The following is a 132,646-nucleotide window of genomic DNA, read 5'->3' as shown; positions in this document are numbered from 1 at the left end:
AAAGCTGACAAACAACACCCGTCACTGCAGGAGAAAGACTGGGAGGACAGAGAATGAGAGAGCAACGAGGAAGTGCAGAGGTTAGCGAGAGGGACGGCAAAGAGCTGGATACTGTATGGGGCTTTAATGGTCTATGACCGCTGAAGCACATTTCTGCCAAAAAAAATGATAAAAATGTCAAACTTTGTAGGATTGAGATGCTAAGTCATTATATTGAGTAGGTTTCTCATTATTTTGCAATAGGAACTCATAATTTTGAGACATTAACTCATTATTTTGAGACACTGTGTCATTGTTTTGAGAAGGTTTCCCATTATACTGCAAATACTAAGTCATTCTTTTGAGATGCTAAGTCATTATTTGGAGAAAGTTTCTCATCAGTTTGAGATACTAAGCCGTTATTTTGAGATACTTCGTCATCATTCGCAGAAGGTGTCTCATTATAATGACTCACAGGATTTTCTTCTGTCATCACATTGGTGGAAATGGGCTTCTATGTCTGATGGATGCATTTTTCTTGAGTCACTGTAAACCCAAGACGGATGGATGGTGATATCTCTACCATAAGAGACTGTGTAAATATGTGTCTAAAGGACAATACCGCCCACAGCAGACATGGGGATTAGCAAATCGGATCGATGGAGACGATGCCGTGGGAGGAAAATTGTCTTTGGCAACCACTGGCAACATTTCCTTTCTCCATTATCTCTGAGAGTCACCAATATTTCATGGTGTTGGCTCCACGTCAATGAATTAGTCAGCAAGATATGTCTGAAGTCTGCAACCAGAGTCATGGAGACAGTTTTAGGGCTAATTTTTAAGCATCTCCTGTGACTGAATATGCTCGATCGAGATTTGTACTCAGTCATCTTCAGGTATAGTCTGAGCGTGTGGAATGACCCCGCTGTTGTTTAGCGCTTTAGGCCGCGTAGACAGAGATGTCATTGATACGGCTGGTTAGCCAGAGAGCCAGAGGGAGTGACACCGTTGTTTTTACTTATCTTGAAGTCTGGAGCCAGACGCAGTGTGCTCTAAGCTTCGGGCTCCCACTGCGCTGCATTACGAGCAAGATAGATGGGGATGAGGGGGGCCAAATTGGGAGGGAACCGGGCTGCCTGACAGGTCAGTCATTGCAGAGCAATTTGTCTGCATCTGGCACCATTGCCAACAGTGTCCACCTTGGAAACGTTTGACAGATAGCGACAGACAGAAAACCACAAAACATTTCGCCCCTTCTGTTCCTTCTTTTGCTGCAAATCTACATCAACACGTTTGGGCTTAACGGTCAAAGTCTGGAGTGAATCAGAATCACCAGCGAGCCAGAATTGGAGCCAATCAGTCGGTAAATGAGCAAACTGGTCAGACAGCCAACTGAGTGGTGCAGAGGGACATCCCTGTTTGTGTTTATGTTTGTCTATTACCAGCTCCAATGGTGTCGATCAACACATTACACTAATTGGTCTGGGATGGCAGCATGCTGGACAGCATGCAGACATTTATTTGTTTATACAACATTTAGACTTTGGACCCATTTTTCCTGTTTTGCTTTCATCTTAAAAAACTCCGACCAGTATCATCTTCTGGCACATTGGTTATTTGCACTGTGTATTTTATCTTTTAACATACTGCATGTTCCAAGGCCACTTAGTCTGCTAGGATTTTCTCGGTTTTTGCATTTAATTAAGTAAACCAGTGCGTTCAGAAGTCTAGGCTGCTAGGATAATGGTGAACGAGGGTTTATTTGAGTATTTAAGCAGCGAGGCAAGTTCTCATCCAAGAATTGCATCACGGCCTGATGGTTTACTCCTATGAACACGAAGCTGTACGATATAACACGGTCAAAAGCTTGTTTCCATCCATATTCTCAGACTCTACATCTAAGCACCCTGTTGTACCAAGGTTTTTTTCTTTTTTCACACCTTCAGTACAACACAGCACTCGCTCCTATCATACACAAAAAGATGTGCTCTGCTACTAAACAAAACAATATGTGATAACAGCATGAACCAATCACAAGCATGTGGAAAGTCATAACTCCCTGGTTTAATGGTACATTCCAAAGCCGCTGCTGTACAACTTCCTGGTTTCACTTTTTGACGGTTGGCCGCATCTTTGCCTCAGTATTCAACCATTTTCTTTTTCCCTCCACCTGTCTGAAATAAATACTAAATAAGTGCGTGTGAATCAGACGGTCGTGGCTGGATTAGGATCTCCAGCGGCCACTCGGGTTTAAATCTCAAAGGGCCCACAACACGTCAGGAGCTTTTAAAAGTTCCACTAGCCATAACATTCACAAAAGGAAGGACATATATCTGCTCTTCATAAAGCTCCTGTCAGTCAATAAACTAATCACGGCTCTCCGGGGGAGCATGGGGTGGCTGTTGATCCATACTGTAATCACTGTTTTCCTTTTCTTTGTGCATGAAGAGGACATACTGGGAAGGTGGGCCTGCGGGTGCACGCCCAGGACACCCTGCTGGCCGGTTAGTCCACATACAGTAGATGGTTTGACATTAGCAACCAAACAAAGAATCTATCAGCAGATCACTGTGCGATGAAAACTGCGAATGTTTCGGACAGACAGGGACAGGTGAAGTGTGACTGATGAGTCAGGCGGCGGAATCAACCCGACAGGCCGCAATTTCTCTTTAGTGTCAAATGAGGGATCGGATTCATTAGGCCTGTCAGATCGGGATGCTGTGGCCAGTCAGCCAAGGCACTGAATCAGCCAGACAGTCGCCAAAGTCGGCCAAGCGGGGGGAAATGAGTTTAAGACTTTCCACTTTAAATCCAGCCAATTACTGCTGATATCTGCAAGACTCCTCTGCTGGATCTGCTTTTTTAATGGATGTTTTTTGTGTGTGTGTGTGTGTGCATGTGTTGTAAATATGCTGCTTTTGGAAGAATTGTTGTTTCCTTAATGTTAACACCGTAATACTGACATGCCTTTGACCTAAAAGAGCACAATATTAACACGAAGGTTGTTTCATACAGGACCATACTACATTTAACAATAAGGCCTTCTGTAATGGAAGCAGCTGTGATTAAATGGCCATCGATATACTATTAGTCATAGTGACTGATAACTATCCATTATTGTGTTGAAGCTATTAGACTGTAAGCTGCACGGTGCTCTAAGCACTGCTGTGCAACAGTCCATAGAGGCTGGCCTTATAAATAATGCTGAGAGCCACTGAAGTAGAGCAGTGCACACGAACATGAATTTAAACATCTATCTGTCGATCGATCAACCTTTCTGATGATGACATCTGCCACACTGAGGCCGATGGCTGATGGCGAGACTGAGAGAAAAAGTGGAAGCAAAATAAAAGTGAACCAACTTTCTGGACTCTCCCTGGGCGATCAGAACCGGGGCCAGGGCCGCGTGCCAGGTTTGGTTTATGGAGGGAGCGCGGGCCGTGCAGCGCAGGCCAGGCGCCAGGTCGGTCTGGAGTGAATCAGAGAGGCTCTCAGCCTTATTAAGCCAATGCGGCTCTCACTGTAAAGGCAATGAGAGCTCAATCAGGTTATTCATCCAGCAGTTCAGACGCGGGCAGGGGCGGACACGGAGACGGGCTTAGTCACGGCTGATTAGACACAAGGATGGATGCTATGACAGCTCTCTTATCTGGAGAGGAAGCGCAGTAATGCTAAGATGCTAGAGGTGCCGGTGATGATTATAACGACAGGGATTCAACTATTGATCTTTAAACGGCAGCAGTCTGGCAGAGCAGATAATGGGTGTTTGTTTAGCGCTATGATACTGAAGAAAGATGTTGTTTGAAATTCTATTACACCGCCCGTCGGTGTGAAACAGGGCTGCTATGAATGCAACAGCGGTGCGTTGCTCACACGCTGGGAGATGACAGTCATTTTTCTAATCTTTCTCTTACTCACAGCGTTGCTTTATCATGCTGTGTTTATTTCTCTCTCTTCATGCTGTTTTGTTCACACATACGTTCATATTTCCTTTCTCCTCTAATGAAACGGCAACAGCAATATGAGTAATTCCATCGCTGGATGTTTAAATAAATATAAAATGTGTTGCCTGCGCCCCACTATATTAAATAATTCAGTAGCTAACGTGGCCACTGGCGCTTGAGTTTGCACTTGGACAAACGGCGCTGTGCCTGTTGTACTCAGAGTTGAGGGGAGGTGGTGCACCATGCAGATGTTGTCAAGTACCAGCTGCTTCTGCATGCATTTTGTGCAATGTAATAAATCACTGGCGCAGAAAAAAGTTTGATTAATTGCAGAGAGTATTGTGACTGTACTGATCAGGTGCATCCAGAGCATTCAGACAGCAAGAAAAGGTCAAGCTTAAGAAGACATTTGGCATTTTGGGACAAGCTTTGGTTGTGCTAGTTGAAAAGGGCCACTTTGCACCACTATTATTCAACACGCAGTTTTTGTAGCATAGCCTGCATTGCCTGTTAAAGTCTGGAATTACCGTAACATTAACCAAGTCTCTGCTGGTTACCTCAAAACCTCACGGTCAAGAACTTTGCACAGAGCCAAGTTAGCTGCTTCCCCCCTGCTTCCAGTCGTCATGCAAAGCTAAGCTAATTGCCTCCTGGCTCCAGCTCTGTAGTGGTATTGATCCTCCAATCTAACTCTTGGCAAGAGAGAAAGTGTATTTCCCAAACTGCTGAAGTATAATTAAAAGGCTGCCTGCTGCCGCTACAGCAACACTGCTGTAAACTGGAGAGCACGCAGAGGGGGCACACCCTGCAAAGCTACACGATCCTCATTACATTAACAGAGAATTAAAAATCTTCATTTGGATCGTTATCTAAATGACACACGGTGACGGGACGTCATGGCATCGGTTCCTTAACTGTGATTCATGACAATCAAGCCTAAACATTAGATAATGAAATAAACTCTGGTGCAGCTCCATGACGCACGCTGTAATACTGAACCCCTAACTATCATGTATATTGAATTACATCATATATATTTAATTTCGTTTAGTTTCAATCATGTTTAGATTTTAGTGTAATTGAAGGTTTTAACTGTAAAAACTACGCAGCTTGCTTGTGAAAAGTTCGATATGAATGAAGTGATTATCACAGGACAGCTGACAGCTGTGATGCGCACCTGAAACTTTGTCCACACAAGCCTCAGTTTAAACAAAGGTTATACGTTCCTAGATGAACCTTTATTCCGGGGAACTGAAGTCCATTTGCAGACGCGCAGAGCAGATGGAGCACCTGCTGCCACAGGGCTTTGTGCTTTGTTGATCTACCGCTGTTCAAATAGCTCGGACTCAACACGGGGCAGGTGGTCACTGTCAGCTGAACTAGCCAGAGAGTATTAAAGAATATTAGCGTGTAGCAGATGTTTTGATAAGACAGCTGCCCGCATGATTTGATCTGTGATGTGGATCGATGAAAGGCCGTGTGACGGTGTGCGGGGCTGAACACACAAAAAATGTCCCGAGATGCCACTTTTTCGGTGTCGCTGAGCGTGATTGGATACGTGCGTAAGTAACAGTGCCTCCAGTTAAAGTCCATTTCACACACACACACACACACACACACACACACACACACACACACACACACACACAATCGTTGACAAAGCCCAACCTGAGGATCAAAGCTCGGTGCTCTAATGAAAAACAGATTTGCTGTTTTTCAGTCTGCTCATCCTCTTCATCCTGTCCTCCTAATCTGTTCTTTTCCTGTCCTCCTCAGACACACACACACTCATGTTTCCACCACTTTTTCCTGAGACTTACTCTACCCATAAAATTGAATGATTTACCTTATAGGGACTTGCATTTTGTCCCCATAAGGAAGGCGAGTCCCCTCAATGTGACTGTATGAAGAGATTTATGTGCCCACAATGTGCTCAATAGTGTGAAACTTCATTCATAGACAATTTCTGTTTTAAGGTTGATTTCAGGGTTACTTTTAGGACATGTGATACTGTTAATTCTCTCTTTTTGTGTAATCAATAGTTATCTGACAGCCGGCGGTGGGTTATCTCGCTAAAAAGCCAGTGTGTGATTTAAAGTCCTTTGAGATTAATTTTTAAACGTGAGAGAACTGGGTGTCATGATAGAATTATTCTGCTAAATTAAACAGAAGTACGCTCTTGAGTACAGGTAGGAATCTTTAGAAGTGGCTCGATTCGATGAATAACACGGGCCATTATTTTCAGGTTGTCACTCCAGGGGACAGTTCATTCATGTTTTCAGTTTATAGGATTGCAGTATGAAACACAACAGTCGAGAAAACTGCTCCTCTTAATGGAGGTCATTGTCTGACCGACCAAAAACAAAGACGAGCACGCTGCTTTCTGCACGTTACCTGCAGCAGACCCTTTTCAGAGGAGGCAATTTCTGGTCAAAGCCAGAAAAGCACAGGTGGAACTAATAACGCTAATGATGGCTGCATTATGTTTCGCTGAGCAGGTTCCAGGGCTGAGCATTGTGCATGCTCACTGGCTGACATGGCTCACTGGGACGCTAAACGACATGGAGCCATTGTTAATGCTGTTGCGCTGCAATTCGTTGCAAGGCGAAACTTCTCGGCCCTGACTTCCGGTCTAAATGTGTCCCGGTGCATCGGCGTGGGAGAGCGTGGCCACGCGTTCTAGTGTTTGTGTGGCCAGTCTCTGAACTTCACAAGCACATTAGCGCACTTCAGAGGAGTAAAAGACTTGTGTCAAGCACAACAAACTGAAGGGATACAGAAATGGTGACTACAAAGCTGTTAGAGCACGTTTCACAACACAATCACGACATAAAGTGCTCGCTATTCGCTGTGTGTGTCGCCATATTGCTGTGACGTCTGGTGCGTTTATGTCTGTTTATGGATCTGGAGTGCGGCGCATGGCAGCAAGCTGCACACCTGTGCTCTCCTTGCTTTGATAAGTCAAAACCCTGCCATGAAAAGGCTCTAAAAATTGGGAAACATATTACAGTCTGCCTGCAGAAGAATAATGAAAGTCCACTCTAGCGAACACAACGAATGGATGTCTGGGTTCTTTTTATAGAAACAGAATTTGGTTGTTAGCAATGTGTGTTTCCCCGCCACAGAAATTCCTTCTCTACTGAAGCCCGTCATTATCCACAAAGCCATTTGGGTGCAGGGCTTTTGAAATGAAACAGGTGATGTTGGGAGTAATTTGCAGCTCGGCGGACCGCGCTAACGTTAGCCTCTGAGTGATCGTGCGATGATGTGAGCCCTCACGTTTGTTGTACTCCCATAATAGCCCGCTACCCTTTCATCCTGCAAATGCTGCATATTGTATGAGTAATGTCAGAAAATGCACTCAAATGCTTGCTTATTGAGGTGTGTGTGTGTGTGTTGTGCATCCTCTGGAAGGTGCTCTGTGACTTCACGACCTGGTTTTCCTTTTCTGAAGGCTGTTAATGATGCACAATTATCAATTTCTGGATCGTAGGAAAATCACAATTCCTATGTGACCTTTATTCCCACCCTTACTTTTGAGTTTGATGAATATATTCATATTTTGATTCTGGTTATTTCCAGTTTGTCAGCTCTGTTACACCCTTAGTGGAAAACACGTTATTTGGCCCATTCCATTTCACGTCTTCTTCTACACTCCCTCTACAAGTAAATTGCTAAATTTGATTTCATTACAGTATAATCAGGATACCTGTGAGTCGGCCTTGTGATGGGTTAAGAGCCCCTGCCCCACCCGGCAGTCATCATCACAGAAAAATTAAATCCGTATGCTCGTACTCCCGCTAAGTGCAGCAACAATAGCGGCCCCGGCCTCCTCTGGTTAAACAGCTGGGTAATTGCAGCCATCATCTGTGTGAGTGGCTCGTATTATAGCTGAGAGGCGATGTGGGTGTGCTGTATGCGAGTGTGTGTTAGTTCAGTAACTTGCGCTTGTTGTTCAAAGTGGATGAATGGTGAGTGTTAGTTCACCGCTGTTCAGAGAGGGAGAGAAAGAGGTGGACGGAGCTACAATTGATGCCTGTTATAGCTCTCTTTTCAGCACTCTCCTCTCATATTACTCATATGACATCAGAGACACTGTTGAAAAGCTCTCTGCTGATTGGACACGCACCATCATTGTCGAACCATAATAAATAATTGTTATAATTATTCTGCACTTAAAATGTCCATATTTCAAGGGTTTCACTGATTGCTTGGATTCAGCTACATGTTTCTGCTCGCCAGCGTGCTGCTTTTTCCTGACACACAAAGAGTCTTTTTGCATTGAAGCTGCAGTATTAATATACATGATTCAGATCCTTTATTTAAATAAAAGTAACAATGGAATACAACAACGGAAAAAACAAGTCTCAAACATAAAAGTCGTGCATTCAAAATCACACTTAATAAAGTACACGTACGGTACTATTATCAGCAAAATCTACCTAACCAAGCAAAACAGAAAGTTGTTGACCCCTGTGAATACTCTATATTATTTTATTAGAATTACTGATGCATTAATTACACTGATACTATGTGATGTTTATTATACTAATACTTGTACTTATAATTAATGTTCAGTATGTGCTTTTCTAATTAGTTTAAAATGAGCTCATTTTAAATAGTTTAGTTTTTAAATGTATTATAATAAACTGTATCAGATCATGAGTTTTGGGTAAATTTAAGGACAGAAATTTAGTAATAGTTACATAAATAATTACCAACCTAACAATATGGGAAATATCTGACTTTAAGTCCACTTTTTACTATTTCATTTAAGAATCAGTAGTTTATTTCCATATTTACTAATTTGGAACTTTTTTCACACCAATTAGTTGCAAGTTTGTTGTAGCAAGAGACAAATTAGAGTGATTATTGAGTAATTTCCGATCAAAATAAAACTTGTAGCTGTAGCTGTCTATAAATGCACTGGAATAAAGAGATGTGATGATGAAATGTGATGCAACAAAGGTGCAAAGGAGCACAGGCATGCACGTATGTACGTATGCATCTGTAATGTGAGTGGGGCATGAATTGTGACAGTTTATCACGTTGTAATGCAAACAAGAAGTTTTGACATCGTCTGTCACCTGTCTGATTCTGCTCTGGTGGAGGTTTAGTATAGAATAACATGAACGTGTAAATATGATTGCTCTCTCCCCCTCACCAACAAAAAAATATTTAGCGTCCATTGTCATCACTAATGAGCCTGGCTACTATAGCAACAGCGCTACAGGGAGAGGACTGCTAATTAGCTGCTTCCTCATTCAGGTACGCTTCACTTGGGGAGGAATGTGTAGCGTATCTCCACCACTGGGCTCCGGCGTGTTGGCGTGTGCACTCGACAGTGAGCATTGTGTCAGAAGAATAGTATAGGAGCCAGTGTGCTGTGAAATGCTGCAAAAATAACTCACCCCGCCTTTTTTTTTTTTCCAGATAACTTTCTCTCTCACCATGCGAGGAAAAACTAAGATGGCCCTCCACTAAACCGAGACAAGAGAGCTGAGCGAGCAGGAGCAGGAGGACAAAACCAGATCATCTGAATCTTCCATCGTTTGGATAAGGAATAAGTCCTCATTTCATAAGAAAACAGTGAAACTGCAGAAGAAGCATCAAAGAGAGAACTTCCCGCTCATCCTTGTGAAATTCTTCCCTTTAACTCCGACCCTTGACCTTTCGCCCTCAGCATGAGCGGTCTGGTGGGGAAGCTAGACCCTCGGAGGGTACAATGGGCCTCGGCGTGGAACACCTTCGCGTCCCGCGTCCTGAGGACCAAACCCGTGGAGTCCATGCTGGATTCGGCCATGTCGGGCACCAGCTCGCACGGGACCAGGCTGGCCCGGGTGTTGTCCACAGTGGACCTGGTGTCGCTGGGCGTGGGCAGCTGCGTCGGGACGGGGATGTATGTGGTCTCGGGGCTGGTCGCCAAGGAGATGGCCGGTCCGGGGGTCATTGTGTCCTTCATTATTGCCGCTGTGGCCTCCATACTGTCAGGTGAGACTGGAAGAAATGCACACACACACACATGCATTTTGTGACTTTCTCCTGCCCTTAAACACTCTCTTTCACACACACACACACACTAGGCCGACTGTATCATACTATAGGCTGCAGTATAAAGGTTACTGTAATTCTCATCACCATTACGCTGATATGATTTATATGAAGAGCCTATGCAATAAGAACAAGGGCAAAGACATTACACGGGTGAAGCTGTAATATAAAAGGGACTCAAGGGACGTCTTAGCACTAGCTTAATGCTCCTATCAATACCTCCAGCTCAGCCTTTCCCTGGGATGATAATGCAGTGTGCGAATGAGCGTGCGTGTTGGTCTCCCTCTCTGCCCCGCAGGTGTGTGCTACGCAGAGTTTGGCGTGCGGGTCCCTAAGACCACGGGTTCGGCCTACACGTACAGCTACGTGACCGTGGGCGAGTGCGTGGCGTTCTTCATCGGCTGGAACTTGATCCTGGAGTATCTGATCGGGACGGCGGCGGGGGCGTCGGCTCTCAGCAGCATGGCGGACTCGCTGGCCAATCACAGCATCAGCAACTTCATGATTTCGCACATCGGAACGCTCAATGGCTTGGGTGAGCGGAGGACGTGTGCATGTGAATTGTGATTCTTCACAGCTGTTGTGTGTTTTCGTTTCAGGATTTGGAGATTTGAATGTATTGCTGGGGTCAGTGATGCGCTCTTGCTGTTGAAGTCAGCATGTGAAGTAACAAAAGTACCCAGCGAATATAAAAAACAGACAATAGTTCATAGCTAATATCAAGTGTTTCCTTTTACTAGGGAGAATATATTGTCACTAGCCCGTTTTTGATTTGTTTGGCTGCACTAGAATAGTAATTATAGTCTTTTACTCCATGTTTGTAATCTAAAGCTATCAGCTACAGTCCACAATCAAAGCCTCAGTCAACTGTCAAGCCCTCTGAGGCCTGTCAGCCACTTTTGAGGTACTTTGACATGTCAATATATTTCACCGATCTAATGCTAGTGCTACATTCAGCACACACTCAATAATCTGAGAGCAGCAATAAAGTCAACTGTAGATGTAAACTTTTCATCTTCAGAGGTGAGTTTTGACTTTTTCACACATTTTCACATATTTCACACAGATGACCTCCCTAATTACCTTTCTGTTATCATATATATACTGCAAATACTGCAAATGTGGGGCCATCAAGAGCGTCTTTCTGACTCAGAGACTCAAATGCGTTCTTCTTATTTCCCTCACATAAGTCTGCAAACTAAATTTACTTTCTAACTTTACATTTTAAAAGAGATTGTTGAAGGTCACAGAGGATATTTAAAAAAAAAAAATGTTTGAGTTTAAAATGCTGTTTGGCAAAATTTCTGTTGTATTCTGTCGGTGGGATTGTCGATCCCGGAGGACTAAAAACTATAAACAGACATTCACCCGAGTGACCTCTGGAGTGAAAGGATCCCGTTTACACCTCACCCTCCAGAAGTGAGTTCTTCCGGGTTGAGTGACAGCCATGCCCAAAGAAGCAGTTTTAACAAACTCTCTGTTTGCTTGAATTCAGCATTCTTGCAGCAATGTTTGTCCTCAGTGTCATGAATCTCATCATCCAACAGGAGCATAATGTGACCTGTATCCCAGGAATGATTTTGTATGGCTGTTTTTAAATGATAGCACATATTTTAAAGCCTAATCGCCAAAAAAAATCATCCAGCCCTTATCAGACTTTTCACAGGGAGCATCCAAACGATGTTTCATTGTTTATCTCGGAGATCCCGTAGCGTCTTGGATTTCTAAATGATTCGTGCAACACAGTTTTCCAGGTCATAAACTGTACCGTGAGGGGAATGCCTGCTAATCTGGCGTAATGCTATACCCGATGCGTGTGCCAGCCCCGTCTTTCTGGATGACACCGCCCTGACAGTCTCTTCCTGTTGGACACTGACAACGTGGCCACATGATAAGCAGCGTGGCCAGATGTTCCGCGACATAATGGAAAATTAATGTTTCCTTTTCCTGCTGGATGAAAACAGCTGTTTCTCCACGCCGCTGGGAGTGTGCGGAGTTCAGCTCGAAATAAGTCTCGTTAGTGTCTGTGTGTGGGTGTGTGACCACCTGTGTGTATTTATAGAGACTGACTTCCTCTGCATGCTTGGCTGAATAGTGATTATTGATCATTTTATGGTGCATTCAATATAATTACTTTTGTTGATGCTAATGCTGACATTGACCAGAGCATTGTTCCCAGTTTTTATAGACTAAACTATTCATTGATTGATCTGAAACATATGCCGAAGAAATGATCCTCACCTGAACCCATAGATCTGTTGATTTAGCCAGCTTGTGTGTGTGTGTGTGTGTGTGTGTGTGTGTGTGCGCTCCAGGTAAAGGCGAGCAGTCGTACCCAGACCTGCTGGCGCTGCTGATAGCGCTGCTGGTGACGGTGATCGTTGCTTTGGGGGTGAAGAACTCCGTGGGCTTCAACAACGTGCTGAACGTCATCAACCTCATCGTGTGGGTGTTCATGATGATCGCCGGGCTGTTCTTCGTCAGCGGGGAGAACTGGGACGACGGGAGGTTCCTGCCCTTTGGCTGGTCGGGGGTACGCACACTCATGCAAACACACACGCACAGTCACATTTAAGCCAATAAATAAAACAGTGAGGCTGAAAGGCAGATGTGCTGGCAGATTATCTGCTTTATTTATCTTTATTTTATACATTTATTTGTCAGGGAGAGTGCAAAAAACATGATGCATGATACAGCTGTATTGCATATAGGACTTCTAACCAAGGTTAATTCATGACTCCTCTCCCTGGTTAGGCTTTTCTGCTTAAACTTAGACTTATGAAGAGTAGTTAACTGACTACATAATAAATAATGACGTGACGTGATCATTAAAAAAACAAACAGTATTTGCATCACATTACAGTCATTTTCCGTGTGTTGATAAGATAAGATAAGATAAGATAAGATCAAACTTTTTTTATCCCCAGCCAGGGAAATTTGGGCATTACAGCAGCATGTGTAGCAGTGGGAAGAAAAATAGCAGCAGAGGTAGAGAACATTCGAAAAAAACAAAATACAAAGTAAAAAGTAGACTATATATATGTACATATTATACAAGCGAAACGGAATTTGACTATATAAAAGAAAAATAAAATATGTTGAAAAAATAAACAATATGTAAAAAGTATGTACTGCCCCAATAGCTGTGGAAAAAGAGCAATGTAAGCTGCCTTCAGATTAAAAATAATAATAAATAGTGTAACTACTATTGCACAGAAGAATAAAGTATACAAAACAGTAAATGCTATGTAATATTGCACAGAATGTTAAAGGAAATATGTAGTATCGCACAAAAGTATGGATATGAGCGTAATTTGTCAAACAACATCAACACAGTCTTATGTTAAGTGGTGCTGGAGTTGAATAATCTGACATAATTCATGGCAATACATGTGCATGTGTGTAATGTTTTTGGGTGTATTTTCTTTATTTTCTTTATAAGCATGTACATGTACATGTATGTGTGTGTGTGCATGAGTTAAACCGAGCACGTAATGAACAACATTCTCACACACGTGACCCAATCATATAAACATTGCAGTATTTACATCACAGTATTCATCATTTTACAACACTTGTGTTCTGTGTGCGTCTCTCGCTTGTTTCAGGTGATGCAGGGAGCAGCCACCTGTTTCTACGCCTTCATTGGATTTGACATCATTGCTACAACAGGGGAGGAGGCCAAGAGTCCCAACACCTCCATCCCCTACGCCATCACTGCCTCACTCATCACCTGCCTCACTGCCTACGTCTCTGTGAGTTACCTTGAAAGACCGCAAACGGCCACAGCGAAAGCTCCGCTCGTTTCCCTTTATTAGCATTTCAGAGAATGCGAAACGTGAATCTTGAATTACTTCGGCAGCTAAAAAGTTTCAGGAAGTTAGTGCGTATTTGTCGTAATGCAGTGAGATAATGACTTGGCTTGTTACAAAATGAATTCAGATTGATAGTGGGAAGACGGCAGGCTGTAATCACAGTTTCTCATTCAAACACCCACATGCTGTAGTTTTTAAAAAACAATTTGACACTAAAGCGACAAAAGTGTTTTAACTCCATCACCGAGAACTGAACATTATTTAATTTTCCGGCTACGTGATCCTTAATCTCAGTGTAAAGATGACACATTTTGATTTTTTAGCGTTCTTCTGTGTTACCTTTGAGTTCTTATCAACACGCTTGTTAATACAAACTGACCCAAAAAATTTGAGACATCCAGATGCTTCCTCCTGCACTCCAAACTGTGTGGGTGTGCATCTAATCTCTGATCTCCATGTACTCCGCTCGCACAGCCTACCAGATTTCTGACTTGCGCCGGATGGTTGTTGCTATGGGTACTGTCTAACAGCGGCCTATCAGGGAGGGGAATTTTTTCGGCATCGCCCTGGGGGCCAAAGATTGCATCAACTTCAAAACTCAGCGGCTCCTCTTTGAATACCTCGTTTTGCTCCTCTCCTGCGCCGCCACATCTCATTTGTCAGCTTCTCTTAATCTCCATCTTTCTTTGATCGGACTCACTCTGTAGGCATCTTCCTTGCTGCCATCAGGGTCCGCTGGCTGCTGCTGTTCAAGATCCAGGAATCACTTTAACAACAAAGCACATTAGATGTCACTTTTTTTCTGGAGGCATTGATTTCACAGTGCACTTGATTTACAGACTGAAAGTTTGCAGAATTAGCAGACTTCTTTTTGGTGCTTCTCCTGTTTGTCCACGCTGAATTTCCTCACATTCGTGCTCTTAAGTGGGCGTTGGTGCTAATTTAATAAAGAGGGCAGTAAGGAAACAAGTTGGATGTTGTTTTTGGGAAACCTCAATCCTGATGGGTCACATGAATGTTAAAACTAGCTGACGTGGGCACCGTAGGATGCAGTTCAGCTTTCTCAAACAAATACGTCAGACCAGGATTTGTCGCAGGATTCGCTCTAGATTAGTATAGTCAGCCTATGACTGGCTCATGCACGCTGGCAACCAGCCTGTGCCCAGATAGGATGAAGGGTCAAAGGTCACCAGGCTACAAGGGGGGGAACTGATCTCTTGATCTTCCTCCGCCAGGGTTAGTCTTTTTATTATTCCTCTCTCCTCGCCTATCCTCTCTCTTTCTGCAATCTGCTCATGCAAATCCCTCTCTTTTGCAGCACAGTATCTGTGACAGATGGCCCTGCATGATTTCACACGTCAGACGCGAGGATCAAAATCGCACACACACACACACACACACACACACGCACATGCACACAGCGAGAGAGAGGCATGACTAATGAACATTCTGCATGTAATGCGATGTGCGGTTGTGCTAGTTGTGTAAAGTTAGACTGTAAGAATGTACAGTAGCTCAACACTTCATATACAGCATCAAAATATTCTAACGAGGTTGAGAAAACACAGACTCACACCACAAGGTCCATTTAGCAGCTGTTCTGGAGCTTTCCCAGGTCAAACAGTAGTAGATGTTAGTGTATTAGAAATATAACTGGATTATAGAAAAGTCATTACAAGTATACTTTCACTTTTTGTGATTAATTTAAAGCATGTTCGACAGATAGTTTTAAAAACTGTACTTAACTAAACAGATGTCATTAAGTTCTACTTGAATTAATTAGAAATGAATATATTAATTCTGCAATACTTAAAGTGAAATGTCAAAGTACTTTGAAATGCACTTTATTGTAAGTGTATTATAAAGTGTACTTTTAAAAAGTGTACTTATTTCCAAGTCCTTTGTAATACACTGTTAGCATGTTTTATTAAAGTGAACTTTAATTTTACTGCATTTGAAGTATATTTCAGTATAATGCCAACACACTGGTGGTATAGTACAATTGTACTGCAAGTGTGTTTTAAATGCATGAATCCTGATTTTCACTGGTGGACAGTTCACTTAAAGTTTGTAAAAAGTAAATTTAGCAACTATTTATACTTCAAGTTTTACCCAAATGGTACTCAAGGACTACTTCAGTACACTAAAGTATACTATTAATAAATAGTACAAAGTGTACTTAGTGCATTCTTCAAAAAGTAGAATTTCAATGTATATATATATTTTTTACTGGGCTTCATTCACATCTCATGATATTTTCTTGATGTTTCAGTGTCTTCTTATATCTACACTGGGGGCACCAAAATCCCCAAATGTCCAATATTATTTTGTATTTGACGGAGCACATATGTCTCCTCTCTACAGTATTTTAGCAATATTCCATGATGAACATCAGATTAACTCTCTGTTTGTCTTCAACCTTCTCCCGTCCAGGTTTCTGTGATCCTGACCCTGATGGTCCCGTACAATGAGATTGATGCAGACGCCCCGCTCATGGAGATGTTTGCCATGCATGGCTGCATGTTCGCAAAGTACATCGTGGCAGTGGGCTCCATAGCCGGACTCACTGTGTCCCTCCTGGGGTCCCTGTTTCCCATGCCCAGGGTCATCTATGCCATGGCAGGGGACGGCCTGCTGTTTAAGTCAGTCAACATGGTTATTTAGTATTGTTTGTTTTTCATCTCAGTCTAAATGATGTGCACAGCTGAATCTCAGTCTACTCATTTTTGTGAATTTAGGTTCCTGGCCAACGTGTCTTCCTACACCGAGACCCCTGCTGTCGCCTGCGTGGTGTCGGGCTTTCTGGCTGCCCTGCTGTCCCTCCTGGTCAGCCTCCGAGACCTCATAGAGATGATGTCCATAGGAACCCTGCTGGCCTACACCCTGGTGAGTGGGGGATGGTGATGCTGGACACATCCATATAGATATACATGCGTGGTGCATGCATGGACTAACTATTTTTAGCTCATTTTATTACAGAGATTTACGCTTCAGCCTTTTCTGAGAGGAACCAATCGCAGATGTGTATTTTGTGCTTAGCTCTATGATTCCGTCTTTAGTCTGAGACATACACGAAAAGAAGGAATTTAATGTGTTTTGCAAACGTTAGTCAGATTTGGTGAAAAAGGCTCTGCCCTTTGAAGGATCGTGCAGAACAACAGGGATTTTGCTGGGAAACGTGATCCCTCCAACACATGAATCACACAGAATTATAGCTGTAAACGTACATTAACTGTGAGCTTTAGCAAATGCAACAATACCAAAAGGTTTAACAAATAAACAGCCGGTCACGGCGATGGATCATGTGTTGTTCTCTCAGGTTCACAGATGTACTGCTCAAGCACACAGGCTGCTGATTTGATGGATCTAGTCAGCTGGTGGCCAATCAGATCAGCTGAGATATCAATGAGCTGCTGGTTCTGATGCGTGAATGAAATGCTGATTGCCAATGGTCTATGTGCTCAGTGCACTAAAAGTAGAGCAAAACCAAATAGAATGAAACAAAACAAACAACCACATGTTTATAACATTTCCTCTTCAGCTACTAGGAGAAACTATTTTTTAGGATCTTTCTGCTTTTAATGGAGATTTTAATGATTCCCCCTCCTGGTCTGCAGGTTAGCCTGTGCGTTCTCCTGTTGCGTTACCAACCTGAAGGCGACATCCACGGCTTCGTGAACTTCCTGTCTGAGGAGCAGAACAACAAGAGGAAGGAGGGCGTTCTGGCTGAGTGCGAGAAAGACGCCTGTTCCCCAACCAGCGAAGCCGATGAGTACGGCGGTCCGCCCACTAACACCTGCGGAGCCAAAAACCTGCCGTCGCTGGGCGACAACGAGATGCTGATCGGCAAGCCGGATAAAAACGCCTACACTGCCAGCCACCCAAACTACGGCACAGTGGATATGACCACTGGCATCGAAGCAGAGGAGTCGGAGGGCGGGATGTCCCGGCGGTTGAAGAAGCTCATTGGACCACGCTACTACACCATGAGGATCCGACTGGGCCTCCCCGGAAAGATGGACAGGCCAACTCCGGCTACAGGGAAAACCGTTACTGTGTGTGTCCTCCTCCTCTTCATCTCCATCTTCGCGTTCTGCTCCTTCATCATTTTTGGTGAGAGCACACAAACTAACTCAGACAAGAAGCTGAAGTTTAGTGTAATCACGAATTAAACGTTCCTGTCTTCTCGTCTCCTTTCCAGGGTCGAGCAGCATTGGGGAGGGTCACTGGTGGGCTTTGCTGCTATTAATCTTCTTCATCATCTTCATTGCCCTGCTCATCGTCATCATCCTCCAGCAGCCGGAGAACCCGAAGCGGCTGCCCTACATGGCGCCCTGCGTGCCCTTCGTCCCCGCTTCAGCCATGCTGGTCAACATCTACCTCATGCTCAAACTGTCCGCCATCACCTGGATACGATTTTCGATCTGGTGCTTCGTGGGTAAGCGGGCGCCTCGCTGAATCATGAGGTTTTGTGTCTTTTATTGGCAGATTCTATGACAGGATTTGTGTCGCTCCTGTCATCCTGGACAGATGGGATGGGATGTTTTCATGTTAAACAATGGAGTGATGCATTTCATTACTCACTGCTTATTGGCTGAGCGAGCCAGTAAAATCCATCTCACTTACTCGCTTTGTTTGTTTTCTTACGGAAGAGCGAGGAGGTCTCGTCCTGGCTCTTACTCCCTGCCTCGCTTGTATCTGTCTGTGCATCTGCATGTGTCTGTGCATGCTCTGACCACACAGTCCTGTCACTTCTGCTCACGGAAAGACAGAAATCACAGCGGACAGGTGTCCGACAGAGCTGTTCTTGTCTGTGCACAAACGCTGGTGGACGTCTGTGTGTTTGTGCTGTGTGAGTGGGATCGCTGTTTTCGTCTGACTCACTCAGAGTGGGATGAATTGTTTTTAAGTTGGCGGAGAGTTTACTCGTTCTCTGCGCTTACGAATGTGTTTTTGAGCTCTTGGAGTAGCGCTGTAAGTGATGCACGTGCGTTTGTCCGTGTCCCTTCAGGTGTGCTCATCTACTTCGGCTACGGCATGTGGAATAGCACGCTGGAGATCACGGCCAGGGAGAACGAGGTGCACGCCTCCACCTACCAGCGCTACGATCAAGGCGTGGACGAAGGCTTCTGCGGCTTCGACGACGACTTCTACCCGCCTCCTGCCGACGCCTGGGGTGCGCCGGAGGCGGGCTCGGGGCTCGCCCCGCCCCCCGAGGCGAAACCCGAAAGCGGCGGGACGCCCTCGAAAGGCGGAGGCAGGACCATTGCCAATCACGGCCTCGCCGAGGAGGACCCGATGGATTTCTGAAGGGACTGACTCTGTGTTACCCTGAATGTACTGCCTTGTCTGCTGCCTGGGGAGAGGGAGGGGAACAGTAGCGTGAGCGCATGAATGCGTGCGTGGGTTTGTGCGTGTGTGCATGCCTGCATGTGTGTGTGTGTGTGTGTGTGTTTGTTTGTGTGTCTAACCCTTGGGCTAGATAGTTTCTTGGCAGTGGAACGACTCCTCTTTCACCTTACTCCAGCACGCTTGGCTCACACAGCAAATGTGGACGTCAAGGTCATGAGTGTCTTGTCACAGTCACTTGTTATTCACTCACTGGAGTCCACATCCCACGCACAGAAAGGCCACGTGGAGAAGTGTAGACTCAGCGAGAGATAAAATATAGTGTGTCTCACTTTACCGTGAACCATGATTCTGCACTGAGCCATCGGCCGCCTGTTGATATGTAGGAATTGACGGGATACAGGAGAGGAGAAGGAAGAATCAGCACCTCTTTTCCTGTTTCAGCATAGGCAGACAGGAAATTTAGAAGACCCCAAGCCAAGCACAAGCTATTTCCCATGTGCAGGTCTTGCTGTCTCTCCCATTTTATATGTTCAGGACAACGAATGCTGTCAGAGACACACAAAAAAAAAAAGTTCTTGAAACTCAAAAAACTGCTTTAAATATTTCCCCTGACCCCCAACGTCTAGCCCAAGGGATTCAGGACTGGATTGGGAAGAGGGTGTTGATGTTTTCTGTCACAAATAGTACTTGGACTTTGCTTGCAATAGTGCCTTCATCTACTGTGTGTGTATGTGAGTTTCTGATTCTGTCTGTTTTCTACTTTCATTTTTTTTGCCTGTGTGCGCGTGAGGGTGTCTGTGCAATCAAACTCCACCTTTTACATTCTCACGTCTGTGCGTGTCGATGCGAAGTGTGTTCTTCAGGTTGTTTCACTGTGTGTGCGTGCGTGCGTGTTGGTATTTGTTTCGTTTTGTTCCTCCCACTCCCCGGCATGAAGCTCAAAATCAACCCACCGGCAACAAAGCGGCTCACGGTGCAACATAACACACACTTTACAGCTCATCTGTGAACCTAGAAAGAGGAGAGTGTCGATGCTGTGACAGAAAGGGAGAACAGGTTGAGTCCTAGCTGACAACCTGCATGGTTTGTTGTGATGAACGTCGTATTTTCTGTTCTTTTCTGTGTGCCTGCCTCTCCGTCGATGCAGCTCCTGCTGGTTGCCGGGGTTGGGAAGGAACACATTTTCAGTTCATTCAATGCAGGAAATGGTTTGTTCCTCACAGTTTGTAGGAAACAAAATTAGGGAATGTATGAAAAGTATTATTGAGGGAGGGAGCTCAAAAACCGCAGGATTGAGAGTCTTTTGATTTTTTTCTCACTCCTAATTTCTTGTTTATTTCAATGTTTGTGCAGATTAATTGTAGGAGGAAAAGAAAAACAGGATCAAATACAAAAAAATGTAAATTGCATGCTGAGGTCGGTTGGTTACGCCATCCTAAAGGCTCAGAGCTTTGCCAAATTGTACCAACACTGTTTATTATTCTGCATATTAGGAGGAGAAAATTTCTGTGTTTTTAAAAAAGAGGAAAGTGTGTTGAAATATGAATGCTGAGGAGGATCTTGTTTTTTTTAAAGAGTGCCTCCCTATGCCAGTCATTTTCGTACAGTCCCTTAAATGGAAGGATTGTGTTGTACATACGTTTCACTTTCACGTTGAGTGAACTGAAATCCGTCTTTCTCCTCCCCTCATTTGCTTTTCTACTCCCTCCTTCTTTCTTCTCTACTTCTCATTTTCTTTAATCTTCTACTTCCACCACTCCTTTGCTCTTCCAGCCCAACTCTTCCTTCGTCTATCTGCCACCTCACCCCGCTCCTGATGCTCACCAGGCCGCCCTCGCTCGCAAAAGATAAAGCCGGGATTGTTTTTTTCAGTCAGGACGTGAAGCAGCAATCTGTTCACGATCCATTAGCTGTTTCACCTCAGGGTGTCTGCTCCCTGTGCTTCTGCCCCAGCTCCCAGACTGGTCTGAGTGAACCTCCCTGCTGCCCCTTCAGTTTGTATGCATGTAGCTAATGTTGAAGTCCCACTCTTTACATATTACCTACACTGCTGCTGCACCACGAAGAGATATTGTGAAAACCAATCAAATCATGGTCAGGTAGAGGCCAGTGTGTAGGACCCGTAAGCTAATGCTGCCAAGGTTAGGGGTTTGATTCCATACTAAGAATGTATGCACTCATGGCACTATAAGGGATTTTGGCACACACCAAATAGCATACTGTTATAGTGTTGAGGGTGGGGGCACTTCTGCAATAGCTGCTGCTGTAGGCCCTGATTGTCCTCCTTGTACCTTTTCCTCCTGCCCCCTGTTGCTGCATCTGTCCCTTCTAGGGAAGCCTTATTTGTCTAATGCACTAAATCTAAGGATGCCACGCTGAACCCCCACCCTACCTCTTCTCCTCCCACATCTATCCACACTCAGAAAGAAGAAAAACAACCTTTCCCTCATGTTGTAATAGTCCCTTTTGTGTCATCCAGTGAAACATTTGCGATACTCATTCCCAAAAACAGCCCAGCGCCCCAAGAAGTGACGCTCATATTGGACGATTCTGCAGCTCGCCAGTGCAGAGCGTGCCGTGCCCTTCTGTAGCGTGGCGGAACGTGAAGGTGTTGAAGTTGGGGATGTGGATGGTGTGCCCTGTTTGAGACTGGACTGCCATTCAAAAACCAACCATGGCCAACGTGGACATCATATTCTCCACATCTTTCTGCAAATTTTGGTTGGTACAACGACCAGGAGGGCGTTTACATTCTACTATTCCCAGCTAGTCTGACTCCCTTTAGTCCGACAAAAATGAAATGATAGTCAACGTAGCATTTCCCACCAAACCAAAGCTGTAGCCCACTGTCAAAGGTAAGGAGGGAAATGCGGAGAAAATAGGACTTTCTTTTTCGAGTTGCAGTGCAGAGGGATTGAACTCATGACTTTGCTATTTTTAAAATCACAGCCACAGCCTGGAGACAAAGAGTTTTGTTGCTTTTTTCCCCCTTAAACCAAGTCATTTGTTTTGGTTGCCTAACTTTAACCACAGTTCAGCCAGCGAACTCTCATGGAGGAAGGGATAATTGTGTGAATGTAGAATATGTTTGGCATGTAGGCTCTGGGCAGTGGAGAGAGATGATAATAGCCATAAGACAATGCTAACCACATTGTACAGAAGGTGCAATGCATGGATGTTGTAGAAACAGATATTAAAAAAAAAAAAACAGTTGGCACTGAAGGTTTTGCAGAATTGTCCAGTATGAAGGCTCTGTCTGGTGACAGGGTTGATAAAAACAGCACGTCCTGAAACATTTGCACACTCTTGTCTCACACACAAAAACATGTATTCCACTGTATTACTCCTCAGCCAAAATACCTTCACCTCCCAGCTCGGCCAAAAGAATCCAGCCGCTTTGCGTTCATAGCCAAAACAAGATGGTGAACTCTGACACCGGACTGTACAGTACTATACTCTCTGCTCTGTGTGTATGCGTGAGTGCATGTACAGTGTGTGCGTTTGAATGTGCGTCTGTGGACTCTGCCTGCGCCTCAATGTGACCGTCTGGTGAATGTGTAGCATGCCCTCGTGCACGAGGCCCGGACTGTAAATGTCGTACTTGCATGTGGTGACTGATCGCAACGAGACATAATATGACACGAAACCGAACCAAACGCGGGCTTCGCTCTGATACCTGGGAGCGCGGCCCCCGTGCGCCGAGAGGATTTAACAGGTGTATTACAACTGAATCGGCTTCAAACGCATCATTGTTCAGTCGGTTACACACTGCTGTCATTTCTGTTCAGATTTAAACCCAAACCTTTCTTATGCTTTACAACTCAAGATTACGCTTCACGAGAAGTGGATTCTGTGAGCTAAAAGCAGATTATTTGCTGGATTCAGTTCTCTCCTGTACCTTTAAACCCATGCAGTAATCTCCTCCCCAGGTATGAGAACCATGGCTCCGTTTGAAAAGGGAGTAGAACATGTAGCAAACACACAGGTGTGAGGACGACCCCCCTCACATCCTCCCTCGAAACACTTACAGTATGCCTACTTCCTGTATATCCCTCTTCTCCAACACAACCTCTGCAAGCCAAAGTCCACAATCTTTGTTTACTTTTCACATACAGGAGACTGTAGTTTCTTCAAAGTGAACACTTAAGACACAACAGAGCTAACAACTTTTCTTGGTGGGGGGGTCTGCTAATAAGCTACTAACGTCCGTTTATCGCAAGAGGACTGATTTTATTTTTCCTCACGGTGACTTAAGTCAACAGTGCAATGATCATTTTTCAAATCCTAGTTGCTAAGTATTCACTGAAAGGTTGAAAGTATTAGTCTAGACCACATTGACTACAGCAGATCCGCTTGTCCAATCCGGACAAGACGCAGTGAAAAAGTACAACGCCGAGGGAGGAGTGACCTAAAAGAAAAGTATTTTTCTACAGCTGCCTCCCGTCCACAGGCCCTCCTCGGGTAGGTGTGCACAACAGAGCTGGGTGGAGTTGTCAGCCTTCGCTTTGGGTGGTTTTTTTTTTGTTGAATCTCAAAGGAGGCCTGGGAGAAACTGCTCAAAAATCTATTTTTAACAACCGTAGTCTCTCTAGAACGACAAAGCTCATTTCTAAACCTTAATCCTTCCCTTTGAAGGGATTTCGAAACGGTCGCTCCAGACGTCGGTAGGATGGTAGAAGGTTTAGGTGTAGGACTACAACAGAAAACATGCAGAAACTATTTTAATACGATTCTATAAAGGGTAAACTAAGAGCATAAACAAATAATGCCACTATTGCTTTTAAAGTCAGCTACTATTTGTTTATTTTGTCTCGGAGAAGGCGCGCCATGTTCTTCCTGTGCTCTGTGTTCGCTGTGGCCAAGTGTCCAGTCAGTGTGTGTCGGACTTGTTGAGATTGGCTTCTCTCGCAACTAGATATTCCTTTTCTCTTCTGTATATTTTGGCACAAAGCTGTATATTGTAGTTGTTTTTTTTATGTTAATTTTTTGTTTTTTTTAAATGGTTTCTTCCATATGTGAGGTTATTTTGCTCCTGGGTGCACTGTTTTTTGCTGAGTTGTTGATATTGCTTCCATGCAACAAATGAAAGTTATTTATTGCAAATACCAAAAAGGCTTTGCTCGTTTTTTTAAAAAAAATATTATTATAAGGAACATCTACAAGTTTGAGAAAGATATGCACAATTACACGACTTCACTGAGCTACGATGCATGGCCCTAAGGGTGGATGTACAATGCAATCTAATTGGATTTCAGTAGAGTTTTCCATTGAATTGCTACATGTAGCAGTTAGCACAGATATACACTGCTTGGTTGGTGCTTCCTGAGACAGCCGGCTTAAAGAAGTATTGTTACCACCTGGACCAAGCGACTAGCATGTTAGCAATAGGCTAAATCCATATTTTACAAATATAGTCACTACAGCATCAAGCTTCTAGCACCACCAATCCTGCAAGGACTTGGAGATCAAAGCTTCGCTCTGGAGCTTTCGACCAGTGTTAATGCTGCGGATCAATGTTTTACATGTGGGTCCCCGTTTTGTTGGTTCTTGTGCGGCCGGGCGAGGCGATGCACATTCCAGCCAATAATGTCACACTATTCAGCTGATCAACAGGTGGCAGTAACGTGCCACACAGACACACGGATGCAGCAACAAAGAAGGAAGAGCGAAGAAGACTGCAAGCTGGTAATCAATGCAGGTTTCAAACTCTGAAGAAAAATCAGCCTTGTAAATGCTTTTTAAGGACACACACCATATGTCTTAGTAACACTGAATGTAAATGAAGACTCAGCAACAAACCTCCACAGGGCTCCTTTAACTTTGTTTGGTTGTTATTGTATCTTTCTTGTCCCATTTTGTTGTTATCTGGTCAAACCCTGTAGGCCGATTCTCCTGCAAATGATTTAGCATCACTTTGAGATAGAAGCAGCTCAGCTACAACACTGCTGACTGAAAGTTCAAGTAAGTTTTAATGTCTTTCACTCAAAGAACAGGGGTTTCTATTGATTCGTTGCAGTATAGCGATGATCTAAAGTGAAACTCGGTGTAATCCATAATGCAGAAAGTGTGGCCGTGTAGCTTTAATAAGCCGGAGCACAATTCAGCCAAAGGACATGCTGTGTTTTGATGAGAGGGCTCGACTCTCACCCTCCCTCAGCTGTGAAAACTCACCATATCACCGTATCTGACATTAATGCTGTGGTTTCTTCTCTCGCTACCCAGACAGAAACACACAGACGAGAGATCAAAACAGTTCATGGATGTTCTCTGGGAAATTAATCTGAAATTTCAGCTGAAGTAGAAATAGACAAGCCACATCGATGGACAGTGGATACACAGGAAGAGAAAAAGAAATGCTTAATCAGAAAATAATTGCTGGAGATGATGGAATATCATAGAGCTGGTGTAGGATAATGTGCAGGAGCAGAATTTCCCTTTAAAGGGTTCATCGTCTATTCAGCCTTCCTCAGTGCACAACAAACTTTTGCTGATAGACAGCAACTTCAAAAAGCCACGTCTTAGCATATAACGCTAACTAGCACCAGGCTCTTTGAGCAATACAGGACAGCTTGGTTGCCCACTCCCCTCCCACTGGCCTCCTGTGGACTGGGTGGCTCTGTGCCTGGAACAGCATCACATTTCAGGGAATACACCCACCCCGACATGATCGCACACACACACACACCTGCACACAAAGCCATGCCAGGAAAGACACACACACATAAATTCACTGTAAAGTGACAGAATGACGTGTAGAAATACAGTAACTGAGCCCACAGTATTACAGTAAATCAGTTTACAGCTAGAGCAGATGGTTGTGTGTGTGTGTGTGCGGGTGTGTTTGAAGATAAGCTGAGGACAATGAGACTGCACGTCTTGTTTCCAGAGTATCATGTAATATCTATGATATGACTCAGTGACCTTGATATGGACGGAGGAGCACACAGGCAGGCACACACTGGCCCCAATTATCCCTCCGTGCGTATGTGTGTGTGTGCGCGTGTGTGTTTAGTTGTGTATTACTGATGTTGTGGGGACATGAATCTGTTTACGCAGTCACATTGTGAGGACTCGCCTTCCTTGTGGGGACAAAATGCAAGTTCGTGTAAATGATTAAATGTTAGGGTGAAGACGTGGGTTTGGGTTAGCGTTAGGGTTCGGGTAAGTGCAGGAAATGACTGTAAATCAGTGCAATGTCCTCTGAAGTGATGGAAACATGACTGTGTGTGTGCATGTGTGTGTGTGCATGTGTGTGCGTGTGTGGTTGGCAGGGGAGGGCCGGTACAGTGTGTGGCTTTGGCTTTTCTGTGCTGACCTACCACAAGGTTACTGAGCAGATTACAGATATGACACATCAGTAACAATTCTTGTTTTCTCATTGTCCCCAGCTTACAGTCACACAAGTATTGACACATGTACCACACGCACACACAACTGCATGCATGTTTGTGCTTCTATCTTATTCTAACCTAACCCTTAAAACCAAGTCTCAACCTTAAAACAACCCTTTGAAAGTCTGTCCGAAAGTGAGAACCAGGCATATGTGCACACTTTCCACACACACATACACACACACACACATGTCACGTACCGCGTCCACTTTCTGTCTGCTGTGTTGTTTGTGTCAAATTTTAACATAACACCCAGATAGAGGAGGGAGAGTGACGTGGGATGAGAGCGTCTTATCATCTCGGAGCGACAGACTCGAGGCGAAGGCGGCTTTAATCTTTTTGTCTTTATTATAGAAAATCAAACCACAGGACATCAGTGAAACAATAAATAACCAGCTAATACTGTTTTTGCACGGATCAGAGTTGGAAAATATCAGGTTCCGTCTGTGTTCCGATCGCTTTCGAGATATTGAACGTTCAAGTCATCACATTCCTTCTACAGAAGCTAATCTACATAATACTGATTTTTTTTTTTGAAACACTTTCAGCTACAGACCTTCTTAAGAGCTACTTTCTATGAGGAAGCTTTACTAAGACGTGTAATGGAAGTTCATAATAGCACAGTTACAGGATAAGCTGCTTTTCTGTCACTCAGTTGTTATTCAATAGAAGCAGGTTAGTCACGTAAAAATGTGTAATTTTGGATTATGAAATATTATTATCAGATGAGGGAGTTATGGACAAAAGATAATGGTTTTGTACTCCATGATAAATTATTTTTGCCAAGACAGTGCACATATTGTACTAAGACTCTAGTACAGAACATGGCACTGATGGCAAAAGCTCTCCTGTGAAATTCGTTCTGCATCGGCTTGAAAAGCAGTTTTTTAATCAAGTCTATGACTCAAGAGGCAAATTCACTACAGAGTTGTATAATACTGTCAAAGAAATATCACTGTACATAACAATGTTAATGAACACATTCAACCCCAAGCATAATACTGTCATACCCTGCTCTTATCAAAACAACAGATCACAGTGTTATATGATTTACAAAAACACATTGGAGGAGGACACTCATGAGATTTCAAATCTAGGAGCGTCTAAATAGAAAAATAGAAGTAACATAGAAGACCAATGTCTCAGTCCAGGAGGCCTCAGGTGACTAAGACCTCCAGCTGCTGTGCAGGCAGCTTGCACAATTATGTAATAGTGGGGAGAGTCCATACCACACCCAACACGAGGAGGCTATAAGATGAGCTCTGTGACACAAAAACAATCCATCTGCGAAAAAAGAGCTCCAACAAAAACAGCCTTTGTGTGTTTGGATGTGTGAATGTCTCTTTTATGTATGTGTGTGTGACAAGCTGACATGAATGGGTGTGTTTATGTGTCTCTTCCAGTATTGGTTTGCATGTAACTGTGACTGTGTGTGTGTGTGTGTGCTTGCGTGCATGTCTCTATATACAAACTGCAGTCCCCCACACATCCACCTGGGAGTCAGAATGTCTCCCATCTCAGACGTGGGCGCTCTTGGCGTGATTGGTGGAGGGGGCTGCTGGCGGGTTGCCACCTCCCTGTTTGGAATAGTAGAAGCGATTGTTGTCCTGGTAGGAGCGAGATGAGGAGGAGGACTCTGAGGAGCAACAGGTAAGAATGGACCCGCCCAGGAGGGAGAAGATAGTGCCCACCCATCCGGTGTAGAGGGAGAAGCCGAACGACATGAGGCCGTGCTCCTGGTGAGCGCCGATGGGAAACCAGACCGTAGACACTATACCACACAGTGCTGAGAAGAAACAGGCAGAAAAATGGTCTCAAAATGGGAATCTAAAAAGGTGTCTCTGAAAGCAACACTACACACATATAAGTACATATAAGTACTTCGAAAAAGACAGACTGAGTCATAGTGTAATTAAATTGGGGATGCCAAACGGTGCTGCTGATTATAAGAAATACAAAGATTTTTACTATCACACAGCGTTAAGTTAGAATGGCAAATTACAAAATAAAATGGGATGCACAATGGTGCAAATTGCAGTAAACTCTACAAGTACAGTTATATAAAAACATGACTCAAGGTAAACCAAATTGGGAATGCAAAATGGTGCTGTTGAATTTAATACACATAAACCAACTGTGCTAACAGAGGGCTAGCTTTGAACTACAAATTACATAATAAAACTGGGTATGCAAAATGGAGCAAGTGAAAGCAACCAAAACACACACACACACACACACACAAACAAGCAAGCTAAATAAAAAAACCCTGTATGTTACAACTTAAAGTGTAATTACACAGAGAATGCTAAATGATGCTGCTGAACATTACACAGACACATGCAGTGCTATCTTTGATGGGAAGATTACATAACTAAAACTGGGGACGCAAAATGGTGCTCATAAACACATGCATACTGCATAATCATCATACTGTGGGAATGCAAATAGACCAAAATAACAAACAGTGAAATGTATGAGCATGACCAAGACTAAGATAGATAAATGGTTGAATGCTGGCGTAAGCACACAATACTTGTTGTTAACTTGCCAGTAAGCTTTCACAATGGGACACATACTGTACGACCACACACATACAGTAGGTGCTCAAACCTAGATCCTCAAAATGAATGGATGGATTGAATTTTAATACCCCTCCTATGTTCGTGCTACAAGGCATGTCTTTCAAAAGCAGAGCAAGACTAGCCTAAACATTTCAAAAATAGAGCTAGAGATTGAAGAAAGAATGTGAATAATAATATTAGTTAGCAGCAAGACTTAATGGTGTTATATAAGCTCTGAACCACAGAAGAGAAGTCTGATCTGAGACTTACACAAACACTGAAATCCTCATCCAGCTGACAGGGACACATCTAGCGTATGTTGGATTTCTGCCAACATACACCTCATGCTAACTCAGGATAAATGTATTGTTTAAGCAGCAATGAAATATGAACATGCTGCACTAGTATGACTGAGGGCTTCCCAATTGATGCTTTAGAGGACTCAGTTAATGGGAATGGGAATGATTAAAGTTGGACCAAAACCAATTGTTGCTGAGACGGTTTTGCTGCCAGTATGGAGGCAATATGGTGAGTGGATTTTTGTTCTGCTGTGCAACAAGGATACAACCACACAAACAAATCCTCCCTGATGTGAAAGTACTCCCAGTGAGTCCAGGCTTTAAAGATGTTTTTGAGTTGGGGATATGGCACGTGTTGGAAATAGTTTGCTATGAAACACACAGGCGGTGGAAAAGTCCAATGACGGAGAGACAGGTGTTAAAATTTCATTTGAGGGACATGGGCATTGGAAAATCCTGCAGCACCGGTCAAATATTTATAAGCACAGTAAACTGGGCAATTCTGGGAGTGAGTTTCCATGTGGTTCGGGACAAAGGCAGGGTGTGGATGAGTGTAGGTGGAGGAGAGGAATGCGATGGGATGCAGGGGGAAGGGTTCAATGGAACAGGAACATATAAGCATGTGTGTGTGTGCATATGTGTGCTCCCTCGGGAGGAAGACGCTCATATTCAACATCCTCTGCTCTCAGCAGCTTGTAAGCGTTTGACATGGGGTTAGAAGAGGTCACACTCAGGAAGGCTGGAGAGATGGAGTGCATGAGAGCTGAAAACAATTTGACCTGCTCTGATTCGCTGTATATTTGGTCTGACCGTGACATTCAGTCTTTGTCCACTAAATCATTCTAAGTTGCATTGTGTGAGTGAGTTGAGTCTCTTACCAACTATGAGTATAAGCACTCCTCCCAGGATGGTGCGTTTGCTCTTGGAGCTCTGGGGCTCATTGCCAAGGCTGATGCAGGGCATGGACATGAGGAGCATTCCCACGGCCGGGAGACCCAGGATTGAACCTGTGATCATCAGGGCACGAGTCGTCTGGATATACGCTACAGGAACACATACGGATCACATGAAAATACTGGCAAAAAATTAAGAATAAAAGAAAACTCGACATCACAGAGTGAAAATTGTGTATTTGTCTTGTGGAGTGGGAATAAATAACAACAGTGTTGAACTTACTGTAAACACATTTTATAATACCAGGTGAGAAAACAGAACTTATCTACATGAATACAACCACAGAGGGGCTGCAGGGATGGACAGAAAACAGCACCTACCTGGCAGGTCCAGGATCTGCGTTAGGGACACGCAGTGGTACAGTCCTGTGGAGATGACGCAGTCCGCCCAGGGTCCTTTGGCTCCCAGCTCGTCCATCTTCTTGCAGGTGTTCAAACCGTATTTACACATGTTCACCCAGTCATTGGTGGATGTCGCGATCACGATGCCCAGCCAGCCGAGGCAGCTGATGAGAAAGCCGCTCAGCTGAAGACACGAGTTCGCCATGGCGCAAACTGTGCGTAAAGACCACCGCGTTTCAGAAAGCGTTAGAAGCTTTCAAACAAAAGTCGAGCGCGATGAACAAACTGAAACTAAGTGTGGAATAAGAGGAATTAGAGCTTTAGAACCAATATTCCACCGTACAAGTTAATCCAGTGTTAAAGTTTACTTTCCCTCGCAATTCAGTAATTCCATGCTGCGTTGCGCACTTCTAAAGAGTGAAGCTTTCGCACCATCACAGGTTTTATAGGGGAAAGTTGAAAACGGGGAAAAAAAACTATTCTAAAAGTGACAACCAATCAGATACTTAGGAACGGACAGAAATGCTTTTTTTTAAAAAAAGGGAGACAACACACCCCACTTTCACTCCCTCTCAGAGCACTTGGTGCGCACTGCCCCCGGAGTATTGACTGACCGAGCTGGGATCTGCCAAGATGTAGCAAGAAATCTGCTGCCACCTACTGGCCGCATCGTGCTTTTTACTATAAGTGTGACGCTGTTTAGGTGCATCAGGGTCTCTAAACAAGGCCTTCTGGGTGGAGTAGAGGGAGTGCTAGTGTTAAAAGCTGATAAAAGCAGAAAGTTTAACTAACTTAACTGTTATTTGAGCAACAAAAATGCATCCGAATTTAGAAAATGATCACCTGTGTACTGTATTAAATCTTAATCTACATAGTAACTACTGACTATAGGTGTCAGATAAATGTAGAGGGGTTAAAGATATATATATATTTGCCCCAACAAGGGCAAAGCAGACGTAAAAAGGTAAATTGGGTCCAACAGTACCTGAAACTGTACATGTAAGAACATAGTTAATGTGCTTGTTTACTTTCTCTACTATGTGGAAAGAAAGCAAAACTACTAAAGCTGCTTTTCTGCACATGTGTGCTACTATTCATCAGGCTGCACAACAGCTGTAAATGACCTTGATTGTGTACCTTTATGCTGCTTTGGTTTAGTCTGTCTTGCCATATGTTAGTGGTTCCCAACCTGGGGGTCTTAAGATTAATCTTAGGGCTCAGCAGACAATAGAAACTAATTTCAGCCACACAAATGTATGTGTTGTATCTTTTTTTTTCCATTTTGTTATTGTGAATAACGGGTTACTTTAACATTGTTAGGCTCTGAAAGATTATTTAAACCTTAAATCACTTTTTTGGTTTAACTGGACACAAACAGAGGGCATATATAATGATGAATGGATATGGATTCGTTTTAAGAGGTCAGAGGCCAAAGGGGATGGGAACTGATGCATTTTCTCAAGAATAGTTATGACTGAGCCTATGTAGTATGTATACTAGATGACAAACCCATGATAAAATGTCTACTTTTGCAAGCACAGCTGCTGCTATTCTGCTCGTCCCTGAATCTGACTTCTGGAACCACTGCTCAGTACTCCAGACTACCAACAGAGGGCGATGTCGCACAGCAAAGGGCCACAGTTGACATTCAGGTGTTGCTCATGTAGGACACAGTGTTTCCTTCCTCCTGTCCTTGCTGGATGGAGTTAAGTAAGTCCTCCATCACTCACATCAGTCCAGCGAAGTGGCAGCAGCATAACAATCAGTCTAAGAGGAAGACAGAGACAGACAGAGACACGTCAGATGGTTCCACAAGGTCACGGACTGTAATGGCGTGTTTGGCCCACTTCTTCCTCTCATGTTCTTCCCATTGCTCGTGTGTCTTTTAGAGTGCCTGGTCCATACATAAGACAATGTTTACACTACATTTTTTTGTTACATGTGATTCAGATTGGGCATGTTATGAATACCTAAACAGGACAAAAACAAATCGATGCGATTGAACTGTCTCAAAAGGCAATACTCATCTGAATTTTCAGGTCATTGCAATATGATTGGAGTTTTTGCAATTTTTCACTTCAGCGGTCGTATCCCAACAGTATCACCTTACTACATCTAAAGTGGGCTGCATATTTTTGCGACATTCAACCAGCTGCACCGAGTAGAAAAACACAGAGGAAAGGAAAACCTACAATCTATCAGCTGGTGGAAAAGAGTTGCACTTCTGTGGTAATGGCACGTGCATCTTTAATACATGCTCAATATTCCCTGCCAGCCTGGTGTTCCTGCAGCTGCTTCAAAGTGAAAACCTCCCACTGAAGATAATCAATTACGGCTTTTAGTGTGGATCGGTCGCTGGAGGTATTGAGTTACAGTCATTCCGTGTAGCTTTGTTATGTTTTAGAAAAGACTCCAGCACAAGTTGCTCTGAATCAATATTTCGGCTTTATGCTTCTCCTTTCTTTTTTTTTTTTTTTTTTTTGTGCTTTCGTGACAGCAGATGAGCTGCTTAGATGGAGCGCTGCAGGCACTTACTGGAGTTTAGGCAATTAGAAAGCACTAAAACGCGATCTGCAAGCCTCTGACACCGCTCCGGTCCACCCTCGAGCCCTCGTATGAGCCCCAGCTCCAGCATGGCTGATTATTATCTGTCTTGTGGTCATTGCAGATGGCAGCACTTTTACTGAGGGTTCAACTTGTGACTACAGCGCATTCATGTATGCATGCGGCTGTGTTGGGTGTCAAAATAGGGCAAAAAGCCCAACGAATGTGGGCAAAAACTGGCAACTTTGCATCATGACCTCTTTATGGAGCTTCAGCAACGCAGTGAGATACTGTGTGTGTGTGTGTGTGTGTGGTAAGATACAAACACATTATAGATCAGCGGGGTAAGTAGTTTGAGCCAGTCAGCCATGTAAACAGACAGTGTTGCACTTCATCTCTCCCCCCATTATCCTGTATCTCATTCATATATCTCTCTCTTTCCCTGCAACCTCTATCACTCACCCCTCTAATAAAGTTGTCTGCTCAGATAGATAGATAGATAGATTCAAGGAACAGAGAGACTGAGTGAATGAGTGTGTGTGTGTGTGCACAAAGGTGGGAGAGCGAATCCAATTGAGAGAGAAAGTCAGGAGAAGTAGTCTGAGCATGAGCAGGGCATATCCCACCATGATTCCCAGAGCAGTTTGTCTGATGCGGGAGGAGTGAGGCGGCAAGGGAATGGGAATATTATGCTAATGGCGCGAGGACTGCAACCGAGACGCTGACGTAGAGGGATGATGGGATTTTAGCCCCCCTGGGGAGGGGAAGACGGGACGGCGGTGCATGTTGGCTGTAGGTGTGTTAACGTGTATTACTCACTTTGTGGGGACATACATGTAGATACACAGCCAGGTTGTGGGAGCTGGTTTTCCTTACGGGGTGAAACACTGAATTAGGCTTGGGTTAAAGTTAGGCTTAGGCTTAGGCAAGTACTGGTTGTGGTAAGTGTGTGTGTGTGTGTGTAGGGCATCCGAACAAGGTGAAAAGTTTGCAGCACAGTGGAGCAGGAGGGTGAGGAAGCACGGCGGAGTCACTCCCATCCCACCCTTCATGCTGTCAGAGCCGTCAGTCAGGCGGTTGAAAGAGATGAGGAGCAACGACACGCTCTTTGTCTCGGCAAAGCACGACCAGCGGTCCGGTTCAGAGGCGGCGGCGCGGTCGAAGAGAATGAGTTATGAGCGGGGAGGCGAAGAGGAGCAATGATTAAGTGATCGGAGGAAGAAGAGGACCTTTTCAGGCCGGCCCACTGTGATGGAGCGGCAGCCATACTGGATGAGTCATCCCGGCCGAGGGGGGAATGATGGGTGCTTTCTCAAACAGTTGTCAAGTCACATTCTGTGATTAACAGAAGGCAGGAGCCAAGGAGAGGAGGATCAGTTTATGCTACTGCGAAACAGTGACGTGACTCCAGCTGATGAGGTGTCTGTCAAAGCACTTCACAGCCGATCCGCCGAGAAAAAAAACATATATTCATCATTTAATTATGAAATACACAGAACTTCATCTGGTCCGTGAAAGCGTTAGCGAGCAGGTGGAGCATCAGCTCTTTTTTTTCTGAAAAACTACTGACGCCTACCTGCAATTTCTCATAATCTGAAACAAGAAAATCAATTCAGCTCCCAGGGTCTGTTTCTCGCTCTCTCTGTTGGGCTTTTTGCGAGTCTGGCGGTAATTTGAAAGCATGTCGTTCGCAAATTCTATATTTAAATGTGAGGCACTGTCACACGTTAAAGTCAAAGTCTAAGTGAGTGTAAATAAGACCCTTTCTGGCAAATGTGCTTTGGCTCAGAGCTCCCATCAAACTGAAGTTGCTTTTCAGTGACAGCGTGCTGCAGAAAATGATTTTACATCCCTGGCTCTGTGCCTGCCGTTAACATGCATCTCTTGTCCGGATTTTGCACAGACATGATTAAGACGGATTACACTTACATCTTCTTCTCTTGCATACCCGTAGTTCACTTCCTGTGATAATGTCTGCGCTGCCTGTCACCTGCTTGGCACGCACGATGCACCTTCTGGTTGATATTTGCTCGTGAACTCCTGCATGACATCTTGATTTCTAAGAAAACTGCTTTTTTTTGTTGTTCTTGTACTTTCCCAACTGCTGGTGCTGCCCAGTTTATTACTTTTAAACAGACAGCAGAGCCCGACAGTTATTTTTGCTTGAATGCGAATTTTAGCATTTGGGCTGTCAAACGCCATGTTGGACAAACCCCTGCAGCTCACATCTAACTGGTGGCCGGAGTGCTGCTTTATGGCCCCATGCACGTCGCCCTTTTTGTTTCAGGCTGCATTTTAGACAGACAGGCCGAGCTCGGTGCTGCAGCGGGCAGCCGAGCCGCAACTTGATTTGTGCCTAATCCTCCTGTGTGTCTGCGGCGTAGCAGCCATCACTCACCGCTAACTGCGTTAGCCATTAGTATCAATTAATCTCAACAAACTCCGTCGGCCGTTACACTCAATACATCACCACCAGGTCTGCTAACTACACACCGCACAGAACGTAACATCGCCTGCACAGCCACCATCACGCCGTGGGAGAAGATGAGAGATACATGTGTCATTCCCCATATGGCTATGTGGGAGAGAAAGAGAGGTGCAACTAGAGAGAGGGACGGAGACGGAGGCAGGGGGGAGAGGAGTGGAAAAGAAGGCGATGTATAACTCATTCTAGCCCTCTGGGACTGAGCAGCGCAGCTTCTGTCAACACAGTAAATACACTCTCAGTATTTTGTCGTAATAGTTCATTAGTGCTGGGAGGAGATTTACGCACGTAGCAGGGGTGAGGAGAGTGGATCAGGAAAGGGACATTTTTTTTTCCAAAATGCATGTTCTGAAACATATTTTAAAACGCCCCGACAGTTGGCACCTTGCTGCATAAACTTATTTCCATTAAGCCTAAACTCCCTCTCTCTCCCTCTCTCTCTCTCCCTCTCCAGCATTTCCAAACTGCTTAAATTAGCCTCCTCATCATTCTGCTCTTTATAATCCTCCTCCCCTCCCCCTTTCTCCTCTGTTGTCACCAGCAATAGGATAATCTATTGCTCTTTACATGATGGGCTGTGCATTATCTAATATAGGAGATGGGACTGTGGCGGGCAGCGAGACAGAGAGAGAGAGAGGTAGAGAGACGCAGAGGGAGACAGTAATGACATAACGCTCGCCGTACATCATCTTGATGAGAGGCTCTGCAGTGCTGGACCGAGTTGAAGCTGAGCCATATGTTGACCATAAGATTGCATTACGCTATTTAAAGGGATTGTTCAACATTTTGGGAAATAGAGTCTTTGTTTCAAAGAGCGACGACAGAAGATTGATTGCTAGCCTCGTTGGGGTCGGGGCGTCGTGCTGGAGATGGAGGGAACGCTTAATCTGGCTCTGTGGACTCACAGCCACAACTGTGTCTTGTTTGTTCAAGCCGTGCATGAAGAGACATTTAGAAACGACAAATTGTGATATTTGGAGAGAGTTTGTACAGTAGTTTTGTGCAGCTGCCAGCTGTGACGCGGGTTGCCAGATTCGGTGGGCAAAAGTTTTGGTTGTAGGCCCCGTACTAGCATGACGGCGCCCAATCTCGCATCTTAACTGTGCCAAAAAAGTCGCAGCACACAGCTGTTGTTCACCAAAAAATAGCTCCAGTGCAGATCTTCTCCCAAAACCTCAACTTATCCATCTAAAAACCATGAAAATGAAACATTCTAGAGGTTAGCAGCTTCCTCAGAAAGCATCATCACCTCTTTAAATGGTTCAACTCTTTAAAACTGCACTAGTTGATATTTTTATATGGGGGGTCAAGTGGCTACGTAATGTGAAAGACATCGGTCAAAGTAATGAACCTACAAAGAATTATCATTCAGCTCTACAGTTCCTCTCAGCTCCGCGAGGCGTTTCGGCATCTTTCCGCTCGCAGGCTTTATGGAGCGCGGCTTCACTGCTGGCTTCGCTCTCGCTGCCGTCATCAATCTCATTTGCAGCCACAGCGAGAAGCTGCTTTCAGCACCAAAAAAAAAAAAAAAAAAAGACCAACAGAAAGACATAGTTAGCGATGATCTGGCGAACACGCGGTGGAGAATGTAGTCGCCGAAAAGCCAGATTTCCATCAGTAGCTGGTGTAGAACTGAACAGAAGGTAAGTATTAGACTGATTTCAGTTAGCCAAACGCTAACATCACCACATGTCTGCTGGATGTGTTAACAGACAGTTTGCTAACAAGTTCAAGATATCAGCATTGCAAGATGATTGTTGTAGCTTATTCTACGCCCCAGTGGCAAAAAAAAAAAAAAAAAAAAAAATCAATTAACGCAGCTTTGAGGAGAGACAGACAGGCTGACGGACAGATTCGTCGGTCACTCGGGCTCTTAGAACAGCTGTGCCCGGTCTGTGGGGATCAACCGGCTTTCGCCGCCTTTTAAGGAGGCGCTAATCGACACTTTTCAGTACGAGTGCTGACACGTTGGCATGAGTGCTGATCCGCTCCAGGACCGCCTCATAGGTTAATTTCATTATTTATTTTTCAGATAAGATTAACTATAATGGACGGGGGTCAATGACCCAAGAAGATCATTACTTATCCACTGACTCAGGCACCGGCCTACCTTGCTATTCCTCAATTACCAGCTGACAGACAGGCCCGTGGAAACAGGGTCACGCCAAAGCCCCAGCCTCCCAACGTATATTAGGCTAAATCTCCTTCCTCTCAACCCGCTACCCCTCTCCAGAGCTCTCCGGGGGGAACGCGGCGGAGATTGAGTGCTCCATTGTTTCTGCTAATGCGGTTTAGCTGCCTGTCAACGAATCAGTTGGGAGCTGCTCCAGTCGTCACCGCCGGCTTGTCTGTCACTGTTCCCGTGCATGTATGTTTGCGTGTGCTCTCCCCGTGCGCACATTAATGCGATCGAGTGTGCAGCTTGCACTCGCACGCGTACACGAATCATATACATTTCATTATGTATACATGCAGATGTTTATGTTAAATTGCTCGCAGCTATGTATTCCGCTGCCCACCTTCTTATCAGTGCTTTCTCATGATGACTTTTCTATATGTTACTTTGCCTCTTTTATCCAACTTCAATCCATAAAAACTTGCATTTATTGGTTTCCTCTCTAACTCAACCCCCCCTCCCAGCCCATTCCATATGTATGCTTAACCATACAAATGCATTTAAATGTATTTACCCCCTATCTGCCTTTGCTCCCTGACTGCCAACCCCGCTTTCCCCCTCTTAAATAAACCAATTTAATCATGGAGGCTTCTCTGCCCTTGTGCATTTCTGTGTGTGTGTTTCTGTGTGTGTGTGTGTGCTTGTTTGTGCCTAGAAGTAACTATGCGTGTCTATGTGTGTGCGATAGAGAGAGAGAGAGAGAGAGAGAGAGAGAGAGAGAGAGAGAGAGAGAGAGATCCCCACAGGCTTGTGTGTGTGTGTGTTTGCAAGTGTGCACATGCATCCTCCTCCTCCCCTGTCAGTGTTTGGTTCAGTGATGCCCAGCATACTCATCCCAAATCTGTGTGACCTTGCCAGTCAGCCAGTCAGTCAGCCATGGCAGGGCATCTAGTACACCTGCCCTCTTATGCTGTTTGTGTGCATGGGCGTGTGTGGTTTGTGTGTGTGTGCATACAGCACGTGTGGATGTTTATTTTTTCCCACCTCCTCTTTCCTGTCTTATTTGTGTAGCTTCAACTGTAACAGGCAAACAAGACGCCACTTTGTCGCCCAAGATCAACTGATTAGCTTCTGATTGGGCCTTTAATCCTAATGGCTTTTTGCACCACACGCTTTAAGATCCGACTGGCTTTGTCACCCAGTTCCAGCCAATAAAACGTGCTCCCTTCAGGCCTGTCCTGAAGTGACTGCAATGATTGCATAATGTCACATTTTGAATGTATTTGAATTTGGAAATTCGCCGCTTGAGATGGCACGACAACATGCCCGGGCAGCAAAAATGAAAACGGAAACGCTCTCTTTTCCCACAACAACTGCTATCAAAACGTCTGCGAGCATTTGTCAGGTACTTATTCCCCATTTGTTGCATCGAAACTGTTCAGCAGCTGACAGTTTATGACCCTAATTGTTCTTAAAATGCCTGGATGTGAATGTTTTTAACTAGTCACATAAACGTGAAGCAGAGTGTTACTGCAAAAAGAACCTAAGTGCTGAGCAAACCTTCCCCGGATAAATAGAGATTAGAAATACACACACACACACACACACAGATTCACACACAGCCAGCTCTTACGTGAAATAGACCACACTCCAGGCGAATATCAAACAATACAGCGAGGAGCTGTTACATTGTGATTTCAGGACAGGTTTGAGTAATTCTGCCAAAGGAAATCTGGATGTTGCATCTCATCAATCATTCTTGTGTGAGCAGCAGCACCTGCGTGAGTTTTGCTCTCATTCTGCTCACTTCTGTAAACTTCCTGTCTCCTGTGGGGGGACATTGAGCTTAATTCATTTCTCTAAAGAGAAGCAATCTGGCTCTGGGCCCTTCAGCGGAAAACCAGAGCAGCGTCTCCATCATCCTAATATTAAAATGGCCCCCGTCCCTCCCTCTGCCCCCCGTCTGCTCCCGGCTGGCAAGCCCCAGAGCTGTTTGTCACACAAACAGCGTTTCACATGAGAGTGGGGTTGACATCGGCCCACCAGGAAAGACAGATGACACATTTCACTACACCTTTAAACAATTGCAGAGGCCTGTCCGTCAAACTGCTGCAGGGAAGAGGAGCGAGCGTAAACCTGGCGGGTCGAGGCGGGAAGGAGAAGCGCATCGGCCCTGATTCTTCTTCTGCTCTGTGCTTTGCGCAGCTGCCATCTTCCTTCCTCTTTTCATTCTGGGCCTGTGTAATGGTTTGTGCAGACCGAGCACAACCCGCTCGCTGTTGGCTCAAAAGCCATTGCACATAAAGGCTGGATGTGTTCTTGGATAAGACATCAGCGTTTGTATTTAATCATTTTCTTGCCCTGGAAAATTTAATCTTGAAATGCACTTAACAAATAGCACACTGAGCAGCAGCGGCCGGGCATTTCAGAAACTGATCACCACTGATGTCTCTATCAATTTACAGGCTTATAAAAAACAACAGATCCATACTTTTGAGGCCTTGCACCGGCTCGATTGCTCGCCCTTGTTGGGCAGATGTGACTCATTCCTGCAGCACATCGGTGCAGTTTTACACCTGTTAAATCTGCAATCGCTCATTCAGCACTGCTCTGAAACAGTGCAGGACCAAGAGCGACAATGTGGAAACTTAAAGAATTTGAAATCGGTCACATATCTGTGCAGCTGACATTTTTTTTTCTCATTCTTTGTTGTAATTCTTTCTTTTTCCCTCCCTCTCTCCTGCAGGCAGATAACTGTGGGAAGTGATTTAGCATCAGCTGGCGAGGAGGAAGAAAAGGAGCAGAGGGGGGGAGTTGTCTAAAGTGGAGTAATAGATGGACGGGCAGGGATCACGAAGGGACACGGGAGGGCCGCGGAGCTGACACCGAATCGTCTGAATCAGGGTTTCTCAAGGACTTTTGTAAATTCACAGTGTGATCTTGGCCTGGGGGATCGCGGCGGAGACGAATGGGAGGAAAAGGTGGAGGAGAGCGAAGGAGGGGGGGTTGGAGGAAGGGAAGGAGGGAGCTCTCACAGGAGCCGAAGAAATTGAGAGCACAAGCTGGCATTTTAGGAGGGGGAGATGGATTGGTATCTGATACAGTGGAACCACGATGACGAATAGGCCCTGTTGTTTTTCCGGACCACAGCAAGGAGCTCGGTGATACTCGCCGCTCCTCTGTGCTTTGAGTGGTGTCCACTGCTGACAATTAATAAGACTGGGGAGGTCTGTCCTGCACGGGAGATTAATGTTGGACTCAAGCTTGCAGTGGATAAATCAAGCCTCAAGCTGGCAGTTTGAACCTCATAAATTACTGAATGGCAGTGGAATACACTATTCAGTTAAAAACAGCTCAATTGTTACTTGGCACACCTGTTCCAAAAGCACTTGTATAAGTGGCCACTGTGACAGCAAGTGACCTATGATCATACTAATTCGATAATGTTCTCTGTTTTAAACTGTGCCGCAGCAACTTTATTGATTGTAAAACAACAAAGCACTAATTGTCTCTTCAATTTGTAATGCATTTAAGTCTTGAGAGGATCGCGTCCTTATCAGCGCTGAGCCAGGCACCGGGAAAATGGCGCCGGAGCCTCGCACAGAAGCGCACTCGAATGGATTGTACGTACACATATGATCAGGCACACGCAGAACACGGGCGTGCACGCGCTTCCAGCGACACACGAGCCCCTACCTGTGAGCGGACCGCCCTGGAGGCCGTTTGATCTGTCCAGTCATGCATGTGTGTGTGTGTGTGTGTGTGTTTGAATGCCTCAAAGACCCGTGCCGTAGCCCGCCACTCCGCTCGCTCTGCAGCCCTAAGCCGCGAGAGGCAGAAGAAAAGGGATTTGCTAGTTCACCACTGGCTGCTGAAATGACTGCGATGCTTTGGCGAGTTCTGCTTATGTGGGATTTAAGTGGCTGAGAAATTCGAGGACAGTTTTTACTCCTCTGGCTCAATCCACTGACTGATCTGTCTTTGGCAAATTTAATACACGAATGTAAGATTTAAAACCTGAGGGGCGAAAGAAGCTCTTGACTACTTCCTTTTCAGCGGTTTGTAATGGAAAGCGTCATTGTGAGGCAAACTAGTCTCCATAGCCCTACGGGCGCAATTTACAATATATTTGTGTATCATAAACTGTGCACACACAGCCGATCCACAGAGTCACATCACAAATGTTTCACACGATGTGTTTACGAGGCAACTATACAATACGTTGCAAAATAGCAGAGTTAATCATTTATGGTTGCAGAAATTCTACATTACATTTTTTCCCTAAATCTACCCAAAGTGTCAGTTCCAGTGGTTTCCTTTTGCTTATCCTTAAGCCAGGACCGGCTTAGACTGATAAGAGGAGCTAGCCGAGGGTCATCACCTGCTTAGCCTGTATATGCCTCTGTGTGTGTGTGTGTGTGTGTGTGTGTGTGTGTGTGTGTGTGTGTGCAATGGGTCCATATATGCACCGTTGCATTTCAATATGATAACTGCATGCGCTTGTTTGGTTGTGTGCATGTGCATGTATGTGCATCGATATCCGTTATATGCCGGCAAATGCACAGGCGTCGCGTGTCTTGTCAGCAGTGCTGATGTGGTGTGCAGAGGTATTCAAAGAGGCTGAGGATCTGCTTTATCTGAAGGAATTCTTCTCTGGCCCCATTCAGGGGCCAATCCTATATATTGTACCTGCACCTGCACTGAGATATGGTCACACAGGTGAATTAAACTAGAACTGTTTAAGTATGCTGGAATGTACCTGTGTGTGCATCCCTCCATATTCCTGTAATTGTACTCTGTGCTTTATGACCCTTTGCCAGTCCAGTAAAAATTAGCCTAAAACTCCTCTCTAAGGCAGACCCAAGTTAAACTGAGAGCTGTTCTTAAACCATTTGGAGAACGTGCATGCTTCCCTATTGAAAGGTAACACTCTGAACTTTTATCTCCAGCAGTAAGAATCACTGTAGGTGCTGCAGGCATTAAGTAATAGAAGTCTGAACACACCGAAGTATAAGTTGTTTTTTTTTTGCCTGGATATTTAATTGCAAATAAATGCTGCAAAACACAATGAGAAAACATGAAGCCCGACTCAAAGTTCAATAAAAACTGATGATTTCATGTTTTTTCTTCTAATAATATTTGAAGATAGTCAAAAAAGTCTATTTAATGAAGCACAGCGCAAGTTCAGGTAGGCCACGGAGGTCAAGCTCAGTTGGGATTCTAGCTTCATTGGCTGCTGGCTCAGCTGATCTCAAACCAGCCCGCATCAGCTGACAGATCAGCTGATTCTCAGCTTGCACCTTATTGGCACATCTCAAACAGGACGCTCTATTTAAGCCATCTTACCTGCGCTGCTTCCTGTCTGAGCCGGTTTTGTTTCCCCGCGTGAGATCAACAGGAGTTTTGGCGTGCGCGCTGCTACTTGGGGTCCATGATGGTGACGCACGGCAGATCGACCGCGTCACGGGTTCTCTGCAGGTCCGAGACGGAGGAAGCCAGTTTAGAAGCTCTCCTCTGGTAAGAAGGCTGCTGAGAAAAGGAAGAACCGGTCCCGCGGTCCTGTTCAGCACCAGCGCCTGTCTGACTGCCTCCCTTCATGCTTCCTCCTCGGCCTGATACCTGCGGCGCGGCACGATGACATCACACCACCGAACGCTGATGGCGTCACAATCCCGCGGATCGACTGGGGCGCCATTTTTTCCCACCTGCACCTTCAATCTCCACCAATCTGGGAAGCCAGATTCTATCAGGTAAAAATGTTGCTGTGTTCAGATATAGTGGATTGTGGAGATTGACGGGGATCTCCTTCTGCCTCGCCAAGGACCAGATTCTGACTATGTCACCATGTCATATGAATTATGATTCTTTGCCTAATTCTTAAGTCTTAACTGTATCACTTTAATCATAAAAAAATGTCCCAGAAGATGTAAGTTTTTCTTCAGAAAATGAGTCTGAAAAAGAGTCGGAGTCCAGAAGATATGAGTCCAGGGAGCTTTATTCTCTTTACAGACCAAAAAGCCGGGGCAAGTCCTGCCAAACAATACCAAATTTCTGCTCTGAACTTCACCTTTTAAACTTTTGTCAGGGGGCATGGCCATATGGTTTGGCCACATCCTTTTAAAAAAAAAAAAAAAAAAAATCTTTATACACTTTAATTCTATTGGTGTTTCATTGTTTGAGGCTTTCCCCCTGATGCCCTCTGTAACCTAATATCTATTGGGAATTTTCCACTGTAGAGATACCTTTGGCATCAGTATCTGTAACTTTCTAGATTACTGCTTTGTACTAGTTTTAGCAAGTTATCTCTATTCTAGTATTTTTATTAGTGTCCAGCCAACTCTTAGGACATTTAAAAAAATATAGAACAGAACAAAAGCCAAGCAAAACAGAGATGTAAAATGACTTACTAACTAAACAGACATAAGGCTCACTAAGCAAACCGATATCATTTCTTAACTAAACAGAGATATAATTCATTAGGTGAACAGAAATAAGAGTTAGTAGACTCCAGTAGATTATTTTTACAAAGATCCTCTTTATGTACCCGTCTCCCCCAGGCCTCCGAGCACAGAGCAGAGTAGGGTGAGCACAGAGCAGAGGAGCGCACTCTTGTCCTCTTAGCCCTCAAATTGACACTACAAGATGTGTCAATTAAGCTGGAAGATGGCGACTCCACACTTTCTGAAACTCTAACTCTGGTGAAAGAGAGCAAAAAACAAAGTCGTCGACGTCCCTGAGCTGGGGAAGGCACCAAGGAAACATCTTAATCGTTGCTTTGTCAATTATTTGATCATAGGACTGGTCCAGGGCTTCTTATCTGGGTTAATGTGGTTGCCAAAAGTGTAATTCATCTGCAATAACTTGCAATCTGCTTTAAAGGAGCCTGAGATAACTGACGCATCACTGGCAAAAGAGGTTAAGAAGGGAGTCATGATTGGTCCGTTTGATAAATTGCCCTTTCCAACTGCTCGCATTAATCCTGTAGGTATGGCAACTCGTAAATATTCTGGGGGAAAAAATGGCTAATTATCGATTTATCCGCTCCGTAACGATGAAGCTCAGAGCATTAACAGTCTAGTTCCTTTGGCACCCTTCACGCTCTGTGTTATGCTTCTGTTGACGATGCCATTACATTTATTAAGAAAGCAGGGAGGGGCAGATATCACAGACGCTTACAAAGCGATGCCTCGACACCCTTCGCAGTGGCATCGTTTTGGTGTTAAATGGAGAGACGTGTTGTGCTTCTTAGACTCCCCTTCGGTTGTCGCAGCAGCCCTAAAATATCAGTTCCTCCTCAGGTCGTCGGTTTTGGGTCCCGGTTTGGATTTCAGAAGTTTGGCCAACTGCGCCAAGAGGCGGCGGCCTCCAGCCTGACCTGCCCGCCGTTTATTCAAACAGTGCTAGATTAAACCCAACGACTCTGCAAACATACATGCAGCACGCTTAAAACCCACCTCCACCCCCGCTCCACCGCTCATGTCTGTCTGACTTTATCAATGTCATTTCTGTTGTCATTGATGCTGCTCTGTTCTGTTACCGGGGGGGTCTTTGCTGTGATGTGGAAGAGCAGAGCTGCTCTCTCTGCTTCAGGCTTTTCACGTCACACCTCTAAATGTAATGTTTGCTGTATTGATAAATATACTTTGACTTAAGTGGTCACATTTATATTCAGGAAATGAAAATTGTGTCCACCTATAATCATATTTCACGTATCTATTACTGTATTGTGGCTGAATATCTTTATATTGAGGCCATTTGCTACAGTCATCACTTAAAAATCCCTATTGGCGTTGAATTCATGAGGTGCTGGATCTGCAAACGACTCACTGAAGCGGACTTTCAGCGAGTTTTATTGGCTGTTCGAAGCGTCAGTCATCTGCAAAATCTGTTGCGATTGGCTTGATCTTCACACGGAAGAAGAGAACGGCAATGGCTTCTCTGGTTGCTAGGCTTCATATAGCAAATCCTGATTGGTCAAATGAAGCGTCACTTGAAAACTGAGACTCCACAGAGTAACTGGAGACAAGTGTCCGTCTGCATCGCCTGGACCTTTGTCGATGTTAACAGACTGTTACCTGAGAACGAGCTCTTTATATCTTCAGAGTGGGTTCCCTTCTTCTGAGTCCAGCGTGTTGCACCGCCATGTTTCTACAGCAGCCCAGAACAGACAAACCAAACGCTGGTTCTAGAGAGCGCCTTTTGTGTTAACTGTAAATGTTAGGAAAGGCCAGAACACAGTACGTTGCCTTGGTTTCACACCAGTTCAACATGAGGTGAGGAGGAACCCAATCAGACTGCAACTAGCCATTAGTGCTGTTTCCAGGGAGGATGTCGCCTATTTCAACTCAGTCAATCAAATGGCTGCACCAGCAGTTCCAAGGTCTCATTATCTCCTTTGTTCACATCTACATTTTTGTCACCTAATATATACATTCGATGTAATCGTTAAGTTCTTTCTCAATCCCGTTCTGATTATTAATGTGAAGAAACAACTTGAAAATGACGTTTTAATTATCTGCATAACAAGCCTGCAATGGAAAGCCTGTAAATGTTTCTTTAAGACACAGAGCTGTACTCTGCTTCGCTGTCATTTGCTGAATTGCAGCCATTTTTCTTTATTCTGCTCTGGCTCATGCTGTTAAACACCCGTCTCGGCAAGTCTTAGCAAAAGGAAGGAACGACGATTTCACTACTTGTTTTAAGAATTGTCTTATACGTCGCAAAGCAGAAGCAAGTTTATCTGTATTTGTATTGAATTTCAATAATCTCAACACATCTGCAGATTTTATTTTGCCTTGTTTTACTCCAGAAAGTTACTGATCTGTCACGCAGCCCCACTTAAAACGTCAAATTGTCCTTTTTTACACTTCTGCACAGCTTAAACAAACAAGAAAACAAGATAAAGTGTTAATTAGTGCGCTTTAGAGGTGCAGGTAGGTGAATTTCATTAATTGTGGACAGTCGGGCTAGCTGTTTCCAACCTTTGTGCTAAGCTAAACTAAGATAAAATAAGCTACTGGCCCCAGACACGAATTTACTATACAGAAATTCTCATCTCGCTCTCTGCAAGAAAGAAAATAACCTTATTTCTCAAAATGTCAGACATTGTAATTTTAGCAGAACATTGGAATTTGTTTCCTTCAGTTTGGAGAGGAGAGGAGAGATCCTCATAATCTAATGGAGAGCAGGACTGCAGGAGAAAGAGACACGGCAATGGCTGTAAGGGAATTATATGGCTTTTAGATGATTTAGAGTTTACCTTTTATGGTATTTCAGGACAATCAGATCTTGTGTAAAAGTTGTTTACAGCACACTTGTAAATCTTGTTCCTTACATTGTCAGGTTATTTACTGTGCAAATTCATGTGTCATGCGTTCAAGTGCTATTATTCCAGGAGGATTATCATCCGCGGCGTTACGAGGGTTTGGAACCAACCCTCGTCGGCTGAGTTGAAGCTAAATGCGTCCGATGCTGCTTAGCGTTTGGTGACGCTGGGCGTAAATCACATGCAGTGCGGCTCCACAAAGCACAGCAGCGTTAAGCAGCACAGCACCTTCATAGAGCAAAGGGAATCATTAGATATGAGAGTTTAATATTGGGAATATATGTCTGTGGTTAATAAAGCATGTTTCAGAGTGGCTGTAACTATTTCTGAACTGCAGGAATTAATTGGATTGCTGCAAAATAGTAAAAGTACATGCCAGTGAGATATCTGCTTTATATTCTTTACAGTTTTGTCAGAATTTCCATGGCAGGATTATTGATTCCCTTTAACTCCAGCTGTGAAGCGGGTCAGGCATGGAGGAAGACTCACGAAGGAAATATGAAGGACTTCTGGAAGCATGCAACTCAATCTCCATCTCAGTTTTATTGTATGGCTCCACACATTTATCTTAATGCCTCTCAGTTCCATGTGGAGGACAGACAGGATTTCCAAATGAGATTTGCCGGGATGGAATCACGTTTCTCATTAGATGCAACTTTTATCTGTTGGAATCAGTTTTTTTCTTGCCCGTCTAGCTGACTTCACACCAGCGGATCGATAAATGACTCTGTTTATTATGTGAAACAAACACACCCAGCAGGCCATTATACTGTCCCTCAGCGTGCTAGTAAAAATACATCATAAACATCTTCCAACTGGCCCGATGCCTGGAAATTGATTATGGCTGTATTGATACCCACTGTAGCATGTCATATCCACTGACAACACAATCTTCTAACTCTTTTCAAAACGTTGACCTTGACTTACGTGCAGATGGTGGAACACATTAGATCACATCTAAAAGCAGCCGTCGCATCGATCTCAGAAAGAAGCGTGATGCATTTGTGCTGGTCATGTGCGGAAAGCGTTGACTATTTTGCCTCCCGTGCGATCAATATTCATTACTTGTCAGTTTAGAGCTTAATTATGAATGCTTATAATTAATGCTTTGCTTGTATGATGAATGGTTATCATTGTGTGCGGTGGCGCCTCGTCCCGGCGGTGACAGCGGTTTACAATATCATTTCTCCTCCGAGCCCTTGGCTAGTTCATCCCCCGTGACCCTGTGCTCCCCGTGAGTTCTCTGCTGCTGCAGACTGCTAATCAATGATCCAAATTGTCTTATACATAAGAAATGATGTGGCGGTGCCTGAAGGGGACGCATCATGAGTGGAGGCTTGTCAGCTTTTTTTTTCAAATATATATAATCTTTATCGCCAGGAACATAACGGTCTTGCAAAGTTTGAGGAGTTATTCTGGGCATCAAAGGCTTGGATGGACAAAACAATCCTCCAGTTGAAGTACAAGTACAAAATATTAAAAAGTTGTTTTAATAATAAATGTTTAAAACAAAAATGTTGCGATTGTTCTGGAGATTTTTTAGTTATCATTATGTGACCTAAGTATGGACTTGCAGGCATGTGAAAATGGGTGGATTAGTGTATTATGAGTCCTGCCTCTGTTCAAGAATGATGGATTTGGTGAAAGAAACATCTGGTGACGGTGCTTAAAATTCTGCTCCACTATTAGTGACTTGATGGTATATTAATCAGTGTATATCAGTTCATATTCAATAGCTATGATGCAGCGTTTGTACCCAATTAGACCCAAAAACTGTTTCAAATGGCTGCAGCTCTGATTCTGCCTGATCGGCACCTTTTCCGCAGCAATGGAGGCCGAGGCACATGGGAATCGCTGTATTCAGAGGACGGATGTATCCATGATTTAGAGCTAGCCGACATGAATGATACATGACATGTCGAAACCAGCGTTAGAATGATTAAAACTGATGGTTGCAGCATCGTTGAGGCTACTGAGGGTCATCATGAAAAGGAAATTTAAGGAAAGGGAATTTACAAAGAGGATAATCTTCCAGAACCAGCACCAGGTACCGAAATCTCCTGCATAAAAGTCGATCTCTACCTCAACCTCTACGCTTCTAGGGACTTTTTTGCTTTTTATACTGCGCCACCTTGCTTTGGGTGTCTATGCATTGCCACAGATGGGTTTACAGTGGAGCTAGTTGAAAGCCCAATGGAATTCATACAGTTACTGGGTACCATGTGCTTCTGTGTGAGACCCTGAGGAACGCGACAAAGCCTCAGTATTTGACGCTCTGGGAATGAGACCAGGCTCTCGTCCCGCTTGAGTTTCCCTTTCAACAGGCGTGGAAAAGGAAGACGAAAATTTACCTCCTCCAGATGCATTTGTGCCAAATACTTGGAAGGCAGGCTGTAAATTGGTGACAGGTAAACAAGTTAATGGGGTGACATGGGATCAGCACCCAGGGGTGTCAGTTCAGCTTTCGTCTCGACTGCTTTAGTCACATATTCAGTCCCTTCTGCACAAAGACCGGAAATCCCGTTTTTCTGTGTCTACATGTACAAAGCTCGCTGATGTGTGCTTCATTTAGGATCGTCCCGGGAGATTTCCGAACTTGTTCTGACTGGGGAATGGAAGCGCCGGTCTTCAGACGAAACACTGACAGTTTGGTTTATTCCGCTGTCTCGGTGAGTTATCAGTCACCATCAGCTGCCCCCAGAGCACTGTGAGGTGGAGAGCTTTTATTGGATGTGTGCGTTTGTGTGTGCTTGTGTTTGTGTGCGCGCGTGTGCGGTTATTGACACCAGCAGAAGGACAGAAACACCCGCAGGTTAAAAAAGGACGTGGCATTCTCTGATTTATTTTCATCTCCAGACCATACCTCATCGGAGTACCTTACAAACCCTCATATTCATTTACAAAGACGGCCACACACACACACACACACACACACACGTGCATGCACGCTGTACTGTAAACACATGTGCACAGCCTCGCCGGAATCCGAGGATTAAAAGCTTCTGTTTGGTCACAAATTAAGCATGTGTGTGGGTTTGTGCGTGTGCCTGTTAGTGTGTGTTATTAGTGTGTGATGAGAGGGAGAGGGAGATTTTTTGGCAGTGTGCTGAGCAGAGAGAAGGTTCAAAGCTGTGGGCTCTTTTTTTTTGCCGTCTCCCTGCTTCAGCATGTGCACCACCAATGACCTCAATTAGCTCTGCGTCTGATAGACACACACAGAGCGTCCTCAGATCACACACACACACACACATGCATACACTCGCAATTGCAGGGATATAGCGAAGTAAAGAGAGAGGGGACGGCGGTGATGATGGGATTAGTGGAAGTTCCGTTTGAATTTGCTGCTCAAACATGTTGGCGTGCTTCTCCGTTTCATCATTAGAGATAAACCTTGACTTTCCTGGTCTTGCTGCATGCCGGCCAGAAAGAGAAGGAGAGTGGCAGTGCAAGAGGAAAAACCGAGAATCACAGACTCCATCGACAATGAGAGGGACGAAGTTGGGTACGGATCAAAGAGAAACTGCAAAGAAAGAAGAGAGGAGACAGACGGAGCCGAAAAAAGGAAAAAGTAGACACCAACTTCAGTTCAAAGACACCAGACAAAGAAGGAAGAATGGCACGGAGGATGGAGATGGAGGGGAACTTGAAGGGAGGGATGAGGATGAAACGACCAGGTGAATGAATGCAAGGAAAGCGGCAGGGAGAGTGAATGAAAACCAGCGGCAAGGGATGGAGAATGTGAAGAGCAGGAACGTGGAGGAGGAAGAGCGGGCGGGAAGAGGAAGAAGCGGGCTGTGCACAGATGTCGATGGAGGAAGTGAGGATCTGTCAAACGGCAGGCTCACTGAGAAACAGCGCTCTGACCTTCACGGGACAAGCTGCTAGCACCGGCGAGAATTTATGCGCGCTCTCACTTTGTATTATTGGCTTAGAACAGCGAGAGTGCGTACGCGTGCACGGCCATGCGTGCATGAGAGGCCACGCATGTGTGAATGAGCGTATGAGGATGTGCAAATGTATGTGTGTGTGGGCGTGTGCCAGCCACTGCATGAATAAGGTAAAGATTGAGGGTTTTCCCTCCATCACACACATTCTCTGCCCTTCTCTTTCATTTTGCGCCCCCCCTCTCTCTCTCGGCTCTCAGTGGGAACTCCATTAGACCTTGCACTGTGTTATCTTATCCTGGAAAAATAGCCAAACCGCCTGCGGTTCAGAGCAATTATTGTACACCATATCTCAGGAGGTGTTACAAATTAAACATGGCTTGGGTCATGCACGTTTTAGCTTTAAGCAACGGCAGGCTAGCAAGCGTTCATACTGTAACATCCCACTGTATTATGTGTGATGATTAGCATCGAGCGGCTGCACGTGCTTAGGAATGCTCCAATTTGTTCGAGAAGTTGCAAGCTGGCAGCACCTGAGGTATAGAATATAAGAAAAGGTCATTTTGTGATGTTTATGGAGCCAGCCCAATAATGATTAATCGTGATCAAGGGATATTGTTAAATACAAACAATCGTTGGCCTCAGGAAAATGCTAGCATGTGAATAATTCCTTTGTAATCTTACTTAAAACTTCTGAGGCAGTTGGTAGAAAAACGATTTACTGTAGTTTGAGGAAGTTTGTCCAAGAAGTTAGTCTGAGGAGAAGGCAGCTGAATTAAATGTGATCCAGTATCTGTTGTACTTGCCACCGTGACTAGAACCAAGATGGACTTCAGCAGCTCTGAGCTGCTCAGTGATCCTCTCGGTGCTCAAGGCAGATCGAGAGACATAATGCAAAGTCGCCACAGCGGCAGCACTTCCTGGCAGGAAGGATTTTGTTTGTTAGTTTGACAGTTCATTTCTAAAGGACAATTACATGCACAATTAAACACAAGACAACAACAGAAAAAAGTCAGAGGAATTATTTCCACTGTTGTCCTTGGTGCAGTTAGATGTGGTGGAGGTGTGTGCGTGTACGCACACATGTTTGCACATGGAGAATGGTATCAGCGGCATATACTGTGGAAGCACAAAAAAACAACAATGTGCAAAAAATATTCACATTAAGGCTGATGGGTTAAAGAAAGAATGAGCTTCTGTCCATAAACAAGCAGCTCACTTGTTGTGAAAGCTCAGCGAACGGCCAGATCGTAAATGAAGTGAATCCGTACAAAAAAATCTTCCAAGATCTTTGGGTATTGAGCGTTGCTCATTGCTCATGGGATGATTTTTTTTTTTCTTCTTCTGTGTATTAAACTGTGCAGCATTTTTTCCATTTTATGTTTTTAATTTGTTGTGTGAAATAATATCTTTTTTTTCCAGCTTATTCAGCTTATTTGCTGAGTGTCTTCAACGACTTTTGAGGTTTATGGAGAGTTACTTTACAGCTCAACATTACAAAGCAGAATTAAATGGAGCCCATGGAGACGAATACAGATGAAGTGGGGGAGACATATTTTAGATGCTTTCCGCACCGCTGCTGTACTTGCAGGGAATACTGTAACCAAAACAAATTGCTTGCTTGTAGCTATCCTGCAGTACTAATGTGGGATAGCTGCACGCAAGGTGGAATTTCTACAATAGCCACTGCTGCAGATGCATTTTCAGTGAATTGAATAAATATCTGCTGTGCAGCTCAAAATGTCAGGGAACTTAAATAAATGTAGACCGAGGGAGCAAAAAAAAAGGCATTTTGCAGACTCTGCCTTTATTTATTTTTTTGTTGTTGTTGTTTATTAGTCTCCCTCTGACTATCTTTTCTGATGTGAGTGTGCACATGTGCACACGTGTGAGGGTCTGATTACACATCATACCTCAGTACCTGCGTGTATCCGTGTGCCTGCGTCCATGCATGTGATTCAGGGCGTGTTATGCAGATTGCAAGAAGCTCTCGCTAGCAATCTGGCTACTTGAGAAGCATCTGCATCTATGACGGCAGTGGTCCACCCGTTGTGCAAGCCAACAGTACAGAAGGCTTTCCAAGAGCTTGGAGGGAAAGTGGGGGAGGGGGGAATTATCACAAACACAGACTGATAGCTTTTGATGTCTGGCCATGAAGCCAGTTGGAGATTCATGGCCACACCCCAACATGAGATTAGCAAAAGTAGAGGACAAAACTTTTAACTTCTCAGATGAAAACACACACAGATACCTGCTGGCCTTGCACAAACTCAACAATACCTGCAGACACTCAGCAGGGCTTAAAATCCACACACCTACACAACACACACCGGCCAGAGGCTGTTCTCTGACGTGTGATCAGCGATGACTCCAAAAAGTTAAACTGGCCTCTGGTTGCACAAGCACTGTACACACATACACTCTGGTAAGTTAAAGAGGTTTGCTGCCCCTCGGTTGTCCTTGGGCAATATCATCACAGAGAGAATCAATAGAGCCATCGCTCAGAGTGAATGGAAAGAAAGAGAGAGACAGTGAGAAATATATTGGAGGAGAGAGGAGTGTGTAAAAAAAAAAGATGGGGGAGAGGGAGAATAGATTTGAGGCAGGGGAAGGGAGGGAGGAAGAGCTGGAGCAAGGAAGGAGGGTAGGCGAGGAAAAAGTGAGTAAGAGACCATCATTAGAGGGGGTGAGAGCGGGAGAGCATCACACAGGGATGAGAGGAGGAGTGGAGGAAGGAGCTGGCGACGGCGTTTTGCAGTAAAGGAGAACAAAAGGAAGCGGAAGACAAAGTGACAAGGATGGATGAAGGAAGCGAGTGAAAGTAGAACAGATGGAGAAGGAGGGAGGAAAAGAGATGAGTGAGTGATCAACGCATCAGGCGTGTAGTGAGTGAAAGAGAAAAGGAGGGGAGGCAAAGGAGGGAGGTTAGAAGAGCAGTGAATCAGTCTGTGATTCAGTCAAAAAAGACGGAGAGCCGAATACAGAGAGGAGGGAGGAAAAAGGAAGAAATTAGGGATAAAGGTGGAATGACAGAGTCAGAGTGATTAAACGAGGAAGGGAAGGATGGAGGAAAAGAAAAAGTGATTAAGGGAGAGAAAGAGTGACCCTGCAATATAGTTTTGAGAGATTTATGGTATATTGTACATGACACTTTATTATGTTTGAGGATCAAACTGTGATGTAATTGCTCTTGTCAACATGGCCGATCGGAGCGAGGGCTTCTGCCTGAGCTGTGATGAATTTCGTACAATAAAGCTGAGAGTAAAACACAGCTGCTGAGCGACACGCTCGGTTTGAATTTTTAAAGCCGCACTTGTCGATGTTTCCAGATTAACGCTGGCTCAAATGGATGAGTTGTCGCTCGACGCTGCAGTTCTCTTCAGCCCCAGCTGTTTTAGCATCTTTCAGCTCATTGTTTTGCTTTTACAGCTTGCAGCTTGGCTGTTTTAGGTCCTGTCAGACAAAGCTAGCAGCTAGTTGGTGAACATGGCAGAGCATTCAGCAGCTAAAGAGGCAGATTTTTTTGCAGGGGCTGGCAAAGACGAGAGCTAAAAGGAGGTTAAATATTGGACTTACACTCATCAGGCGACCAGAGATATGATTCCAATTAATGCTACCGCTGCTCCGTGCCTGCTCGGCGTCCGAACAGGAACCTGTATGCTCGCCTTATCTACTGTGCAAGGCAATAACATGTCGGTGGCGTGTTTTTTTTCATTAACGCTGCTTTAACAACCAGGCTGAACATGTTTCACTGCCCTCTCTGCTCGGGCGTGCTCAGAATCGCGCTCCGTTGCACCGATAAACTCACCCAGCAGTGAGGTTCACCTGCATTCATTTCAGCAAAAACTAGATTTTAAAGGGATCTAGAGCCAAAGCCAAAGATTGTGACGTTTGCCAGGGTAATTTACAGGCCGATGACGCAGCTTTTGTTGTTTTGATCCTGAAACCTGACTGTGAGTAAGTCAGTAGTCTGGATGTGGAAGAAAAATCTACACCTGGAGTGTGTTCAGAAGGAAGAAAGGAGTTTCGAGGCGTTGAGGATCAGTTGGACAGAGCGGTGTGCCTCTGTGAAGGCGTAATTACGTCGGACTAGTCCCAGCCAGGCAGCCTGTCTGTTGTCAACTTCATTAGCCGGTCCCATGTTAATACATGACAAATGGCCTACACGGGAAAGAGGCTGATTAGATCGGAATAGATCATAGAAGACACAGATTAGCTCATATTAGCCTCATACAGGACCTCTCATTATTACCCAGCTGCCCTGTGCTCCTGCTCTGAGGTGAGCTCGGGCTCCCCATCGCTCCTCCTCCTCCTCTTCCTCCCACTCCACACATTGCAAAGTGCTGGGAACACTTGGGGAGAGGCATATTGGCCTATATTAATGTAATCCCCTGCACCTAGCACTGCCAGCTCAGCACAGTGCAGCCTCAGTTACGACAATGGGAGTAATGGGCACGGCTCTTACGTATTATCACCGCTCGCCGTTAGCCGGGGGGACATTAACCTGTGGAACTGGACATGTACATCTTCCTCGCCATGACAGCCTGTCGCCGTCCGATTTTCTTCCCCCAGCTCAGCGTGAAGAAACTGATCTGGGCATGTTTAATGCAGGCCGCATCTATACTGCTGTTCCAAGGGATTCTCTATCTTGGAGAGAAAATACCGGGTACATTTATTTCTGCACAGAGAATTGCAGCTGAAAAACAGTTGGAAGGTACAGCTAATCTTTTTACCCTGTAAATTAACAAAAAATGTAATTAACTCACACATCCCTGGGGCATGAAATGAAACACACACACACACACACACACACACACTGGCATTGCACATATCAGGTTGATCGAGGACAATTTGCTCTGTATTTGTTTAGATCTTAACGATACAAATTCTCTATACTCGAGCAGTCTTAAAGCTTAACTTTAACTAGCTCAATAAATCTACAAAGATTGTATGGAAATGGGCAACATTGTGGATCAAAGGCTTGAATGTGATGATGAAATGAAGAGAGTGGTGATGAAATGAAGAAATTAAGCTTCTTGAGAAATATAAGGCAAGAACTCAAGTCAGCCAAAGTTTTCTAAAAGGCCAAACTTGTGGAATTTTTGACCAAGTGGACTCTCAGAAAATGGATAAAAGCACAAAATAATAACTGAAAATATAAAAGTTTCAGTGTATAATAGCTGAGGTTTTTGCTAAAATGATATATGGTAACATTTTCAGACCGGATCCTGCACATTTTAAAGATGCTGCATGAAGAACTGAGCAACAACATATGTGAAATTAATTTCGAAAGCCTTCTGTAATTACCCCACACAAATAAAAGCATGGCTGAGAGGATTGGTATAGACTCCATCTCCGCGCTGCTAGTCTTGTTACCGCACTGCTTGTGCGTCTCTAAATTAAGATCACATTTCCCGTCAACCTCATTACTTGCTGCAGCAAGGCGCCGATGCAACTTGTCACTCCTCCTCCCCAACATTGCTCTATACACATTTTTTTTTCTTTTTTGGTAAAATGTTTTACTTAAGAGGATAAATATGTTGGAAGTGATTCTTAAGCTTTTCATTCATTCTGCCATCTGCCATTACATAAACTCTGAAGGCTTTAATTAAGCTTCAGCCTCTTCCATTTATGTGCTGTAAAAAGTTTCCTGTCAGTCTGACCTAAAGGCAGACGTACAATTTCCGTGCACATGGTCTTTATTTTTATGATAATGAGTCTAATTTCTAAATGTCTTATATAGCTGCTTTAAATGTGTTGACTAAGTCCAGTGAAGGAGATTTGGTGCATTTCCAATCAATGCTTAAAAGCACCTTTCATTTCGTTCTTTTGGTGTTTGGCCATTTGGAAGCAGCGGAACATGTCGGGAAGACGACACTGACGACACCTTATAAAGCTGTCAATGTCATGTGGCAAACACATCAGCAAGCTGTTGTCAGTTTACACTTCGAGCAGACATGGAGCAATACCTCATTCAGAGTCCTGCCTCTGGCCCCCTGATGAATCCAAGTCCAATATTCAGTCTCCTTTCCGCTCTGTTTTTGGTCTCCACCGATTCCTGAGGCTCCAAATGGCTCTTCAGCCGGTGAATTCTGCTCTATGTTCGCCAGCTACACACTAATAACCAACACAAACAGCTAGTCTCTAGCTGCTGTTTGTCGTTCGTCGCTGGGCAGTTAACATACAATCACTTTATAAGAGCTTTTTCACTGAAAACAGATGCCAGATAAGGTTTGTGAGCAAAGCACTGAGACTGAATCAAAACATTAAAGTTGCAGCCTGAAGGCAACAATAATGTCAAAATGGTGAAAAAGCTCTGTAGAGCTGAGAGGACCTGCAGAGCTGGGAAATGGTTGTCTATAGGTTCGTCAATAAGGCCGACCTCTTTTACCTTTCAGCTATCATTAATGTAAAAATAAACATTGATTATTGTAGCTTTAAAATCTCACACAGCTGAAGTTTCCCTGCGTGATCACATGAATAAAACATCACTATTGTCACAGCTGTATTTGTATTGTAATTGCTACATTTGTTTGTGAGTGAATAATTCAGCTGCTGTCATACAATCCCCACCAGCGATGTCACCATTAAATAAAACATTTAATTCTAACGGAGCTAGTCTTTTCATAATCCAGCACCGTGCAATCGTCAAAGGCTGGAGCCACCGCGGGAATTTTCAGAAGCCAATAAAATCGAGTTTGTGACAAAGTAAGAAGGAATACAATAAATGTCAAGAGCCTTGATGTCACTTTTGTGCCCAAACAATCTCTGTGTCATAATGCTGATGAGAAAAAAGCCTGTCTGTGCTGCGACAGGAAGCTTAGGCTTGAAGCAAAACGACATATAGCTTTCTCTGCAAATTATACAACCGTTTTGTCCTGTTCTGCTATCTGCTGGTGCTGCTGGTTTACAGTTATTCTGCATTTCCATCCACTCATTCTGATCCACGTAATTTATTTCTTGTGTGAAAATTGCAGAACAAACCACGACAAGCTGTTCAGGAACAGGCCCGACAACACAAACAGCATCTGCTTGTTTTTTTTCCCATTTTTTTTGTGCACATCAGCAACAGGTGTTGCGCGAGTGCATCAGCAAAGATAAAAGGCACGGAACATCTGCAGGCGTCAGGTGATGTATGTGCGTCTTTTCGTTGCTGCTTGTGATCAGTAAACGCCGGTAATGTGTCTGAGGTGTTATTCTGAGCACATTGTGATAATCAAAGACAAAGAAGGAACATTAGGTGGAAGGAACAGAGGAAAAGAGCTGCGGGCAAGCCGAAACGTCCACCTTGGGAAAGTTTAAATGATTAAAAAGCTCACAGTATAACCCCATCCACCATGCAGCTGCTCATTATCCATCCTGTCCTACTATTGGACCTCATCATTTTCTATAATTGCCCCCATTGGCCGGACTCCTTTCTGGCCTATTTTGTCCCATTCTGCAGAGAAATTAAGGCATTCCTCTAGCGACCCTGACCTGTCCCAGGCCTTGTCGTTTGACTGACAGCCCATTAGCGGACCATTGATTGGCCGAATCTTGGAATGTGTTTGCCAACCTAATTAGGGCTGAGTCCCTCCTCTCTGAATGTCAATTGAGACCCTTGGAGGAAACAAAACTGGAGGCAAATGAAGCCTTTTTAATCCTCTGGAAGGAAACTGTTGATTTTACTCAAGAAGATCAGTGTAATTTACAGTACAGAGCCTCAAAAACAACAAGTGTATGCGCAGCCACAAACGCAGAGAATATAATGTACTCTACAGTAGAATATGCACATATTAATCAATCCGAGCGTGCATGTACGCAAATCTAGCTCACTTGGGTATTAAGTGTATACATGCATAGATATATATTCCCATTGCCGGAGGTCCTGATTAATACTTCACCTCAGTCACCTGCACAAACCCACACTGTCTCACAGGGAGGTGATTGAGTGGGCATTCACGCATACACTTACAGAAGCAACACATCCTATCTGTCTCCTTTCTCTTGCAAACACAGACGCTCGGCTTGTGCAAGTGTACTTTACCGTGTGTAAACACACACACACACACACACACACAGAGTACATGCTAAAACACACACTGGCTCTTTGAGATGGGATATTTGCACGGATGTTTTCCTGGGAGCCGGTTTCGCCTCCAGCACGTTTGGAAAACTGTTTGGGCTAATCAATGCAGCTCCCTTCCACAGATGGTCCTTGACTGAATCAAACACCGTCCTGCCATTAGTCAGCTCGCCTTCTCCACTTTATTCATGCAGCAACAACAATGTGCTCCTCCCAAAACTTACCTTGACAGTTTGGGTTTTAATGGGCTTGTGAATTCAATCATGAAAAGGTAACCACTCGTGTGGTCACAGGAGTGCTCAAGATGATTTTTGTACCGCAAGCTAGATGCTAATGAGACGTGTTGTTGATGGTGCTTTCGTGATGAAAAATTGATGCCGGTGCAGATGACAATATATCAGGCTGTCTTAGGACTGAGTGATATTATAGGGTGGCAACAGTGAGGACAATCCGTTATTGTACAATCACCTGTGCAATGTAATGCAATGCTAATTTTTCTGTTTTTGTTGACACTTTCAGAAAGCTAATAATTCTCCTTTATGTTTATTATTGAGCTCATGGTGTTTTATTACAGCGCATTATATCGAAAGGTGTTTCTAATATTCTGTCACTCTCATGTATGTAAATGGGGTGGCCAAGCTATTAGAAACACCCCTCAATGTAATGCAGCCTCAGAAATGATTAGCATGTAATTAATGACAGTGCAAATCAAACATGAACGTGATTTTCTTTGTAAAGGCAGAATTTATGGCAGAGCTGTCGTATTGGATCACATTAGACTGAACATGTGTGCCTGGTGAAGCGGTCAGTGAGTGCATATTTCTAGTATGTAGTGTTTATTTCTGCACCAGGATTTCTTTGTGCAGCAGCTCTTTGTATGGAGCCACACCTGACTGTTTCTTGTTTTGTCTCTGAGGGTTCAAGGTCTTTTTAAGGACACCAGCTGAACTAGATTTGCTGATCACAGTTCTTCTCCGGCAACACAAGAAAAGAACCGAACACGAGGCACGCCGGTCAGCGCAGACGTACACTCTGAGAGAGTAAGGGTTGTACAATTTGCAGGCGGCATGTATAAAATATCGACACCCCATTTAAAACACATAAACACCAAAACGCAACATCGGCCAACTCTGCTCTCAATATTTCATTCTCATATTCAGTTGTTTAAAAGCTTTTTGTGTGTAATAATTTACCACTTAAGAGCATTTCTTTGTTATGATTGTCAGCAGATAATTTAAGTGTCTCATGGTTCAAAACTGTTTCAAAAGCCAGTGTGGTGAAAACAGCAAATTAAGCAAAGGCTTGAAATGCTTGTGTGTGTCTTAATCACTCAACACCGAAGTTTATCTCTATAATTTGTAGCTATATGGACTGAGGATGAGGTACAGTGCACAGATTGTAAAGCAGGTAGATGCTCTATTGCGTGTTTCACTTACATCTCTCTCCACTGTGATTGTAGATTTGGTGTCAGCTACTCCTCAGAATGAAACTGCAAGGGCGATACCAACAGATAAACTGTCCCCTTGTTGAGAAAAAATATATTTGTTCACAAAGTCACATTACGGGGATCCCACCTTCTGGTCTCCACGAGGTTACCCATTACACTGTGTAAGATTGGTTTGGCTTGGTTTTGGTTGGGGTTATAGCAAATCTCAGAGGAATGAATGTAAGTCTGTGCGTTGTCATCCATTTGATGAAAAAAAAAGAAAAGTAATACTGCATGAGTCTACAGCTACACTAGAGGCTCTGTGATGCTGCAGCTTGAGGTAGATCTAATGTGAGCATGCTCACAATGACTGCTAACAGGCTAATGTTCAGCTGAATGTTTACCATGATCACCATATCAATGTTAGCATGCTTACATTTACCATTAAGCACTAGACACAAGGTGAAGTACATCTGAGGATGAAGGGAATAGCATTAGTTTGGTTGATATTTGGTCATAAATCACTATAAAAATTTTGCCTGATGGAGGCACAAGATAAAAGGTTAATGTATCACCAAAGCTATTACACTTCTTCCTTAGGGGGACATTAATATTTAGATCGAATCCACAACAAATGTCAACCAAATGGTGGCATTAGAGCAAATTCATTAGAATCTGTCATTGATCTGAACACGGTTTTTGCACAGGGTTCGTCCTCTGGGGACTATGAGTGTCTGTACAACATTTCATGACAATCCAGCCAGTGGTCGTTGAGATATTTCCATCTGGACCAAAATCATGGATCCAAGCTACCAGCAAACTGACACCACCATCCCTGAATATATAAACATAACATCCATAAATACATAATGCCTTCAGTATAAAGAATTAGGAAATTATTATAAAATATCTCACAAATGCCACAAAAGCAAATGAATGTCTTTAAATGCATCAGTGTCTGTAACAGCCGAGGGCCACATGAGCAGAGGCTGGAAAACAAAAGAGGGAAATCTTGGCACAAAACGGAACACACACACACACACACACACACACACATAAGCCCTCACAAGGTGTGCACTTCACCACACACGTATGTCAAATACGTATGGTAAATATGAAAACTCAAGCACACACACACACACCTCTTGAAAAACCGACATACACACACATTCTCGCACACAAAGACACACACACACACACACACACACGGTGCTGCTGTTGCCTCCAGATAAGTCTCTCTCCATAGACCAGTGTCTTTGTACATCAGGGGGAGCAGAGGGTGAAAGGAACTGAGAGGAATGAACTCATGTCGTTAATTCGTTTCTACTCTGAAGACACAGCGCACGCCAGCTCCAAATCTTCCCTAAACATTCCCACTTCTCCTCACTTGTGTACCTTCCCCTGCTGTCTACAACCCTTTCCAGCTTCGCTCCACTTGATTATTTGTCTTTCTTCTTTTCTTTCCTTCCTCCCTCGCTTCCTTCCTCGCTGTCCGTCTCTTCCCGTCCCTCCGTCTTGGTCCTTGTTAGCGAGCATTGTGCTAAAAGGTGACATTAGTGCCTTTAGCACCGTGCCAGGAATACTAGCTCGCAGCTCGCCGACATTTCAGCGGCCTCTGTGCTACCTGGGTTTGCGCTGCCAGATTATTTAGGATTACACACACACACACACATGCAGACAGACTATCCCCCTGACAGAAGAGCACTCACCCTTACTCAAATTGGCAGTTGTTATTGGCTCACCCGTCGGCTGAACCGCTATGTTCTCCAGCAGTCTTTTACCAGTGTAATTACAGTTTTGGTTCAGGAGTGACTCATTGATGTGGTTTAATGGTGTGGGTTGTATGTTTGGGGGCAAATAGCAAATTTGCTGTCTATCTCAAAGAGACACAAAATATGAAAGGCAGTGAGGGAGACAGAGGAAAAGATCAGAGGGAAGAAGGATGAAGGCAAAGGCAGGATGAAATGGGTGGAGCTGGGTAGATAAATGGAAAGGAAACGGACGAAGGGAAGATGTTTGCACATTTAAAAAACAAGGACAGGGGGCAGGAGGTGATGAGTGGACAGGAGGAGGGATCTCCCACAGCGAGAGAGATGCACGGCCCCCACTGCCAAAGATGAAGGGCTACTTTAATTGGGTTTCTGATGCCTGCTTAATCCTATTCTCCATATTAATCCCTTACAATGTACAGCATCAAAACAAATAAACCCATGGGGGAGCAGCTGTTAATAAGAAACAGTAATACAGATAAAGTGTGCATGTGGGACACCTGTGCGCAACCTTCAGGGAAAAAAACTAAGGGCATGTCCCAGTCATCACTCTCCCCGGGTGCCGAAGGGGGTTTGCAATCACACTTGAGACCCTTAATAAGCATCCTCCTCCCGGAATGTATTGTGCCGTCGAAATGTAATTGTGCAGTCATTCTATTCTCGAACACGGCTTGATATCCGTGCAAGAGAGCAACAAGTGGGAACGAGTCACCTTGCAAAAAAAAACTGTAAAAATGACATCTCGCTGCACCTTCTTTCCGTTCTGTTTATGCCGACTGCAGAGAAATGTCTATTCCCAGTGCTCCCAATGCTTCGATTCGTCATGCAGCCACTTATCAGCCTCTAGAGTTCTGTCTATACTTAACAATGCGCATCATTTATTTCACAGTTAATTTTTTTCAATCTCATGGTGGATTTGATTTGGACTGCTTTTTCTATACCGCGAGCCTCGCTCTGTGTGTTTCTTTACTGATTTTATCTGTGTTCTTAGGGCGGTCAGTACATTCAGTGGCAATGGGGGAAGATGCCTCCCCTTAAGAACATAGAGAAAAAAATGAGGCATTTGAGCTTGATTTCACTATGTAAAGTGCCATCATATATAAACTAACCCAGTTTAGGCAAAATTGTGCTGGTATAGTGTTACAAATAGTTGCTACAGAGGAAAAAAAACAACTGTTAAGGGGCGTCTTGCCTCTGGAAGTCATTTAAACTGTAGATATTGACAGATTTTATAATCTCTATAATGAATGCTTTCTAATCAAGGGCATTGTTTTTTATTGATTTCTCATTTACAGTGAGTAAAACAAACAAAGTTAATTGAAATCGGCTACTTCAGTGATATTCAGTGTTAATAATTTGTATTGCACTTTTCATTCAAGGAATGCAGCTCAAGGCGCTCAGAGGGTTCATGCCTCAAACAAAACAAGCTATATTTCCATTCCATTCCATTCACTAAATTCTCATTTATTCAAATCTTTGTTTCATTGACATTTGTAGTTAGCATTCAGGTTTCCCTCTAAGCTAAAACTGCTAACTGAATGCAGCTGTGCGTCTGTCTGTGTCAAAACACGCAGATCCTGTAAAACCAACTCTGAAGAATTAGATCAAGTGTCCTGAAGGATTCCAAAACAGAAGCGAGTAAGACGAATCAAATGGCCACCATGCGTTGAGGTAACACATCAGCCTCCCAGCACTCGTTGGGCCCCTCTGTCTTGTTATTTTACCTTACACTGTCATATATGTTCTGTACGATCTTGTAATACTCAATCGCCGCTAGAATTACACCGACCATGTAATCTACTGCATCTGAATTGATACTCAGCATTCAGCATAACATGTAATCAACCTTTTTGCAATGTTGTTGACACACAGTCAAAAGAAACAGAACTAGAAATCTGAGCTCTTCATTTTCTGTTTGTCCAATGGATGTGACATCTAATAGCATGATTCATTTATATAATTAGATAAATATATTATGATATAATGTGACACCAAATATGATTATAAGGTATGAAGGGAGACTGTTCTGTAAGCGTTTGATCATGGGTATTTTCTAGTCCTTTGGGATTACATTTCACATCTTGGTTTTCTATAGAAAATTGCATCAGTGGTGTGGTGCATTCAGACACTTGCACGTGTTGTATAAGGCACCTTGTGATGAACTAGACTTGACCCAATAATCATCACATTTCACATCATAAACAGAGAGAAATACGTTTTGAAAGGCTCAGTTTGTACACAGTCCTGCCCAGCTTCAACAGGTACCTGAGGGAGAGTGTGTGAAGATCCATGCAAGTTTAATGCTGCTGGTTTCTGCAGCAGAACAAAGCCCACAGTGTTGGTTTTCATCTTTTCCCTATATGGAGCAAGCAGAGCATGAGGAGAAGGAGGACGGGTAAGAAAACACTTTTTGCCCAACTGCATCAGATTTGTCAGTAAACTGCACCCGTATCACACCAGGTAACCCAGCAGGCTGTGAAATGACTTGTTGATCCCTGGAATGTGTGTGTGTGTGTGTGTGTGTGTGTGTGTGTGTGTGGGAGACAGAGAGAGGCAGTGATACCTCTATCTGCAGGTGCGTCAGAGAGACCTTTTCATGTCAGACCTCGCGCTGAAATGGCCCTGCAGCATCACCCCATGCCAAAGCCGCAGAGAGGGAGGAAGAAAGAAAAGCAGAGGCAGAAAAACAGACGGAGACAGGCATTTGAAGCATCAGAGGTGTCTGACAAACAAGGAATTATCTGAAAAGGAGAGCGCGGGGACCCCAAGAACCACACGCCGCTGCCCAGATTTCACTCCGCTGACGTGGAGATTTACTGAAAGTTCTGCTCTAACGAAGGCAAATTAGATCAGGGCAAAGAGAAGTGAGTGCAGGACAGGTGAAGGGAGGACTGAGCGCTGTCCCTTGCATGAAGCCAAATTAGCATGCACAGTAGATCTCTTTTATGGCACTGGCGCTGTCCGTGGTGCTGAAAAGATGTGGTTACACAACGGCTAATGTTCTACTTGGACGGCAGGAAGCAAGTGGGAATAAATCTCAGGGGAAAATTGAGATTTCAGCAAGCTATTAGCTTTGTGTTGGCCAACCTGGCAGGGACACTGTGGTCAGAGCTGCAAAGGTGCTTAAAAGAGGACTATTACCTCACAAAACAAATGGCCACCAGGATTCAATCTCAGGAAGTCTCTCTCTGAATAGAAAAAATGACAGCAGTCTGAGACTTCTTATGCTCCAAGTGTGTGTGTGTGTGTGTGTGTGTGTGTGTGTGTGTGTGTGTGTGTGTGTGTGTGCGTGCGCAGAAAGGTTTTGCCTGTCACAGGGCGTGCTAAGGGAAAATATGTAGGTAAGTGAGTTTATCCTCCACTAAAATGCAGGAATAGAAGTGCAAAGGTCTGGTCCAAGTGGGGCGATGGCATTTCTGTATTTGATTGTCTGTCTACAATAGAATAAAATTCATAAAATAATCAGAATCCATCTTTGAACGCTCGTAGTTTCAATTCTGAAAACATTAAGTTCAGATTCTCCCCGGGACCCGAAGAAGCGGAAGGAAATGTTACCCGGCGAGTTTTCATTAAAATTCAACAAGAGGCAGGCTCCGTGAGAGGTTAGATTATTGGCCGGCAGGCGCGCGGACACGCACGCACGCACACACACACACACACACACACAGGCGCCGAGACGCTCTCTCTCACACACACACACACACACACCCCCGCGCGCGCGCACACACACTTCACAGCTGGTGTGCCTTCCTCCAGCAGAGACTGACAGAAGCGGGGCGACCGCTCTAAGCTGCGAGCGCTCATCTCTCCTCTCCTCCACCGGCGCGTCTTTTACTGTCGACATAAAAACTTTGAGGAGGTGAGAGGCGAAACGTCAAAGCGCCGACAAATCACCGTCGACAGCGCGCGTCAACGAAGAGAAAAGGGGGGGAAGAAAAGAACCATCAAGTCCGAGAAAAGCGGTGGAGCCGGGAGAAAGAGGGAGCTATGCCATCTCCCGTTGAGCAGAGCCCAGTCCTCCTCTGTTGTGTGTCGGAGCTGCAGCATGGTGTCTCTCTCTGGACTCTGGACCTACTGCCTCGCCCCCGGGAGACCTCATCTCCTCTTCCTCTCTGCCCGAACGCTCCTGCTACTTCTCCTCTTGACCGTCTTCTCCTCCCCGGAGCCCTGCTTCCCGCACCCGCAGCCTTGCCACATCCTCGCCCGGATAGGACACACCGTGCGCCTCGGCGCGCTCTTGCCGACCCGCCAGCCGGCACGGATACAAAACGCGCTCAACCGCGCCCTGGCTAGCCTCCGGCACCAGAGCGGTGGGGCAGACTCCTCCACGACCACCTCCCAAACACCCCCCCTGCTGCCCTACAACCTGAGCCTGGAGATGGTGGCTCGATCGCCCGCGGGAGGGGACCCGGAGTCGCTGTCCCGTAGCGCCTGCCAGGACCTGGTGGTCAGAGGGGTATCCGCTGTGCTTGCCTTCCCCCGCTCCAGGGAGGAGCTGATCCAGGTGGAGTTCCTCTCGTCTTTCCTGGAAATCCCCTTCATCTCCATTCTGGAGGACACGGAACCTCTTGTGACTAAGGTATGGATGGATGTGTGTGTGTGTGTCTGTGCTGTCTCCAGTCATCTTTAAAGGAACAGAAAACAGTGAAGCTTATTCGGGTGTATTTCATTGGTTTTATGCTTTCCGCACCTTGCGCTTTAATGAGCAGCAGCCTGGGGCCAAACACAGTTTCATTTGGAGCGTTATCAGAGAGATGACATTCATGGATGAACCGCTGACTGACCCATCAGCCTGTGGCAAGGATGTATGTGTCTCAGGAAAACTCTTCTCACCTGCCAGATTTTAAGCCTGGCTCAGGGAAAAGGAATAATGTAAGGAAACTGTAACTGCAACCGGGATAATAAGAGCAATTATTCTTAAAGGCAGTCTGAAGAACGACCAGAATAACAGCATCAGGAGCAGAAACAGCAAAAACATTATCTGAATAATTGGAATCGTACATTAAAAGACCATCTGGGGTCTCAGATTCTTAAGATGCGCTAAATGTTTGCTTCCAGTAAAGTCTGATGTTCAGATTGATCTCAGCTGAGCTGTGCTGGTGGACCTGCAGGGCCCTCACATGCATGTTTAATATCTGGTAGCTCTGCCTTGGTATTGGACTGAACCCTCAGGCCCCCCAGCCGCGGAGGTTTAAAGTGAAATGCTTTTTTTCTCTCTCTTTTTAAGCTCTCTTGTGCATGTGTGAGTGCGTGTGTGTGTGTGGATTTGCATTACTCACGTTGTGAGGACCTAAATCTGTTGACACTGTCATGTTGTGGGGACTCGCCTTCTTCATGGGGACAAAATGCAAGTCCCCATAATGCAAATATTTGAATTTTTTTGGTGGAGAGTTGGGTTAAGGTTAGGTTTAGGTTTAGCTTAAGGGTTCGGCGAGTGGTTAGGGTGAGCCTCCAGGAAATGAATGCAAGTCTATGTAATGTCCCCAAAAGTGATGAAAATACAGCTGTGTGTTTGTGTGCATGCTTGTGTGTGTGTGTGTGTTAACAGAGTCTGGCTTCAGAGTGAGAGACAGAGTGTGTGTATGGGTGCAGCTGAATGGGTGTGTGTATGTATGATTGAAGACGGCTGTGTTTTGGCACCTTTCAGAGTGAATCACTCAAACAGTTGAGATACTGATAGATGGATGCTGTGGAGAGGTGTGGTGTTTGCAGCTTGCGCTATTTGAGCGCGATCACATGTGTGTTTATGTGTGTGTGTTTTGCCCAGTGTGTGTGCATATTTGCAAGTAGGCAATCGACGCGTGTGTGGGCGAGCGTGTGTGTGATGTTAGTATTCCCAGCAGCAGTCGAGCTGCATGCCAGTCAGTCAATCCAGCTCCAGTCACATCCGCCCCAATCCAACTGAGCAGCCAACTACATCTCTCTGTCACACACACACATTTGAGTGTACACCACACACACACACACAGGCACGTGCACATAAAGAGGACTTTCAACTTTCACACAGGTTCAGCTGAGACACACACACACACACACACACAGGCTGATCTAAAAGGATGCATTAGCGAGACAGGGAGGAGAGAAAGAGGACGGAGTGTGAAGGGGGAGATCTATACTTTAAGTCTGAAATCGTTGTCCTGCCGCGTCTTTTTGTCAACAATGGATTGCTTATTCGATTCAATAAAGCTCGCATGAATGAGAAGTCACACCACTTGACGGATGTGTCGGCGGTGCGGGGAGATAAGCAGGGGAGAGCAGGAGGGAAGAGAGAGAGAGACGAGGGGAGGACGAGAAGAAAGGGGGGAAGGCTGGGAAGGAGGAGAGGGGTTTTTTTTTTTTGAGCTGTGGGAGGCCTTTCAGTCACACAGAACTGTGCCAAGCAGTCAGTGGGCAACAGAGAAACAATCGTCACTCTCTGTCTCTCTGTCTCAGCTTTTCAGTATTTTTAGCCATGATGTCAAGCAGCATTTTCATATAAACGGATGCCTGTTGTGGTTGGCCTTTCTCTACACGCTGCACAGAAGTGCTTCAGCCGTGCAGTCAGTTCATGAAATCCTTTCCCTCCCTGCATCAGGCTCGGTTCATACCAGGCGTTGCGTTCGAGGCGCTGTGTTCAAGGCGCCAGGCAGCAGCAACACGTTTGTGCACGAGCAGTGGAGGAAAAACAGGGAAGCCACAATGAGGAGTAATAACAAGCTGCCGGATAAAAGACCGGGGGCAGGAGCTCAGAATTAATCAGCAGAAATCCATGGTTAAAGATGTCGCAGTGCTGAGGGCAGTGTGCGACCACAGAGGAGTGACCTTTAGGAGAATGAACCGCAGTGAGTTCAGCCATTCGGAGCCGAAACATAATAAAACGATGCAGGAACAGGAAAGTTGCGTAACATGACATGTGGAGAATGCTCCCATTCTGCTCTGCTAACAGCGCATGTTGTTGAGTGGGTGATCTGTCCCCGAAACGATTAACGAAGGAATCAATCAACAGAAAACAAATCGATTAAAGGAAGTTAATCGTCATTTGTTTAGCAGCAATTGGAAACGTTGCCCGTTTCAGTCTCATATTTAAGGATTTGCTGCTTGTATCCATTTTCATATCATTGTAAATTTTACTTTTTTCCAATTCGAAGCAATTTGAAGGCGCCTCCTGGCAGCCAACAATTGATCAGTTTATCATAAAAAACCCAAATTGCTTTATTGAAAACAGTGGCTGCAGCCATAATACAGCACAATTTCGGGTGCACGATCAGTGAAGGTTGTAATGCGCTCCTTTTGTCCAACACTCCAGGGTGCAGCTCTATAGACAGGAAGCAATGTGAGAAATGAAGCAAAGGAGGCTGGGAAGAGGTGGGACAGGTTCCTAAACACACACAGAGGGCAGTGACGAGTGGGTTGAGTCAACAGGGAGGCAAATTGTAACTCTGTGCAAACAGGGAATCATACACTGGTATTTTGCTGATAGCAAAATACACAAACAGAAGATATAATTCTAATTAAAAATGCTATTTACATTTTAGCATCGGTGGGGGAGGAGCACTCCTGAGACAGGGAGGGAGGGCTGGAGAAACACAGAGACAAAACAAACGCCCCTGCCAAAAAAATTGCTGGATCCGTCACAGATCGATCCAAGAAAAAAGGAGGGTTTTTTGTCGGTTTGTTTGTTTGTTTGTTTGGTTTTGGACGGAGAGTCCTCTCCCCTGAGTTTTTGAAGAATTCCCTGCAGGGCATTGGGAATTGAGCCCATGTTTTTCTGAACAGATCCCTTCCCTGGACATCAGAGGGGGGTGCACACATATAGAAAGAGACACTTGCACACGCAGGGAGAAACACTTTTTATGCTTCCCTCCAACTGTCAAGTAGATTCATCAAGCATGCAAATTTTACACCACTAAAAAATAAAAGGCGACTCGATGAGTGTGTCTCCATCACCGGCTAAATTAGAGCTAAATTCCTGAAGGTCAAAGAACGCGTCCATAAGAACAAAACAGTCTTTAAGGAGTTAATTATTGGCGCGGTATTATGTTTCTTTACTAACGGCTAATTTAATATTTCACGCAGGACAAAAACAGAAGAAGTGAACTTTGCACAGCCAACCTCTTGGAGGTTGTGATGACTGCCTAAAACCACTGCTGAAAGGTTGTCATCATTATGCTCCTGACAAGTAAATTTCCCCCATGAGTTCTGTCCTCCTGTGTTGCAACACCGGGAGAGCTGCAGCCGAGACAGACAGACAGGAAAGGACGCAGAGAGACAGACGGAGGGACAGAAAGGCAGACAGCGACAGAGGTCGGTTGTCCGTCTGCGCTCCCCTCCCTCTGCTTAGTCAGACGGAGCTGTGGGACTCGGTGATGCGTCCCTGCAAAGGAAGTGCTTATTCCTCCCAACCTACTTAAGCTAATTAGAACTACTGTGTGACCCCTAACTGTAAATCTCTCCCGTCCATCTATGGCAGGGAGGATGAGGGGAGGAGAAAGGAAGAGGGGACAGAGGGAGGAGGGGGAAAGAAAAAGGAAATGGGCTTCTAACTCCCATCAGGGCCGTAATGGGCATTTGGGCAGGTGATTTGTTCATCAGTAGCTTTTCATAAAATTAGGGTGAGAAATGAATTTGAGAATATGTGATGTTTAAGTGAAGAAATCCAGAAATAACCTTAATTAACCCAAAAAATGAATGAGCAGGGTTTTAGAGTTCCACCAGCACGGCAGGCTGTGTTGGTAATAGCAGCACAGTCATTACAGAACGAAATAATTCAGTTGCGCAATTGCCAGCAGATTTAATTGAAAAAGAATATCTCTGCGATCTCAGTCCGTTTTTAATGCGGCCAGCCTTTTTAAAGCGCGGTCTTACCAAACAATTCTAGATTCGTTGATAATATCACAGGAATTACGTTGTGGATCATGATTTCTGTGCCGGAAATGTATTAGCAGGCAGAGCTGAAGGAAATGGTTTTGCTGATTCCTGAATGTGATTAGGTGAGAGGGGTGGTATGGTGGGAATTCATTATTTGTCATACTTCACAGTGGAAGCTGTGTTCCCGCGGCTCGGTTACTGTCACTTAAACCCCAGCTGCACACCGTACGACTGAAATGCACCCTGAAATTCCTCCAGGAAGAACAATGCACAGGACTGTATTTCACAGTCTAATTCTGCACTGAGTTGGCTCGATTATTTCCACATTAAATGTTATAATATTCCCTACAAAGGCAAAGCATTTCAAAGAGGCTGCTTTCTACCTGCCTTATTTTTTAACTAGGCCTTGATCGCACGTGCACGTAATTGTACAAAAGCATATTTTCTTGGATCCTGTTGCTCCAACCTCCTCCACTTGTTACTGTGCTATAGTGCCGCTGAATCACGGCATTATCCGGCTGCCTAAACTGCAGATGTTGATGTCATGGCGATTATCTCTTTCCCTAAAACATCGTCAGTGTGGTGTGTTATTCATGAAGTTTCTACTGTTTATTATTTGGAATAACCTTTATCTTTCTGGAGGGGAACTACTTTCCTCTCTGCAATCTATCCATCCTGCATTCTTTCATTAAGTCACGTCTTTTTTTTTTAATGACATACCTCATTCTGCTTAGTAAAATGAAGATTAGTACAGTAAAAAACCCAATTTGCGACTTTGAATGAAATTACATTTTAATCCAGGGACCCTGCTGAATAAGACGCATTGTGGCTCTGAGCTAGCCCTGCTCTCAGAGGACGCATGCACACACACACACACACACACACACACACACACACACACATATCCGTGCACACACGTATGCAAAGAAGCACGTGCACACGCCCCGCACAATTGTACACCTGCATATATGCCGTTCACGCACACACATGCAGTGTCTGTTCTGTGCTCACTAAAGGTTATTAAGCCTAATGAGGCTTTACAAGGCCATGCTGCCTTTAGTGTTTTCTCTGAGATGATGAGGGGATTTGTGCCCCGACCACAGTGGAATAAACGAGTGGAAAGAGGGGGACAAAACTTGTGCCGAGCCAGAGCCGCAGGCGAGCTGACAGTTCGAGACAAGCAGGCCACTTAATGCAAACAGCTCAAAGCTTTTTCTTTATTAGCGTTATGATGACAGTTCAGCACGGTCCTGACTGAGCCAGATTAATTGAGCAGAGCAGAAGCAGCAGAGTATGTATTACCAAAAGGACTGTGGGCTTGTTTGAGCAGCTCAGTATGGCATTTGAGTTAGTGTTCTAATGTTTGGCTTGTGTTTGGCTCGTGTTTTTGCCTCCGGTGAAACAAATGTTTCCAGTAACTCCACACCAGTGTGATATTTCTCTAGAGAGCTGAGAAGAAATAATCAAATGGAGCAGACCAGTGATGGATTGGGACAGAATGGAAAAGATGGGCTGCATGTATCAGGGAGAGAAGGAGATTAATTTAGGGATTGGATGAGGTGTGTAGGGACCAAGGAACGAGGGGTCGAGGAAGGAAGCGGTGGGTAGGAAATGCTGAAAGGAGGGATCAAGGAGGAAAGGAGAATCGGGCGTTAGGGAACAAGGGAAGGAGAGTTCAAGGGGAAAAAAGGGAGGATTCCGGTGGTTCGGAACGAGGTATCAAGGAAGGAGAGGAATGATGGGAGGATGGGACGAGGAAGGAAAGTGGGAAACTAAGGGAGTGGAAAAATAGGGATGAGGGATCGCATGGGAAGAAATGATCCTTTCCAAGGGAACAAGGAAAGAAAGAATCAAGGAGGAAATGAAGGAATTAAGCAATATGAAACAGGAAAAGGAGGCGTTCAGATAGAAACAGAGGAGTCTAATAGTAGGAAGCTGGAAACAAGGACAAAACATGGTAGGAAACAGGGAGAGGGCAGATCAAGGAAGGAAGGCAGGACCCCAGTAGCAGGGTCTGAGGCAAGGAGGGATCAAGGAAGAAACTGAGGGATTCATTAGGACACTGTAGGGCAGTAAGAAGCAAAGGAGTAAGGTGGAGAGGGTCGGGAATGTGAAAGAGAAGCTGGAGATCAGATAGAAGGGAAGGAGGATTAGCTATGGAACAAGTGAAGGAAGGAATAATGGCCGGGCGAATTAGGAAGGAAATGAGTGAAGTAGTGATCTAATAATAACAAACTTTATTTGTATAGCACTTTTCAGACAATAAAGGCAGCTCAAAGTGCTTAACAGCAAAGAAATCACATGCAGTAACATAAAAAAGACGTAGAACAAACATAAAAACAAAAGAAAATAAGGAAGGAGAACTCAGGTGGTCTGCGATAAGGGGAGGAGGGATCATAAAGAAAGGAAGGAAAGGAAGCGAAATCTGACAAAAGAGAATAAGGGAAGGATTACGGAAGAAATGGAGGATCATCACGGAGGAGGGTTGCAAATCGGGCAAAGACGGGATCAACCGAGGACGGGGTAGATCGAAGGTTGCAGGGAGAAAGGATGGCGGAGGGTGGGAGCGGACGAGGGTATTGAAGGAATGCAGGGAGGAATGACGGGAGACCTGGGCCGCATGCTTCCTCTTCCAGAGAGGAGTCTGATGGAGGCAGTTTTATCTAAACTGTTCCAGTTCATTAGAGGATTAGTGAGTGATAACTTCGAGCTATCTGTGATTGAAAAACACCCTCACACCTACGTGCGCACACCCACACAGACATGGGAATACACACAGACACACACACACACACACACAGACGGCCGTGTTTCCATCAGTTTTGGGGACATTACATTCATTTACCTGCAAGTTTTCACCTTCAAATGTAGTGATTTACATTATGGGGACTTGCGTTTTGAGTCCCCACAATGTGATTGTGTAAATACTTTTATGTCCCCACAAAATGAGCTGCTCACACACACACACACACACACACACACACACACACATACAAACACACACACACATTAGACTCATGCAAACATATTCAAAACATGCAAAAAGCAAAGCCACATGTTGACACATACTTTCAAACTTTCCACGTCCTTCTAAAGTTACTTTCATCCTTCCTTTCCATAAAAGTAATGCTGCTGACTGTGCAGCAGTTGTGTGTGTGTGTGTGTGTGTGTGTGTGTTATTGTGTTAGAATAGGTGGCGACTGAGGCGCAACACCAGAAATCTAGGCCAGGTGGGCTTCGGTGATAAGGGCAGGCTTGGAGACAACACACACACAGGGCCCTATAGAAGCTCCCATAGGTCACAGGTGAAAGACGAGCAGACGGGAGAGACAGACAGGACGCGAGACAGGTGAGAGAAGGTGAGAGAGACATGTGCTGATGTGAGATTACACAGATGCTGACAGATGGCTGTGGGACACGGCTGAGCGAGTGCCAAAGCGACAGGTTAGCCAAACACCCAGGGGTGAAGACGAGAAATTGGGGTAAAACGTCCGTAAAGGGGGGGAGATAAAAATTAAAGCAACAAAGGACGAAGAGTGAGCAAGAGGAGGAGGTGGAGAATCAAACAGGCGCAGACAGACAGAGCGAGGGATTGGGAGAGGTTGACAGGGGGAAAAAAGAGAGGAAAAGACAGCAAAGCTAAGTGAGTGAGCTAGTCAGAGATAAAAGAAAGGAAAAAGAGGACAGGGAAAATGTGACGGCGCAAAGAGCTGTCAGAGATGAAGTTATTTGAGAGGCGGCCGGGGTGAAGACGAGGGATTGAAAGATGGTAGACCCCAAGGTAACTTCTGTGTTCCTTCTGGGATATTTATGTTGGGAGTTGGCAAGACAACAGGGATGATTTAGAGCCCATCTGGATGGGCTTCAACACCACCTGCCCACAGAGGAAAAGCTGTCTGAAAGGAGACACACAACAGTGCTCCGGTGGCAGTCACGTGCGCACACCAACACTCATCGTTACATCGGTTACATGTGTAGAAATGCTGCCGTTTCGTCCGTTTGGCCCGACTCCAGCTCGTCGGATTTGATAGGAGATGATCTCTATTATGATGCTGGTCGCTGGGGCAACGATCCTGAACATACAGACCAGGACACAGGGGAGTCATAACGTGGAATATTCTGGTTGAGACATCTGACCTTAGTCCAATTTAAGGGCAAAAAGCCCAAAAAACAAACTATGTGGAGGAGCGATGAAGGCTGCAGCGCAGACCTGGCGGAGCCTCAGCAGGGAAGAAACCAGATATTAAATATCGTCACTTTGTTTGAAGTCAAACTCCTCACTTTTTGTGTGTGGAAGGATAAATTGGAATTAAAGCCTACTGCAGCGTTTCATTGTTTAGAAGACGGCGAAGCCTTTTTTAAAAAAATATATTTGCGAAAACAGCGTTACAGCCATGAGCTTCCAGGTGGGCCTTTCTCAGCGGGCTTTGCTAGGAGACTTCTGTAGCGTGCAGACTTATGACCTTCATGTTTTGTAGCCAGCGCAACAACATACTGTCAGATATCAACCATGAGGAACTGAATGTCTGTCCCTGTAAAGCAGTTGTCTTTAAAGCCTGACACTGTCGACCCCGCCAGCACCCTCTATCTGCTCTAAAGTAAAAACAGCATTGACAGTTCTTTGTCTTTCTTTGATTTTAGAATATCAGGCTTTATTCTCTCCCTTTTATGTCATCATTCTATATCTTGATGCACTTGATGCATGTGAGTTCTTTGTTGTAAAGCACTTTGAAGCTGCATTTCTCGTTTGAAAGGTGCTGTAGAAACACAGAGCAGAATAATATAATGTAACAATAATAAACTTTTTGGAGCTACAGCAGTAGTTCAATAGTGCTTTGGGAGATGGTGTTTAATGTTGCCGTGAGTTTATTTAGCCAGATGTCCGTGATTTCTAAATGACTTTATGAACGGTTGTTGGTGATGGACATGAGTCAAGGAGTAGCAGCATGTTTGCCTCACGTCTCCCCCGCTGCACCCTCACCACCCACCCCCCTCTGCTTTCCAACACCGTGCCGTTCATTCAGTATTCCACTCAGAAAAACGTAAACATGTTAGCTTAGCTTGCTAACCTTGGCGCTGATTCCCACGTCTCTTTCATGTTATTTCAGCCTTTGCTGAGTTATTGGCAGCGCTCACACACTCAGCGCCGCGTTTCTCCTGCATTATAAATCCCTCTCATGGCTCCAGATGTGGTGATGTGCTAATGACCAGACTGTCAAACCTGACAGCAACAGGCAGGTCCTGCGACATCAGCGCTCCGCAAATGACGGCGTAATTTGAATCGCAACATGGCGCAGCATAATGGAGTGATGGAGTAGCGCAGGGAGGTCACAGACCGCAAACAAATAATGTAGGTTGGCCCAACTGGCTCTGGGAGTTGAAGTGATATAAATGGGCTATTATGTGCACCAATCAAATTACAGCACTGACATCATCAATGACAGCAAAAATTCACAACCTGTGAAAAAAAACACCAACATAGGGGGCGCTGTTATTGCAGAAAAATAATTTCAATTAGCTTTTTTTTTCAGGGGTATCTATAATTTGATAAGCATTTATATGGATGATGTGAGTACTTGCTGTCCCCTTAAACTGGGGGTAAGTATACAACGGGCCAAATGTCTAAACTGTGTGTCTGACATGGATGGAAAAACCCTTATATTAAAGCTTAGAGCGATCACTTTAATTTCACTGTCTTATTTCAAATCCAGAGCACTGGAACATAGAGCCACCGCCCAAAAATATCATTACCTGCTTTCTGACTTTACCCTTTCCCACACACAGTGCAGAAACACACACTCCCCCGTAACACACCTGTAATCTCCACAGACGTATTGCTGTAGATGCAATCATCCACACACACACACACTTGTGCCTGCATGCAAAACACAGTGAAATACACACATACACACATCAGACATGACAGTCACAGCTCTGCCCCACACACATGCATGGATACGCACGCTCAGTCAGATCGTATCTGGGAGCATCCATCATACACACAAGCAGTTGTCACTTGTTGGGAAGTCTTGTTTCTGTACTCTCTCTCTCTCTCTTCCTCGCGCTCTCTTTCCGTACTGACCTCTGTGTTCGAGCTGCCTCCATAAAGCAGAGCAGAGCGGAACGGCAGATAAATCCTGAGTGATATCCCAGGCTGACTGCTGGTGCAGGGGGAAACATCACGACGAGCTGATATTCATATGCACAACATCTAACACATAAACGCTATTTATGGGCTGGAGGGAGACATGCAGACGTGGTGCAAGCGACGGAGAGTCACTGTGAGACAAGGGGCGGCAGGGAAAGAGATTTGAAAGGGAGAGGACTGAATGGGTGAATGAGGCAAGGAGACAATAAATGAAAGCTTAAGGGTATGGTGACACAAAAAGAAAAGGAGAGACGGAGGAATAAAGGCTACGAAAGTGTAATAGAGGCAGGATGTGATGAATTTTCCTTCCTCATTGCCCTTCAAACGGAGGACAGACCGTCCTCCAGATAGCGCTAGAGCAGCCTCCCTGTCGCACTTATCTCATGCCAAGTCATGCAAGGGAGCGGAGTAATATTTCACTCTAATTCAGGTCAGTAGCATGCATATATCTCGCATCTATCCCCCATTCACTCTGCTTCTTTTCAAAAGGAGACCTGAAGAGCACCGTAAAATTACAACTATTTATAACATTTTTGGAGATTTATTCTGCGGCCGAGATCCGGACTATTGGAGAGAGGGGACATCTATTCAAATAAAGTGACAAACAGCGGGAAACAAAAACGCCATTTTTCTCAAAGGAGAGCGTCGTACCTTTATGGCTGAATGCTAACCAGCCTGGGCTGCGTTCGCTTTGAAGTGCCTGACTGAAGTTCTTACTTGGATGCCAAACAGGGGTGTTGTGTTTCTGGGGCTGGAAAGAGGCGGTTGCAGCAGGAAACAGCACAAAATTGAGCCGAATCAATGAGCTGAACTACCTCAGGCGGGGAAAGTTGAAGAAAAGGGGATGGACATGCGTGGAATATTTTAGGTAGCACAGCTGGATGGCAGTGTTTGGTTTTTTTTCTGTTTGTTTATGAGCAGAGTGGACTAACAAGAGGGCATGTTAGGCTGAGTTTCTGCCAAAAGTGGGCTGTTTATTTCCTTTCAGTCATGACACTCTGTCAGAGTGAACCGGCCTTGAGGCAGTCAGGTAGAATGGTTTGATAGAAAGATCCTTTTCAGGCAGGACAACTGGGCAAAATGGTTGGATGGACATATCTTTTGCCAGCTGCGCGATGGTGACGCCTGCTGAGAGAGATTTGTCAGCTATAAAATTGCACCAGGCAAGAGATAGCTCAATTTCGGTGGAGATGCCACAGAAGAGTGGACTGGAATCTGCGCTTAACACACAAAATTTCTTATTTAAGATGGTTGCAGTACAGCGTGTGACAATGTAACAGACACTAGAGACAGAAACTGCTGCACTAGTTAGTCTCGCCCACGTGGCTTTGGGGAGCTGCGCTTTGCGTCGCCTTTCGTCACCCAGCTATCTGCATCAGCACCGCTGTCTAAAAATATTTCGCCGCCCCTTTCATTGCTGCGCTCCGTGGAGAGACTGCAATGCAAAAGTTTTTCAGCACTTTCTGGATGCCCCTTTACAAGGGAATAAAATTCAGACCTCTGTCTGTGTCCAAAAAGATCATCAGCTTTCGATAAATATTAATCAACTGCATGCTCAAAGCTGCCAAAAGACTTAAATCATTATGAAACAGCGTTGTTGTGCCATGGTTATAAAGCACATTATACATTTATTACTCTGGGACTAGCTAGCTTAAATGTTGAATACTCAATCCAGAAGTCTCCTGCTGGCAATGAAGAAAAATAGGATGCATTTTCCATAAGAGATGAAGCATGAAAATTGTAATTTTATGCTTTGAATTTTGGTTACATTTTATGCTCCAGCTAAATAAATTGTTGGGTTTTAAATGTACGCCAGCCGAGAGGCTCGGGACTTCATCTCATCCGGCCACTGGTGCACACGGTTATCCAGCTATGTTGTGATTTTTTTTTTTCTGGCAGAAACAAAGCAAAGCTTATGACTCAGCAAAGCAATCATTGTTTTTGACATTCCTGCAGTCACTCCAGGACTTTGTTTAACAGTGCTAATTTTCCAAATGGCAGTGTATTACAGCCGAAGCGTTCACTGGCAGCCCTGTCAGCTGTGGTTAAAGGACGCCTGGTGGATCGGGACGTGCCCAGTCTGGCCACTCTGTGTCAGTCTCCATCAGACCAACATGCCTATTGCAGTGCTGGGCCACAGGTCGAGTGCCAAGGCTTTCCCAGCAGCGGCAGCGGGGCTCTGCCAGTGTTATTGTTCGCCTGCACGTGGGCCTTTTGTCATAGTGTTGGATGTGAAAAGGTTTTGCGGTGTGTGTGTGTGTGTGTGTGTGTGTGTGTGCGTGCGTGCATTTAAAAGTGTGCACATTTGGTCCTGTTTGCCTTCGTTTGCCAGTCTGCTTTTTGTTGTGCAAAAGGCTGATCTTGGTCCAGGTTGTTGAAATGCTTTGACTCATCAAAAGAACCGAGTGTAATGAGTTTTGTGTCACATCTGGCAAAACATGGGATTTAGTTCTTGGAATGCAGATTTAGATTTTTAGGTTTTATACCTGCACTAATTGAATTTCGGCCTCTTGGAGCAGCGCAACAAGCTGAAAATACAACGCTGATATATTTTCATCTCCTAAGGTTTGCTAAGGCTTTCCTTTTTACTCATGCAGCAGACTCTGAGCAACATTAGCGTTAATCTGGAGCTGTTTCTGTCCAATATTCACTCTTCTTTTAGGTCTGCTTTGTTCTCCACCAACTCCCGACAAATTTCGCAGACATTTCCTCCTGAAAACAGCTGACTTTTCTGTTTTCAGTGGCTCGAAATGAAGCTAGCGAAAGAAGAGTTAGCAAACCAACATTTTGCAGACTTTCGTGATAATTCTCTTTGTGTTTGTCACTGCAGATCCAAAAGCTCAGATTTGATCAAACTGGACCCGGTCCCGTTGTATGTTAGCATGCATGTATGGGGTGTACAGCATAAAGACTGCTGCTCAGTTGTAATTCCTTGCTGGCACTTAAAGAATGAGATATTGATCGGCCCACGTACGGCTTATTTTCCTCCTTTACGTAAATCACTTTGTGATTGACAGGTCCCGGACATGGAGCTGTCCAGCCCATTGACTGTTGATTTCATCAGCGTACCTCCGTTGCCCAGGAAACGGCCGGGCTAACTCTGCTTTCAAATCAGCATCAGCTGTGTCTCCAAATGCATTTATTAACAGTGGATATTTTCCAAAACCTAATAATATTGCTGGTTTTCTCTCAATAGCATGCCTGAGATTGCACAAGCCTAAGTGATTAGTTTTGCAGCAGCACAAATCGCTTGGAGGTAGATTGTCAGCGGAGAGTGCACGAGGTCCTCAGGAGGAAGGCATTCAGTCCTCCTGCTATTTAATTATGAGGGCGGCAGACCCCTGGGTGCATGGCTTCATTCTCCCACAACGGTGGCTCGCTAACAAACTCCGCTGAGTGCCTTTGATTGATCTGAAGCCATTTGAGGTGGCCGTGAAAAGACAAAGGCAGCGACAGAAGGAGGGAGGGGGAGAGGAGGGCAGGGAGGGGAGGGACGGAGAGGCAGGGGAGATGGAGGGGAGAGAGGGAAAGGGGACGGGGAGTGGGACGCCAGCGGGGAGGGAAGCACGGAGGCAGGGAGACGGAATGAGGGATGAAGGGGAGCATGGATGGCTGGAGGGGTGGGCAGAGGGAGAGGGGTGGTGTCTTTCCTGGACACACAACTACACACGGGCTCAGGAGGCGCATCGACACACACACACACACACACACACACACACACACACACACACACACTTTGCTACCGTATTGTTAGCACTTCCCCAGTATCAGGGGAGCAGAGATGTGGATGTATTTGCATAAGTGGGTATTATGCTCTGATCCAGTGGACAGTAGCGATGGCTAAACTAGATAAAATAAAGCCTTCTTTCTCTCTTTCCCACCCTCCCCTCCCCTGTTACCACACACAAACTCTCCATTTATTGCTTACTCCCTTTTTTTCCCTCTCTCTCTCTCTCTCTCTACACTCAGGACAGATTTCTTCTCTCGTCCCCCATTTCCTGCTCCGTCTCCCTGCGAACGCTCTCCTGACCAAACACATTCATCCAGTATATTTGTTGTGCAGCTAACATTTTCCGCTCCAGTCCGACTTCTCCCCTTATCTGCTTTACTTAACTCCCAGTGTGAGAACTTTTTCAATTATCCCCGCCTCCACCTCTGAGGGCTAGGGGCGAAGGCACTGTTTTGGCAGGATAAAACGTCCGCAGAGGAGAGAGGGAGGGGGGGGGGGGGGGCGGCATGGAGGGAGGGAAGAGAGGTTGAGGGAGAGATTCCGCAGTGACTCTGTTCCAACAAGTCATCTTTCATTTTTATGACTTCAATCAAGTGTCCTTGAAGCTTAAATATACTCAGATCCTGCACTCGTATCCTGGCTGCAAGACTGGGATACTCTTAAGTATAATACCTGCGCTGCTCATTGTGTGCACAGATTTTAATGTCTGTCGCTCTAATGCTGTCATTTATTAGCAAACAGCGTCCTGTCCCTGCTCTGCTTTGGCACCAATACAAAAAACGCACAAGTTCTCCCCTTTTTCTTTTTTTTTTAAATCTATCTTGGTCATTGTTTCTCGTTGTGTGGTCTCTCCATCCCCTCCCACACCTTTTTATCCTCCACCTCTCCCTTTCCTCCACTCTCTCTCTCTCTCTCTCTCTCACACACACACACACTCTATATTTTCCTTGGCAGGAGTCCACTGCAGTTGGTTACACACTGTGCAATATGGTACAGGCTGGAATCACTAAAAAGTACTTCTACTTCTATCTCTATCTATCTCTCTCTTTCTTTATATTTATGTGTGTGTGTCAGAGTGTGTGTGAGGGAGGGAGAGAGAGAGAAAGAGAGAGAGAGAGAGTGTGTAAACTTGCAGAGGAAGTAACCTTGCCCAGAGAAGTCTTGCTTCAGAAAGTCAACTGTCGCCTTTGTGTGTGTTCCAGGACAGTTACAGAGTTATAGGAGTGTGTAATTCCATCTGTCGGAGTCTACCTCACTGCGTGTGTGTGTGTGTGTGCACGTGTGCACGGCAGGACTGCTTCCTGTTCCTTCAGCCATCCCGAGCCCTTGTCCCATTTCCGTCCTTCTTTTTCTTATTAAGACTTCTCCTGTTTCTCCATCTCTCTGCTGCTCCTCTCCATCTCCTCATACCTTTCACCTCCCTCCCCCTCCACCCCGACTCACCCTCTTATCGCCTCCCGTCCCCCCTCTTTTCCTCCTACTCATTTCCCACCTGTACGGTATTGCTGTTCAGAGCCATCGAGCCCAGAGCTTGTAATACCCTGACCGGAGTTATTTAGCTGCGCTATGACAGGTAGGGAAATGAAATCACCACTTGGCCGTGTGTGTGTTTTTCTTTTCGTTTCCCTTTACTGTTTCTCCTTCCCATTTATGAGACCCTGCTGCAGGGCTATTTTTAGTTGGCTGCCACCTTCTCACTGGCTTGTAAAACCCGACCGCCAGACGTTCACTTAGGCAGAAATTCTCTATCATGATTGTGGGATTGATGAATGATATTGTTATCCGCCGCTGTGTTTTCCATTAAAACACCTCTCTCTCTCTCTCCTGCGTGGTCATTTTTTTTATAACTACTTTGGAAAAGGGCTCCAAACTTCCAGAACTCCAGGCAAACTTTATGCTTTTGGCTGATTACTAACTGATGATAAACTGATCAATTGGTGGAGCTTCTGGCTCTTGTCAACACTGTTATGTACATTTTTAGCCATAGCCAGCAGCTCTGCTCCAGGGATGGAAATGCCCATCTGTCTGCTCATGCTTACTTTGGTCCAGACTGAAATATCACAACAAATATTTGATGGATTGCAGTGAAATGTTGCACAGACATTCAAGGCTCCCAGAGGATGAGTCTTCATGACTTCGGTGGTCCTCTGACACATCCTCTAGCACAAGGCTGATACTTGTGTTTTTGAGGGAAATATCTTTACAACTATTGGGCTGATTGGCATGAATTTTGGTACAAACATGAGTTTTGGTACAAACATTAATGCCGCCCCCAGGATGTGATTACCTGAATTCTCCTCTAGTGCCATGATAAAGTCTGAATTTTAATTCGCACAGACGTGTGGTATTTAGCCAAACACCTGCAACTAATGACATCCCCATCAGCTTCAGCTGCACTCCAGTGATGGCAGTGTTGGTCCGTTGGTGAGTCCAGCACTTTGGCAGAGGCAGAAATAGCTCAACAACTATTTGATGGATTGACATGAAATTTTGTACAGACATTCATGGTCTCCAGAAGATGAATCCTACTCACACTGATTATTCTCAGATTTTTGCTCTTGCACCAGCAGCAGGTTGACATTTGCAGGTTTAAGTGAATCGTCTCAACAATTATCAGACTGGTAGCGTACATCCACATCAGAATGAATTGTACTCACTTTGATAATCCCCTAACTTTTCATCTAGTGCCGCCATTAAAGTCAAAATTCTCATTCAAATGTTTCGGTTTATGAGCAAATACCTGCAAAGGGGCATTCTCGTCAGCCTCAGTTGTGCTTCATATTTAGTTCTAATGAGCGAATGTTAACATACTAACATGCTAAACTTGAGATCACGGCAAACATGCTAAACATCGCCAGTGTGAGCACATTAGCATGCTGCTGCTACCATTTAGCTCAAAGCTGTGCACACAGAGTTGCAAGCGTGGCTGCAGTCTTAGTGCTGTTAATTAGCAAAGAGAATCCATCATTTGTTCCTAAGGGTTTGTGAAACTAGTCCAGTAGACAAGAACAAGGGATGTGCTTGCCAACAGGAAATTCAAATCATTTTACGTTCTATGTACCAGAGCTACAAAATATGACACCACAATTTACAGTGATCTCACAAATCTACACCTTTGTTTGCTGTGATGTATCATCAGATCTGTGGCCACAAAACACCCAGAAAACTGGATCCAGTTAAAATGTGTCCAACAGAGCTGCACATCACCCGGCTTTTGATAGTGTAACTGAAGCATGTTTGTCTGTTATGCTTGTGCTTCTTCCACGGACTCTTCGCTCTGATGTGAGATGCACGTTGTTCGTCCCACCTCTCAAACAGAAAACGGTGGATTACGCTCTCCTGTACAGTAACTCCATATTTTGTGCCCAAACAGAAAATGAACCGGGGGTGCCGATTCCAGAGTTGTCATATTCCATTCAGAACATTTCACACCCTCTGAAAGGATCCCATATCGGTCCGAGTCCCATAAAACTCCTCCGTGGATCGATTTGCTCACGCTTCCGTAAAGAAGTGGGCGCAGTAGCCCAGAGGTTGGAGAAGCAGGTTTGGATTGGATGGCTGCTGCTGGGAAAATGTGGGCAGAGTGCAGTATAAGGTGCTTTTTAAGCAAAGTGGTGGAGTATGGAAGAGGGCTGGTGTGAAAGTGCCAAAGTTTGAATGTGAAGCAGGGTGAATGTGACAAAGCTTGTGCACGGCTGGTTGATATTCCCTGGAAAAATTTCAAGCTGGAAAAAAAAAAAAACTTCTCTTGATATGGCTCAAAAATGCTGCTTTTCTATAAATGAGTGAAGCTCATGTTCTTTTTTTCTTGAGAGCACGCCATTTCCATCTGCACGATTTTTGGAGTTTTTTTTTGCCAAGCTCAGGGGCCCAGCTGAGGTGACAGATCGGTCCCCTGGAAAGGACAAGCTGCCTGATGCTCGAGAATGGAAGACGTGTGAAGTTCTGATCCGTAAATGTCATTTTATCTCTTGGCTATCTTTCAAAAACTCATTCTCTCTCTGTCTCTCTTAAGGGTGTAGTTCTACACACACACACACACACACACACACACACACAGACACACACTCTCCCTCATCTGTCAGATGCTTAATCTGATATTAAACACACTCCCAAATGCTACACTACCCTTCAGAGCTCCCATTTACCTCTGAGACGCATGCGTACCTGCCAATGACATCCCCTCCCCTCTCCTCTTCACTACCTCTTTCTTGCTCTGTCTCTCTTAAATACTGGGACACCACTGCCAACGGCATTGATTTCTTCCCCCCACCTTGTCTCTGTCACACACACACACACACACACACACACACACACACACACATTGGCCTGCCAATGCCACAAAGCACTCTTTCCCTCTTGAGCCGCCTCCCTACAAATGTCAGGTGCGGTAGTGGGGGGGCTGAAGGGAGAGGAAGGGCGGATGCTGGGGGTGGATGGGGATTGAGAGAGAGATGCATACATCAGACACGAGAAGGATTTCAGTTTTGCGTGAAATCACGTTATCAGACTGGCACAGGGTATGCCAGCCGGCAGAAGGAAGCAGGAGGAGGAGGCGCTGAGAGACAGGAGGGGTAGAAATGTTCTAGACGCTGTATGCTTTCATATCCCGGCTGAGAAATATAATACATATTGAGAAGCAGTGATTTTATACTGATGAATTATTACTAGAAAGGCTCACATTCTGCGCCCAGGACTGTTTAAGTGGTTCATTTGGATGTGGATGTGCACCGGCCAACAGGATTGGGTGTCAATTTCATGGTTACTTTGTCTTGTACACCAGCCTAAGCTTCAAAGAAATGTCTAAGATAGAAAGAGGAGCGTATAATCGCCGACATAATGTGCGCTCACACATGCTCGTGCATACTATACACAGTTTTGGCATAATCTCCCCTGCTTTGGCATGTGGATGCACACTCGGAAGCGCTCGCACTTTTATAGTATATGCATCATATTAGACAGAGCATTTCAGCACTTGCGGCGCACACACACGGGTAGAGATGTAGCGCATGTGTTCGAGAAGAAATATGCCCATGTGGCACACACACATTCCCAAACCTACTGTACGCACAAACACACACATTCTGCTATGGGTTATTTATTATTTTGTTAGTCTTCATTTTGTATGGGTAATATTAATTATTCATTGCATCTGGCAGCCCACAAATATCTTCCCAGGAGATTAATATAAAATTTATCTGTCCCGCTTCCTCACCGGCATGCACGCTCGTGCCCGTGGTGCACCTGACACCGAGCAGGAAGCCTATTTGCTATGCAGGAGAACCTCCGACAAGCCAGAGACCTAAAGTTGAGTTAATTAAACATTAAGCATTAATCAAAATGAGATCGTTAATCTCGACACGATTATCTGTGATATTTTGTAAATTATGTGCTCCTCCTCGGGCATACTGAGTGGAGGGAGACGCGCACTCGGGCATGCACACAAATTGACAGACATACAGACAGACGCACACAATTTGCATAGCCCAGTGTGTGTGTGTGTGTGTGTGTGTTCTTGTGTATGTGCTGATCAGCCAGCTCTCATTGCTCTTTGATGCCCTTTACATGTTTCAATCAACATCAATCAACACTCTGAATGCAGCTCTTCATATTAATCGAGACTGAAAAATGCAGCTGCGGAGGGAGACGGGGGACGGACACTCAGATCAGTGGATGTGTTTCAGTCATGTTTTAACTGAACGGAAAGCAATTTCCATTCAGTTTGAACATAATAGGGTCAAGAGTCACTGTAGACCACCCTAACTTCACCGACCTGCGCAAATCATACAGATTCCCAGCTGCTCCCTTTAATTGAAAGATCACACATTGCGGAGGTGTTTGCCAACTAAGGAAATTAAGTTTGGCTCCAAAAACTCCAGTACTTAGGAAGATCTGACGCATGCAATCTTTTTTATGAATCTAAATTGGAGGTGACTTTGTAGCGTGTTAAACTCTGAGCTGGCATTCACAGAAAGATTATTGCCTTCTCTTTCCCCCTTCTCTTTCTCTGCTCTTCGGCTCTGAGCAGCGGAGCTGGAGTTATCATCGGGTTTTGTCAAGAGAGGGACTGTGTCTGTGGCTCAGAGGCGAGTCTGGGTCTTATCGCTGACTGACATTGTTTCTGGATACGTCTGTTGCCTTTCAGCGCACACACCGCGAGCGAAACGCACACTCTTCCCCGCAGAGCGTCGATGCTCTTTCATACGCTCACTCAGACGACCTCAAAGACCCGTGTTGTCCCACACGGGCGCCGGCGCTCAGGCACGTCGTTTCCCCACGCAGCTCACACGCGAGTGTGCAGTCAACATTCAGCAGCAGAGAAGTTGCCATCTAATCCCCTTGTTTTGCTCTGGACTGACAATGGCTGCCTCGCTCTAAGTGGGCCACCCTTGCGCCTTTGTTGATGATAACACCAAGTTATTTTCCACAACTCTGAGCTGCTCCAATTACACCCCCTGGCTATAAGCACTAATGGCAGATAAGTGATTAGGACCCAGTGCAGAGATTTGCCCCATTTATTTGATGCAGCAATTAATACTCAAACCGAGGTAACAGAGAGCCAGATTAGTGACGTAATTTTTCTGTAGCTCAAAAGGGAGACGCCAAATTCCCAACAATGGTATAGTGATTACATTTGTACATAAATGGGGGGTCTCAAAATCCTGTTGGCTTAGAATCATGTGGATCCTGCCAGAACCTTCTCTTCTGTGGTCTCCAGACTCTGCATCCAGCACAACTCAGCCAAAACTCAGTATCTCAGTAAAGAGAAACTGGAAAGGCATCTGGACCCTCCCTGTACAAAATCCAATCAGAAAATACGCTTATTGGCCAAAATATCAATTATGAATTATTATTTCAATGAAGATGGGAGTTAAGTCCATGATTGAGGCTTGGAACCAGGGCACCCCAGTCCTCCAGGGACTCCAAATGGTCCAGGTAAGCGTTTGGAGGGAACGTAGTTTATGGCCATCTGTTTGGCATGCAATACTAAAGAACATTTTAAACTAAAACGATGAAGGTCTTAAAGTGGCCACTGAATTTTCGCCAGTTTTGTGACCCTTTTTTGTTGAGGACCTCTATGCGAAAATCTGGCTTCAATACCTTTATTCATGCAGCGGACATTATGCATGCATGGTGCATATTTCTAAATACATTTGTGCTTAGATAAATAAGCAAAACAAACAGCACACAGACCAAATGAGGTGCAGGCTTGTCTGAGGAGTAGTTGGTTTCTGTGGCTCAAGGCGAAACGTAATGAAGCTGGTTTGTGCACTCAGCCACTGTCAGGCATTTGTTTTGCTTAAAAAAACAGTTCTCAAAAACTTACAACCTGGGTTTGGTTTACCCCTAAATTCCACCGGACGAGTAACGTCAGTGCTCCGTCCATGACGTTTACGATGGAGCCGATCGCTGCCATCCTAGACAATGCGTGCAAGTCCACCGGGCGCCTTCAGTCTCCGTTTTAGAAGCGTCCCAGAAGCATCTCCCTGCTGATCACCATTATACGCTACTTTTGACGGACAACACATCAATCTGCACAGTGTAGATCGAGCCAGACAGGAAGGTGTAGAGAATCCTTGTGCAGACTCCTGATCATGCATCGATTTCACTACGAAGCCATTGACCCATGGCAGAACAAAAACGCTTTGCATGCATGCTGTCACAGAGACGCACCTGGTGGAATCTCAGGGTTAGAGAAAGCTCATGTTTGGGTTTAAATAGCTAGTTGGTTGAGGGAAGACGAACATGGTGGAGTTTTTGATCTCAATCAGCACTTTGGATTTTTCAGCCTTTTGTCTTTTTATGAAAGGGAAACCCGTTTTGTTACCATGTGCGATAAAGAGTTTCACATGTTCCACTGATGCACAGGTGGCCATAATTTACCAATATACACTCACCAGCCACTCATTAGGTACACCTGTACAGTGTAATGCACACCAATGCAACAGTTCTGACATGAATTCTACTTTTACAGACCCCAATTTGTGTTGACACAGTCATAAAAGTAATAATTCAACATTATGTTTACTATTGAGCTCATAGTGGGTGGGTGTGGGTGTTGTGCTTATGATATTGAAAAGTGTATCGAATATTTTGGCCCTTGCAAGCATGTAAATGGGTGGTCAAAATATTGGAAACTCCTGTCAGTATAATGTAGTCCAGTTCGGCACCACCACCCACTATGAGTGTTGTATTGCATATCACATAGATTGTACAAGTGCAGTTAATTCAGTGGTCAGTGAGTGTAGGAATGCACCAACAAAGAAAAGAAAGAGGACTGCAAGGCATTTGTTAGACCTCAAAAACACACGCGCGATTCATTTTGTGGGGTAAAACGAATGCAAGCACAACTTTTGTTTGTGCGCACAAAACTCCACCTTTAAGGCTATTCATCATGGCTACAGTAACTGGGTTAGAGCTGGCCAGCGACCACGGTCATGGCTAAAAGAAATGAACACTGACTGTCTGCAGGAAATAAGAAACAAAAACAGCTCTCTGGTTTGTTGTGGACCCATCTGTCGCTTTTCTTTGGAGGACGGTGTCTCTGCCATGTGCTGTGTAATGTGGATCAAAACAGGCCCACACCTCATGTTTGCCCAGAGTGGATTAATCGGCTCTGTCGGTGATACGTATGCCAGTTACCAAAGGGCCAATGGACAGGATTGAATGTAGTGACAGTATTGAAGACGCAGTATTGACATATACTTTGTGAGAGTGTGTGTGTGTGTGTGTTGCTGCTGTTATGAATAGAAATGAAATGGTACCTCTTTGTCTTGTAAATAAACCCCATGCACGCTCCTCTTAAGGCTGCTGAAAGGTTGCTGCAAACAGTTAGACCTCCGTATGGAGGATGAGTCATCAGGATGACTAATGGCATATTTACAAGGAAAAAAGGGCTCAGGGGCAACGTTAAGTGCAAAGTTCTTGTAACATTACATGTGATTTTTTTTAATCTGTATCATCCCCCCAGTGTATGTTAAGTACACCACTTAAAAAAAAAACTCCTTGTTTATTTAATGGATTCCTTAAGTGAGCAGAGCGACAGTGCGTTATCCCGCTGAACACATCAGCTACATTCACCAATTATGCATTGAGATGGTGCACAAATCTAACTGAAGAAACTGTGAATGAGCAGGCAGGGATTCACTGCTTTGCTCTTAGGGGGAAGGAGGGTAAATGCACATAAAACCGTGGTTGCAAACGCCTGATATTTCACACTTTTGTTGTCTGATAGCATCTGTAGCCACTGAGGCATTCGGCCAACTTTTTTATTACATCAACAGAATGTTTAATACACAAGGTTTACAATAGCATTGTGCATGCAGGTGAACTGTATTCTACAGAGGTTTGACCCTGAGATCAACATAAGCCGTGAGTGAACTGCACTCCTCCCTCAGTTTGGATGAATAATCAAGCAAACCTGCAGAAATATGACTGTTTACGATTATCCAAGGAAGGGAAGCAGGACAAAATATTTTCCTCCTGAGAGATAGTCGCTGCATTTTGAAATCTGCATTTGACAGCTGCAGTGCCGTTGTTTGTGTTTTGCAGTTTTGGGCTCTGATGAAAAACACAGTGTGAGGGATGCGTAATCATAGCGTAGCAGTTTACAGTGCAAGCAGCTGGCAAGCAAGGTCATTGGTTTCAATCCCACAATATGCTGGTGTGAATGAATGGACGCTATCCCGATCCTTATGCCGTAATTGTCCACTGTATCATCCCGGAGCAAGGCTCTTGCTCCCGTCAAGGTTAGATGTGCATGCAGCTCTCTGAACATGACCGTGTGTAAACTAGTGTGTTGCTGCAACAGAACATGCGTGCTCAGCGAATCATCCGAGGATAAATACAGGTTTAAATATAGATAAAACAATTGTGGAAGAATGTCTGCATCTATCTCGAATTAGTGCTGCAGCAGCCACTAAGTCACCCACTCTTGAAAGTTATTCATTAGAACAACATTAGTTGTTTATTCACAGTATAATGGCAGACTGAGCTAATGACAGGCCCAGATGCGCCAGATTTACACCTTACGTTTGCCCATGTGTCTGGATGGGAGAGCTGGTAAAGGTAAGCCCGGTCTTAAAGGGAAACCTGGGCTTTTTCATAGTTTTGGTCCTCACTGGCATCGAAAATTATAGTGTTGCATTCACTGACATCTGGGAACGCGGTCACTGACAAAGATCTGACAGGGCATTAAATAATGCATGCAGGTTTTAAACAAACCGACGGGTTAGCCAAACTTCTTCAGACACTTTGGGTAGCAATTTCACAAATTGCCTTTGTGTTCTCTTCCAAACTATCCATCAACAGTTTACAGCCCGACTCTGTGGGTTTACTTTGACCTGTTGTACTTGTCATTGTTATGCAGTCACATAGCGTCCCCTTGAAATGAGGGATTATCGCAGACACTCCAATTGTGCTCGCTCCCTTTCCAACCTGCGCCTATCTGACTCGGAAGCAGTGATGTCTGCCCAGTTCTCAGCAATTACTTCGGCGAGCACAATGCTATCACTGTCCAAAACTAAAAGAATAAGCTTTAGCTGATTGGAATTTTTCTTCTGCCCCAGCAGCGGAGCCTTCAATGCAGCCATGCTGCTTGCATCTGCTTCTATCTGCATCTGTATCCGTGTCCTTGTCCCCGGTTCTCCAGCACAGAGCTCATGTCCTTTGAAATTACTTTCTCTGAGCCATTTTCTCGAGCCTTTCACGAAAAAAAACAAAGTTGACGCTGAGAACAAATCAGAAATCTTGAAGCGACTCCCCTGAGGGTGGGTGGGGTAATGGGACAGTGGATTGGGTTGGTACAGCAACAGTACAGCACAAGGACATTTTCTGATGGATTTCATTTTCTGTAAAATACTATATATTCATCTGTAAGCAGCACTTTACTGGGATTCAAATGGCTCATGTTTATAATGATGCTTATCTGAAATGTGCCTCACGTTGATGGTGGGTGTTTTTTTTTTTTTTTTTTTCAAATTACTGAAACTCCACTTTGGGATGAAACTCTTCATTTCTACATATTCTGCTCGTTTCCGCAGTGGCTACTTCTGCAGTTTCAGCATTGCATATCTGATCAAGTAGCACCAAACGAGGGCCAAACAACGCGCTCATCTGTGCCCCGAATCAACTCCCCCCAAATGGCTCGACTGGAACTCGCAGTCACATTAGAGAGGCACTTCTGGCGTGAACACGGTGTAGTTTGTCATACATATTACCCCAGATTCAGTTTGGAGTCTAATAGTCTTTTTGTTCACTTCTTCTGTCTCAGTCCCTCTCGCTCCCAAATTTTTCCCACTTCTCTAATTAGCTCCTTTATGCTCCCGCTTGCTTGCACTTAAAATCGTTCGCTCTATTCGGTGCATATTCATCTCCTCAGTCTCTCTCCCTCTGCCGCTCCATCTCTCCGTCATCCCTCTCTTATAGAGATGGATGAAAGGGGATATCAGGGAGTCTGGGTGGAGAGCTCAGCTGATAGGCTGAATCAAGGCAGGTCATTTACTCACCGCGAGCCCATCCATCCTGGAACCCACACACACACACACACATACACACTGGCACAAACACACTGCCCCTAAATGACTTCCATCTCTAGAGGTGTATTATTTCACTCAGGTCTCAGTTTCAGTATTCAACATTGGGAAAAAAGGGATCTTTTCCATTAGGAGGTTGTTCGGTCACACATCTGAGCGCTCGCCGAAACAAACACACACCAAAGTGCACACACACCCGAAGACTAAGAAATATCACACACATTCAGACCGGCACCCAGCGCCCAAAGCTCCAGACACCTCATTACCGGCATGGCGTGCTTTCACCGCTGGGGTGTTGTGAATGAATGTGTCCACCCTGAAGTTGTTGCTGTTTGCGGCTACGCTCCCCGTGGGCGGACTGTTAATGACATCACGCCACTCTGCATCCATATTTGGGAAACTGTTCGTATCATTCTCCTGGTGACTAAACAATGTTGCCGTCTCATTGGTCCAGCTGCCTGATGGTCGAATTACAAACCAGCAAGAGGCTATTTTCTGCCCCGACAGCCTCTGCGCCAGGCCCGAAACTCCCCGAACAGCTTAATTTACCCCCAACGTGATGGCATGATTGCGGCAAATGCTCGACGGCACCCTCCAGCAGGTTAGCAAGTCAGAGAGAGTGGAAGATAAAACTGGGCCGCGGGAGCGGGGAGAGAGTTATGATCTAGAAAATCGCGGTGATGGAAAACCAGCGGAAGGCGATCAAGTAGGAGCGGGCACACGTCGGCGCTCCAACGCGCAGTGTTCGTTATTGACAGATGTGCGGCGTAATCAGAATACGGCGTGCGTGCGATACTGTAGAGTGGATGGATGAGTCAGGGGAGAAAATGCGATTACAGTGGCAATCATAACTCAGATTAGCCTTCCTCTGTACCTCTCCCCACTGTTCAACACGGGAATCAATCACCATCACATTCGGTGCGCCGCCTCATATCACACACAGGGCCGCACCAAAAGGACAAATATTATTCTCTCCGGCAGAGAAAACAACATTGTCTATAGAGCAAGGACAACAATCGCTCTCTTTAATAAATAAAGGCAGCTATTATGATCATAAATAGCGAGGGGGCCAGAGGCTGTTTGTAGGGGGGAGGATGATACATGAATCCATTCAGCATATTTCTGCTGTGGGCTTGTATCTCTGAAGCTGAGGGGATCAAAGGAGCTCCTGACAAAAGAGGCGCCGATGCAGCGTGCTGAGATGACAGCCTTCACCAATGCTAGCAGTGCACTCAGCACTAACATTGGCTGACTAGAGACCTGACTAACCAGTCCAGAACAGCACATTCAGTCCCCCCGCTGTTTCCACTATCTGATTATTATTGATGACATCAGGACGTTTGAGGGCCCGAGGAGGCTCATTAAATCACAAGTCAACTGATAATGAAAGTGAACGCGCTGCACTGGATTACTACATCTCCTCGACGCCGCAGACAAGCGGGGAAACATTTGCATGCTGTGAGGTGCACTTGCATTTTATTAATTCCCTTTGGATTGCTGTTTGATTGAACTTTGTGACTAGAAATGCAACAAAGGCGTCTTCATGGGTAATGTACAAAGCCCAAAGCACTTGGCCGGTTTGAGTGTGTGATCAGGTTGTCTGGGCGTGTGTGTCGTAATGTGTGTGTGTGTGTGTGTGTGTGCAGGACGGGCAGTTCTCAGCTCCGAGGGAAAGGATGTTTGTGTGCTCTGTGTCTTGATCATTCAAATTAATTTGCAGCCATGCTGAGAACAATATTCCATTAAATGGTTTGTGAGTCGCAGGCGTTCACATTGACGCACACGCGTACACACACAGACACTCGGGGATACACGAAGACTTTGTTTACGCAGATGCATCTTTTTTTTTCTTTTTTTTTTTTACTCGCAACTGCACAAACACATCCAGCTCACTTTGTTCGGTTTGATGCCCATGTGCGAAATGGGCGAACCCCATTTTCTCTCAGCTTTCCCTCCCGTTCCGAATGATCCCCATAAACTCAGAGCCCGCAGGAAAATAGGAGACTCAAGACTTTTATGGCTTTTCCCGCAATCACTCAGGACTACAATGCTTTTTTTATGATGTTACTGTATAACCCCGCCCCTCCCAACCCGCCATACCACCAAGGAAACTAACAAGGTCCTTAAGTTTAATGGACTCACTCTCACTCAACACACTCATACCTCCGGCGGTCACCAAATCGTCACAGCTACCAAGTGACGAGCAACCATTTGCCTCTAATCAAACATGGTTCCAACAGTGCCTTACACTTTTTCGCCTGCTGCTTCATGGCGTTCACCCCATGGGCCACAATCTCCTGCATGCTTTTCCACTCGATCACTGTATGGGAGATGGTGGGTGGAATTGGATAGAGTCAAGGTATTTGCATATGTAATTTAGCAGTGACAATCAGAGAGACACGGCTCCATCTCCATCAACTGTTAACTGTGAAACAAGATTTAGCCCCTCTTTCAATCTGTGGTCAGTCCTGTGGTGGCGCCTAATAGCGTGTATCTTACTGCTTATCACCCGTTTCTCTGAGCCAACAGGCTGTTATGCTTAGATAACCGTAGTCATTTGCTGCGTTAAGTGGCTGATTGCTTCACAGTTGTGATTTTGCGTGCGTGTGCGGGTGCGTGGCGCGCTTTCATGCATGTGTGAGCGCGTAAATGTAATTTGCTGTCCCTGCCTGTGTGTTTATTGCGCTTCGGTGTGTGTGTGTGTGTGTGGCTTTGTGCATGTGCCTGAGCTGCATATGTGTCTAACAGCACCAGCTTCTTTACCCCCTCCAAGCTTAGCTCCACTCCCCGGCAGCATGGCTGAGTAAGATTAAAGTCACCCATATTACACTTAGCGCCGGGAGACGTAAGGAAATTAGAAGAAAATTAAACAATGCTATTTGCATACAATTACACAACAGCACGGCAAACAGCTCGGTTAGCCACCGTCTGGTCACCTAAAGAGCTCTGCTCAATGTTGCTTCATTAACTATGCAAACAACTCTGGCTGGCCTTATTCAGTCACTGCTGTTTATTTGGACTGTGAAAAAAAAAGTCAGAAAAAATTACTCACATTCAACAGTTTCTTTATTCATTATGTATGAGCGAATGCAAAGCGGCGCAGCGATGCTAGCTGCTCTCGTTTACCCCTTTCACAGGAAAGCGGTTCCGCACTGCAGGTTAAATCAAATCGCTCACGTTGGATTTAGATTATTTTATGCGTGTATGTGAGCTCACATCTGCTGTGACATTTTATCCTGACATTCAGGTTATGATGCGCTCAGTCTTCATCTCAGGTGTTCGAAATAAAAGAGTTGCACCCCGCTGAGAAAATCTCTCTCTGTCTTCCTCAAGACACATGCACGCAACCATCGCACTCCTTTCCGCATTCACATGCAAGCCATCACCTTCTACCTCCTTTCACAAATACGGATATTAAACCACCTATCAATTTCTCTTCCATCTTTCATCTCAAACATATATTCGCCGATCTCTGTCTCCCTTCCTATCTCCCATCCTCCCTGCGTACAGCCAACTCACCTGGTGACAGCGCGGCGTTAAATATGAATGTGCTCACTGAAGTGTTGTTGCTTGGAGTGCTGCCCTGACCATGAGCTTTGTTTCTGGACTGAATAGGAAGCTAAGCAGCCATTCAGAGGCTCAAGCAGAGGTCCACGCCGTTGGATGATAACTGGGAGAAACACGATGCAGGCCCCTTGCTTTTTTTCCAGCGGCTCTTTGCTCGATGCAAACGATTCACGAGTGCAATGTTAAGCCCGAGCGGGGTTACAGCGCGCTTCTGCAATAAGTCAAGCTGCAGCGAGTTAAAGAGATCCTTAGCCCGAAGCTGTGGAGGAAGGATGAGAGGAGATACACGTTTTTCAGCTTACATCTTAGGCCTCTTTAGCCTCAGTCAACCACCAACACACACACACGCACAGACACACATACCCCCCCACACAGATGCTCTCAAGTCCCACCTCCTTGCTTTTTGCTCCAACTTGCTTCTAATAAGCTCTGAAACTGCAGGTGCTGCTGTTTCTTCTATGCTCCTTTTTTCACACGGGGAAATCTTTTTTCTCTCTCTCTTTGGCATCGTGCACTCGGCTGCACACCTTCCAAGTGTTGAAGCTTTTCTTATGGAGGCCTAAATAAGGAATGAGCTGAGTAACTGGGAGCTGCTCCCTCCTGTTCTGATTCAACGCACTCCTGTCGGTTTGCTTACTCCACATTGCCCAAAGATCCCTCTGGGTTTATGCTCGAGTATTCACACCACGGCGTGTTTGTATTGTGTCTGTGTATTCTTGCGCTGGTGCCTGTGTGTGTGTGTCTGTTTGTTTGTGCCTATCTGCTGTCAGTGTGCAGGGGTTTCGTTGCATGTATTTGTGCACATGCGGTGTATTTCAAAACCTGAAAATCTTCGGGCCAACACTTCAAACAGCACTCTGGATCTGTTTAGTAGCGGCAGAGGTTCGGTTCAAGGCTCATAATTTGCAGATGTGTGAGAAGGGGTGTGGATTTTAGATTTTATACCAGAATAATGCTGACATTCCTTTTCGCTGTGCTTATCTTGCATCCTGAGTTCAGACTCTTTATAACCTCATGCTCGCGGATGGAGCTTTTACCTGAGAATAGAAAAAAGATAAGAGCATGCACACTAAAGTGTACACACAAATACACACCCTGGAGGTCCTTACAGGTTGAAAATGTGTGGCCGCTCAGAAAAAAAAACATCTATTGCATTTCTAACCAAGCCTGAAAAAGACCGGTGTACTTTAGAAAGACATCAACCTGGATCTGGATTGACCCGAGCAGTAGGGCTGGGCTCAGTCAGCAGCATGGCTGACGGGATCAAGCCTGTTTGTGTCCAGCAGGTTCCTGCACACTGCACACACAGGCATGCTCCTGTGTTTTTGCTGCCAATAGTCTGCAAACTTTTCAGTTCCAGACAGCACAGCCCCCTTTTATCTTGTCTAGACTGTGACATCATAAAAAAAAATGCCTGCATTCCTCTAGAGATCAAAACCCCACTCAGGTTCCCTAAGGTCTGGTGAAAAAAAAATGACATTTTAAATTCAAATGTCCGATAACGGCAACAACAAAGTTGGCCCTGACCCAAGGCAAAAGATGTCAAAAACAAACACAAATTCATGCAGACAGCCCCGGTGGACTTGAAGATCTGTCGTAAGCTTTCAGGCGAGTATGCAGACGTATAGGCAGATGTTACATATGCGTACATTATATCTGGCATGTCAGGGATAAACACTAATTCTGCCCGCTTGTTTTTAAGGCATGCAGGATTGAGCTGGAGTGACGGGATTTCATTGTTCTCGATGCACTGAAATACGTCAAGGTGCTGCGTGTAGGATTTTGTCGTGGTTTCATTAAAGATAATTTCAGCCTGTTTTGAGAATGAGTGGTCGCTAAGAGCATGAAGTGTGAAAGGAAAGAGACATGATTAAAGGAAGGAAACCGGGGCTGGCTGGCTGGCAGGAGGCTGTTTGGGTCTCACCATGAGTTGGCATCAGTGGCCAGCTCAAGACGTGACCCACTGAGTCTTAACGGTAGTCCAAGATGTCCTATTCAAGTTTTGTTGCTCGTGATTGGTCCGTGTGAAACAATCTGGGGATACTTGGCTTAAGCAGGCGTTCAAACCAAAAACAGCCCTTTGTTGCAAAGGGCTGTATTGATGGTTGTGTGTTGCTGAAGGTACTGGTAGGATGTTGACATACGAGTCAGGAAGTCCAGTTTGAATAACAGATCAATGTGTTTGAAGGCTTACCAGATGCCTGAACACGGTACAGCAGTTTCTAACACTATGAGGCCGAATTGTACCACTCTGCAAAGTTATCACAGCGGCAGTCATTTTATCTTTCAAACAGCACAATTACCCTGTCCACTGTTACAAAGCAATCCACCAGGAGTGTATGCATTCGAGCAGCCCGTTCAGAGCCAAGTTCAACTTTTTTGATGGACAACCCCGAGTTTATTTTTGCCAGGGCCCTCTGCCTGGCATTGCAGAAGCGAACGAGGTGGCTGCAGTTTTTCATTCAGTGTGTGTCAGTACTGCAAAATAATGAGAAACCTTCTCAATGTAGTGGCTTACTTTTCTAGAATGACTTAGTATCTCACAATAATCAGAAGCTTTCTCAAAATAATCACTTAGTGTCTCAAAATAATGACTTAGTATCTCAAAATAATGAGAAGCGTCATCAAAATAATCACTTAGTATCTCAAAATAATGGGAAGCGTTCTCAAAATAATGACTTGGTATCTCAAAATAAAGCTGGTTCTTTTGCAGCCTTCTCTCTCAGGATACTCTGATGTTATGCGATTCTTGCGAGACCACTGAAATGTAATGATTTGTGTAAAGTAGTCTAACACTAGGCTTTGCTAAGATCCATCTCACCCACTTCCTTCTGTTGCTTTGGTGCATGAGAGGTAACAACACACAGGCCTATGAAAATTTCAGAAAAGTTTCTCGTTATTTTGAGATACTGAGTCTTTATTTCGAGAGAGTTTTTCGTAATGACTCATTTTATTTTCATCACATTGGTGGAAATGGGCTTCCATAGAGCACATACTAACAGCTCTGAGAAGAAGAAGTAGGCAAACAGGTGTAGACTCTCTCTCACTTTTAACAGCAGCTCAATTAAGTCTACTCTCCGCGCAACATATAATACACCAAACATGAGCCGGATACTGAACCTAACACAGACAATCAATCCCGTGGTTGGCATATTCTGTTATATTTCGAATTCACGGAGCAGTAGGTTTGTGTTTATTTTGTGTTACTATTAATGTACCTTACTTTGAACAAAACTTTTTTGGAAAGCGCAGAACATCAGATTTGTGCCTATAACCTAAAATCCACACTGCAGAGTTAATGCTCGGATGTATCACTAGAATTAATTGTGCCGGAAAACTCAAATGCAAAGAAGCGAGTGCAGCTGAAACAGGCAATAACCCTGTTGATGTGCTTTTTTTAGAGTTTCACTTTGGTGCTTGACCCTTATTGCCCACAAAATGTTTGAATGAGTCCTTCCTCCGCCACTCAGTACAGCTGCTGCTCCCCATGATCTTATGGACTGGAACTCATGTCTTCACCAAAAGGTTCGTATCGTCTTATCTCTTCAGAATCACATCTCAGCTCCTACGTCTGCCTCCTCCATCCACCCTAATTTGCTTTCTGGAGGAGCGACCACAAATACAACTTCCATAATGCTCCGGCTGGCTCTTGTTATTATTCTCACGTCCTCGCTCTTGAAGTAATTCTACTGTCGTGCTCATTGTGAGTCACTCTGGATAAGAGAGCCGGCTAAACGCCTCACATGTAAATGAAATTGGAAAGGAATCTCTCAAAAAGTCAAGCAAATTAGAAGTTAGCCATAATTGTCAAGCCAAGAGAAATAATAAAAAAAATGCTGGTACGAAACAGCTGATGCAGCTGTGGGATGTACCACAGATGATCATTGCTACAATTAATTTGACAATGATATGTATTTAGTAAGCGTCCTCGTCTGGTTTTCTAACAAGCTGTATTCACTGGGTGCGTAATTTGCAGACTTTTTGTACGTGATGCACACTCATCTGCTGTTTGGACTTCTCACCATGTTTGTTTAGCTTTGGACATTTTATGTGTGCTTTATGCAGCAACATATCATAGCCATTAGTCACGTTTAAAAGATAGATGACATAGATGGATCTTACCCAGAACAACTCCGAATGAGAGCAGATATAGATTTACATACTAATTCCTCCAGCTGCCTTGAGGCTCTGTTTTGATCCTCTATCGTCACATTTCGGGCTCTCCGAGTCCTTTGACAAAATATGCACGATGTTAGTTTCATCCCTGGCGGTAACATGCTGAATAATGCTCACACCTGTAGTTGGTGCCGCCTTCCTATCTCGGTTCCCCTGTGCCAGCCGCTGCTGTCTCACCGCCAACCCCCTCCCACCCATTGCCGCCGCCATCTTTCTGGCCCCCCATTGAGTTCAAACGAAGAGGCCTATCTTCGCTTGTCCCCTCACACGCGCTCCCAGCCTCCCCCAGGAGGATAAATAAATACGCTGCATCAATTCATCCATGTCTTTGCCGACTTCAGTCAAATTTTTTTTTTCTTACTCTCTTATGGGACTCAAGGACTTTGGGCTCCTCTGTTTACCGTGTACTCCCGGGTGGGATATTTCCATTTGAATGAAAGTGTGTGGGTTGCATTTGGGTTCAGGTATCTCATCTTCACATGAACACGTGCATGGCTTTACAGGACATGTACAAATTTAATCAAGCACTCTATGCGTGTGTTTCTGGTGTGTGTGTATGTGCACTTCTGCATATGTTATAAAAATGCTGAAAGTGTGAATGCAGTTGTGCCAGAGGGTGTTTATTAGCACAGTGTGTAATGCATACCTATCATCTCAGTTCAGTGAGTTGGCGCAAATCTTAAGTCATGATATGGGAAACTTTGGCCCCTCCATACAAAAGCAGCCCCCACCCCTTTCTCAACCTTGCCTGGAGCGCTGATAGGATGAAAAATGGATAGAAGCCCCAAAGGAGGGAGGAGGGAAGGTCCATCTGTGAGCTGCATTCAAGGACAACAGTGTTATCCATTTTGGAACAGTATGAAACAAGCCAGTGTTTTCAGAGGGGTTTGGAAATGCGGGCTTCTGGATGAACTGTGGATGCCACTGTTGTCTTGCCAAGCCCACTGTGATGTTGCAGATTAGATGCGAATCATTGACTCCTTGTTTGTATCAGCGCAACTCCTCTCATCCAGAGTGAGAGATAATGAACGAATGTGAGTGATTGTTTCTGATCAGCGTTGTGGTGTATTACTGCAGCGACAGGGATTGTTTTGCAGCACTCTGGCCCTCTCGTGAAAGCTGTGTTTAATGTGATTGTATGTTATTCCGCCCTGAGGTTTTGGGGTTTGGTTATATCCATTTGTCTCTGTTTTGATCATGTTTTCTCTTTTCTCTCCTCCCTTTGTGTTCGCTCCTCCATTATTTTACTTTTGTGCCCCCCCCCCCTCGACTTTCTCTTTTTTCGCTCTCATCTTCTCCTTCCCGTCCTCTCTGATAGAACCGTTTCCACCTGCAGATGTCGGCCCGTGTGCCTCCATCCACCCTGGGCACCCTGCTGCTGGCGGTCCTGCAGGGCAAAGAAGGGGACAGGGGAAGCCGGGGGGAGGGGAGCTGGGGAGGAGCAGCGGTGGTCTGCCCCGGGTGGGAGGAAGGGGGCGACGGGTTGTTGTCTCACCTGCAGACCCACAGCGGCTCTACCTGGCATTTGTGGGATATCATCAACCTGACCCGCATCTCCAGCGGCGAGGATAGAAGAGGGGAGGCCAGCGAGGAGAGGAGGGAGGATCAGAGGGAAGAGGAGGCTTTGAAGATCCTCTCTACCCGTTTCCTGCGCTCCCCCTCTCCCATCTCCTCTGTTCTCCTCCTGGGATCTGACCCCGAGTGTGTCTCCTCCGTCCTGCGGGCCGCTCAGCGCCTTGCTCCATCACTCCCAGCACTGCAGTGGATCATGGGATATCCCTTGTCTCCGGATTCGCTCCACACTTTAGGGGGTCCCCTCGGACTGCTAGCCTACGGGGAGGTCGGCCGCAAGCCAATCAGCTTCTACATCCGGGATGCTTTGCAGCTGATCGGCCGTGCGGTCACTGCGGCGACCATGGTGAGGCCGGACTTGGCACTGATTCAGAACATGGTGAATTGTTACGACAAACCAAACCGGCATGAGCTGCCCTCTTCAGGACAGTACCTGGCCAGGTATGCGCACACATGTACTTTACATACACACGAATTAAAAGGGTCAGTCACCCAAATTACAAGGAAAGATGTTCTCATATACCTCTAGCAAGGTTTAGCTGTTACATTTTTGCAAAAACTATATATATATATATATATATGAATATTTGTATATGCCCCCTTACATTAGTGTGTTCTCCATGAATTTTTGGTCCTGACTGACATTGTTAGCCACTGCTTAACCCATTCTGTGAGCTTAGCAATCCCCAAGGTACAATATGGCTTTGTACATTACTCCATATCATGATATGTAACATGACGTAACATGCAAAGCGCCGAGGTTACAGGTGTTCCTGCCTGCTGTGAACGTTTTTACACTCTGGTCACACAGCAGGATGAACACAAGACTGAGGTGCAGCAGCTCGATGCCGACTCATACAGAACGCACAACGTTCACTTGCTGCGTGGCTAACGAGCTTTGGTTTGGACTTTTTCTTTAATTGGATGTACTTTTTTAATATGAGTGTTTATTTAGGTGAACCAACCAAAGGCAAATTAGCATAGAACAGAATTCCTTGTATGGCACGTTACTAAAGGTCAGGACAAGGTCAGTTGGTAGCTGGTGCAGATTTGTTCAAGAGTGGAGAGGATGACAGAGAAACTTACACCTCTTCCAAAAATTAAATATATAGCTTTAGGGTACATAGGATTAGTAGTGGCCTGGTTAGGGCTGAACCTCAAACAGTCTCTTTTACGCCTGCAGCCAATGGGCCAGCCGTTTTTTTTTTTTTTTTTTTAATGACTCCTGGTCACTTACAAATCCTCAGCCAGGCTCCCAAAAGTGTACACATTTTAATCCTCACATGATAAATGGAAGACAGTGACTAACGGCAGATAAATTCCTCTGGTCATACCGCTAAATGTCCGTGAGCTCGTTAGCTTTCTGAGTGACGCTCTGGTGTTTTTGTGAGGAGTTGCTCGCTCCACTTGTGGTACTCTATGCTGCGGTCGCTGCCCTTGCTTGTCCTCTGCACCACGGGGGTGCCGCCTTCTGAATAGCGCTGTCATACGGCGGGTGCGGGGGGAGGGGGGGTCTTTATGGCATACAGATTCACAGACTGACACCACAGAGTTTTGTCTGTTTCTCTTTGCTGTTGCTGCTGCTTCAATCCCTGCAGCGTTCAGAAGGGTCTCTAACAGCTCCCTCTGGATCTGTCAAGGTGTGGTTTGTGATAACACATGCACACATGAAAAAAAGCATATTGAAATACATATTAAACCATACTTTCATTTACAGCAAAAAAATAACATCACATACATAACAACCCTTCTTAAATCACAAGTGGCTGATATTGAGTGATGCACCGGAGCCCCGTGTCATAAACTCACTCCACAGTTGAATATCTCCGCTCCGCCAGTTGACGTGAACATTTTTCAAGCGGCGCAACGGATAAAACAGCATGTCTCAACTTCTGCGGTCATGTGGTTCTAGTGGGAGAAGGATTTGCGGTTTGAGCTGGGCCCCACAGCAAATATTGAACGCGCACGGCGCCTGCCAGCTGAGAGTGATCATCAACACCACCCACATAATCACAAGCTGGATTCTCACAGCGTTCCCTCCTCCTGCAGTTTAAGCGAGCCTTGGGATGCCAGAACAATTTGGCATGGAGGGCCAGAGGCTAAAACAAGTGGAGTGGGAGTCACAAAGCAGCATTATTGGACATTCATTATTAGAGTTAAAACAAGTTTATTAGGTTTAATGTGATTAAATTGCTCGGTTTTAGCCATGCTAGCAGGGAGGCTGTCTGTCCAATAGTTCGTCCACCACTTTGTTCCAGACTGAAATATTTCAGCAACTATTGATTTTAAGTTTTCTGCAGACATTAATGGTCCTCTGAGGAAGAAGCCTAGTATTCGGTAACTCACTGTCTGTCCCTCTAGCGCCACCATGAGGTTGACATTTCAATTTTTTGAGTGAAATGTCTTGGCTGGATCTTCATGTTCCGCTCTGGATGAGCTGCAACAACTTTGGTGACCAGAATTAGTCTTGCTGTACTTTGAACAATAAAAAAAACGAGAAGTAAACTGACTCAAACTTCATCGGGACACCAGGGAAAGTCATAATCTTTCTATGGAGGGCCAATTAGGACAGAGGCTAGACTATCAGAATAGGTTATTTATAATAGAGTCCTCCACAATATAGTGTCAGTGACCTTTGTCCCTGGCCTGTGACAGACTGATAAAAGAGGCTGCTCTATCGCACCGTTCAAACCCGTCCAGGTGGACTCCATGCCCTCCAGTGTGCTCCCTGATTCTTATCCCTCCCCTGCAACAGACATGCCATTGCTCCAGAGAGCCCCAACAAAGCTGTAGGAAGTGAGAGACTTCCACATGGAAAAGGCAATTAACAGCTCAATGCCCAAGGGACAGAGCGAGGACGGCGGGGAGGGAGCGAGGGCGTCTGGAGATATAAGCAGCAGAGGAAGGTATGAGGGGCGGACAGGGGCTGCGCAGTATAACTGCTTCTGATTCAAGGCAGCGGAGCAGCGTAAAGATATGGCAAACTAGCCACTTTTGATGTAGTTCTTCCGAATGTCCAGAATCAAAGAACCCCTGGGTGCTTATTCCCAAAAATACATTAGAGAGAAAGGAGAAAGTCGACGAGATGAAAGACAGGGGAAGTAGGAAGCAGCGAGAGGAAAATAGAAATAAAGTCAAAGAAAAGGAAGGAGAAACTGGCGTGGGAAAGGATGTGACAAAGGGAGAGAAACTGATACAGGGTTGTTGTTATCAGAGCGAGATCTGCCAGTCAGTGCCATCCCCGTCGACACAGCTGCCACGCTGATTCCATCTCCCCCGAAGAGATTAAAACCACTGAAACAAGCAAGCCTCGTATCATCCCAGACAGACAAAGACAGAGGGAGTAAACTTTCCTCCAAACTAAAGGAGATGGAGTGATAAGGGAGTGAGACACATGCCTGGGACTCTCTTATAGAGTCATCATTTAAGCAACTCCGGCACTCGCTCTCCGAGTGCATAAACCGGGGCAGGTGTTAGTGAGGGGAAGCCATCCCTCTCTGACACCACCGGCTGACTTATCAACCTGCTTTGACATCCACCGTCACTCTTTAAATGCAGCCTCTGGCACAACGCTGTGCAACCCGTATCTAGAAAGGTAACTCTGCTTGAAAGCGCAGTGTGCGTTTCACACCCCTGCTCTTATCCCTGTATAATCGCGCGCTCATATCTCACGTTTTTATCTCCGGGCACGGAGCCAAAAAACGTCACAAACTGCGGAAAACGGGGCTGCCGGGATAAGAGATGTGAAGGGAAGCCTATGGTTAATTTTTCTGCAGCCGGCCACAGCCACCACGGTAATGGTATATGAGTCTGCAGTGGATTGGTTTGATGAATCTGCTGTCTGTGGGATGTGATGATTCAGCCACACTATTACCATGAGTGATTCCAGCTCAAGGCAAGGCTAGCACTTCCGCTTTATGGTCACAGAGACAGAGGGAGCCACTGATGAGGAAACATAAGTTAACGTGGAATGGGATGGGAATGACTTTCAAATCAGAGGCATTTCTAATCCGGCTCTTGAGAATTATGGTGGCGGGAATGGGTTTATAAATTGATATTGTGCTGTTGAAGAAAATTACAATGTGAAGAAAGAGGGCTATGAGCAGAAGCACGAGCAGAATACACAAAACCTTGCACAGAATCACGTTGTTGTATCGTTCTCTATGTGGCGCAGGCAGGTTTTAGTCCAGGCCAGGCTTGGAGGTGAGGTTAATGACCCTCATGATCAATTAATTTCTTTCACTTCTTCCTCGCGTATCCCATATTTAATGGGGAAAGTTCTCCAGCAGTTGTTACATTATGTGCTCACGAGTTCAGTGTGTAACCCGGAGATGAGAAAGAAAAGAGAATAAAACGAAGAGCGAGAGGGAAACGCTGTTGTTCTGCTCCGAGAAAGGGCGACAGCGCTACCAACCTGTTCCATTAACAGGAAGGAAAACTTGCCATTTCTAGCCTTGACCCAGACACAATCGACAGTCACCGCACGGTTCAACACCCGCGCCGAATGCAGTGATCCCTGCATGCTTTAACATTTAAACAACCGCTCCTACGATTTCCAATGACCTCCTGACAATCCCCCCCCTGCTAATCAAGACATGATCAAACAGTACTTGTATGGCCTCACGTTGAGACATCGCCTGATGACGGCCTCATGATCAAATGCTAAGACATGTGCTAACAATCCCTGTATGGTTCAAGAGGCCAGAGCAGATTTATGTGCGAGCGGGGATTGCTCTCCTTAATGTATTCCACCGTAAAGACCACTGCGGGGCCGCCGGGCGAGTGAGACGAATAGCAATGACTGTCTGTATGGACTGACGGATGGGAGGAGACCCTCTCTGCACTGCATTAACTTTTAATTATGACTTTCTGGGAGATGCAATTACCCATCTGAGACTAGACTTGCAAAAGCTCCACAACCAGACCATGCCTGCCTGCACCATCATCTGCAACTTCCTCCTCGCTGTTTCCCAGTTTTTTTATTTTTCATTTTTTCATCAGGTCAGTTCAGTGTTGTGTATGACTGCGCGCTTCATTTCTGAACTGCAATAACCCAGCATGGAGCTTCAATTTTTTCTCTGTCGTCTCTCACTTATTGTCTTTTTCTGTCCCTCGAGGTTTCTCTCCAACACTACTTTCACCGGGGCCACGGGGCTGATCCAGGTGGACGCTGGCCTCTCTCGGGTCTTCGCCTCCCAGCTGTTCCACGTGTGGAGCCTGAAGAGGGGCGCTCTTGGCCAGCCGGCCTGGGTGACTGTAGGCCAGTGGACCCGAGGCAGGCTGGAGTTAGAAGGGGGGGTGCTGGGACTGGTGGGAGGGTTCAGGAGCAGCCAGGGACAAGGGCTTGGAGCTGGGGTGAGGGGAGGGGACGGCCAGGGGGACAGTAACGTTGGAGGACGCTGGAGGCCGGGACTTTCTGTTGAGGGGCACCGCCTGAGGGTGGTGACGCTGGTGGAGCACCCGTTTGTCTTCACACGGGAGGTGGATGAGGATGGCTTGTGTCCAGCTGGTCAGCTCTGTCTGGACCCCAGAACCAACAGGTCTGACATAATCCAGGGCCTCTTCAACCAGCTGCACAACCCAAACGCATCAACTACAGAATGGGAGGGCACTGGTGAGTTTTGTCTTGCATTTGTCCTTTAAATACTCCAGTACAGAACTCCTGTTAAAACATTTTAACTTGTGGAAGGACATGCATGAGTTCTAATTTCTAAAAAACTCAAAGCTTCTCTTGTGCAAACTCTCAGATCTCTTGGCTTAGATCTCATGGCTATGTCTCTGGCCACATCTCCACTGCTCCTCCTCAAGTCTGAAGTGGATTTTAGATGCAAAATCAATAGGGATCATGGCTGGTCAGTTCAGTTCAGAAATATACCTGGTGCGCTCAAGGGCTCAGCTCTGCAGCTACATCTCTGTTTCATGAATGACGAGGATAGAAGTGGTGAATCAATAAGAAACCAGGACTGCCATGTCAAAAATAATACAGGTATAACATCTATGAGTAAAAAGCCAACTGTATGCACGATCTACTGCATGGCAGTAAAATCTAAGCTATCCAAACTGTCTTTGACGTCAAGCAGATGGCCAACGGAAGAACGCTAACGGCACTTTTCACTCAGTAGCCAGTGTTTCAAGAGCTATAGGCTGAATTGTAAAATGCATAGCAGCGGTATCCCCTTTAGTAAACAGTCATTATAAAATATCTGATGACAAAATTTCATATTGTGCATGGGCAGAGGTGGTGCAAGTTTCTAGAGCAATTGGCATAATGCTGAATTTGCAGAAAAGCTTTGCCAGAAAAATGCAAATGGCAAAAAGTGTAAAAATCTGTATTACATAGTGCCTCAGTCTCTGCGCCAACTCTTTGCTCTTCCTGTACGTGTAGTTCAGTGTTTGCTTCAGTATTCCAGCCCAGGTTTAATGCAATTAAAGGTATTCCAGGCTGAGGATCCATGAACATTTTCTATGATCCATAGTTGTGGACAAATTCCCAGAGGTGCAACCCCTGCACTTCCAAAGCATGCATTCGAATATTTGAGTGGAGAAATTTCACACCATCATCACTTCTTTCCCGTCAGACCTGCCGGAGGACCTGAGGAAGTGCTGCTACGGCTACTGCATCGACTTGTTGGAGAAGCTGGCAGAGGACATGGGTTTCACCTTCGACCTTTATATTGTGGGAGACGGGAAGTACGGGGCACTGAGCGGGACGGGGCGCTGGACGGGGCTGGTCGGGGACCTGCTGAGCGGAACCGCTGACATGGCTGTCACCTCCTTCTCCATCAACTCTGCCAGGAGCAGAGTCATCGATTTCACGTCGCCCTTCTACTCCACCAGCCTGGGCATTCTGGTACCATTGCTCAAAGTCATCATTAGTTTGCTGGAGTTTGTATTTTAATGATCGTGGAAGACACGGGGCATGTCCTGAAAATACGCTGCATTTTGAGTCAGTGGCAGCGTCGCAATCTTCAGCATTCCTTTGATTTGTCAGCCTCTCTCTCTCTCTCTCTTTCTCAGGCCTTTTCAGCATGATTTGATGATATGGTTTGCAAATACTTAATTTCGCCCTTATGCCCCACTCACCCAGTCTTCTGGTGAGGAACAGGAGATCATTAGTCGCGTGTAATTAGTTTCCTGAGTTTTCAGCGGACATGTTAATTATGAAAGTTCAAAATGAACGACAGTTTAAGAGTGTTTAATGAGTCTGAGAGGCATTTTTAAGACGGCGTCTTAGCAGAGTCGGAGATGCTGCAGTTATGCTTTGATTTGGTAACATCTCCCTCTGTGCCTGACAAACCGCAACGCATAATGTGATCTGATGTGATTCGAACAGAAGAGCTCTGCTACAAAACGAGCAGCACAAAATAAAAACAACGTAGGCAATTTTCTACAAACTAACTATGCCTACGAGTGTTTAAGAGAAGTTCCCTGAGATGATCATACAGAATGGAGGTTGAGTTATAATCCCGATTTTGCACAAAATATGAAGCATGTAACTCTTGCAACTGCATCGAGTCAGATTCTTGGACTTTGTTTTTAACAGGTTCGTAGCCGGGACACTGCAGCCCCCATCGGCGCCTTCATGTGGCCTCTCCACTGGTCCATGTGGGTGGGGATTTTTGTCACGCTGCATCTCACCGCGCTCTTCCTCACCTTGTACGAATGGAACAGCCCCTTCGGCATGACGCCCCACGGCAGGAACAGGCTGCGTGTCTTCTCCTACTCCTCCGCCCTCAATCTCTGCTACGCCATACTGTTTGGACGCACTGTCGCCACCAAGGTAAAGTAGCTCTCCTCTGTGTGATAAATAGGCATCACGCAGGGTGGGGCAGGGAATAGAAATTGCAGAGAGAGGGAGGAGGGGCTGTGCATTATGGGAAAGAGCACACAAACAATGAGGGCATGTCGAAAGAGGAAGTTCGAGGGGAAAGAGACGAAGAGAAAGATGATGGAGATGGCTGGGGAGGGAAAAGATGGATAGGGGAGAGGTTAAGAAGGTAGGCAGTGATGGAGTGGAGAGGTACAGGGAGGATAATGCACATACAGGGAGGGAGAGGGGAAAGGGTAAGTGGGCCGACAGAGATTGAGGGAGTTATGGCGAGGATGATGGGGATGGATGAAGGTGGAAAAGGAGCCAGCGAGTAGAGGTCAACTCCCCTGAAGTCGTCGGATACAAAGTTGAAAACAAGAAGGCAGGGGGAAGACGGCCGGTGGGGGTGGAAAGGTGAGAGTGCAAATTGGGAAACAGACTTCAAAAGGAAGGTAATAGGGCGACTGACAGAAAGATGGTGAGAAGGGGTTGAAAGGGTAAGTGGGTAAGCAGAGATGAGAAAAGCATCACAATGAGGCAGACATGGGGGTGGGCAGACAGACGATGATGTAAAGGGCAGAGGGCAAGCCGGTGGGCAAAGTTGGAGAGCCGGGCGACAAAGGTTAGTAGTTAGCACGAGAGAGAAATGTGTGAGACAAGTCCTCAGACTTCAGGCAAATCTGTCCTTTAATGAATAAGATGGAAAACAATGTCTTATTCAAAAAATCTTATTTTCATGTCATTTTAATTGGTGTAAATACACAAAAGTATTAAATGAACCTTTGCAGTGACAGCGTTCTTCAAAAAAAGCTGTCAGATATGACTGATCGTGTCACGCCCACAGTCACAGTGCCGCCGATGACAAACAACAACCCTCTGCATCCTTTGTTCATTAAACAGCAACATACAGCGCAAAAATCCATCATTATGATAACTCATTCCCGCTCTTCACATTTTCATGCCGCACGTTCAGAGGAATATCTGAAGCGTCGTTCTCCTCGACTATTCCCGCGTGCCCTCCTCCGCTCGGCGAACGTGCGCCCACTGTGATATCCTCTGAACGTCGCACTTCGTCCCCGAAGGAAGCGGCAAATGACTTGGGTGGAAAGTGATTAGGGAGACCTTCCCGTAATTGAAAGGTCACAGGTTTGATCCTTGCAACTTGCATCGTGTCAATTAACAGGTTGTGTCCACTAGCAGCCTTGTGACCCGTTAAAATGGCTTCGGGCAGCACTCTGAACCTCTGTGTCATGTTTATTTAGGCTACGGGAAAGACATTCGGGGGCAAGTAAATTGATTGCTAAACTGCTAATAATAGCTTATCCCCCTGGAGGGGGCTACTGAAGTGTCAGTTTTAATAAGATTTATCCAAGATAATGAGATTTAAAATCCAAACAAATCATTCTTTCCAAACCCAAAAACACAAGAACAGCAGTGCAAGGAAATGAGTGTTTCTCTCGTTAGCACGTTTGGCTAGTAGCTTATATATCCGAGCATTACTTCCAAGGCCAAGGAGCGCGTCATTGTCTGATATCAAGCCCGCATCATGTCTTGAATGTACAAATGCACGAGGTTATCACTGTAAACTGCATATAGAACCGAAAGCTTGACAGGAATAACACCGATAACTGATGGAGACAGGGCTTCAATTACATTCCACGTGTTAGCAGACGTGTTATTTACCGCTATTCCGCCTTAGATGGATCGCTTCGCAGCACAACGTGAAATGAAACACCTCGCGGGGAAAACAAATAGGCCGACGCGGGAGCGCTAACGGCACCTCATCATTACATCTTCACCAGAGCAGCACGGTGCAAAGGGGAATGTTCACAAGTTCACGTTTCTACCCAGAATCGGCATCACCGAAGACTCGGCGCCCTCGCTTTCTCCTCTCTCCATTCACCAGCTTATTACGCTAAGAGTTCAAAACATCCCGAACACCTTCATAACAACGGGTTACAACCTTGTTTGTATAATTAATGTCTCGTTAATCGCGAGCTTTTGAAACACTAGAAATTCATCTCTTTTCTTTCTTTCTTGTTAAGTGGATTTTAATTGGTGGAATAAATAAAGGATCGCAGCGTTCAGGTGGATTCGTTCCCCGAGGCGGGCAATTTCATGGGAAGATATTTGCGATGGGGCTCACAGGCAGTCGCACTTTGTTGGATTTTTCTCTCACGTATCAGCCGTCCTCCTCGTCTGGTTTGTATTGGCCTGATCCGCCTCACTCTGGGGTTAAATTAAGGGGGAGGAGGTTGAGAGCCTCAGGGGGGAGCTCTGTGTTTATGTCAACACCTGACACACCTTTCTTCACACATTAATTTTTTAAATTGTTTTAATCCCTGTGCTTGTTTTTCATGTGTGCAGTTTCTGTCCTCCACGTTGTTTGTCGCCTCTCGGTTTCATTTTCGTCTTGACGCCGTGCCATTTTTCAGCTTTCAGCGTCGCCATTTTTAGACGCGCTCATCAAACAGATCTATTTTTCCCTCTTTTTGATCTGTTTAATTGCTATTATTATGGCAAAAGCAAAACAAACCCAAACAGCAACTCTCTCGTGGTGCTCGCCTCCACTCTGCAGACTCCAAAATGCTGGACCGGGCGCTTCCTGATGAACCTCTGGGCCATCTTCTGCTTACTGGTGCTGTCCAGCTACACTGCCAACCTGGCCGCGGTCATGGTCGGGGAGAAGACCTTCGAGCAGGTCTCGGGAATCCACGACGACAAGGTTAGACGGCGCGCAAGGACGCAAACTTGCAGCCGCATGCATGTCGGCACACGGCACACACACACACGTGGAGCACATGTGCACACAAACTAATCTTATGCAAGGACAGGCTAATGAGCAAAGAGCGGAATTATTTGTGAGGGATTATCGCTTTCCATATCCCTGTGGGGAGTTCATGGCTAGAATGAATTTGACATGAGCCCCATCATGACACCCCCCCACATCTCCTTCTCTTTATCACGTCTGTCGCCACCTCCACCCTCTCTGCCACCCATGCCTTCCTGTGTCACTTCCTCAGCTGCACCATCCCTCCCTGGGCTTCCGTTTCGGGACGGTGAGGGAGAGTAGCGCTGAGGATTACATGAAGAAGAGCTTCCCGGAGATGCACGACTACATGAGGCGCTTCAACCAGCCCACCACCCCAGAAGGTGTCCATATGTTAAAGTAAGACACAAACACATGCACACAATGTACATTTGTAAATAGATTTAATTTGAGTCCAAATGCAGCCCGGACCTAAACAATCCAGGCACGTCCGCATCACGTCTGCATCTGTTATCTCTGGCTGTCTGCATTCTGTGCACTTATTTTTCATGCGCGCTGTGCATAGCAATTCTGTGTACTGACAAGTGCAAACACGGCAGATTTGTGTGTACCAGCTCCAAAATGTGTCACCAGATGACGTCATTAATTCAGATTCTGGATGCTTTGATTTCCAGCTTAGCGAGGCTGCCTTAAACGTGTGTACCTGCAGACCTTTCTGTCTGAACTCCGTGCAGTGGAGCTCAGTGTAAGTTTTTTGTTTGGGTTGATTTTCCCTTTGATTTTTTTTTTTGCGACTAACTGATCTGTGGGTGTTTTCTTATTATAGCGAACACGCTGTTTGCTTTCGCATCTGACAGAGATATGATCAAATACTCATCACGTTGTGAGCTGCCTATATTTGCACCCTGCGTGAGCTTCTCTTTCTCCGGAGATGCTGCATTTTAGCACAAAGTGTAAGCGAGGTGAGAGCCTGTGAATTGTATAAATTGTCTTCCACATTTGAGGGGAGATATTTCATTTCATTAAAAGCGTTGAATGTAGAGATGAATGAGGGTCAGGGACAAAATGATGCAACGGGGGCCGAGGATGAATCGGGTGTCAAATGGGGATTGTGAGCAGATGAAAGCAGGAAGATGGGGCGAGTTTATTTATATAACGCACCAAATTCACAAAGACAGTTTAAAGTACTTTACATAATGCATTAAAACACTGAATTCCAGATGCAACACAAGAGACAAAAAACAGGCCAGGAACAATGAAAAATTAAGAGGACAGGAACAGAGGAAGTAGTTCAGGGGGGGAGAGTGGTTAAGGTTCATTCAAAGGCAGTGGAGAGGACAAAGGAGTCTTCTGGAAGTCTGGTCCACCTCTGTGGAACATAGTAAATAAAAGCTGCCTCCTCTTCCTCCTCCTCAGATGACCGGAGAGACTGAGGAGGTTGTGCTGAGGGAAGAATTCTTGTTATATGTTTTATCCTGGTTTTGATCACATTCCAGACGTAGCCTGATTTTCCAGGTCCACACATCATTCAGGTTTCTGATTCCTCCACGTCCTCGTTTCTCTACTAACAGACTCGGCTCTGATTGTCGAGGACGAACCCACTTCGGTTTGCTGGATTTATCCACCTGATTACGAGAAGATTGAGAGCAATGATACATTTATCCTTCACAGCACTGCTGGCATCATTTTTAACTGAGTAACCACTGTGCATCTCCAGTTGAGGAGGAGGGATCAGAATCCTTAAAAAAGGTGTTTACATGCATAGTGTCCCAGTTTCCGTTGGAGTAAACAAGCTAGAATATTTGGGTTTCTCAAAACCGGGATGAGGGCTCTTCCAGGTGTCTGCAACCATGATTTTAAGTTTACACATGCATACACATGACCAGGAGACTCCAAAAGCTTAATCATAGCCGGGGCACAAAGAAAAAAGGGGCTGGACAGCACCCCTAATGGCTTGGTAAAGGACATTTAATATTATGCGTTTATTTAAATCTTAATTTTTATCGTTCTCTTTTAATTGAAATTAAATTACAGGGTTTTAATACCCTCTGTTCTGATGACTTTAATAACTAGCTTCAGTAACTTCAATTAAACACACATGGGGTTCACATGAATCCATACATGGACACACAGGACACTTGAATTCAGCAGCAGCGGAGGAAGAAGTCAGACCTTCACTTTTTATTTGCAAAATGTGCTTAAATGAGGAAGAAGAGAAGAAAAAAGCCACTGGATATGTTGTACTATCATCTATTTCATGACTGGGTTACTATTACTGATGCATTTTTACTGTAGGTGGAGGTGGAGCTACTTTAATACGTTTTATTTACTTTTAAGGTAGTTTAATCTGCAATAATGCATCACATAAGCTCATTAAGATTTTACATACAAAACAGTAACTTTAAGATTCAAGATTCAAGATTGCCTTTATTGTCATTGAGCATAACATGTCAATGAAATTTGCATTGCAACCCCCGTGTTCAAAACAAGATAAGAGAGATAATAAAATAAAATGAAGATAATAGAATAAAATAAACTAAGGTGCAGTAAAAATATGTATACATGCAATAAAAATATACCAAGACAATAAAAATATACTAAAACAATAAGCAATAAAATATACCAACAGCAGCTGAAATATACTAAAATGTATATACTGAGTGCAAAGTGTGTGTGTACTTAAATGTTAAGTACACAGAAGGTGCAGGTGAAGGTGGACAAAGTGCAGATTTGTAATTAAAGCTGTCAAATGTAGGTGTAAAAACTACATTATCTCCCTCTAAACTGTGATGGAGTACAAGTATACAGAAAGTACAAGCATCAAATATGCACTTAAATACAGTTTGTGAGTCAATGCAGTAGATTGCGTCCTGGAGCTCAGCATGTTCATGCTCATACATGCTGCACCACACGCCGCACAGCTACAGCCACATACGCGTCTCAGATACAATGGCCTGCTCCGTGCAACACCAGCAGAGATGCTGAGATAGAGCATGTGCTGACTTTGTGATACAAGTGGGGAGCTACAAAGCGCTTGTTCAGAGAAAGACGATGAGAACGGGGGAGATGAAGGCGGCGTTTGTTTGCGCGCGAGGCGAGGCAGAAGTGGAAGTCACAGCAGTGCAGAGAGCCGGAGCGAGGCAGTAAAACACTGTGTTGGCAGAACTACTGACCCCAATACTGCGCTCACATCTTATAGGGGAGGGGGCGGGGGAGAAAAGCTCACAAGCCTCCTCCTGGAGAGATGGAACACCCACGGCTACAGCTGCACATGAACGCAAATGTACGGGCTTGCGGGAAGTGATGCACACAGGCTTACAACTTACAGACACACTTTCATGTCTGCACGCACGCACACACACACACACTCTCCGAGGCCAGGCACAGGACGACTTCCGACCCTCTTTAGTCCCCAAAGAAGTCTCTATCCTCTCTCTTCTCCCCGCGCCTCATAACTGACAGGTCTAGGCAGAGAAAAACAGACTTTTCTGCTTTGCCAGCACAGCAAAGACTTTGTAAAGTCAACCTTTTGTTTAGTGGTAAACCTCCTGAATAACAACAAGTTTCAGGTAATTTGATCAGCCTGCTCTGTTTTTTTTTCCATTAGACTGTGCGTGCGTGTGTGTGTGTGTGCTTTTTCCAATACGGCTATTTGTGCTTGTTTATCAGTCTACCAGTCAAATGTGATGTACGTGTTTATGAGCACGCATATTTGGATGTCTGGGTGCGTGTGTGTGTGTGTCTCTTCTTCGTCATCAACATGTTTATGTGCAGGAACATTATTCAAATCCAGCGTCTTGCGCTCAGTATCCTGAAACTTATCTCCCGCCAGCCGCGGCCAGCGGCGGAGGCTGCTCACAGAGGAACGCTCTATAATTAGGGGTCAATTAGGGTCAGCCGGATCGATATTGCCGGAGTAGGAGAGTCCTCGGCAGTGTGTTTAATGCCTTATCAGTCTGCCGCAGAGGCTGCTGGTGCAGGTAACGATGTATGTGTTTACACAGTGCATTAGAACGCTGTTAATCTCATCCCCTGTATAAATGACAAAGTGGGATGACGGCCCAAAACACAGGCCTCCTGCACGATGCGAGGGTGTTTGTGAATCTGATTTACAGGTTTTCAAAAGTTTGGGGTTCGTCGTCTTCAATTAATGCTTCCCTCCCACTCTCGTGATGTGTGTTTGTTTGTGTGCGTGTGTGTGTGCGTGTGTGTGTCGGCGATGAAGGACAGATCCTCCTGCCCTGGACGCGTTCATCATGGACAAAGCCCTGCTGGACTTCGAGGTGTCCATCGACGCAGACTGCAAACTGCTCACTGTTGGGAAGCCTTTCGCCATTGAAGGTGCGTGCGCACACAAGCACACATACACACACACTCTTGATCACTTGTGAAGACTTTTTGTTGACTTAGAGCGAAACCCTGGTGGCATTTTTAGAAAGCATCTTAAAACTAACTTGATCCTGTAACATTATTTTCTGCATTTGTCACATTTTACTGTCCAGGCTGTTTATTTCTGGACTTCACTCACATAAATCAAGTCTGCTTTAACCAAAATCATGTCCGACCCCAACATTTACACTAACCTTGACCTAATAATGCTGTATTCTTAACCCTAAAATCTCGTCTTAATATCCGAAAACAAATTGACCTTGTGGGTACTCGCTTTTTGTCCCCACCGTGTCACCGTATGAAACAATTTGTCCCCATAATGTGATTAAGGACTCACACACACAAACCAAAAGTGGCTCACGCACATGCGCATTCACACACATCACATGCACTGTGTGAGACCGCAGGCTGCCTCCTTCATGAACACAGACACAAACACTCGCATCCCAGGTGATAACATATTAACTTTAATTAGACTTTTTGAACAATGTACCACTTTGTTGTATTTTTGTCGCTTTCAAGTGTACTTCAGTGTACTCAAGTAGTGCTTGAGTACCACTTCAGCGATACTTCAGTATACTTGAAGTGTAAATAGTTGCTAAATTGGCACACATTTTACAAACTCTAAGTGAACTGAAGTCCACCAGTGAAAATCAGGATTCATGAGCATTAAAAACACACTTGCAGTACAATTGTGTTATATCACCAATGTGTTAATATACTGTAAATATACTTAAATATACTTAAAATGAAGTGAAATTAAAGTACTGCTAATAGTGTATCACAAAGGACTTGAAAATAAGTATACTTTTAATAAATACACTTTATTACTATTAATTTTTTTTTAATTCAGTACACTTTTTAAAAGTACACTTAAGTACAATTTATAATACCTTTACAATTAAGTACACAGTTGAAATATCACTTGCATTTTGCATTTTTTATACATTTAAGTAGAACTTAATGATATTTATTCAGAAGTGCACTTTTTAAAAGTATATGTCAAACATATTTTAATTTAAGCTCAAAGTGTCCTTGTGATGACTTTTCTATACCTAAATTATATTTCTAATACACTAAAGTCTACTACTGTTTGATCTGGGTATTACTATATATACACCTCTAAGCATCGACCTCTACGCACACGCAAACACATATATAAAGAAACATACGCTCACATTCAGAGAGGAGATCAGATGCTGTAGTTAGCTCCGCTGTCAGAATAACACAGCGATGCACTGGATGAACTTATAACGCTGCAGGGTGAAAGTGCTCAGCCATCTATTATTCACAACAATGCCCCATCAGAGCGCTTACAGGTCGGACTAACGGCAACACAGTCATGAAGCATATGCACAAATCCACTCCCAGTCAAAAAACAGCTAATAATCCACACAGGGGGTTATTATATTCAAGTTCATGTACGTTGCTACTTTGACTGAGAAGGCTTGTGCACATCGTGTGTGTGAGTGAGCAATGTGGTCGTGAGCATAGTGGTGTGTATAATATGTGTTCTTCTTGAGGGAAATTGTTTTCCTTTTAGACTGTCAGAAGGAGGACATTTGTTTTTTTTTTCATTTTCCGTAACATCCTCTCATCTTCTTCTTGTTCTGTCTGAAAATCACCATACGAAACACGGCGAGCGAGGGAAAAAGGCCACAGACGCCGTCATGCTTTCATGTTTAACAAAGTTGAATTTTCCACCGCTTTGCTTCCATCTCCTCATCCCCGTTCTTCTGCACCTATAACTTTTGTACTTCCCAAACTAAAACTCAGAAAAAATGTTAAATATTGTGTATATTAATAGCCTAGCCTGTTAAAAGCAGTTCCAAAATACCACCAAGATATACAGTATATATATATATGTATATGTTTGCTGTAGTGGAACATGCTGCTCTATATATACTGATGCAGTTACAATATCCTGCAAGCACTGACATGAAGAGTCAACAAGGTCTTATTCATTCTGTTCAATGGATGCTTTGGTTATACAACTAATCACCATTGTGTTCAATGGCTAATAATAAATTACAAGCAATAAATCATGTTTTTGATAAAGTGATTCATTGCTTTGCACAACTTTTAAAGCCTTATGTACACTATTCTGACTAATTACAGCAGCAATGACAGTAGTAACAATAGTTTCCTTAAATGTGTGTGCGATAAACTCATATGTCATGAATATATATAAGCAGTGGGGTTTTCTTTGCAGAACAAGAGTAAATTGTATCACTTTCAGAAATAAAGGCTGCTGGCGACCTGTCAGGAGAAATTATGTCTCGGCTCTAATAAAAGTCTGGTGCTCCCTTTCATTGAGGTAAATAAAGGTTGCAAGCTATTATTGCAGGTTTTACTGTATTCTAGTCACATGTCATCAGCACATGTACGCCTTCTGAAGGTGACTTTGAAGGGAAATGTTCACTGGCAGAGCGCATTTATTCGATGCATCGGGCATTTAACGTCTAACCTAAACTCCTTTTAGCCACTCGGGGCTTTTTTACAGGTATAGAATAAGCAAGCAGGCTCATGCTGATGTGCATGCGTGCTATATGCGTATTTGTGTGTGTGCATGTGTGTATTTGTTTCTGTTCAGCCTTGCATCCACTCCTGCCATCTCAGAGGCAGGCACACACTGATGCAAAGACAGTAAATAGACAGTGGTAAGGGTGCCACATGGGACCAAACACTGACTCTGATACCATTTCTCTGTCAATCAAAGCGTAGCCTCAGAAAGACCCCACTCCCACATTCCCTGCTCTCTGTACAACTCTTGTTCACTGGAGATTATCTGCCGCTTTCTTCGCTGCATAAGACAAAACGAGCCAGGAGACGTGGCTGTAGCATTACTCGTGGCCGTGAGGATGAGAAAGCAGGTCTCGTTGGCATGTGGAGCGGGGTCAGTTTGATGACTACTTCATTCTTTGTGTGCATGAAAAGGCAGACGAAGGATCCACACTGCCTTTGGTTGCTAGTCACCTGCGTGGGGAAGAATGGGATGGGAGCGAGTAACTCAATAAGTCTGGTAGAGGAAGAAAGAGCAGGAAATGGCCCAGACAGGAAACGTGAGAGAGGAAAAGCACAGGAGGAGGAGGAGGTGTGGGGGGTCAGAAAATGAGATGAAAAAAAACGTAAGGGAAAGAACAACAAAGGTAAAGAAAGGGAGGGCCAGTGAGGGCGTCGAGCGGAGTGGGAGTTGAGCACAAGAAGGAGATAGAGGGCTTTCATTTGCCCACTGCCAGTTCGCGCCTTTCTGCACAGCGAGTGATAAAAGAGCCAGCCAACAGAGTCCCCTAATCAAGACAAACCTTCACCCCAAGCAGATGGAACGAGGGAGGGGGTGAACGGACAGAGAGAGAGGATGGAGCAGAAAAAAAGAGAGGAAGTGCTATTTGGTCCATACGAGGGTGCGGGCAGGATTTATAGAGCGGTTTGTGGTCAGGAGGAGATACAGCCAGGCAGGGGAGGAATTGAGGAAGTGTGGAGCTGCTGCTGAAATCTCCAGGCTACTTAAGTGGAGAGAGATGCGGCGGTGTCTCTCCGCTGAGCGCTGTAGGGAGATGTTTACGACAGCCGAGACACACCCCATTAATAATATTGCCACTGAACATGCAGCCGCTCGCCGCTTGTTTGCTATGTGTGTGTGCGTGCGTGTCCCTGCGCGCATAAGCGGTCCACACAAGCTCAGTCAAGCAGGACCAGAGCGCGTCTGAAGATCAAAATGAGGCTGGCGGGAGGCTTTGTCGCCGGTGGCGAGACTGTTGTCGGTGGGGCAGCTCACGTCTGGAGGGAGTGACGTGCAGGCGCCGTTCTCTGCCTCTGTGTGTGTGTGTGTGTGGAGACGTGGGTTTAGAGTTTAATTCCAGCCTCCATTTATCAATCATGAATGCGCAGGTTAAAGGAAATCAAATTATTCAGAGCTCGAGTCGTCTATCAAGTTTGCCATTTTTCGAGCAAGTCAGACAAGAAGAAATATATGAAGATGTCACCTTGAGCATCAGGAAGTCATTTAAGACCAAGTTATTCACCAAGAAAATAATATTTGAGCTGCAACACTGAAGCTGTGGCTATGATTCATCCGCAGCACTTTGATTTAACTGCCAGAACTGGAAATTAAACCACATTCATTGAATTGCAGACATTATGGATCTCTTACCAACATAAATTTACTCATATTACAACTTTTAATAAACGTCTGCCGTGTGAGCTGCAACAACCAGTAACTCCGACCAGCCAATCAGCCAACAGCGTCTTTGACCGTCCATACTGCAGTTAAACGGGACAAACATCAATAAACGCATGCACTGATGCAAGAATTATTACAGCAATTATTACTATTAATCTCCATAGAGATTTTTGGCCATATCCTCCAAACTTAACTGCACATACAATATACAGCCGCTCAATCGCTGCCTGAATCACTACAATTAATAGAGAATCCTCTGGCACACAAGAAATGTGTTTTACATCTCCAGCAGCCATTAAGGACTAAAAGAAGAGATTAAAGGAGCCACATGCAGAAAGTTCAAACTTCATTAACAGTCATCAAAGAAAAAGACTTAATGCTGGTCACAGTGTTTGATGAAACACGAAAGAAAAGTTATGAATGATCGCACAAGAGCCACGTTACAGATTTCTGTGTGAAAAATAAAGGTAGTAAAGATTTAACAAACCTACATAGAGGGCCTCTCGCCCGGGTGTGTCTGCGAGCGAGGAGGCGTGTGGGAGATTTGAGTGACAGCTTCGGGACTTGACGCCTGTGATGGAATACGAGGACGTCTGGGGGAAAGAATCAAAACAAATGACAAGCAGCTGCCCACTCCTGCTTCGCCATTTGAGTGAGCGCTGTAAAGAAATGCGGTCGGAGATGATGACAGAAAAATGCTGTCTGTCTGCTGGAAAGGGGGAAAAAAAGAAGAAGAAGAGGAGGGAGACGTACGGAGACAAAGCAATGGACTCGGGAGAGGAGCCGAAAGATAAAGAGAAGAATGGAGTGAAGCAGAAATTGAACGAAATTGAAGGGATGACAGCGATAAGGAGCGGACTAGCAGAGGAGGAGACTGGAGGCAATGGTGGGAGAGAAATGACCTCGGACAGAGGAAGAGGAGGGAAGGAAGGAAATGAGGAGGGGAGGGAAGGAGGGGAAGGAGCGAAGGGAGGGGAGCTTAGATGGTCTTTGTCATGTAGGAAGCGGAGTGTGACAGTTAGGTGAACCTTAGCTATTCTCTCTTTCTGTGCGCAACCCCCATCAGGCTCATACACCTTGACAGCCGACGCACACACACACACACACACACACATAAACACACTCGCAAACTGCTGCCAGGTCCGAGTCAATCACACACACTCACACACACGCACGCACGCACACACACACACACAAAAGCGCTGTTGGCACGACTGTCTTTGACCGCAGCACGGATGAAATGAAACAAACAACCCCAGGAGATCTTGTATAACAATAAATCTCTGAGAGGGTCTTTTGATTCCAAGCCGAGGGACAGATTTCTCTCGTTTTCCACCTGCAGGGATGCGAACTGCGATGCAAAACAGATGCAGTTTCAAAGTCTGGGCAGCGCAGAGCAGCATTTCTCTCCAGCTTTCAACTCGTGTAATGATACATGACTGTGCCGCTTTTTGAAATTAAAGCAATGAAGAGTGGTGGGGGAAAAAAAAAACGTACTTAGATCTACTACTTAATTAAAAATATTATAGTTCTATAATTTTATTGCTCTAACTACTGTATATTTTATTGCTGTGCTTGGTTTCATTACTTCGCATGCTGCTGGTGTTTTACCCTAACTGGAGGCCAATAAGGAAGTCCGAGGCGATATGAATCAAGTGATAATGAAACAATTTCTGCACGTCAAGCGCAGATTAATATTTAATGTGCAACGATGATTTGCATTACTCACTGCATAATACAAATACCTTTGAAGTTATTAAATCCATATCTGTGACTCCTAATTTTTTATTAGCAGCACATCACCTGTTCCTGCATGTAAACCATTGCTCAGCACCAGCAGCTGCAAACAGTGTGATATTTTCCTCTGATACTTCTATCCTTCAGATACTTGTAAATAATACCTCAAAACGTGTTTGTTATTCGAAGTAAACTGCTGAAACATTCGTATGAAAGCGTGATTGAATTCAGTGGATCGACTGAACTTGCACATGTTCTCGACATTCAACAAAAATCAACAGAAGAAGAAAGAAAAAGATGCACAACAGAGGTCTGATGCAAATGGAGTGAAACTGGCCTTTACAGGCTGTTTGCATACGTCTTTTGTTGTGGCTGTGGTGATAAATGGTGATTTAAAGTAATCGCTACAAGCGGCACGACTAACACTTGTTGAATCAGGCACCTCAGTACCAAACCACTAACAGAAAAGTAGCCCGTCTCCATACTTTTGTACGCTGTCATTTGGTTTCTAGAGTAGAACGACGTCCGAATGAGCAGGTCGTTGGTAGTTGGTTATATCTGCTGTCTCAGTTCAGCTGGGAAATCGCTCCTCTTCATAACGTGAAGGTCACATCCGACGTATGTTCTGATCGTCTGCTTACGCCAGGCATGTCTAGACTATTCCGTAAAGCGCCGCGTAGCCGCAGCTTTTTATTCCAACCGAGGAGGAGCACACCAGGACTCATTCAATCAGCTGATCTCAGTCTTCAGCTGATAATTAGGTGACCTCTTGACCAAAAACCTGCAGCCACGCCATAAAGAGTTATGGAATAGTTGCCAATAATAATGCCTGGTTTACACCTTTCTCTCAACTAAACTAGCACAGTAATAACTTTCCTCCATCTCGTCCATTGCGGTTTTCACTTCCTGCCCTCCATTTAAATTTTACGTCACGTGACGGCGACCTGTTTGGCCTTTGTGCAAAGCTGGGTGTTGTGTCTGCAACCAGAGGGAGATGAGTAAACGCGGGGCGGATGAATATGCGAAGTGTTTTCTGGTGACGAGGTCAAGGTGAGGGGTCCAATTATTTTTGATTGCTTGGTGGGTGATTTTTATGCAATCTGGGCACATAGTGACAAAACACATCCCACAGCTGCTCGAAACACATTCATAAATCTGCCAGTAGGAATAGAATGAAACATACATTACAGGCTGACGGCTGAATTAGTATGAAGTGTCATGTACCTCTTAATATTCGTCAGGCAACCTTCAGGGGGCCCACACTAATGGAAATGTAGTAAAGCAGCAAAATAAAACTAATCCAGCACACAGGAAGGAAAGAAAACATTAATTGAGACTGACAAAGGAGTGGAACATGGTGTACAAGTGAGGAAAGAGTCCAAAAAAAGTTGTTCAACAACATGACTGATATTTCTTCGCCTAAATTTTAAGTCATCTCTCATAAGATGTGGCACTGCTGGACCAGCTCCTCCCACGGAGTGTTTTCATTTACACAAATAATTTATATCACGCTAATAAATCACCACGGGGCTACCGCAGCCGTGTGAGTGCAACCACGGGAACGTAGCAGCATGTAAGGAGCGCACTCAGGTAAAATATGAGCATATTTGCATCTTGTCCACTGAAGCAGGTTGAGTCAAGCTTAATGTCGCACTCGGTAATGCATTGTTTAATTAGCTCAGTCAGTCACTGCAATGCACGAAGTGTTTTCGGCCATCTTGCCTTCATCGGTGTGTGCGAATGCAGGGATGCACCCTCTGCTGCTGAAGGAGGCCAGGTAAGCGAACAGGTGGATGGAATCACCATTCGCTGGCTGGACCATCCATCGGTGTGACTCCACCCAACACAGAGATCCAGTAACCTCTAAGTGAGCCATTTGATATCTCGATATCTCCCTGCAGCACCCTGAGAGTTATTTAAAAGACAGATTAAGATTAGAAATCGCTTTCTGAAGGGAGTTAGAGCATCACCAGATGTGCAGGAAGGGGATCGGCCTGTTTTCCTCATTCATGCCAGTCGGATAAAATGTTTCCAGATGCCAAATCCAATAACACTCAGGTTGTAAAAGTCATTTTCAAGATTGCTGCCTCTGTGATTGAGCCACTTCCAATACATCGATGCTGCGCCACAGGTGAAGTGATGTCTGATACTGATGACGTCTGTGCTCATTGATCCGAATTTTTACCTTTCGAGATGTTTGGTTTTATTGCATTGACAGAACAGCAGATAAATCACGCGGTTTGCAGGTAATAAGGGATCCGATTTGATCCTCCTTTCCTGTTTCCTTTGAATTTGTCAGTTTCCTCCATATTGCTACACGAGGTGCTTGACCTACAGGTGTGCCTGCGTACAAATCGGCCTTCCCCGAGAGACTTCTTCACCTCTCGCCTGTAAATAACGGAGGACGCTAAAAAATGCCGTCGTGTCTGCAGACAGACTGTGTGCCATGATTACAGACTTTAACTGAATGGATTATAAATTGAAACCTAATCTACAGAGTTTCTTGTTTGTTTTGGCCCTTTTCTCTAAACCTGTGTGACGTGAATTCATTTCCTGCACCAGAGATGCGTTTAAGCCTGGAAAGTTCCCTCACTGGTGAGCTTCTTGTCAGGGACATTGGACGGTGGCTCTCCAATCTCAGTAAACTGCTTTTGTCACTGGGTTTACGGAAGATTATTGTGGCTATTTTGTCTCCGTCCATTTTCTCCTGCATCGAGGAGGAAATGCACTCGATGCAAGTATTCAAATATGAGCAGAAACTTGAGGCAAGCTGTGAATCACAGGTGTGACTTTGGAGATTTATGGAGCAAAAGCTGTGCTTCTTTTTCAGGAATCCACTTATTATTTTGGCCCTTTTTAATAACGGTATCCAGCTCGCGTGTTTAATTCTCTATGGGGTTAAATAGTAGCTTCTTGTAATATTTTTCAGCCAGCACTTCTTTTATTTTCTCACTATATTTGCTTGTATCCATTATGGCTCACGTGGCTTTATGGTGGCATCCTCGTCTTTTGCTAAGTTGTCTCAGGCTTTCCTTTCGATATGTGTGAGATTTCGTCTTCAGCTCTTCAGTTCTGGTCCAAAATCCTCAGATTTGTCTTCTACCGGCCCGCAAGAACTTTTAATGGAATGATTGTTTACTGTGAGACAGAGAGTGGTCTTTTGTTTGATCAGTGGCAAGTGTCTCTATATTAGGGAAACATATCTGTTTTCATTGTTAAAGAGTCCGTCGATGGTGTTGATTGACTCCAATCCCGGCTCAGGCTACGTGATGCCAGCCCCAAAAAAAGGTCCGATCCGACAGCCGTTGGGTGCTCGGAATGGGAACGACGATTTGTCATCTATCTCATGAAGGCTTTCATGGTGGAAGGCAACTCACGAGTCTCCGACGGGAGGACTACCAGCTTGACAACATGTACAGCGTGCTCCGCGAGGCTTCAGATGCATTAGATGTTGACATTGATCCCCGAAGTCTGCCTCCATCCCAGGGATGCAGTAATCCACCTTTTTCGCTTCAGACGCCGATTTCTGTACCTCAGCCGAAGGTACCGATCAGATACCAGCGCTCTCTCTTTCCCCAGCTTTGAAACGGTGTAAACTGCACTCACTGCTTGGCACTCTTTGGAATCATCTTTATTGTAAGGTAACATGAGACCTGGGGTTTCTGGGGCACTAAAAGCTGACGTACTGGCAGCGGAAATGTTGAGTTTTTATCATGACATTGGCAAAGAAACTGTATTTAATGTGGAAGAATCAGGTCAGTTCATCCCTACTCCTACTGCAGGTCATGACAGACCCCAGGATGATTTGATGGGGCTCTGCATGTAGTCTTACGAGGACCATGATCGCCTGCATGCTACCATCTGAAAATCCTAACCGTCCTCTTCTCTCCTGGCGTTACACTGGCCGAATATTTTGCAGTGGGAAGTGATAGAAAGGAAATCAATGAGGAGAGAACAGACAACTCAATGCCAGAATCTGATCCACTGCTGCACACACACTCCACTAGCTTTATTGGTTCTGTGCTTTGTTTCCCTACACAAACACTAAACCAGGAAAAGCGCAGGACAATGTATTTGTCCTGTGCTTTTCAGAAAAAAGGCATTTCTTCTGATTCCTGCTGAAGCCTGTAAACTCTTAAATCTCCTGTTTCCAGAGGGCCTCTGCCCTTTGGCTAAGCGCAGCTACTGGCTCTGCTTTCCTTCGCACAAACACCAGGTTAGACGCTAGTTTCTAGTCCCTTCCTTAAGGCCTGGCTGCTGCTGTCTGATTCGGTTACTTGTGTATTTACATCTGTGCGTCTCCTCTTTCAGGCTACGGTATCGGCCTGCCCCAGGGCTCTCCTCTAACCCGCAACGTGTCGGAGTTCGTGAGTCGCTACAAGTCTGACGGCTTCATGGACACGCTACATGACAAATGGTATAAGGTGGTGCCCTGCGGGAAGCGAGTCTTTGCGGTCACTGAGGTAAGTCAGCGGTGGGAGAGCGCGCTCATGTATCCTGTACGTGTTCGGCATGTAAAGCGAAGGCTTCTGTAGCTGTGCTCTTATAAATGAGTCTCCCTCGGGGACACGGGCAGGACCGCCTGCCAACCCGGCACATGTACGCTGACGGGGCCGTTCACATGCACACAGACAGAGACATGCAATCACATAAACTCAGGCCTGTTTACCGGCTTTAACCAGAGTTACAGGCACGTACCGTCTGAGTGTCAATACTTGTTTGTGTCTCATGTGTGCTACAGCAGAGCGCTCTCAGTCCTCGCCCTCCCTTTTTCTCTTCATTCTTTTAAAAGAACTGGGAATCTCTAGACGGAGCACGCTGTCTGTATATCTGTTGTTCTGTGAACAGAGAAACCATTCAACTCCCTCTGGTCATCCCTTTCAAATCCCACTTCAAAGTTGAATCACATTAAAGCAACAAACGCAATTACACAGTCATAGATTCCCGCGCCGGAGCGAGAGCTTCAACTTCAGCCCGCATCAGGAAGTTATTAGGATTCGTTTGGTTTGGAGGCCAGGGGAGTGGGGCTTCTCTTGAACAGCGTGGGCGCTGGTGCCATCTTGCCCTCTGGATTGGGAGCAAAAGGAGGTCAGCGTCGACGCTGGTGAATTTGCCGAGTCAGCATGGGGCTAATTGCCATCAGGGGCGGCGCAGAAATGAGCCGGGCGAAGGGAACATGATTAGAGAGCGATGGAAAACCTCGCCGCTGTGTCGTCCACTTCCTCCAGGCCCATGAAAGGCTCATAAGCGGTAGACATTATGTCAGGGGGAGTGTAGGCGAACCAAATGGGAACCAACTGCTCCTCAATTAACCGCCGTCTCTTTCTACCGTCTCCATGCGAACTGCTGTTTCTTTCTATTACTCTCAGTTTTGCTCCCCCCCGTCACCTCCCCTGCCTCGCTGTTCCACATCCTTTTCTCTCCAAACATGTCTTTTACGCCGTTGCCCTCTAAGCTTTATTTCCATTCTTATAGGCTTACACAGCCAAACTAGATATACAACAGCGGAATATCAATTGCATACTCCCAAAAAAGTGGCCTAAAATAGTCATTATGTAAACACAAATCATCAATCTGTGTATTTTCCTCTGTGTCAGCTTAAGTCTTAACTAATCTGTCTCACTCCCCCAACCTCGCTCTCTCTCTCCTGTCATCGCCTACACAGACGCTACAGATGGGGATCCAGCATTTTTCAGGCCTCTTTGTGCTTCTGTGTATGGGGGTGGGTGGGGCCCTGCTGACCTTGGCAGGTGAGCACACCTTCTATCACCTGGTCATCCCCCGCCTGCGGCGCACGCACACACTGCAGTACTGGCTGCACACCAGCCAGGTGAGTGAACGCTCTCACACACCTGCCGGCACTCCGGCGACCACACGCTCAAAAAAGATGCACAAAGACAAACTGTACTCTCCACATTACTTACATGAGTACACACACACACAATACGTCTGTTGGTGAGACATCTTTACCCCCAGGAGTTAACTCTTATTTTGCAGGTAACTTACGCCCTCTAGTGTCTGAAACTCATAACAACAGTCCAGACTAGGGCTAGCAGTTTCCTAAAACTGAATTATATCATCTTTTATTGGACAGATTTCAATTAAACTGTTTAACTTAAAGCTAAATGTATTGATGCTAATTAAGCACTGTTAATTAACACATTAATGCTTTCATTGTGCTCTACAAATTAACTTGAGTATTTCAAATTAATTAGTTAATTAAGTGCAAAGTTATTAAAGGGTTCCTGTGGGCAGCGCTTTATTAATTTGCTCATGACCACACAATATGTCTTTGTGCATGTGTTTGCTTAGTTTTTTCTACTCTGAGGCAGCTGATCATAAAGCTCTTGTTATCCTTTTTATTTAAATTCCTGTCTTGTAACTTTTTACCCCGTGCAAAATCATTTTTGGAATCTTTTATTTAATGTACGATTCAAATTTGTTATTTTGTTAATAAAACAACAAAGAAAATGAATGAATACAATTTGAAGAGAGTTCGCAATTAGACTGCTAGAGAATTAGTGTGTTTATGACACTGTACTCCAAAGGAACAACAAATTGGGGATTTAAAGGTCATATTTTGTTGTTTATGAAAACTTCAGCCATTAGCAAATGAGGTGCCCGTGGCAACACTGTTGAGTGAATAATGGAACCAGCAGTGTGAATATCAAGACAGCTCACATTTGTTTGCTGCATCCCTCTAAAAAGGGCAACCACTCCCAGGCAGCCTCTAGCATTCATCACAAAACCGACTCAGCTATCTGAGTTAGTCCCTCAAGATAATCCGCATCTACAGTGAACCTCTGCCTTTCCTCCAGACATGCTCAGACACAAATACATCAGGAAGAATTAGAACAAACATTGAGAGAGATCAGTTTGGAGATGGAGGGTTTTTTTCCCAAACTAACCAAAGCACTTGGGTGCATAAATCAAAAAGGGCTTCAGCAGCTGATACTTTAACCTCCCTCCCAATTTGAAGCGGAAAAGAACCGAGGGTGACAATCATTTGATTAAATTATTCAAAGCGGCACCACGGCAGGATTTGTGAGGAATAGCTGTCACAGATGTTCTGTACACCTGGGCAGAATAATGGCTCTTAGAAATTCAAATTCCTTCTCCTCTGAGTTATTTCAGAGCTGATGAACTGACAAAAAATTTCACGTCACTAATCAGAAGTTCTCCACTTGCAGAAGATCCACCGAGCCCTCCACACCACATACGAGGACGTCAGGAAGGAGCTGACCGGCCTGGATGAAAAGTAATGAAGTCGCTAACTAACTTGTGCATCTACACACCTAAATGTCACCTTTTTATTTGAAGCTGCCGAATAAGTAGTAAGAATTATTACATTTGAACAGGTCACACTAATTATACCTGCAAAGACGTTTTCTAGAATCAAATGATCAAATGTCACTTTTTTGCTGCCAGTGCAAAAAATCTGCCTTACTGCGTCTTCTTTCAAGAAATTACCTTTAATTTAATTTGACATTTTGGGAAACACACTTATTCGCTTTTTTGCTTAAAGCTGTTTGAGAAACCGCTCACATGTCTGTACGGCATGCACAGATGAAGCAGCAGCCAGTTAGCTTAGCTTAGCATAAAGATTGGAAACAAATTATCTTGTTTGTTTTCTCAGCAGCTGCTGGCTTTGTTGATATTTGAGTGCAGACTAATCTCCTCATCCGACTCTCTGCAAGGAAGTGAATAAGCATATTTCCAAAAATGTCAAACTATTTCTTTAAAATGAGTCAATCTGTACTACAAACGTGTTAAAATATCCACAATAACCAAATTTATTTCACTTTTATGACTTGTGACCCATTGATTGAAATGTAATTATCCCACTTAACATATGCAGTCAATATTCTGTGTTTGCAGTCTGTTTATAGGAAAATGTGTCCATGCACAGTGCTGTACAGTATATCTCACTGGATATATGCCCTTTGCTGTGATCTTCCTCTCTTTCACTAGCCCCTCCTCTTGTATCTCAGAGAACTGCACCCTGCACAGGAAACAGCATCAGCCTCCTCCACCATCTCCTCCAACTTCCCTCAACGCTTCCACCACAGCTGGAGACACCGGCAGCTCCTCACCGTCCCATGAGCCCAAGGAGAAGCGTGTGCACTTTGACCTGGAGACCCTTCACAGTTACCGCCTGCGCACACACACGGCCTCGGTGCGCGGCCGGCCCGGCATGGTCGGCCGCCCCGGGCTCGGGCTTGGAGGGTTGGGACTGGGCAACCTGGGGAGCTTTGCCTCGCCTCCGCAGATAAGCCTCCATGTCAACGGGGGACCCGTCTCGACACTGGCCTCCACAGGCTTGGTGCTCTCTCCCCTGGGAAGCAGGGCCGCTCAGACCAGCATGTGGGAGGGGGAGCTCCAGGACCTGCAGGGGAAGATCGAGACGTTCCGTACACAGCTGAGAGAGGCTCTGGCCAGGAGAGCAGAGATCCAGAGCAGCCTGGAGAGAGAGCGGAGCGGACTCGTACGCAGGGACACCAGTCTGGAGCGGGAAAGGGACAGACAGAGGATACAAACTATTAACACGGACAGAAGTAGCTCCACTCAGCCCAAACTCCCTGAGAGAGACAGGACCAGCCAGCTGCAAACCCTGAACAATCAACAGACAGGGAGGGCCAACCAATCAGGCGGCCCTGTGACACTGGAGCATGGGAGAAGCAGCCAATTAAACACAGTTAACAGTTTGGACAGAGGGAGAGCCAACCAGCTACGCTCTGTGAATACTTTAATGAGAGAAAGGACTGTCCTGTCGCGCACTTCCACCAGTTTGGAGCGAAGTCGAGTCAACCAACCAGGTGCTGGAAACACAGCTGTCCAATCACGGAACACTTCTAGCCTGGACAGACAGAAGGCTAACCTATCAGGCACTCTGAACACTTTGGAGAGGACAAAAGCCAACCAATCAAGCGTAGGCAGCGGGACTTGATTGCCTTTCTGAAGCCGCTGATGTGCAGGATTGCAGGGAGGCGAGCTGCAGCTGGTGCTTGCGTAGCCGTGGGAAGATGGCTTTGCTGGAGTGGGTTAAGTGTAGGGGATGCTTGCTGAAAAAATTACAGTATAATGTTAACTCACACCATTACTTACTGCAACCTAATAATTTTCACACTCAGAATTATTTCCACACTCGCTTAAAATTACGACTAAAAACCTTTAACTGCAATTTAAGAACTAGTGAAAGTGTCTACATTATCCATAACATCATGAATAAGAAATGTTGTGGGATGAAAGCAAACATGATTTCAGTAAAATCTCGCTATACTTCCACAAGAGCCAGATCAGGCCATCTGGCAATGCTCAAACCACAGTGCTAATTTGAGGAGACCGGCGATTCGCACAGCTGTCTGACAAACATCAGCCCGTCAGCTGAAAAGCACGGCCTGTTACGCTGGCTGCAGAGGCCTACAAGCACATAGCAACGTCAGCCACAAGAGCACACAAAAATCAGCATGAAAAAACAGCAGGTGATGATTTGAAAATACACATGCGGCGTGTGTGTGTGAACCGAGTGCCAGCAGGAGGAGGTGAAGATGCAAAAAAAAAACCTGTATATTTTAAGTAATTCAAGTAATAATGTCCCCAAAATGTGAATTATAGAGGAAGAAAACTGTGAAGAAAGAGCGGTACAGCCATAAATCAATGTACCTAAAGATCCTATTTTAAAAAAAAGCCTTCTGTGTGTTTATGCCTTGCGTCGTCCCGCCATCGTTCAACGCAGCACTGATAGCGCTACGTCAAAAAAAGCATTTTTTTTATATTTGGAAAGCCAAAACTTGCCCTCGTAAAATGTGTCAAAGTAAAAAGGTGTCTTGCATTGCAAACAGATGCTTTGAGATGGTAATTTTCCTCTTTGATTTGATGGGT

General features: G+C 45.1%; 3 protein-coding genes across 3 annotated transcripts; 2 read left to right on the top strand and 1 right to left on the bottom strand.

Moving 5' to 3' along the window:
* The first annotated feature begins 9,607 nt into the window (after positions 1–9,607).
* Positions 9,608–19,099, top strand: slc7a14a (solute carrier family 7 member 14a). The gene is made up of 9 exons (XM_041953593.1): positions 9,608–9,914; positions 10,273–10,509; positions 12,290–12,507; positions 13,583–13,729; positions 16,223–16,431; positions 16,528–16,675; positions 17,407–17,902; positions 17,991–18,227; positions 18,801–19,099. The coding sequence occupies exons 1-9, from the start codon at positions 9,608–9,610 to the stop codon at positions 19,097–19,099; spliced, it is 2,298 nt and encodes a 765-aa protein (XP_041809527.1).
* A 7,768-nt stretch (positions 19,100–26,867) lies between these two features.
* cldn11a (claudin 11a) lies at positions 26,868–31,085 on the bottom strand. The gene is made up of 3 exons (XM_041953608.1): positions 30,667–31,085; positions 30,271–30,435; positions 26,868–28,318 (listed from the first exon to the last, which is right to left on the bottom strand). Exons 1-3 carry the CDS (start codon positions 30,890–30,892, stop codon positions 28,050–28,052), a joined length of 660 nt encoding a protein of 219 aa, XP_041809542.1. The 5' UTR covers positions 30,893–31,085; the 3' UTR covers positions 26,868–28,049.
* A 35,261-nt stretch (positions 31,086–66,346) lies between these two features.
* LOC121618226 (glutamate receptor ionotropic, NMDA 3B-like) lies at positions 66,347–131,711 on the top strand. The gene is made up of 12 exons (XM_041953589.1): positions 66,347–66,880; positions 101,622–102,316; positions 106,993–107,489; positions 108,454–108,725; positions 109,419–109,655; positions 112,264–112,410; positions 112,709–112,854; positions 116,681–116,796; positions 127,076–127,227; positions 128,430–128,594; positions 129,955–130,022; positions 130,736–131,711. Exons 1-12 carry the CDS (start codon positions 66,347–66,349, stop codon positions 131,709–131,711), a joined length of 4,005 nt encoding a protein of 1,334 aa, XP_041809523.1.
* Positions 131,712–132,646: the final 935 nt, after the last annotated feature.

Source organism: Chelmon rostratus, chromosome 15, assembly GCF_017976325.1.
Source record: "Chelmon rostratus isolate fCheRos1 chromosome 15, fCheRos1.pri, whole genome shotgun sequence".
Taxonomy (NCBI): Eukaryota; Metazoa; Chordata; class Actinopteri; order Chaetodontiformes; family Chaetodontidae; genus Chelmon; species Chelmon rostratus.
Note: the sequence above shows the minus strand (reverse complement) of the source record. Positions and strands in the feature narration are given on the sequence as shown.

What these genes read in the sequence shown, in the direction of transcription:
- slc7a14a (XM_041953593.1), top strand. Translation starts at nt 9,608, where the DNA reads ATGAGCGGTCTGGTGGGGAAGCTAGACCCTCGGAGGGTACAATGGGCC. An exon ending in GCCTCACTGCCTACGTCTCT is followed by an intron (nt 13,730 to 16,222) that starts GTGAGTTACCTT and finishes TCTCCCGTCCAG; the next exon opens with GTTTCTGTGATCCTGACCCT. An exon ending in TTCGATCTGGTGCTTCGTGG is followed by an intron (nt 18,228 to 18,800) that starts GTAAGCGGGCGC and finishes GTGTCCCTTCAG; the next exon opens with GTGTGCTCATCTACTTCGGC.
- LOC121618226 (XM_041953589.1), top strand. Translation starts at nt 66,347, where the DNA reads ATGGTGTCTCTCTCTGGACTCTGGACCTACTGCCTCGCCCCCGGGAGA. An exon ending in TCAGGACAGTACCTGGCCAG is followed by an intron (nt 102,317 to 106,992) that starts GTATGCGCACAC and finishes CTGTCCCTCGAG; the next exon opens with GTTTCTCTCCAACACTACTT. An exon ending in CGGGAATCCACGACGACAAG is followed by an intron (nt 112,411 to 112,708) that starts GTTAGACGGCGC and finishes TCACTTCCTCAG; the next exon opens with CTGCACCATCCCTCCCTGGG.
- cldn11a (XM_041953608.1), bottom strand. Translation starts at nt 30,892, where the DNA reads ATGGCGAACTCGTGTCTTCAGCTGAGCGGCTTTCTCATCAGCTGCCTC. An exon ending in GCAGATCCTGGACCTGCCAG is followed by an intron (nt 30,436 to 30,666) that starts GTAGGTGCTGTT and finishes GTGTTCCTGTAG; the next exon opens with CGTATATCCAGACGACTCGT. An exon ending in AGTGCTTATACTCATAGTTG is followed by an intron (nt 28,319 to 30,270) that starts GTAAGAGACTCA and finishes GTTTCTTCTCAG; the next exon opens with CACTGTGTGGTATAGTGTCT.